This window comes from Cucumis melo, chromosome 9 (assembly GCF_025177605.1).
Source record: "Cucumis melo cultivar AY chromosome 9, USDA_Cmelo_AY_1.0, whole genome shotgun sequence".
In the NCBI taxonomy this organism is placed as follows: domain Eukaryota; kingdom Viridiplantae; phylum Streptophyta; class Magnoliopsida; order Cucurbitales; family Cucurbitaceae; genus Cucumis; species Cucumis melo.
Window position 1 is genome coordinate 16,953,517 of NC_066865.1, and position 144,179 is coordinate 17,097,695.

General features: G+C 32.6%; 11 protein-coding genes and 1 pseudogene across 22 annotated transcripts; 6 read left to right on the forward strand and 6 right to left on the reverse strand.

Moving 5' to 3' along the window:
- Positions 1-5,158: 5,158 nt before the first annotated feature.
- LOC103503201 (high mobility group B protein 7) lies at positions 5,159-7,150 on the forward strand. The gene is made up of 8 exons (XM_051090294.1): positions 5,159-5,425; positions 5,830-5,912; positions 5,994-6,042; positions 6,133-6,249; positions 6,343-6,400; positions 6,505-6,549; positions 6,794-6,880; positions 6,959-7,150. Exons 1-8 carry the CDS (start codon positions 5,310-5,312, stop codon positions 7,019-7,021), a joined length of 618 nt encoding a protein of 205 aa, XP_050946251.1. The 5' UTR covers positions 5,159-5,309; the 3' UTR covers positions 7,022-7,150.
- A 3,841-nt stretch (positions 7,151-10,991) lies between these two features.
- Positions 10,992-11,921, forward strand: LOC103503195 (uncharacterized). The gene is made up of 3 exons (XM_008467342.1): positions 10,992-11,187; positions 11,460-11,682; positions 11,729-11,921. The coding sequence occupies exons 1-3, from the start codon at positions 10,992-10,994 to the stop codon at positions 11,919-11,921; spliced, it is 612 nt and encodes a 203-aa protein (XP_008465564.1).
- A 3,898-nt stretch (positions 11,922-15,819) lies between these two features.
- Positions 15,820-21,606, forward strand: LOC103502952 (acetyl-coenzyme A synthetase, chloroplastic/glyoxysomal-like). The gene is made up of 20 exons (XM_008467079.3): positions 15,820-15,982; positions 16,074-16,175; positions 16,263-16,349; positions 16,445-16,594; positions 16,702-16,857; positions 16,961-17,083; positions 17,339-17,507; positions 17,626-17,708; positions 17,867-17,971; positions 18,120-18,208; positions 18,674-18,764; positions 18,956-19,069; positions 19,198-19,274; positions 19,411-19,489; positions 19,593-19,661; positions 19,978-20,153; positions 20,260-20,316; positions 20,727-20,817; positions 20,974-21,072; positions 21,160-21,606. The coding sequence occupies exons 1-20, from the start codon at positions 15,848-15,850 to the stop codon at positions 21,343-21,345; spliced, it is 2,238 nt and encodes a 745-aa protein (XP_008465301.2). The 5' UTR covers positions 15,820-15,847; the 3' UTR covers positions 21,346-21,606.
- Positions 20,781-26,297, reverse strand: LOC103502941 (mitochondrial intermembrane space import and assembly protein 40 homolog). Of its 3 annotated transcripts, XR_540690.3 has the most exons (6): positions 26,052-26,297; positions 23,311-23,342; positions 23,109-23,234; positions 22,212-22,439; positions 21,410-21,537; positions 20,781-21,048 (listed from the first exon to the last, which is right to left on the reverse strand). XR_540690.3 is itself a non-coding variant. In XM_008467070.3 (5 exons), exons 1-4 carry the CDS (start codon positions 26,176-26,178, stop codon positions 22,245-22,247), a joined length of 480 nt encoding a protein of 159 aa, XP_008465292.1. In that variant the 5' UTR covers positions 26,179-26,297; the 3' UTR covers positions 20,781-21,048; positions 22,212-22,244. The 3 variants fall into 3 exon arrangements, 2 of the variants coding, with proteins under 2 accessions (XP_008465292.1, XP_050946252.1); XM_008467070.3 differs by lacking the exon at positions 21,410-21,537; XM_051090295.1 differs by lacking the exon at positions 20,781-21,048 and having other exon boundaries at positions 21,117-21,537.
- A 12,580-nt stretch (positions 26,298-38,877) lies between these two features.
- On the forward strand, positions 38,878-39,675 carry LOC127150865 (uncharacterized; annotated as a pseudogene).
- Positions 39,676-45,657: 5,982 nt separating this feature from the next.
- On the forward strand, positions 45,658-54,590 carry LOC103502962 (uncharacterized). 3 transcript variants are annotated; one of them, XM_051090297.1, is made up of 11 exons: positions 45,662-45,792; positions 45,855-46,087; positions 46,650-46,884; positions 47,376-47,462; positions 47,630-47,799; positions 48,808-48,947; positions 50,300-50,477; positions 50,631-51,219; positions 51,574-51,686; positions 52,759-53,002; positions 54,232-54,590. In XM_051090297.1, the coding sequence occupies exons 2-11, from the start codon at positions 45,885-45,887 to the stop codon at positions 54,457-54,459; spliced, it is 2,187 nt and encodes a 728-aa protein (XP_050946254.1). In that variant the 5' UTR covers positions 45,662-45,792; positions 45,855-45,884; the 3' UTR covers positions 54,460-54,590. The 3 variants fall into 3 exon arrangements, with proteins under 3 accessions (XP_008465319.1, XP_050946254.1, XP_008465310.1); XM_008467088.3 differs by having other exon boundaries at positions 45,675-46,087; XM_008467097.3 differs by lacking the exon at positions 47,376-47,462 and having other exon boundaries at positions 45,658-46,087.
- A 13,000-nt stretch (positions 54,591-67,590) lies between these two features.
- On the forward strand, positions 67,591-69,262 carry LOC103502980 (uncharacterized). The gene has a single exon (XM_008467117.3). It carries the CDS (start codon positions 67,745-67,747, stop codon positions 69,014-69,016), a length of 1,272 nt encoding a protein of 423 aa, XP_008465339.1. The 5' UTR covers positions 67,591-67,744; the 3' UTR covers positions 69,017-69,262.
- Positions 69,263-72,902: 3,640 nt separating this feature from the next.
- Positions 72,903-74,310, reverse strand: LOC127150867 (uncharacterized). Its single transcript, XM_051089560.1, has 3 exons — positions 74,184-74,310; positions 73,847-73,987; positions 72,903-73,441 (listed from the first exon to the last, which is right to left on the reverse strand). The coding sequence occupies exons 1-3, from the start codon at positions 74,308-74,310 to the stop codon at positions 72,903-72,905; spliced, it is 807 nt and encodes a 268-aa protein (XP_050945517.1).
- A 14,022-nt stretch (positions 74,311-88,332) lies between these two features.
- Positions 88,333-94,341, reverse strand: LOC103502987 (uncharacterized). 7 transcript variants are annotated; one of them, XM_051090299.1, is made up of 5 exons: positions 92,305-93,428; positions 91,680-91,826; positions 91,327-91,517; positions 90,164-90,295; positions 88,333-90,060 (listed from the first exon to the last, which is right to left on the reverse strand). In XM_051090299.1, exons 1-4 carry the CDS (start codon positions 92,846-92,848, stop codon positions 90,173-90,175), a joined length of 1,005 nt encoding a protein of 334 aa, XP_050946256.1. In that variant the 5' UTR covers positions 92,849-93,428; the 3' UTR covers positions 88,333-90,060; positions 90,164-90,172. The 7 variants fall into 7 exon arrangements, 6 of the variants coding, with proteins under 6 accessions (XP_050946256.1, XP_008465350.1, XP_050946258.1 ...); XM_008467128.3 differs by having other exon boundaries at positions 88,333-90,295; positions 92,395-93,428; XM_051090301.1 differs by lacking the exon at positions 91,327-91,517.
- Positions 94,342-94,679: 338 nt separating this feature from the next.
- LOC103503000 (ATP-dependent DNA helicase At3g02060, chloroplastic) lies at positions 94,680-105,488 on the reverse strand. Of its 2 annotated transcripts, XR_540695.3 has the most exons (14): positions 104,715-105,480; positions 103,544-103,769; positions 102,100-102,345; positions 101,715-101,849; positions 101,500-101,624; positions 100,917-101,056; positions 99,237-99,307; positions 98,219-98,380; positions 97,657-97,743; positions 97,326-97,499; positions 96,868-96,912; positions 95,864-96,220; positions 95,149-95,418; positions 94,680-95,040 (listed from the first exon to the last, which is right to left on the reverse strand). XR_540695.3 is itself a non-coding variant. In XM_008467145.3 (13 exons), exons 1-13 carry the CDS (start codon positions 105,326-105,328, stop codon positions 95,317-95,319), a joined length of 2,484 nt encoding a protein of 827 aa, XP_008465367.1. In that variant the 5' UTR covers positions 105,329-105,488; the 3' UTR covers positions 94,680-95,316. The 2 variants fall into 2 exon arrangements, 1 of the variants encoding a protein (XP_008465367.1); XM_008467145.3 differs by having other exon boundaries at positions 94,680-95,418; positions 104,715-105,488.
- Positions 105,489-117,629: 12,141 nt separating this feature from the next.
- LOC103483013 (ethylene-responsive transcription factor LEP) lies at positions 117,630-120,116 on the reverse strand. Its single transcript, XM_008439450.3, has 2 exons — positions 120,113-120,116; positions 117,630-118,421 (listed from the first exon to the last, which is right to left on the reverse strand). The coding sequence occupies exons 1-2, from the start codon at positions 120,114-120,116 to the stop codon at positions 117,739-117,741; spliced, it is 687 nt and encodes a 228-aa protein (XP_008437672.2). The 3' UTR covers positions 117,630-117,738.
- An 8,058-nt stretch (positions 120,117-128,174) lies between these two features.
- On the reverse strand, positions 128,175-130,122 carry LOC103503011 (40S ribosomal protein S27-2-like). The gene is made up of 4 exons (XM_008467155.3): positions 129,917-130,122; positions 128,845-128,946; positions 128,627-128,655; positions 128,175-128,521 (listed from the first exon to the last, which is right to left on the reverse strand). Exons 1-4 carry the CDS (start codon positions 129,917-129,919, stop codon positions 128,395-128,397), a joined length of 261 nt encoding a protein of 86 aa, XP_008465377.1. The 5' UTR covers positions 129,920-130,122; the 3' UTR covers positions 128,175-128,394.
- Positions 130,123-144,179: the final 14,057 nt, after the last annotated feature.

The window sequence follows — 144,179 nt, forward strand, 5'->3', positions numbered from 1 at the left end:
CTCCTTCCCTTTCTTTTCCTTATGTTTTGGTTTGTCCAACGATTCCACTTATATTCTCTTACCCTTCTCTTCAATCCCCTCTAACACTATTGGCCTTGAACAACTCCCGTGTGCAGACAATGGTGTAGATAAGTTTGAGCGAATTTGTGCCTCTAATTCACTAACTCGCCTACGGAGTTCTTCATTCTCAACTAGAATGTTCGCCTCATCTTTTGATGTTTTCTTAACTGAATGAAAGTACGTTGTTGGAGTAACGTATCCACCAACCCCACGCACACGACCATTGTGCTCTTTCGTACCCAATGCTTGGGTTAATACATCATTCGAACAGTGTCTATTCACAGACGATGAATCTGTATTCATTGATATCTCATCCTAAAAAGATAGCAAAATTAATGTAAGTTATAGAAATGATTGCTTATGTAATGGATAATTGAAATGTGTGATTTACATGTAATGACTTACTATTTTATGGACGACTTGCTGAATGTCGTCGTTGTCGTACTATCCTTGTTTGTTAACTCGAGCTTTCTTCCATAGTTTAGCTCGATCAACATAAACTTCATTTGAACCCTCCTTCTTCATTCGAGAACATGGAGTTCAAGTGGTAAACATATTAGCTTGTATGCCATTTTTGGTATAAAGCAAATTTACAAGAAACAAACAACAAACTTACAACTTTTTATGCAATCCTTTACAAGAAACAAACAACCCCCCCCCCCCTAATGACAAATTCGTACAAGAATCCTAGTTACAACTTTTTATGCAACCATTTACAAGAAACAAACAACAAACTTACAACTTTTTATGCAACCATTTACAAGAAACAAAGTCTGGCCATTTAAAGTCTACTAACTTCCATGCTGGAGAGTCCGCGGGATGTCGTACCTTACCATCCTCAATTCTTTCACTAGCATGCTAAGTCAGGTTTTCAGCACATTCAATACTTCTAAATAGCCTTTTGAATCGTCGAATGGGTGAGAAGTACCATATCACTTTTGAGGGAATTTGCTTTCTCTCTTCATTTCTATCCTTAACGTTTTTTCACCTCGATTGACCACATTCAGGACATTCTGTTGCATTAGCAAATTCTTTCCTATAGAGACAACAATTATTAGGACATGCATGAATCTTTTCATATTCCATTCCTAATGCACCTAATGTTTTCTTTGCTTCGTACAATGAATTTGGGAGTTCATTGGTAGTTGACAGAATTTCCTTCAAAGTTTTAAGTAATTCTGAAAACCTAATATCACTCCATCCATATCTAACTTTTAAATTATACAATTTAACTAGAGTAGACAACTTGGTGTACTTTTTACATCCTTCATACAATAGTTTTTCAGCATCAATAAGCAACTTCTCAAATCCATTTGGGTCTTTTGAATACTCCTCGTGAGCAACTTCAATCATTTCTTTTACACTTCCAACATCATTCTCTTCACATGTATGTGTGTCAAACTTTGAACATTCTCCATAGAAAGATGAGTTAGGAAGTGCTTCACCATGCCAAAACCAAATTTTATAACTTTCATCAATACCATTATATGATCTCTAACATCCTTTCTACTATGCTTTTCACAATTCCCACATTTCAAACAAGGACAACGAATGTAAGAGGTACTTGTATTCGAAAATCCAAATTTGATGAAATTTTCCACGCCCAACCCATATTCTTTGGATAATCTACTTTTATGCATTCATGATTTATCCATAATTGTAAATCTATTGACAAATAAAGTAAATTAAATTAGTTCAAATAGTCTTGTTGAGATATATGAAAGAATACAAGAAATTCATAATATGAAAGAAATTCATATGAAAGAATACAAGAAATACAAGATTTTAGCAACTTCTACTAACAAAAAGAATACAAGTTACTATAGGCCATAACCAAATCTATAACATTAAAATCCAACAATCAAAATACAAAGGAATAAGAAACAAACATCAAGAAACTTCATATCCCCTCAATCTCCTTGCCCAAGTCTATGGATGGTCGAATCAACTTAGAAAATTTGATGACAACACAAAAAGGGAAAAAAAAGTGACAAAGAAAGTTTGGGATACTATAAGGTTTAAGTTACTTTCAACCTTCTAATTTTTGCTAATATCAACTTGTAACATTGTCATTGGTCCTCATTACCAACTATTTTATCCCTTTAAATGAAGGGCCTTTTCTACAATTAAACATAGAGAGAGGGACCTTAATGAAATAAAAAGGTATACAAAGTTTTCTTTAGCAAAAGTATTATAAATTTTCCCTAAAATATAGACAACTTTAGAGCACATGTCAATGGTGGGCTTATTGGAAATGGATAAAAGTCACCTAAAAATGCATATAAAACTGCCACATGAATTCATTAGAGTGGTATGTTTTTCTATCTAATAATTGCAAGGTGGAGATATTAAATAAATGTATTATAGTAGATTTATAGATATCATTTAATGAATGTAGTGTAAAACATATATGCACAAAAATATAACGAAAGGTAAAGTTTTGGGTGATAGTTTTCAAAACAATGATAAGAAATTAACCCATCAAGAAAAATCATTGGTCATGAACCCAATCAACCCAACAATTTATTCCAACAATAATATTGAAATCGCTAAGGAAACAACTACAAGGTTCAAATTTTCTCTCTTACCAAGCACTGGCAGTAGCTGCAAGGAAGGGTGGCTCGTGAGCGGCTTGGCTTGGGAGGTTTGGCTCGGGTTGGACAACAGAGATTTCAGCTCGGGTTGGCTGAGGTTGAAGACTGCAGTGGCAGCGGCTGGGTGGTCGTCGATGAATGACGCGACGCGGTGGTTGTCGTCAGACGAGAAACAGTGGATGGTCGCAACCCGATTGACGCGAGGCGGTGGTTGTCGTCGAAGCTGCGGTCGTCGAAGCCTGCGACCGTCGAAGCTACGGTCGTCTAAGCGTGCAGCCGTTGAAGCTTCTTCTCGTGGGAGCGTGCGGCCGTCGAAGAAGTTAGATGAGGAAGAAGAAAAAGACCGTCGAAGAAGTTAGATGAATGTATAGGGTTTTTTTAAAAAAAAGAAATTTAATAATAATAATAAAATAAAAAATAATATAAAATAATAATAAAATAATAATATATTTTTTAAAAAATAGGTTTTTTTTAAACATTCTTGACGTTTTTAAAATGTCAAGAAACATCAATAAATTTGAAAATGAAATTTTTTGACGTTTTAAAACGTCAAGAATTTATCGACATTTCTTGACAGTTTTAAAACGTCAAGGATAAATATATACATTTGACGTTTTAAAAAACGTCAAGAATATCGAACTCATGATAATTCTTGATGTTTTAAAAATGTCAAGAATGTAAAATAAACAACTTGACGGTTCCAAAACGTCAAGGAAAAATTGCATATTACTTGACGTTTCAAAACCGTCAAGAATTCTGTAAATTGCCTCCCCTCCGCCTTTTAATCAAAATTCTTGACGGTTTTTTCATTAAACCGCCCCTTTCTTGACGGTTTTTCAAGAAATCGTAAAGAAAAGAAAAAATCAACCGTCAATAAAGGGTCTTTTTCTAGTAGTGATACTAACTTAGAAACAAAACAATATATATATAATGGAATACCTTCTTTTTTTTTTTTTTTTATCTTCTTTTTGCATGATGAAACTTCATGTGTTGAGACTCTTTTTGCACATTTTTCATTTGGTTCGCTTTCCATAATATCTTTTTTCTTATCCATCTATTAAAATTACAACAAACACATCAACCCAATGAACTAAATATCCCCCAAATCTATTAGTGATACAAACATATCAGTGATACAAACATATAATAACAATCTAACACAAACAAAGTAAAACATATCCTTCAAGCTGATAGAAACATATCACTGATATAACATAAACAACATCACATAAAAATATACATTAAACTAGACCCCAACTCTATACACTAACACACAAACCTAAAACAGATCAGCATGTTATACATTCCAACATAAACCAGTTAAACATCCTCCAAATTCGTTAATCTGTGATAGAAACATATCACTGACAGACCATAAGCAACATAACACACAAAATCTAAATTAGACTAGAGCTTTTACTAATTTTCCAAGTCAAACAGGCTAAGCATCTTCTAAGACTATCAGGGATTGAAACATATCAACGATAGACCCTAGGCAACAACATATAAGAAGTGCACATTAAACTAAAATATCTAATAACAATCCAACATAAACAAGTAAAACATCTTTTAAGTTGATAGAAACAGATCACTGATAGAACATAAATAACATCACATAAAAATATACATTAAACTAAATTATCTACTAACATCCCAATGCAAACAAACTAAATATCCCTCAAGACTATCAGTGATACAAATATATCACCGATAGACCCTAACCCTATACACTAACACACAAACCTAAAACAGATCTGCATGTTAAACATTTCAACATAAACAAGTTAAACCCTAAATCAGTGATAGAAACACATCATTGATAGACAAAAACTGAAAAACATAGCGTAGAACGTAGCGCGGCGGAAGGAATGAAGGAATCGATTTCAAACAAATAGAAAAATAAGAAAATCTTCTTCAACAATATAGAACGTAGCGCGGCGGAATGAAAACAAAATAGAAGAAAGTAGTACCGGCAGCGTCGCAGAAGGAAAACAAAATAGAAGAAAGTAGTATGGCAGCGCGGTACCGGCACCGGAAAACCAAATGGGAGTAGGAAGAAAGTGGAAGAAAATAGAAAGAGGAGGAAACCCGAAGAATCTGCTTGAAATCGTCTGGACTTCCAGAGGCTTAGTGTATATGTAGGGGTAATTTCGCCTTTTTTTTTTGTTAAAATTGCCATTTTTGCAATTTTTTTAATTTTTGCTATATCCTTAATATATTTTGGGCCAAAATGCTATATACCCACTCAGCCCTTTTCTAAATGGTTCTATTTGCTCATTTGTCTCTACAGCAGAGTTATACAACCCAAAAGCCCAAACCCAAGTTTATCGAAGGCCCAATATGTCCAGTCGAGGCCCACTTGAATGAGCTCTCTTACATAGACAAAAACAGTATGAACTTGGGACGTCGATACAAAACGGTATTAAGTTAACTGCACTAGATGGAGCCAAGTCAGCGATCCTTGTGAAACCAAAACAAAAACGCGGGGATTAAGGGCGCCAAAATTTAGAAGAGAAAAACTTTCCCTCTTTCTTAGTTGGTTTGCTTTAATAACAATTTGCCGCTTCACTTTTCTCCAATCCAACAAAGAAATCCCCCTTCGCTTCAGTTCTTCTGCATTTTCAAATCCACCGCCTCACCCGCGGAGACGAACAAATGGCCGGCGGAGGATCCTCGAAGTCCAGGAAGAGAGTGGAGGCTACTCCCGCTGACGTCGCTGCTACTGGTCCTTCGCTTGTGAGGGCCAAAGACGGCAGTGCTTTTGCTAGATGGTGCGTTCTTCTTCTTCTTCTTCTTCTTCTTCTTCTTCTTCCGCTCTCCACATTCTTTATGCATGTTCTTGTTGATTTACATTGTCTGTCTTAGGGCTGAAGTCTAAGAGGATACAGTACTCTGTGTGTTTGAACCATTTTCTTTCCTATGAGATCTGTTCGTTTGTTGGTGTTGTGGTTTTCTAATATACAATTGCTTCAATCATTTTTTTAATAAGCTGCGGTTTCTAGAATTTATGTTGTCTATGGATTGATAGTGTCTGGTTATCAGTTTGCCTTTTGGTCGGAGTTAGTTTAGAGTTGAATGAAATGAACTAGAGAAGTTGTAGAAGCGCAATTTTGAGTTTTTTGACAACGGTAGAAACTGATTTCTCTCGTTTGAATGATCAATTTTTGGTTTGCAGTGATGAGTGCGGCAAAAGTGTTCCGGTGGCCCTAATCAGCATGCACAGTTGCAGCCTCGACGCCAAAATTAGAATGAATTTAGGTATGCTTTTCATGTAGGTTTTATAATACCTTTCTTCGTGTGCATTCTTTCCCGATCGTTAACCTTTCTGTTTTCCCGCAGAGGCTCAAACTGTTGAAAAGCAAACACAATCCAAAAAGCCAGCTGAAAAGTATCATACTCATACTTCCCTATTCTTATCTGGTTAAGGAGATGCTTTGCTTTGAGCTAATTAAATTAACTTGTTTGTTTCACCGAACAGGAAAAAATCAGCATCATCTGAACCTAAGGCTAAGAAATCCCGAACTGATAAGAAAGGGAAGAAAGACAAAGATCCAAATGCCCCCAAACGCCCTCCTACAGCTTTCTTTATCTTCATGTATGCAAATTCATCTCATATTTATCTAATTACTACATTGGCAGTATCTATTTACTTGAGTCTTTATTGAATTTGCTTATCGTGGTATTTCAGGGATGACTTCAGAAAGTCATTCAAGGAAGCCAATCCTGATTCCAAGGGCGTTAAGGAGGTTAGCACAAATCTAAATACGTTCCCAAGTGCTCAGTGAAAGTGTATTGATTTGTCAAATTATTATAATCCCTGTTCACGGACTGAGTATTTGATACATTTCAGGTTGCAAAGGAGGGTGGTGAGAAATGGAAGTCAATGACTGATGAAGTGAGTTAACGTTCGTTGCCACTTGAAAACATGTTTATATTTTGTGAATTATTCCATCTCACATGGATCTCAACGATTTCCTTTTAATAGACTGAAATATCTTTGAGTTTCAGTAGCTTATCTTATTAGATAACATGTTATTAATTGTCAATGAGATGAGATAGCAGTCCATCTTTCCATCTATTAATCTTTGTTAAACAAGTGTGTGACCTCCAGCATATCTAAATGTTAAAATGATGAACAGGAGAAGAAGCCGTACCAAGATAAAGCTGCTGAGCTAAAAGCAGAATATGAAAAGGCATTGGAAGGTCGAAATGCTGAGAATGAAGATGTAAGATTTAAGCTCTAAAATGTAAGATATTTTGGTTAGATTTTGGAAATGCTTATGTGGGATTATTTTTTTGTTCAGGATGAAAAAGAGACGGAAGAGATTGAAGAGAAGCAGGTTGAAGAAATAACAGAAGAAGAGTAAGACGAATCCGTTGTTAGGGGTTTTTTGTATTAGCAAATAGCTAGAAAACAGCTTCTTTCACGGCCTGTTTACTGTTGTAAATTCAGAATTTAATTTAGTGAAGAAAAAAAACTGCTTTTTGGATTCAAATTGGTTTCGTTTGAAGCAATATATAATAATACTAAATACTAAATGCTTGAAAAAGATTTTTCTGTTGGTTTTATTGATTCAAAATCTAAATTTGAAACCCATTTTAGTCTTAATGGTTACTAAGAATTATGAAACTGTCACGGCAATGCTAATGGTATAACATTCAATAACATTCAATATCTGTAATAGCCAGCATGGAATTGGATTGTTCATTTTTTATATGTTAGTATGAGAGAGTATGAAACAGAGGGTAATAGAATGGGACATTCAATTTATTATGTTTTGTGACACTTGTAAAAGTTGATTCTATATTAAAGTTTGTTTGGTTTCTTGTATGCAAGAAGTCTTCTTTATTAACCACTTTTTCAAATGTTGTTAGAATTGAGTGAATTTATATTTTCAACTTCGAAATTGGATCAATTTAATATTTAAAATAATAATGGTGTTTAAATTAATACTTTTGTATAAGTTTTAAGTTTAAATTGATAAGTACTAGTAAAATTTCAAATTTTATTTATTTTCACCAATTATTTGAAATTTTATGCCATTTTAATTTATTTTGTTTCATTTGATAATAATATTTACACATTTAACAGTTTTGTGGGTTAGTAAACAAAGTCGATGCCAAGAAATAACAATGAAGTAAAAGAGAAAAGTAGTGAAGAGAAAGTAAAGAATAATCAATTGAAATTAATTTTGATGTATTTTATCATGGAACTACACATCTCTATTTATAGAGTATGTCTTGGTCTCAGTTACAATGAAGAACGTTATAATATGAGAGGTACATGAAAATTAGTAATTTATATATACGTATAAACTATAATATTTTTATAATATATAATTATATCTACAATGCTTTTCCTTAGATACATGTTATATAAAATAAATGCTTTATTAAAATTTCACTAGGAAGAAACCTAATGAAAAAAAAATCATAGTGCCAAAAAAGTACATTATTCAATATATTTTAATAATTGTCTCACTAAAAACCTTACAAGAAGAACCATGGTTAAGGAAAAAAGAGTACAATATTTTTACCTTCTTTGTTATTACGTCACTTGAGTTATCTAAGTCGTCACATTCTAATGTTATCAATTTTTCAAATGTTGGTGTAGTTAATGTTTGAGTAAATAAGTCTATCAAGTTGTTTTTTTGAAGAAATTTGTTGAATATCGATGCTGCCATTTGATTCTTATTTATTGCCTTCATATTATCGGCTATTCTTATACATTATCAAGATATTAGCATGATTTAATGTGGTTATAATTTGTTTCATCAATAGTCATAATATAAAAATTATTCTCTATGTACAAAGAAACATGTTTAAGATTTAGCTCACATGGATTAGACAACAAATAAATTGAATCTTCACAATTAACCAGATCACCAATTCACTCTATTAGAATAAAATAAATCTATATGAGCTAATTCGTAGATAAAATAATTTAACATACATAACTTTCTATTCTATTCTCTTATTTATAAGGAAATTATTTTTATGCACGAAAGTTACCAAAAATACAATAACAAATGTATAAACTAGTAAAGATGTAAGTGTACTTGTGTTTTATAATCATTGTTCTTCAAGACCCAAAGTTATTCGGTATGTGATATCATATGATATAATTTTTTATACTAATTGAATGAACCACCCTAGAAATCTTCAATGATGGAAGTAGTTCATATAAGATCTTTTATGCATAAATTGATGTAATAATTTTTCGTATGTTTTTATGGTTTATTTGCAACCTAAGCTAAAATTTATCATCTCAATTTCTTTCCTTAAAAACTTTATTTATCTTTAAAAACTCCTTAGGGTTTCCGCTCAAATCATCAACATATATACAAATCTCAGGTTCTCTAGGATATATATATATATATATATTTAGCTCATATTTTTAAATATTTCTCGATAGAGGTTAAGTTCCATATGTCCATTGAGCACATCGCTACTTGTTTAAACATCCTAGCATCGTATGTATATACTTTATGAATGCATTGTGAAGATAGTTTAGATGTGGTGATAGTTATGTTAAGAGAAGGTACTTTTGAGAAAATTGTTGTCTGGTGTATTCTCTTATAACTATTGTTTAGATTGTATTTAAATTTTGATTGGGACTCTGGATTATTTTGATGAGTGTGTGGTGAAACACACTCGGTTCTTGAATTTGAATAGTATAAAAGTGCGATTTTCTCCTATTTTTAGGTGTAGGTAACCCATTTTTAGGGAATACTCTACTGAAATTTTGCAGAATTTTATAAAAACAAGTTTACTGGTCGTTTCCAAAGAGTAACCTCACACCTCGAACTAGGTTAGAAAGGTAATTTGGAGGGAGGTGTGACGTTAATCATGAATAATCAGCCATGTTATCCTTCTTTCTCGCATCCAACTTTATTCTTAAAGCCTATCCCCTTCGACCTTCTTGCTTGTTCAACCCATGAAGCTGTCTCTACCCTACTCATAAAAATACAGATTCCACTTTTCAGATTAATAACCAGAATTCTATACATCCAAAATTGAAAAACTTTCTTGTTTAAAATCTTTACCTCAAAATTTTCAGATGCAAATCTTCTGTAGTTCTGAAGATATTCATTAGTATTAATGTATATTTTGTAATTAAGAAGATATTATCTTGAAGATATTATCTTATTTTATCTTGTATTATTTATTGCCTTTTTCATTCCATAGAACCTTGTATTTATACCATCTTTTTCCTTGATGTAAATACACAAGACAATATTCATCAAAATAAAGTCACATGGTATCATAGCCACTAATTTAATCCACTGTTCAGCCGCCGTCGCCGCCACAAAAAATCTCTGTCGTCCGCGACTTTGTCTCTCCGCAGCACTCCGATCTCTTCACGTTCCGACTTGTCGACGCTCAGAAGCCCCGACCTCTTCACGTTCTAACTTGACGACCGCTTAGAAGCCCCGATCTCTTCACGTTCCGACTTGCTGCCGCTCAGCAAGTCGTTCGATCCTTTAGCACTACAGTCATCCCATCTCCGTGAACCGCATTTCCACGTTACCATCGAACCGTCTCTCTTCGTTACCGTCTCTCAGAGTTACCATCAGATCCGAGCATTACCGTCTCTTCGCGATCCAAAACCCGCGCGTTTTCCCATCAGACCCGAAGCCGACCTGAAGCCATCTTTTCACGTTGCCATCGGATTCGAAAACTCGCGCTTTTCCATCAGACCCAAAGCCGACCCAAAACCATATCGTCGACTCGAAACCATATCGCCGACCCGAAACTTGAAAAATCCGCTCCATCTCCGTGAAACCCGACCCGAAATTTCCCTGTTTTTATTTATTTATTTATTTTCGACTGCTGACTTGGTTTCTTCTTGTGAGTAGATGGAGAAAAGTGAAATTGTTCGTCCAATTAGCACAATTCTCGATGACTCTAATTATATTACATGGACAAATCAAATGAAAAGCTTCTTAATTGGACGAAAATTGTGGCACATTGTCACGGGAGATATTACCAAACCGACCAAACAAGACAAGGAAGATGATAGCAAATTTATAGATCCTTGAAGAATGGGACAACAAAAATCATCAGATTATTACCTGACTTAGTAACACGTTAATTCTTGCTATCCACACACAATTTGACGCTTTTGAAAATGCTAAGGAGTTATGGAATTTTTTGTCCACACGATTCAAGTCCGTCGAATTAGCGCATTACTATCAGTTGCACAATAGCCTTGTTAATCTTAATCAATAAGCTGGTCAATCAGTTAATGAGTATCTAGCCGTGCTTCAACCTATCTGGACTCAACTTGATCAAGCTACAATCAGTAAAGATCATATTCGTCTTATTAAAGTCCTTATGGGACTACGTCCAGAATATGAATCTGTTAGGGCTGCCTTATTACACCGCAGCCCCCTGCCCTCATTGGATGCTGCTATCCAAGAAATATTATTTGAAGAAAAACGTCTTGGCATCAATCTCTCCAAACATTCTGAGGCTGTTCTTGCCAACACTTATTCACCACCTGGAGCATCAAACACATTTTGTAAGAATTGTAAGCTCACTGGTCATAAATTTATTAATTGTCCTAAAATAGAATGTAGGTACTGCCATAAGCCAGGTCACATCCTGGATAATTATCCCATAAAACCACCTCGACCTCAAAGCTATTCTATAAGAGCAAAGAACTTTACTAAACCCAGTAACTCCTCTGTTGCTGCTGCTGCTCTGGATAATTCCACCACCCCCTGTTTCAGATAAATGATCTTCAAAGTTTACTAAATCAGTTGATTTCATCATCTTCCTCTGCACTTGCCATTTCACCAGGTAATCGATGGCTTCTTGACTCTGGCTGTTGCAATCATATGACATCTAATTACTCTCTTATGAACATTCCTAGTCCTACTAAATCTTTACCTCCCATTTATGCTGCTGACGGCAATTGTATGAATATCACTCACATGGGCACCATCAATACCCCTAGTTTGAATCTTCCTCATACTTACTGTATCCCAAACTTAACCTTTAATCTAGTATCTGTTGATCAATTGTGCGACCTTGGCTTAACTGTCTCTTTTTCTTCCAATGGTTGTCAGGTTCAGGATCCACAGACGGGACAGACGATTGGGACGGGACAAAGTGGGAAGATTGTTTGAGCTCCTATCACTTCAGGTTCCTCCTCCATCCATCTCTGCCCTTGTCACTGACTCTGATACATATCAGTGGCATCTTCGTCTTGGTCATGCTTCTTCAGAAAAATTGCGTCATTTAATCTCCATTAACAATTGAAATAGTATTACCAAATTTGTCCCTTTTAATTGTTTAAATTGCAAACTTGCTAAGCAACCTGCTTTGTCATTTTCTAAATCCACTTCTATTTGTGATAAACCTTTTGATTTAATCCATTATGACATTTGGGGGCCTGCCCCTACCTCCACTGTCCATGGTTATCGCTATTATGTGTTTTTCATTAGGGGTGTTAAAAAAACCGGTAACCCGACCAACCCGAATTACTCAACCCAAACCGTAAGGGTTGGGTTGGGTTAAATTTTATGTTGAGTTGAGTTGGGTTAGAAAATTGGAGAAAAAAAGGTTGAGCCGGGTTGTTGGGGTTGTGCAAGTTAGGGGTAGGGTTGACCCGGCCCAACCCGATTATATATACATATATAGATACATATATATATACACCTAAAACCTAAAAGTAAACCTTATTTTGAATTAACATTTTATACTTGAAATTTGAATGTATAACACACATATATATTTGTCACCTTGTACCTTGAATAATAATTTTTTCACCTTGCATATCGAAAAATAATATGAAAATTTGTCTAAATAAATTATGGAGATATGAAAAAAAAAAAAACAACCCGCTAACCCAACCCGGCCCAACCCGAATTTTTTGGGTTGGGTTAACCCTTACGAATTGAATCGATAGGGTTCATTTTTTGCTAACCCGGATACTTTGGATTGGTCCATAAATTTTCTCCAACTCGGCTTAACCTAGCTTATGTACACCCCTATTATTCATTGATGATTTCTCTCGATTTACATGGATTTATTTTCTCAAACACCGCTCTGAATTATCTCGTACTTATATTAAGTTTGCTAATATGATTCGTACCCAATTCTCTTGTCCCATCAAAACCCTTCGCACTGACAATGCCTTGGAGTATAAAGACTCCACTCTTCTATCTTTTCTCTCCCAACAGGGCACTCTTGTTCAGCGCTCCTGCCCTCACACTTCTCAACAAAATGGACGTGCTGAGCGCAAACATCGCCACATTCTTGACTTAGTTCGTGCCCTTCTTCTTTCTGCCTCATGTCCTGTGAAATTTTGGGGTGAAGCAGCTCTTACATCCGTCTATACTATCAATCGTTCTTCCTTCCTCCGTCCTTCAAAACATCTCTCCATTCGAAAGACTATATGATATTCCTCCTAACTATTCCAACCTTAAAGTCTTTGGTTGTGCTTGTTTTGTTCTTCTGCATCCTCATGAACACACTAAACTTGAACCCCGTGCCCGTCTCTACTGTTTTCTTGGCTATGGCACAGAACATAAAGGTTTTCGTTGTTGGGATCCCCTTTCCAATAGACTTCGTATATCTCGCCATGTCACATTTTGGGAGCACACTATGTTCTCTCGTTTATCCTCTTTCCACGCCTCCTTCTCTAGTCCTCAATCTTTCTTCACTGACATATCTATTGACTTTTTTCCTCTCTCTGAGTCCACTCTTGATAATGACCCATTGGCTGCAAGTGGATCTATAAAATCAAGACTCACTCTGATGGTACTATTGAGCGTTATAAGGCTTATCTTGTAGCAAAAGGGTATTCCAAAGAATATGGTATTGACTATGAAGAAACATTTGCTCCTGTGGCTCGGATGACGTCTGTGCGCAGTTTATTAGCTGTTGCTGCTGCCAAGCAGTGGCCTCTTCTTCAGATGGATGTCAAAAATGCTTTCCTTAATGGGACTCTTTTTGAAGAAGTCTATATGAAGCCACCTCCTGGTACTTCTTCTCATCCTCACAAGGTGTGCCTCTTGCGTCGCGCACTATATGGTCTCAAACAGGCTCCACGAGCTTGGTTTGCCACGTTTAGCTCTACCATCACTCAACTTGGCTTTACTTCCAGTCTTCATGATACTGCACTCTTTACTCGTCACACACCCCAGGGTATTGTTCTTCTTCTTCTCTATGTTGATGACATGATTATCACTGGTAATGATCCACAGGCCATATCTGATCTCCAACACTACCTTCGTCAACATTTTGAAATGAAAGACCTTGGGTCTCTCAACTACTTTCTTGGTCTTGAAGTCTCTAGGTGCTCGGACGGGTATCTATTGTCGCAAGCTAAATATGCCTCTAATCTTTTAGCTCGCTCAGGAATTACTAACTTTAACACAGCTTCAACGCCGTTAGATCCCAATGTTCATTTGACCCCTTATGATGGTGTTCCTCTTGAAGATGTCAGTCTGTATCGATAACTCGTTGGCAGTCTCATCTATCTAACAGTGACTCGCCCAGACATTGCATATGCTGTTCACATTGTTAGCCAATTTATGGCTGCTCCTCGACCATCCACTTTACTGCTGTACTACATATCCTTCGCTATGTCAAGGAAACTTTGGGACATGGACTTCAGTTTTCTTCTCAATCCTCTCTTGTATTATCTGGCTATTCCGATGCAGATTGGGCTGGGGATTCTACAACCGGTTACTGCTTCTACTTAGGCGATTCTTTCATTTCTTGGCGTAGTAAGAAACAAAGTGTTGTCTGACAATCGTAGTGCCATCCAAATTGCCCACAATGATGTTTTCGATGAGCGTACAAAGCACATCGAAAATGATTGTCACTTCATACGTCATCATCTCTTGAGCCACACACTTCTTTTGCAACCTGTCTCCACCACTGAGCAACCGACCGATATATTCACCAAAGCCTTACCATCTACTTGCTTCAATCAGATATGTACCAAACTCAAGCTGACAGCTACTCTACCACCTTGAGTTTGAGGGAGGGTATTAATGTATATTTTGTAATTAAAAAGATATTATCTTATTTTATCTTGTATTATTTGTTGCCTTTTTCATTCCATAGAACCTTGTTCTTATACCCTCTTTTTCCTTGATGTAAATACACAAGACAATATTCATCAAAATAAAGTCACAATTAGTATTCAACACTCATATTATCATTATGTCTCCCCATGGGTATTCAGGTTTTCACCGACTTCCTTCTCAACTTTGCTGAGGACAGCCCTAGGTCTGAAAAATTGTTTTAAAGTGATCTCTCATCTACTTTGACACACATATTACTGTTTTATATTATCATTTTTTAATGAGATGGAACTTCCCTTTTTCCTTTTTCTTTCTCTTTATTTCTTCCTCTTTCCTTCACTCCTTCTGATCCTCTTTCGCAGTTTTGATCGATCGCTGCAGTATCAACAATTAGTAAAAAAAAAAAAAAAAAAAAAAAAAACTCTAACAATATTCCTCATGAACAATAATGTGCACCTACATCCTCATTCAAAGAAACCACCAGACAAAAAGGACAAAATTCCGTTGACATTGATTTTCCAATTACCGATCGAAGAGGAGGAAGGGTGAAAGTTACATTTTTGGGTTATTTTTATGGAAATTTCTTTTAATATACACAAGAAAAGCTCCATTTGAAACATTTACTAAGTATATATATTTCTTTTTTTTATTTATTATATAAGAAAATTATAAAAATAGAATATTTTACAAAATATTAATTATGTCAGATTTTTTCTATTTTTTAAAGATATATTTTCTATTTGTAAATACTAATTAATTAACTTAATAGAAATCCTTGTGTAATTAAATGAAATTAAAGTTTTGAGAAAAACATAGAGTAGAGTAGATGACAGTTTTTTTCCAACTGATTAATAATTAATTATTAATATAGGGTCGAAATTGAAATTTACGATTTTCAAGTTTAAAGCTTAATTAAGACTTTAATGTGCATATTTAATTCTCTTAAAGGAAAAACAAAAAACTTAAATCTCTTAAATGAAACAAAATGAAACTAGAAAGTTTGGGTATAACCTCCCATTCCCTTAATAAAGTTTTATTTATATTAATTAGCAAAGAGTTCATTTAATTTTGGATATATAAATTAAAGAATCAACCTCTCTTCTCTTTGATCCCACACACCAAAAAGAGAAAAGAAAAGAAAAATTCAAAATGATCTCGAATGACGTGGTTTGTAGATCTCAAACGTTGTCGTTGTGCAAAACCCTTCCTCTTATCAACAACATCAACTCCTCTTTTTCTTTTAGACGAAGTAGTCTTCCTATCAAGCCTTTTAAAACTCGTGTGGTAATTATATAATATTATGAAATTTTTTTTCATTTATTTATTTTTGGCTCTACGGATTGAACTAATTTTTTTTTTTTAAAATAATATTTAGCAATTGAAAATTACATCATCTGAATTAAAATGGGAAAAAGAGAGGAATGAGACTGAAGAGAAAGTTGATATAAACAAAGACAACATCAACCATAACGTAGAGGTAACCTCTTGGAATATTATTTAAATTAATTTTTAGTCTTAATTTCAATTTAATTCTTAAATATCGTAAACGCTGTGGTTTGTGCAGGAGTTTCTTCTTGGCTCTGAAGAAGATGAAGCCATGGTTCCATCTCAACAGTTTTGTCTCAAAGCCCATATTCCCAACACTCAAAAGGTTCCTCCTGATCATTAATTACAACTCACCAATTTTCACTTCAAAAACCTGTTTAATAATGTTTTTCTTTTTTGTTTTTTTTGGGGATTATTAAGTACATGGATATGTATAAAAGATCCATAGAAGAACCTTCAGAATTTTGGTCTGAAATTGCATCATCTGAGTTCTATTGGAAAAAGGAGTGGGATCACAATCAAGCCTTCAATGAGAATCTTGATATTACCAAAGGCAATATTAATATTGAGGTAACATATATTTCTATATTATATACAATCCTTTTTATATTCTCTTTTATATTTTGAAAACACATATAGTTTTTTTTTTTTTTTTTTTAATTTTTTTATATGGACAGTGGTTCAAGGGTGGGATAACAAATATTTGCTACAATTGCATAGATAGAAACATTGAAGCAGGATTGGGAGATAAAATTGCAATGTATTGGGAAGGAAATGAACCTGGTGTTCAAGCTTCTTTAACCTATACCAATCTCCTTCACCAAGTTTCCCAAGTATTATTTTTATTTATTTATTTTTATTTTATTTTTCATATCTCTAATGAAAATTATATTTATTTTTAAAAAATATATATTTTTGTTAATTAATGTTGATTAGGTTGGTAATTATTTGAGAGACATTGGAGTTAAAAAAGGAGATACTATTGTCATTTACTTGCCTATGATTATGGAACTTCCCATAGCAATGTTGGCTTGTGCTCGCATTGGTGCCATCCACTCTGTATGTATAATATTTGCTATATGTTACGCTGATCAATAATTTGCTCATTTTATTGTCTTTTTGTTCGTATTAGTTCAAAAATATAACAAAAAGAAAATTGCATGACATTTTGGTCTCCTAATCAATTTATCACATATATATTTTAAGAATATTATATTCATCGAATTATCTTGAAAATATTATTTTAAGATAGGAGATTAAAATTGATACAAACTTTTGTGTATGTAATATATTTTGGTGTATAATATTATAAAGGTTGTATTTGCTGGATTTTCTTCTGAATCACTTGCACAAAGAATAATTGATTGCAAACCAAAAGTGTTGATGACTTGCAACGCTGCAAAAAGAGGTTCTAAAACCATATTTCTTAAACACATTGTTGATGCTGCCCTCATTCAATCAGCCAATCATGCCCATTCTATTGGTATGTTTTTTTTTTTTTATTATAAATTTTTTGGAATGAAGTTTTAATTTGAAAATAGACCAAAAATGACACAATATATATAGGTTAATAATAAAAAAGAAAAACATTTGCTGGGCAGATTCATGTTTGGTTTATGAAAATAAATCAACCTTGAAGAGAGAAAACACTCCATGGAAAGAAGGAAGAGATGTATGGTGGCAGGTTTGTGTGTACAATAACATTTTTCTTTTTCTTTAAATTGAAATGTATTTTTATTTAAATTTATTTTTTTTTTAAAAAAAAGAAAACATGGTTTTTTTTTGTTTGTTTAAATTCACTAATTTTGTTTTGAATTATTATTATTGTTGTTGTTGTTTTAGGATGTTATTCCTAAATATTCAAAGAGTACTTGTAATGTGGAATGGGTTGATGCTGAAGATCCTCTTTTTTTGCTTTACACAAGTGGTAGTGCTGGAAAACCTAAGGTATTATTCATTTTTATTTACTATAACCCCTTTTTCTCACTAATTTTATTACTTTAATAATTTAATTTAAAGTAACTTTCAAATAAATAAATTAGTTGCCTTTCTATTTTTATAAAGGGTTGATTATTCAATTTTATACGTGGAATAGGGTGTACTTCATACAACAGGTGGATATATGGTGTACGTTGGAACCACTTTCAAATATGTCTTTGATTTTAAACCGTCTGATATTTATTGGTGAGTGCGATTATTATTTTAATTTACATTTAAACTTTATTTTGTTCCTTTTAATTTTTTTTTTAAGGATATTATATACTATTAGTTTAGACATGTAAAGTGTTGTTATAATAGGGCTATATTCTCATTATATATACTACTACTACTAAATGTATCAATATAATTTTTTAATTAAAATTAACAACAATAACATCCATCTAAATAAGATAAAATAAGCAGCTTAATCAACAACATTTTAATCATTGGTAGTTCAAGTTTTTTTTTTTTTTTTTGTTTTTTCTTATTTTTGACCTTAAAATTTGGGTTATTCCTTTTTTTAAAAAAATGAAAATGGAGTCGATCGTCTCTTAGATTTTAAAATATTTATTTTAAATAACATCATATCTGCAACTTTAGAGTTTATAGACTAAATTAAATATTTTATAAGTTTAATAAATATGAAAAACTTAAATATTTCTTTCTAAGGTCTACGGCTGATTGTGGTTGGGGTGCGGGACATGGCTACGTAACATATGGACCACTGCTTAATGCAGCCACAATTGTTATTCATGAAGGGGTAACTTTTTTACTTTCAGTTTTAGTATAACATGCAGTAAAACCAAAATGACCATTACATAACCAACAGCATAATATATTAAAAAGAAAAGAAAAGAAAAGAAAAGAAAGAAAATGAAGATAGTATGGATATAGAATTAAATAAAATGTTTGTGTAATAATGAATATTGAATTGGCCAATTGGGGGTGTAGGTTGCAAATTATCCAAATTCAGGGAGGTGTTGGGAAATAGTGGATAAATACAAAGTCTCCGTTTTCTTCACTGCTCCCACTTTGATCCGCTCTCTTATGCGTGATGGCGATCAGGTCATTTATAATTTTACATACACACACACGCACACACACACACACACATATATATATATATATAGAAGTGTTATTTTCAAGTAGTAAGTAATCCGAATGGAATAATTGAAAATTATGGATGGCGGCAGCATGTTAGGCGTTACTCACGAACATCTCTACGGGTACTTGGAAGTGCAGGCGAACCCATCAATCCCACAGCATGGAGGTTATAAACAAATCTTTTACTTTCTTTCTTCAAAATTTCACTTCCATTTTACCTATATTATAATATAATTGATATCAGATACCTGCTCCAATTCATCCACTCCCAATTAGTACTAAAATGTGATCATGCACAACAGATGGTTCTACAAGGTGGTTGGTGACTCTCGATGTCCTATTTCAGACACGTGGTGGCAAACGGAGACCGGCGCCGCCATGGTAACTCATTATGTTGTTGTTCTTGTTATTGGATTCATATTTTAGTATTAGAAAAAAGATATTTGATTAATTAATGGGGGTATTATTTGGATTCTGAATGTAGATTACTCCAATTCCGGGGGCATGGCCACTGAAGCCTGGTTCTGCTACTTTCCCATTTTTTGGAGTCAAGGTTCTTTCTCCTTAATTAAACTACACCCTTTTATCATTTCTAAATGTTATTATTTTATAACATTTTTGTGTAATAGGCTGAATCAACTGTAATAATTTGAAACTTCAATTAAACTCAAGATTCATTGGTTGAATTTCATAATACCTTGTTTTTGTTGACTGTAATCCTAAAGAACTAAACCCATAATTCACAAAACAGTATATTGATCATATACCTAGTTTGAAACTACAACAATATGGTAGCACTATATATTTTTCACACATTTACATCAAAGTTAAACATGGAACCAAACCAACCTACTTACATGTGGATGCAGGCAGTAATAGTGGATGAAGAGGGAAAGGAAATAGAAGGAGAAGGCAATGGGTATTTATGTATAAAAGGGTCATGGCCAGGAGCATTGAGGACACTTTATGGAGATCATGAAAGATATGAAACCACATATTTCAAGCAATTTCCAGGATATTATTTCACTGGTGATGGTTGTATCAGGTGACTTTTAATTCATGTTTCTTAGGTCAATGTTTTTCTTTTTCCATTTGATTTCACCTAGATAGTAATTATGTATGTTAATCTTGGTGTTATGCTTGATATTTAGGGATAAAGATGGATACTTCTGGATTACTGGACGAGTTGACGATGTTCTCAATGTTAGGTATATTATATGTATATGATACTTTACATTCTTCAAATAATTAATTCCCTAGTGTTCTTTAATGAAAAAGAATATTTTTAAACACTTAAAATGTTATTTCAAACACACACATTTTAAGGTATTTAATTTTATGATGTCGAAGTATATGATACTTTGAATTCACAAGTTTTGTCTGATTGTGCATTTTTTACCTCAACCAACATGCTAAGATTTATTCTAGAATCAAATAATGAAAATGAAACTTTCAAACACTTTGTTGCTTAGTACTGAATTTATGTTCGATATATATTCATATTTATATATGGTAGAGTAGATTTAAGTGTTACATTTTGAAATTAATTCAAGCTTTTGTCAAAATATTTAGAAGTTTTAAGACATAAAATATGGTCTAAAAACTTAATATTATGCAGTGGACATCGAATTGGGACAGCAGAAGTGGAATCTGCATTAGTTTCACACTCTCATTGTGCAGAAGCTGCAGTAATTGGCATTGATCATGAGGTCACACAACCATTTCTATATTTGTTTCAAATGTTTGTCGTAACAAATCAACCAATGTTGGTTCAATAGACACACTCTTAAAAACAGGAACCATGTAGAATTGTAAATCAAAGTTTAGGAACTCGATTTGTAATTTAACCTTTCTCTTGTCTTCAGGTTAAAGGGCAGAGTATTCATGCATTTGTTACGTTAGTCGAGGGAGTTCCTCAAAGTGAAGAGCTCCGAGAAAGCCTAAAACAAACAATTCGAACACAGGTTAGTGATCATTTTCTGGAATATGAACTTCAAGAGGATTGGAAGAAAGTAATTTAAGAGTGAAATATTTTGTTATTGCATTTCCAGATTGGAGCATTTGCAGCACCTGATAAAATACATTGGGCAAATGAGTTGCCAAAAACAAGAAGTGGAAAGATATTGAGAAGAGTTTTGAGAAAAATTGCATCCAAACAGTTGGATGAGATTGGAGATACCTCAACACTTGCAGATCCTACTGTCTTAGATCAACTTATTGCACAAATTGATTCTTGAAACCTCAAAGAACTAGAAAAACTAACAAAAAACCAAAAACAAAAAGAATGAAGAAGTGACCTACAAATAAAAAGCCTTCAATGCAGTGGCCAACTTAGTTTACGAATCAATTTTGTTCTTTTGAAAATTAGTTTGATCTTGTACTTGGTCCAGGGCTTGTTTGGGAGGGAGAAAGATATATCCAATTGTCACCTACATGTAAAAGAAAATTTGGCAGAGTATTTTATTGGAATGGAATAGATGCTTCTACAGTAGAGATCATTTATCACATTTTTCCTCAACCAAACACCCACTTGAAGTTTTGGCCCTCAAAAAAAGTTGTAGAATCACAAAAACAAAGATTAAGATGGGCAATAATATCCAATGCAGTCAAAATATTTTTGAGATTCAAGAAAGAAATTTCTCGCTAAGATTAACTTAGGACAAACGACATCCCTATACCTTAGAGAAGTTGAGACATGTCTCATAATCCAAAAAAAAAAAAAAATTATGTGCCTTCAATTATTTTTAACTATGAGTGTCTTTGTAATCCAATCATCATACTTGTGGTTAAAACCTTATCCTGGACACCATCAAAATACTACCTTATCCCTGGACACCATCAAAATACTCTCTCTCTCTCTCTATATATATATATATTATATTGTTCTCCAGTTACTTTTCCACACCAGAGCATCTCATAAAAGCATGTATTATAAATTCATATTTAATTAATAGTTTAAACAAGACTTGGTTTAGAAATGTTCTACTAAGTGAAGAAATTGAACAATCAGGATTTGCTACGATGTAAATAGATTCTCAAACCTATTCATTATAAGAATGTAAATAAAGATACATCCCTAATAAAATAATCATAATAATCATACCAGGATAGACAAAATGGAAGCTGATGGTTTGAGCTAAAGCTTGGACTTGGGAATTTGAGGTTCTCTAGACCATGAAGGAGGGATGACTCTGTAATCTTGAGTTGGCTCTTCAGTCTTTACTTTTTCCTTTTCTTCTTCATCGTCATCCAAGATATCTTTCGAGAATGCATTTGGGTTTGCTTTTATGCAGCTCTGCAAAGCCACAAAAGGATGCACACAATCCGATCCCTTTGGAAAACATCATAATTCAGTTGTTAGTATGTACCACAGGTTTTGCAAAGATTATTTTCTCAAAAAAAAAAAAAAAATACGACCACCTCATAAGTCATAAATTAACGGTTGTTTCAAATTTACAAATTTTGGTTATTTTTTAACTTTTGAGTTCAACACAACATGTGGAGCTGTGAGGATTCAAACATTGTCGAGGATCTATGCTTCATTCTTCTGGTAAAAAGCCAAAAAAATCAGATGCTATAAATGTTTGTAATTGAATTTTTCAGAAAAATATGTAATAGAAATCTAACGAGCATAATTAGTTGCAGTGTCAAACAATATTAGTTATAGCCCTTAATTCTACTTTTCAACCAAAAAAGCCTAAATATGTTGCACTGTTTCATGTTTTCAACCGATGTGATCTATTAATTTCTATATTACAGAGCTTAATGCCATGGCACTCAAAAATAATTAGCTACGTTGAGTTCCTTTACTCTCATAATGTCAAAGACATTTGGTAAGTTCTAACAAATCATAATGAAATTTATAACTATACAGAGACCAATTGACTACAATTACAGGGTAAGGATTGAAAAATATAATTCAACCAAAAAGCTTTGCCATAACTTCTTACTTTTCCTTTAAAAGCTACATAAAATGTGGTGGTTCCTTCTTTTTCCTTACCTTTTCCTCTGCAGTACTCTTGAAGAAGCAAAGAAAAGCATCAGAAAACTGGACCCCACACGGACCTTTACGCAAGTCAGCTATGCAGGGGCACTCCAACGCTCTATTAGCTTTGGCATCAAGAGACTGAAAGAAGCATGGGTCAACTTCTTCGTTTCTATCCAATTTCAAAAGGAAGCTTATATCTTTAAAGTGGACAAACCTCATTTGTTTCATTACCATAAGCTTCAGCTTCTGCAAGAAAGAAAATGCTGGTTATATTTACGTCCTCAAGTCTAACACTAAAGAGAACTAGTACAACAACAAGTGCAAATAATATTTCAATTTATGTGTGCAAAGAATTGTTAAAGCACACTAGAAAAATAATACCATTCTGTTCTCTGATTAAATAGTTGCATTACTCAGTGTTCTCTATTATCTTTTGTGTTCCAGCTTAGTATTTCATACGTGTGGTAGCTCGTTGCTTTTCTTTTCAGAGGTATTTACAGTTTCACATATGTAATCTGTGATATACCCCTTTAACTGAAGAAGATCTCAAGACTTCAATGGTTAGTCGGTAGAAAACCTCAGCTTAATGCTGGTATGCAGCCAACAACGGCTAGTGTTCCAAATAAATTCCCTGTCCATGAAGAACTATAGAATAACTACAATCAGAAGCATGGTGCAGTTAAGGTTAAGTCTTTCACTGGAAAAATTTCAATTGGATGCCCTCCTATAAGCAGTCTGGTGGTCTTCATAATAAAGTAACCTCTCACAAATTAGATCAATACATCCTGTAATGGCAAAAGTTGCCTCCAATTCTAAGACACTACAGACCTGAAGCCTGAAGGACACCTCTGAGTAGCAAGAAAATGACAGACGATCATTGTGTTTATCCCCCTCACACACACTAATGCCAACAGACAGACCCACAAAATTTACTAATTCAAAATATACAATAGTACTCCTAAAAAGCAAAGCATCCAATTAACTTCTTCAGGGGATGATTTTATAATTAAGTGACAGCTGAAATTGTTTCACTAGCCATAGGTTACGGAACATAAGGCGCCAGATGCATTGAGTCCTCTTGGCATCCAATTAATAACAGCTGATATTGTTTTTCAAGTCATAGGATACTAAACATAAGGCAACAGATGCATCAAGTGCTTGCTTGGCATACTATCTCAAGTGCCGAAGAAGACAAATGCTTCAATAAAGAACATGGAGTTTTACAAGTCAAGGCGACTACAATGATGGTTGATTATCCTTACTCAGGTAAGACTAAACTAATGGAAGCTGTCCGTGGCTAAAAATCTAGTTCCAACGAGGATTTTCTTTTGCCAAATCTGTGTTGGTCAGATGACAAATACACACTTGTTGTAGCCATTCAGAATAAGCTTGCAAAAACAGGCTAAAATTTCTCTTCTTGTACTAGCAAGCTTTTGGTAGCTTTATGTTTTGTATCATCTTTTGTAATTCGGACATTAGTCTCATTTCATTATTTCAATGAAAAAATATGTTTTTGTTTCCAAATAACGCAAAGATCAACCAGCTGCACTTGTTGGAGGTAGCACGATCATTGGTCATATTCATAACAATATTGCTGAAGGAGGATCACAAAATCAAACCTTCAAACCAAATACTCTTTTCTTTCTCATCTGGTCAGGATAGACATAAAAAGCAAGGTTAACTTAGAGGAAACAAAAGCAACAGGTATGGATGAGAGGGAGGAAATCAAGATCAAGAAACCATGTGCATACACTGCATGAGGCACACATCTGCTCGACGATAACAGCTCCTTTGCTCCAATTGCCCCCATCTTACAGTGAAAGATCCAATATTGCATCCTTTTGTAAAGCTTGCCAATTTGATATTTTCCAATTTCTCTTCCCCAATCCAATTTCTAACCAGATAAACCATTTGGCCTTTTGTATTGAGATCTATTCAAGCTTTCACTTGTTCATTGTAACTGTAGCTCATTTTGTTTTCTATTTTCATTTGTCCTTCAAAGAGAACTAAGAGGCTATCCTTCCCTTCAAACAATTCAAACTTCTTACTGAAACCAAACTTGAAACAAGAATCCTAGTCCTTCAACTTGATGGTGGACAAGAGTTGCCACCACTTTAATTTGCTGAACAGTGGAAGAATAAGAAATCCAGAAAGTTTATCTCATCTCTTCTATCCCCCTTTTAAAAAGAGAACTGGGATAAAGCATCGCTATCTTGTTGAAACTGGATCGATTCTCTTAGCTCAAGCCCATGTGCCACATTAATTGGCAGAGCATTTCACAGTTTATTTGATAAATAGGCTCATCACACCAGTTATTAAGGCCAAACTCCTTTTTAACTTTTCCACAACTCTCTTCCCAATTGTTATTTTCTGGAAACCTTTGCTAAAGTAATCTTTACCTCAAACACAAATCAATCAACCATGTTCCAATATCGAACTTTTGGGTATGTCTTTGAAGAAACTTACCAATAAGCGTTCTTCTAATTCTATCCTTTCTCTGCTCCCCTTTACAATTCGAATGACAACTCCTAGTCCCATAACTAACCCACTTCCAAGAATCCTTCTTCTTCAGCAACCATCCTTTCTCCACAGTCAACCATACAGTCAATTGCTTATAACCTTGCAAAGTATCATAGGTCCTATAACCATGAATAAACCAGGCCGTAAATGATGAATATAATCCCTTCACGAAGCAGGCCATACTGCAGACTAATGAATTTCTATTGTTGCCTAAGCATGTAATGAAGAATAAAAACAGATACTAAAACAGATACTACAAACAGAAATTAAATTTAACAGAATTCACAATAGTCCTTAACTCTTTTAGCACCCGAACTTTCAATTTCTTGAACATGAATCATTCTTATATGAAAAGGACCGCTTCATTCACTATCAGAAACATTTTTACAGACACGTAGAAAAAGACACGAAGAGATAAAACAGAATGCGACAAACCTGCAATTAGAGATTCCATGGATGGAGGACCGGAAGAGGAACCGGAGACAGGACTTGCAGATGGATTCGGGCTTGGTGGTAGATCATTGGGAGGCGAAACGGCGGCGACGCTTTCAGCTTGACCCATCCTTCAAACAACTCAAATTGGAATCGGTAGAAAAGTCGGCGATTGTTGTGATTGAAGCTCTGAACTTTGCAGAGTGGACTCGAGAATAGGGATTTTTTTTTTTTCTCTCTTTTATTTTCTCTTGTGTTCAATGAGTAGAAATTTAATAATTAATAATAGGATATTTGCAAAAATAGAAAAAAAAATAATAATAATGATTATGATAATATAGATCATATTATTACATTTTGTAAATTTTAAAAGTAGCAAATTTAAAAATAGATAATACTCTCTTATTTGTCATATTTGCAATATGTAAAAAATATGTTCTATGAACTGTTTTTTTTTCTAAATTTTTAGTTATCTGATACAATTTTCTATTAATAAATTGTTTTTCTAGTACTAGAAAATAAATGTATCATTTGATTTAATTTGATTTATAATGTAAATGAAATGTCATGGGTGTATCGTTGGGGGAAGGGTTGGGTTATGATAAAGATTAAAATACATAACTTTATTAGTATAACAATTGTCAGGGTTCAATATCGAACCTCTTAATTTATGAATCTTTAAGAGTCGTTGGGGGAAGGGTTGGGTTATGATAAAGATTTGTTTGGGGAAGGGTTATGGAGGAAGTATTACAATAAAATGTGTTTGAGAAAGGAATATAGAGGAAGTGTTATGATAAAATGTGTTTGGGGGAAGCGTTATAAAATTTATTTATATATATATATATATATATATATATATATTATAAATCCAATACACAAATTTCGAATTTAATTTACCAAATCATCATAGTTTTTGTAAAACAATTTGCCTTGATTTCTTTATATACGACGTTTATTTTCAACCTTTTTTTAAGTAATCGTTATATGCAAATAATTTTTAAAAAAATTCATATTCTAAATTAAATACACGAATTTCGTATATTTCATTTACCATATTCGTTTTAGTTTTCGTTAAACAATTTGCCTTAATTTATTTAACTATAACATTCATTTTCAACATTTTTTAAGTATATGTTACATTTCAATAAATTAATTTTTTTAAATGTGACACACAACCCATACACATATAAATAAGTGTAAATAACAATTGGAAATACGAAATTCCGGAAACAAAAAATAACAATCAAGACTTTTACCAACTCTAGTTTTGTTTTCTAATAGAAAATTACAATGAATCTAGTTTTAGGTTTTCCTTCGGTTTATTTTAGTATACTTTTAAAATATTAACTTTAATTTTAATTTTTTTAATAGTGATTATACTTTCAAAATATTTATTTTAGTCATTTTGCAACAATTATTGGGTAAAAAATTCATGAACCCACCATTTCTATAACAAAAAATTTGTTATGTTAATTTAACCAAGCTTAATTTAATAACCAAAATAACATTATGAAAGTGGAAAAATATAGACAAACCAAGTTTGTTGAAATTATAGCCTCAATAATTTTTAATTTAACCATACAATCCTAATAGTTTACTAATTGTTGTAATCAATTTACGGTAGTTTGTTAAAATTTTATCATTTTTTTATTGAATTGACATTCCTTAGATATTTAAGCTAATTAACAAAATACAATGAGTTGATATTGATATCAAAATTTTAATTTCACAAATATATTGATATAAATTCAAACATAAAGTTGATTGAAGGTAAGTAAATTAAAAATTTAATTGTGTAATCATAAGAAATTACCTAATTCAAGAGAAAGGGAAGAAACTAAAATTTTATAATGCAATTGTACCAAATTCATAATTTTAAAACAAAGTTGTGTTTTTAAAATAAAAGGATTAAAATTAACAAAACTCATAAATATAAAAATTATAAATGAAAAAAAAAAAGTGGATTAAAGAAGAGTTGAGGAAGGGTTAAGGGGAGGTTAGGGGATAAAACTAGAATTATGATAATCCTTCCCCCAAACGAGGGTTGGGCCTTCCCCTTTATAACTTCTCCCCCAAACATGTCATAAAGCTCTATTTTAACATGATTGAATGTTTCATTTACAAATGACGAGGTCTATTTTTCTTAAAAGAAAAACTTTAATCACTAGTGAGAAGTAACCTCCTTACCATTTCAAAAATGAAATTTGGGCCAAAGAAAAAATGATAGGTATCATTTCTATAAATCTAAGCATGAGTTCAAATTTTGAAATTACAAATTTTTAGGATCCTCATTTATTAGATACAAACTCTAAAATTACAGTCGATTTCATCATGGCTTTCCACTATAAAGGTACTTAAAAAAGTCTGGTCCAAAACTTTTCTCAATTCTCTGTCTTTTACTTCTTCTATGTTCTAATTCACATATTACATTAGATGTATTAACAATTTCAAATTTATGTGTTTTATTAACAGCTGAGGGGTTTTCAAGATCATGCATACCGCTAGACAAGCAAGGAACAGACAAAGATTTCTTTAAAGAAAAAACATGCTCAAAGAACTCTGCATCTCTATATTCATTGATGTTTTTATCATTTAAACAAGTAAACCTAATATGTAGCACTATTTGAGCATAACCGATAAATATACAGTTAAAGGTTCTAACCCTACCATAGATTTCTTCAATGTAGGAAATGGTATACCTTAGGCCAAGCATACCCAGACCCTCAAGTAAAAAAGATTAGGTGCATATCTTTTCCACAAGTCGTAAGGAGTTTTATCCAATTTTCTATGAGGGACCCTATTAAGAACAAAACATGTAAACAACACTGCTTCCCCCCACATGTTATCAGATAGTCAATAACTTAATAACATGAAATTCATCATTTCCTTAAGGGTTATATTTTTTTCGTTCTACTATACCATTTTGTTGTGGTGAGTAAGGAGTAGTAAGTTCATGAATGATACCATTTGATTTACAAAATTCTTTAAGAGATTTATCACTGTATTCACCACAATCTTAACTTTTTATCCTTTTACCTAACTGATTTTCAGCTTTAAATTTTAAAAATATGCTAGTAGCTTTATATTTTGTTTTTATAAGATAAATCTTAGTAAATCTAGAAAAGTCATCAACAAAAGATACATAATAATTTTTTCCACCTCTACTTGTAGTGTTTTTGAAATCAGCTAGATCAGAGTGAATTAATTCTAACAATTCACTACTTTTAGTCACAACTGGTTTGAAAGGTTTCTTAAAATATTTACTCTATACACAAATATGGCATTTATCAGTTTCATGTGATTTAGATGCATTAATTAGTCTTAAATCTTTAAGCTTCCTAATTGATGCAAAATTTACATGACCTAGTCTACCATGTCACATATCAACATATTCAACTATTTAAGTGGAACTAGAAGCATTTGCATTCATCGAAACGGTATTGAGTACAAACAGACCACTAGACAGATACCCCTTATTGACAAATTCTCCATTTTTGGTGAGGACAACCTTGCCAAGTTCCAGTACAATCTTAAGACCCGACCGATTCAACAGACTCCCAAACACCAGGTTCCTACGTAGGGAATGGACATACAAAACATTACTTAAGGATTACGTTCTTACAAAAAAGTCAATTTCAAAATAACCTTCCCCTTTCCCGAGTACTCTTACAGTAGCAGAGTTTTCCATGAATATGCGTTCTTCATCTGTAGTGTCCTTGTAGTCATGGAGAAGTTCTCGATTGGTGCAGAAGTGCCTTAAAGCTTAATATCCAGAATCCAGTTAGTATTATTTTCAATTAGGTTGACCTCCACAACAGCTGCTATGATATCGTTATCTTGTTCAGCAAGATTTGATTGTGGTATGGGTTATAAAATTATAAAATTTGGTTTTGGCATGGTGAAGAACTTCCTAACTCATCTTTCTATGGAGAATCTTCAAAGTTTGACACACATACATGTGAAGAAAATGATGTTGGAAGTGTAAAAGAAATGATTAAAGTTGCTCACGAGGAGTATTCAAAAGACCCAAATAGATTTGAGAAGTTGCTTATTCATCTGTTCTTGGTTCGAAAGAAATGTGCAGTATGTCTTCGTAGATCCGTCCCTAATCTTTTCTGGAAACACACAAGAATCTCGAATTCGAAACTTGTCTAGTAGATTAATGGTGTTAAAAGCAAACCAAGTAGTTCTTGCTCCTTTTAATCCCGGGTAAGTTCAGTTAGGGTATCGGTTGCATTGACAATAAAATAGTATTTACATTTTTGTATAATTAGGGGTCATTGGGCACTGCTTGCATAAATGCGTATGAGGATACAATGTTTTACCTTGACTCGCTAAGGACGACATTAAAAGCAACTATAAGATATGTAACCGACACGTAAGTTTAATCTTCTATATCATGTAGTGCCGTTAATTTTAATGCATGTACAATATTCTAAGATATGTGCAATCTTATCTTGGCAAAACAGAGCAATAGCGATATTTCACTCGCAAAAGAACATTAATAAAAGCAGGAAACAAACTTTATGGCAAACAGTAAAGGCAAGTATAAATATTTAAATTCATTGTATTTTGTAATTTACTAGCAATTAAGATTAGTCAGTTATTCTAATTTGTTATTTTTATAGTGTCCACTACAAGTCGGGAGCACTGTGTGTGGATACTATGTCATGAAGTATATGAGAGAAATTATAAATAGGGGGAAGCATTGTCATCTCAGATTCGATATGTTATATATCAAACTATTTCTTTTGTGGGTATAATAATTTTCATAAATACTAATTCATTTATTTTGCATGTCTACAGATTGATGTTTAGTTCAATTCTTGGAAATCTGCTGAAATTGTTTATATATATATTGGTTTTGTAAATGATATATGAATATGATGCAAATTTTTGGAAATGATATGAATGGATGATGTTTAGTTGCCATTTGATGTATATTTGTCGTTTATATGTAGTTGAATTCTTGGACCAATGGGAGCATAATAGAAGAACATAATATAAATAAATTACAACTAAAAATATGAAAAATTGCTTGACGGTTCTGAAATGTCATGAACAATAAATTTCTTGACGGTTCGCAAATGTCATAAACAAAGAAATTCTTGACAGTTCCAAAATGTCATTAAAAAGCACTCTTGATGGTTCCAAAATGTCATAAACAATCACTTTCTTGACGGTTATTAAATGTCATGAAAAATGCACTATTGACGGTTTTAAAATGTCATGAATATTTGTATTGTTGACGGTTTTTGTCATTCATACTCACATTCTTGATGTTTCTAAACTGTCTTTAAAACTTATACTCTCGACAGTTCTAAACTGTCATGAAAAATTGAATACTTGACGGTTATAAACTGTCGATGTTAACAATTTTTGACGTTTTTTACAACTGTCAAGAAAATTTCATTTCTTGATACTAGATTCAACGACGATTTTAAAACCGTCAAGAATAATCATTCTTGACAGTTTAAAATCGTCAAGAGAGTCAGTTTCTGTAGTAGTGCAAGTTAAAAGAGTAGAAAATTAGTATGTTTGTTTACAGTTATGAATTATTTAAAATAGATGCTAGATTTTATCTTTTATATGTTTACAAGATTTACAAATATTGTGAAGGGATTAGGAAAACATACTCTACCTCAGAAAATGTAAGCAAGATCCTTTAGGTTTATCTAATTCATTGCGTAGGACATTTAATTCACTAAAATATATATCCCGCAACATACCTTGTTTTACTTTGCTCACAACGATTAATTTCTTCCATTAGTTGGTGAGTACGAAGACCATTAACAATCGAAAATTGTTCATGCAAGTCATTCTATGAACGTTTGGCATTATCATAATTTGATAAAATAGAGCATACCTCAAGATATATTGTATCTCTAAGCCAAGGGACAAACATATATCGAATTGTGACCCAATCATCTTTCGTCCAGGGTGGAACAACATCTTCAACAATTCCATTAAGAAAACCAAGCTTTTGACAAGAAGAGAGAGCAACTCGAATAGCATGTGCTTCATCATCAAAGTTATCAAGCTTTAAATGAACAAATCAGCAAGTCGATTTTGCAGCCTCAAATAAAATGACGAGTTTGTATCAATTTTTGCCATTGAAATAGGGTCATTTTGTACTATTAGTACTATAGGCCATATATTAGTTTTGCTCTGATACCATATTGTACACGAAAGAATAAAAGAATGGTAGAGTTCCATTCTTTTTGTTTTTTTTTTCTTATTTCATTTTGATAAGATATATATAACAAAGTTAAATCTCATAACTAAAAGGAAATTATAAAAGTGTTGAATAATGCTATAATTTGAAGAAATATTTTTTATCACAAATTCAAATTTAGCTAAAGTGCTTCAAAGTTGAAAAGAGAATTGTGTTTGTGTTAGTTGTAATGACATCCATGATTATAGACTTCCATATTGATCCAATAAATTAAATTTTGTAATTTATAAGAATATCAACGTAGCCCAAAAGTGATCCAAAGAAATTAATCGATGTAATTAACATAAAAATTACTAATAAATCCACTCGATGGACTAAACAAACCTATCTTTCTTAAATTATTCAAATACTTCTGTTCTACTTAATCTTCAATAATATATGTTTAGCTTTATTAAAATTATTCAACTTTGATGGTGTGCATTATTTTTAACTATAAAACATAACCAGTATTCAACTAATTTTATTTGTATAAACTTAATAGAATGAATGATTTTATTTATCTTAGAAAATATTATACTAAAGTTACGATCACTTAATTAGTATAATAAAACAAATAGTAGCAAAATATAAACATAAACCAAAATAAATATTAAATTATTATAAATATTAATATAATATACAAAAGCCCCTTAGGCCATAACCACATGTCAATTCATTAGTCATTCAACATTCATGTCATGTGTTTATCAAATACTCAGTATGTGTTTATCAAATACGCCAAAAAATAAGTATATAGACACCTGAGTATTAAGGAGAAAGAGAGGGAGGGAGGGAGGGAGGGAGGGAGGGATAGCCTCATCGCAAAGTGCTCAAGTGAAGAACTTAACCTGTCGAAAGAAGATCAATGCTGTAGAAAGAAGATCTTGTTCCTAACCGCGTAGTGGGCTGCCTCTTTCTTTTAAGCCCACGAAGCGGTATCGCTTCATTCCTTTCCGGACTCCAACCCTGCTGCCTCATAAGGGTCTCGCTTGGTGAACTTAGATATTTTGAACAAGACATATGTTGGACATGACATTTCAGTGAAAAAGTTCAGTGGAATTATTGGAAACATTACATCTTCAAATTCCATAGTCTTCACCAATGATGGAATTCCTCCTGAAGGTTTAGGCCATACAAAAGCATTGTATATTCAAGTGAAGTGCAAAGACTACGTCATAGCAAGAGTCTTAGTGGATAATGGATCATCTTTTAATATAATGTCTAAAACTACACTATTAAAGCTTCTAGTGGACATGTCACACATAAAATCAAGTACTATGTTTGTGAGAGCTTTTGATGGGTCATGTAGAGAAATAATAGGTGAGATTGAATTACCAATCAAAATTGGCTCATGTACTTTCAGTATAGTCTTTCAAGTCATGGATAACACCCATATACAATTTTTTATTAGAACGTACTTGTATTCACTCTGTAGGAGTGGTGTCATCCATGTTACATCAAAAATTGAAATTTATTGTTGGGAGTAAGATGATTTATTTGATAGGAAAGGAAGATTTCTTATTAACAAAATTGGTCTCAATCCCATATGTTGAAGCGACAGAGGAAGCATTAGAGTGTTCTTTTCGCGCTTTTGAAATTGCTCATGCAACTATGATGGAAGCAACTATAGATGAAGTGATAAAGCCACATAGGTCTAAAGTTGAAGTTATGACCATTAGGATAATTCGAGGTGGATGATATTCTTTGTATCAAAACTTAGAGACATTTTTAAAAACACCGAGCAATGATGGAATGTTTGGTTTGGGTTATAATCCATCCATAAGGAAAATGGACTCATAATTATGGAGGCTTGTTTGTAGTGAAAAAAGTTTTTTCAAAAGGAGTTTTGCTTTTAACCAATATGGATGGCGTTGAGTTAAAAAATCCTATGAATTCAGATTATTTCCAAGATATTATGCATGAGACATTTTCTTAGAAAGATTTCGTAGTGTTGAAAGAAGTTAGGGGTATTTTTAGGAAACTTACATTTAGTTCTTAGAATGTTATTTCCATATGTGTAAACTTTCTCTCACCTCCTCTCTTTGTACTCCTATTCCAAGCATTGTTGTCATCTCTTTTTTTTTTTTTTTTGTCGTTTCTTATTATATTTATCAAACTTATGTTTATTTGTCAATCATTTCTTTTATCCTTTCTAAAATGATATCAAATTATAGTAAACATCCATGATCCACTAATCTATTATTCTATATGTTGTTAATTAACAAATATCAAGTACAACTTATTGTATTTGCAAACCAAGTAAAAACTATGAGTTTCTTTTGATAAGACTTAAGGAAATAGGTGTCTACAAGTCTAGACAAATTTTGCTATGATTGTGAGTTGTCGTAATTGGAAGCCTACGTCCTAAAGGGATTCACATTCTGTGAAGTCCAAGACTAAAACAACATTGAATCTTTACAACATCGTGCAGTCTTTCGCAGTTTTGATCCACTTGTTTAATACGAAGAGTGGTGAATCTGGCAACTTAAAAAGCTTTCATGATACATGTGTTTTATTCTATCCTGTGACCATGCTGATCATTTGTTAATAGGATTGGTAAAATATAGAGTAGTGAGCTATTTATTTCTTTGAAAATCATAATATTTTATTTTCAAATTAAACTTTTACCCAGTCCAAAAGTAGGACCCGTCCTACTTTTTATCAAACCTAGCCTTGGAGCTAAGGTTGATGTCTTTTCGAATTTGGTTAAATTGAGCCCAAATCTGAAGCTGAGGTCAAAGCCTGTCTATCAGGTCCATTATTTATCAAACCTAGCCTTGGAGCTAAGGTTGATATCTTTTCGAATTTGGTTAAATTGAGCCCAAATCTGAAGCTGAGGCCGAAGCCTGTCTATCAAACCTAGCCCTGGAGCTAAGGTTGTTGTCTTTTCAAATTTGGTTAAATCGATCCCATATTTGAAGCTGAGGTCGGAGCCTCCCTATCAAGTCCTTTATTTATCAAATCTAGCCCTAGAACTAAGGTTAATGTCTTTTTGAATTTGGTTAAATCGAGCTCAGATCTAAAGTTGAGTTTAAAACTTGTTTATCAGGTCCTTTGTTTATCAAACCTAGCCCTGGAGCAAATTTTGATGTCATTTCAAATTTGGTTAAATCGAGCCCAGATCCGAAGCTGAAGCAAAAGCCTGTCTATCAGTTTCTTTATTTATCAAACCTAGCCTTAGAGCTAATGTTGATAGTTTTTTTTCTTTCTCTCTCTAAAAAATAAAAATTCGACCCAAATACTTATCTATTTCCTTTGTCCACCTTTAAATATTTTCAAGATGGACAAAGGGAGGCAAGTTGTAGATACCGTATTTTGTCCTTTATTTTTTTATTTTATTTTATTTTATTTATTTATTTACTTTATTCTATTTTATTTTTATTAAAGAAAGTTGGATTTGAATTTGAATTTAACTTTAAAAAAAACAAAAAACTAGAAAAAAAAAACAAAAAAATGAATCTCACGTTTCTCCTTATTTTCCTCGACCACTCCCTCCACAACTACCACGATTTGTTTCCCTCTCCCTCCACCGCTCTCTCCACCTTCTCCACTCTTAGGACACGATAGTCTGCCTTCTCAGCACTCTAAAAAAACTACCAACTCAGTGTCGTCCTATAAAAACATTGGGAAGGTTGAAAAAGCTAATGAAACTTTTATGCTAAATTGGTCTTCAAAGGTATTATTTTTATGAATTTTCTTTCTTTCTTTTCCCATTTGAATGTTGATTGTGGTCAATTCCAATGAATTTGGTGATAACTGTGTATTTTTCAAAAAAAATTTTGTTGGAATTTCGTTGAATTGATTATACAGTGGCTTTAAATTGATTTTACAGTGGCTTTAAATTGTTTGATTGAGGCCAATTAAGTTTACTGTTGCTTCAAATTTAGCAGATTTAAGCCAATTGATTTCACTGTGCTTCATATTTAGTAGATTTAGCCCATTTGAGTTTATTCTGACTCTGCTTTAGTGTGCTTCAAATTTAGATTTAGGGTAACGTGGTTCTAAATTTGTTAGATTTAGGATTTAATTTGGTTATTGTTAAATTTTTGTTTAATTGCCTATTTGGTATAATTGATTAGACTTGTGAATGACAAAGTCGTTTATTAAATCAAATCTGCTGGCTGTTTAATATAATTGATTATATTTGTGAATGGCAAAGTAGTTTTGTTAGATTTGATATTTATTTCACAATCTGCTCATTACACTATATTCATTTCACCACTTGTATACATTATTTCTCAACCTCTATTTCTCATATTTCACATTGTTTTGCTATTATTATTATTATTATTATTATTTATTTTTTAATTTATATAATTGCAAAATGTATGAAAAAATCTTTTTTTTTTTTGTCATATTAATATAAAAATTTGAGACGGAAAAGAAGTAATGTTTATTTATGGATTTTATGATTTAAATTCCATAAATAGATGAAATTTATCCTTTTGAAAAATTAATTAATAAATTATTTTCAAACAAAATAAATCAATAATTTTTTATTTAAAAATAGGACTTAGTATTGTTTCTTTGGAATTTATTAATTTTTTAGATACATGAAATTTTCCATTAAACACCTATGATGGAGATCAAACTATGAAAGTTTGATATTTTAATATTCTTCAGGTGAATAAAAAAAATCTCTTTTGAAACGAAAAAATAAATTTCATTTTTCTAATGACTCTCATGCCACCTATAATTATCAACTCATGCTTAGCTTTTTTTTCTTAGACATGAATTGAGAACCATGAGACATTTAAAAAAGCCAAATAAAAACTTTGTTTTGTGAACCTTTTTTAATTTAGTTTAAAAGATAAATTTTGGTAATCATTTTTATGGGTATTGTAGGGTACTAACACATTCTCTACACACAACTAACTCCCGAATCTAAATCTGAATTTATGTAGACCAATGTTTTTATTATGACCAATCACACCTTAATATGGTTGGTGGCGACTCCGAACCCAGGGGTGGATTTATTAAGGGGCCAGCGGGGGCACGTGCACCCACTCACATTATCGATTTTTATATTTTAATATTAATTTTGAAGTGTCAGACTATAATATATATTAAACAATGCTTTATTTATTCAAATTTTTTGTTTTGGTGTAGTGTCTATGTCTCTATTTTGTATTTAAGTTAAAGGTTCGAATCCTACGAATCCCTGTTATTCTTTCTCTTTCTTCCTCAAAAGGTGTGATATCATTTATAATAATTATTATTATTTTAAATTAAAAAATATATTATTATTATTTTAAATTAAAAAAATTATTATTATTATTATTATTATTATTGTTATTATTAATATTTTTATTATTTTAATACTATATTTCAAAATAGAGTTGTATGATGTAATTGATGTTCGTCTTTTAACTGCATTCGAAAAGAAAAACATTTGTTTCCTATATTTCATTTTGTTTCAATGCTATTACGTTGGTCGTCGTTTTTTAAAATCGATTGTTAACAATACGTAATTTTTCTGATATTGTACTTACAACATCAATTTAAAGAAAATACATATAACTTTTTTCACAAATAACACACCAATTAATTTTTTGGTATGGAAAACTTGCGTACAAAACGTTCAAAATTAACATCGTATTTACAAAGGCTAATGAAATATGTTTTCAAAAAAAAATTCTAAATTTTGGTAAATAAAATATGAATACTTATATACTGGATTTACAATACGAATTTTAAAAAATACATTTTAATGAATTAAAAAATAATAATTAAATTTTTTAAATTGATTGTTAACCGTACACAATTTTTCGACATTCCACTTACAACATCAATTTAAAGAAAATACATGTAATTTCTTTCATATGTAATACATCAATTAATTTTTGGCACAAAAAACTTGTGTACAAAATGTTCAAAATTGATATCGTATTTACGAAAGCTAATGGAACATGTTTTTCGATAAAAAAAATTCAAATTTTGGTAAATAAAATACAAATATTTGTATATTGGATTTACAATATGAATTTTTTAAAAAATACATTTGCACTAATTTTAAAAAAAGAAAATAAAAAAATTGTCATATTCCTTTTCACTTATTCCTTCTCCCAAACAAGGATTATAAATAATCTCTCCTTCTCCTTATTCCTTTCCTTCCCCCAAACACCCTCTAAATATCAAATATATTTCCAATTCTCAAGAATCAAATTAACTTTCTTGAACTATTGCGATGGTTGTGCAACCATAACAAGGATATTGAAGTCGCGACTTAGAAAAATGCTCCAAATAATTTGAAATTGATTGCACCTGATATTCAAAAAGATATAGGAAACTACATTGCAACAGAAATTGTTAATATAGTTGTAAGACATGTGAATGACAAACAATTTTCTATCTTGATAGACGAATCAAAAGATATATCTTCAAAGGAGCATATGTTAGTTGTATTATGATATGTGGATGAAGGTCATGTGATTGAACGATTTATTGGAATCATCCATGTCAATAATACAAGTGCCCTATCACTTAAGGAAGCTATTGAGGGTTTTTTCTCTCAACATGGGTTAGGTATTGCTAATTTGCAAGGACAAGGATATAATGGAGCAAGTAATGTACAAGGTGAGTTCCATGGCTTGAAAGCACTTATTTTGAAAGAAAATGAATGTGCTTTTTACATTCATTGTTTTGCTCATCGACTTCAATTACTTGTCTCAAGTCTTACAAAGAAAAGATCAGGATATTGTGAATGCAATGAATTTAGTCAACATTTGTAAAGGTAGGCTGCAGCAATTAGAGAATCTGGTTGGGATTCATTATTGGAAAGAGTTTCTTATTTGTGCAATAGTCATGATATTGAAGTTCTTAAAATAGATGCTATGTTTTTAGTTTGAGGGTTAAAAAGTCGAAAATCTCAACCAATTACAAATTTGCATCATTACCGCGTTGAAGTCTTCTATACTGTTATTGATATGCAACTTCAAGAGTTGAATAATCTTTTTACTGAATCAAGTACTGAATTGCTTCTCTCTATGGCTTGTTTGAATCCGAGTAATTCATTTGCTACTTTTGATGGACAAAAACTTAGTCGACTTGCTCAGTTTTATCCAAGAGACTTTTCAGCTATTGAACTTTCTATGCTTAAGGATCAACTTCAAAATTACATTATTGATATGCATTCAGAGTTTGTTGAATTAAAAAGCATTGGTGATCTTGTAGTGAAAATGGTCGTTATGAAAAGAGATAAGATCTACACATTAGTCTATCGGTTGCTCACATTAGCGTTGATTTTACCAGTTGCAACAGCTATTGTAGAGAACATTTTCTGCTATGAATATTGTGAAGACTCGACTGCACAGTCGAATGGGAGATCAATGAATGAATGATTGTCTTATAGCTTATATTGAGAAAGATTTATTGGATAAGTTAGATAATAAACTTATCATGGATCGATTTTAAAACATGAAAACTTGTCGAGGACAATTGTAATACGTATTAAATTAATTAATCTTTAAAGTTATTGGTATTTTTTTTAACATTTTTAGTGTGTTTATTATATAGTGCTCCCTATACAAAATTTCTGGATACGCCACTGTCCGAACCTATTATTTATTAAGATTAAATAATCGAGGACGTCAGTCACTCCATGTCACGATACATGGAATGTACCATTATTGGCTCATTTAGATCCTCATACAGATCAATGTGAACTTGAAGTTCATAAAATAATTTATTTGAAAATATAGCAAATCAGTTACCAGATGCATTTGTAGATGCAAGGAAAGTAACTAAATCACATATAGTAGCTGTAAATGTCCAATCAAAGGTTGATATTCCTACACAACATGTTATCATTAATGAATTTGGAACATGCCATAAGCGTGGTACACCAATAGGTTCCGAAGAAAGAAATCCTAAAAAAAAAAATCGAGTCAATAACTCAATTAAGGATGTGAATATTCCAGAAGAAATCCAAAATTTGACTTCTAATAGAAATGTCGAAAAAGATAAAACAACCGAGAATAATAATGAGATCTCGATAAATTATGTCATGACAAGAAAAAGATGGAACTAAACTAATGTAGTTATTGACAACATTTTTGATATAGCTCTTAATATTATATCCAAAAGTAAGGATTCTGAACCAAAATCTATTAAAAAATGTCGACAAAGAAAAGATTGGATTTTGTGAAAAGAAGTAACTAAGGCAGAATTAAATTCACTTTCAAAACGTCAAATTTTTGGACCAGTAGTCCAAACACCAGAAGGTGTCAAACTTGTGAGATATAAATTGGTATTTGTTAAAAAAAAAAAGGAATAAAAATAATGAGATCACAAGATATAAAGCAAGATTAGTTGCACAAGATTTTTCACAAAGACCTGGTATTGATTATAAGGAGACATATTCTTTGGTGGTGGATGCAATCACATTAAGATTTTTAATTAGCCTGGATGTATATGAAAATCTGGACATACATCTTATGGATGTAGTCATAGCATGTTTATATAGATCTCTTGATATTGATATTTATATGAAAGTCCCATAAGGATTTAAGATACCTGAAACATATAAATCAAGTTCCCAGGAATTATGTTCAATAAAATTACAGAGATCATTATATGGATTGAAACAATCAGGATGAATGTGGTACAAACGCCTGAGTGAATATTTGTTGAATGAAAGATATCAAAATAATCCAATATGTCCATACATTTTTATAAAAAAAATCACAGTTAGGATTTGTTATTATAACTATATATGTTGATGACTTAAATATAATTGGAACTCCTAAATAGCTTTTAAAGGCAATAGAGTATCTTAAGAAAGAATTTGAGATGAAAGATCTGGGAAAACAAAATTTTGCGTTGGTTTACAAATTGAGCATATAGCAGATGGGATATTTGTTCATTAATCAACTTATATAGAAAAAGTTTTGAAAAGATTTTATATGGATAAAACACATCTATTGAACATTCTAATGCAAGTTCGTTCATTAGATGTGTCGAAAAGTATATTTCGACCTCAAGATGATAATAAATAACTCCTTAGTCCAGAAGTACCATATCTCAGTGCAATTGGTGCACTTATTGTATCTTGCTAATAATACACGATCAGATATTGCATTTTCAGTAAATTTATTAGCTAGATACATTTCCTCTCCAACAAAAAGGCATTAGAATGGAATTAAACATATACTTCATTATCTCTGAAGAACAATTGATACAAAATTATTTTATTTAAATAAATAAAAAATTAACCTAATTGGTTTTGCAGATTCTGGATATTTATCTGATCCACATAAAACTAGATCTCAAACAGGTTATCTATTCACATATGGAAGAACTGTTATATTCTGGCGATCAGTGAAACAAACCATAATAGCCACCTCCTCAAATCATGTCGAAATTCTTACTATTTATGAGGCTAGTCGAGAATGTATATGTTTAAGAATGATGACTCAACACATTCGTGAATGATGTGGTTTGTCTTCTAGTAAACTTCTTCCAACAACGCTATACGAAGACAACACGACATGTATAGCTCAAATAAAATGAGGTTATATTAAAGGTGATAAAACAAAGCATATCTCATTGAAGCTTTTCTATACTCATAATCTCAAAGAAAATGGCGACAACACAGTCAACAAATTTGCTCAAAAGATAATCTGGTAAACTTATTTACAGAATCACTACCTACTGCAACTTTTGTAAAATTGGTGCGCAACATTAGAATGCGATGACTTGGAGATCTCAAGTGATGTTACCATAAGAGGGAGTAAATTTTATTTTTATAAGTATATAAGATATATGTAGTCTTTTTCCTTCACTAGGATTTTTTTCCCATTGGATTTTTTTCTAGTAAGATTTTCATGTAATACACATCTAAAAGGGAGTATTATAAATATTAATATAATATATAGATGCTCGTTATCTATTAGTGTGCTTAGTGGCCATAGCCACATGTCAACTCATTAGTCATCCAACATTAGTGCCATGTGTCTATCAAATACTTGTAACCCACCTCATGCTTGTCAAATTGTTTATAAACCGTGGATTTTTGGTGGAGTTGTAAGACATACCAACATTTGAGAGACTTCCAAATAATTTGGAGAAAGTGGAAAAATTTGAGAATTTTAATCTTTTAATTACTTTATTAATTTTTCTAATTTTATTATTTATTTATTTATTATTTTAATATTACAATTTCTCGGTTTCCGTATTCCGATTATGCCTCATTTTCACAACATAAATCTATTATAACACAAATTGCATTTTAAATATAAACTAATATATATAATATAAACCAAAATTAGACAAGTTTAAAGTATAAAAATAAAATCTATTGAAATCGAAAGTAAATACACATAGTGATATTTTGACCCTAAATTTCTATTAATGAATTGTAGGATTATTTAAAAGTGCATTTATCTTATACATGTTTTACCATTGTTTAACGGGTCTTCTGGAAAAAAGAGGTGAATTTAAAATTAAATTTGAAAAAATGGGTGAATTTAAAACAAATTAGGTAAAAGGGGTTGTTTTTTTGGCATTTAGTGCAATCTTTTTTTTTTTTTTTTTTTATTTTGCAAAATAAAATTTTCTCTCTCCATGTTACATTTATTATTATTTTTTTATTTCAATGATTTCTTAATCATTATATATTTAATGATTTTTTTTAATTTTTCACAAATTCATATTTACTTGTATGAGAGTAAAAGTCGCAACACTTGTTCCAAACTTGCAATATAAAAAGTTTAAAGTAATTCATAATTTTTTTTTTCATAATTAATTGATTAATTAAAGAAAAGTTGGGTTAAATATATTATTTCTCTATTCCTTCCGGTTAGGGTCTTTTTTTTCTCTATGCGTAGTCAATAGACAAAATCATTTTCTATTCTTTTTTTTTATTATTATTGTTGCAACTTCTTCAAATTTATCATATAGTTAAACAAAATGCGAAGGAAATTCAAATATATGTTTATTGAATTACAAAAAAATAAATAAATAATAAAAATAATAGAATGATGATAATAATAATAATAATGACGACGACGACGACAACAACAATAATACTAAGAACAACAACAACAATAATAATAACTTTTCATACCTGAAGTTTGTTAATTGTTAATGAACGTATCAAAATGTAAAATTATATCTTCGATATTATAATTGTACATAGATAGTAAACTAGTGTTATTTTGTAATATAATAAAATTAAAAATTATAAAACTATAAATTATTATAAAAATCATTAATTAAAAAATAATTAAACATATAATCATTAATATAAAATTAAGTAAATATGAATTTGTAAAAAATAAAAAAGAATCTTAGGGGGCGTTTGGGGGAAGGGTTGGGTTATGGGGGTTAGGGTTATGTAATCCAACCCTCGTTTGGGGGAAGGGTTATGTAACACTAGTTTTAGCCCATTAACCCTTCCTCAAACCCTTCTTCAACACTTCTTAACCCTTCTTCAACTTTTCCTCAATCATTTTTCAACACTTCTTTAACTTTTCCTTAACTCTTCTTCAACTCTTCCTTAATCTATCGTAACCCTACCCACATAACCCAAACACATTTTATCAAAACATTATCATAACACTTCCTTCATAACCCTTCCCCCAAACATATTTTATCATAACACTTCCTCCATAACTCTTCCCTCAAACACATCTTATCATAATCCTAGGTTTATCATAACACTAGGTTTATCATAACCCTAACCCTACATAACCCAACCGTTCCCCCAAACGGTCCCTTAATGATTAAGAAATGATAATAATAAATACATGAGAGAGAGAGAGAAAATTTCATTTAGTAAAATAAAAAAAATAAAAAATAAATCGATTTCACTAAATGTCATAAAAAAATAATCCCTTGTACTTAATTTGTTTTAAACCAATATTTGTTTTCAAATTAACTGCACACAAATAAAATTAAAGAGTTTTTTCCTATTAAATGGCATTTTAGTTGTAGTTCCAAGAAAAGTATATCCATTCCCAAGAACTAAGACGTGAAAAAGTCTGGGAAAAAGTGAAACAATTCAAACAAATCAATGGTCAAATATATATATTTTTCTTCGGACTAATCAAAAGTGTGAGACCCAATTTCATTTCTTGAGGCCTTAATTTTCTAGAATTTGAAACTATCCATGAAATGTTGATCAATTTATCTTTCAAATATTATAAATATAAAAGTAATAAATAATAATTTTGTATTAATAAATAAAACATTTTATGCTTTCTTACTGACATTTTTTAATGGATGAAAAATTCGAACTATGAACATTTTAATTTTTAAAATATACACTTATATCAATCAAGTTAAACTCTTAACGAAACATTTATTTTTATTTTGATATTTTTGGATCACTTCTTAATCAATATCCCTTTGATATATTACTTTAGCAAGGAACTAGATTGCATATTAAATTAAACCATGAAACTGATTGACAAGTCTTCTTGTTTGTTTTTTCTTTTTTTTTTTTTTAGATTTTGGTTTCCTTTTCTTTTGTAATTTAGTCCAAATTTTATTTTAGTTACTCTATTTTTAACTTTTGTCCATTTTGGTCACTTAAATACTTATTTTAATTTATGTATTTTTAAAAACAACTATTTTCAAATAAAATGCAAATGAAAATCAAAATATCAAAATACTCTTGTTTTTCTAAATTATACTAGAAAAAGGTTTAAAATTTATGACTAAAATGACGTTCTATAGTTATATAGTAAAAATGAATAGAAAAAAAAGTAAAGGAGTCTTTACCACATTTTCAAATAGATAAAACTCTCTTAAGCATGTCCAGTATTACGCTAAAAATTAAAACTTTCAAATGAACAACAAACAACTTGAAACAAAGCACAACATATCCTATGATTATTTCATATTCAAACTTTTGATAAAATAACAAGCAAGATGAAACAAAAGTGTCTCAAACTTGTCTATAACTACACCACATTCAAACTTTGATTGAAACAAAATGTCTCAAACAAAATATGTATACCAAATTAAAAATTTTGATAGAAACAAACTATGAAAAACACAAAACACACCTAATTTTTTAATGGTAAAAAATGTACAATAATCCATTAACACAAATTTGTAATGGTGAGATACATTTTTTGTCTTACCTATTGTAAGAAGCAATAAGAACACTAATAATAAAATATAAAAGATAATATTAGAAAAAAAAAAAAAGTGTAACGATGTGTTTGTTAACGATAATTTAATTTAACTGACATTCAAATGAATTACTTGCCACCAAGTTTGTGGGTGGAATCCTCCAATCTTTGGTTATAGCACTGCACACAGAGGTATTATTGTTAGAGATAAATTGTTTTTTTAATCCTACCTGTGTTTTACTTAAAACAAACAATAATAATAATAAAACAAAACACCCAAACAAAATTAAAATAAAAAATGATTTCAAAATTTAAAAATGAAAAAAAAAAAAAAAAAAAAGAATTCTATTCTATTCTTTGATTGTACTCCGAGAAATGGAGCAGAGGATTCGAGGAGGAGGAAGAAGAAGAATGTGAGGCTCAACTGCGGAGAAATATTGACTACGAACAGGTTATGAATCATCTCTCAACCCAATCCATTTCTTCAGTTTGTGATTCCTCATTCAAATACAGTTGTTTCGAATTACACAAATTGGACAAATAATGTCTGGAATACAAGAGATCGTGGCCAAGAAAGTGAAGGTCACCATGATTGAGAGCTTGATAAAGAACCAACCCAACACATTCAGATCCATTTTTCAGCGCAAGAAATCCAAGAATGAAGAAGATTCATCCCCTTCCGATTCTCCTAAATTCATCCCTCAACTCTCTCCCTTCGCTAATTCTGTTGTCGCTCGCTGTTCCAAGTATTTCTCCTCTTCTTTTCCCACAATCTTCATTTTTTGTTTTCCTCGAATGCTTTCTTCTTCTTCTTCTTCTATCATGTATGTTTTTGGTTGCATGTGAATTGTTATTTTTTTTTATGCGTATTTGTGATTTAAAGTGTGATGATTAGCTGTTGATTCTGTGTAATCACCGAGTCTCTAGTACTGTGGAAGAACTTATGTATCTACAATCAATCACTTCAGTCATGCTCCTTCTTCTTTCAGTTACTTTGCCTTCTGAAATTTATATTGCAGTCGGTTATATGCTTTGTTTTGTTTTTTTTTTTTTTTTTTTTTGACTAATGATAATTAGGTTAATCTGCTTTGTTTTAGAGCAACAAAAAAGAGTTTATCTTTCCTTCATAAATAGAGGATTTCACAAATTTAAGTGCCTGTAACGATATGTTGCATATGTCATATTGAAGACGTAACTTTGGTTTGGCATTTGTAATGCAATCCTTAGAACTGAACATTTGCTTCAGCTTTTATGTTATTGTTATTTCATGCATCTTAAGGTTAAGGCAGACACATTTTTATTATGCAGGATTCTTCAAATGCCCACTGAAGAAATGCAACAACTTTTTGATTCAGAGTTACCTGGAATTAACAAGGAACCTGAAACTTATTCTAGAAGTTTGTTGGAATTTGTCTCATACCAAACACTCTATTCTATGAGTAGACGTCCAGATTATTTAAGTGACAAGGATTTTCGACGCTTGGCTTATGACATGATGCTTGCTTGGGAGTGCCCTGGTAGTGAAAGCGAACCACTACCGCAAGTGAGACAGTCTACCATTATACTCCATTGATATTTAGTAAGATAGAGTGATATTATAACTTAAATGCATCTTTCTTTTTTATCATGAGGATGGGGTGGGGTTGGGTTGTGGAGGAGTGGAATTCTGATATTTTAGGCCTCATTTGATAACCATTTTGTTCATAGTTCTCACAATTTTTGGTAAGCATTTTATCTTCCTTTAGCACTTTTATATTCTAAGCCAAAATTTAAAAACAACATCAAAATTTAAAACATTACATGTTTTATTTTTTAAAATTTGGCATGGTTTTTTAAAAGGTAGGTAGTAGAGCAAGAAAACTATAGGTAGAAGTAGTTCTTACAAGCTTAAATTTTGAAATCAGAAAATTAATAACAAGATGGTTATGAATTAGGGGCTTAGCTTTTAGGTTTTTACTGTTCATTTACAAAGATAGTGGGAAAAGAGGGCGAGAAGGAATTGATTGTGTTTCTACATCCTCTTTCCAACTGTAGGAAACTGCTTCTTGCAGTAATGAGGAAGTAGAGGATAAGGAAGAGTGGTCACTGTTTTATTCAAATTCTACAAACATGGCTGTTCAGGTTAATAATTTTCTGGTTTTCTTATCTGCAACTTGATAGGCACATTATATTATCATTTATGTCTAGGATCGGTACTTCTAAAGCCTTTTTATTCTTTTATCTTTTTACCAGCATTGACTGATCTTTTGAAGTACTAGTTTTTAAAACTTTTATATTATGGTGATCAGTTTGATGACAAGAAAACTGTTGGACCAGAAGCTTTTGCACGGATAGCTCCTGCTTGCATTGCTCTCGCAGATATCATAACTGTTCACAATCTTTTTGATTCACTGACAAGTTCTTCAGGTCATCGACTCCATTTTCTTGTCTTCGACAAATATATAAGAAGTCTTGATAAGTAAGAACTTGCTTCATTAGTATTGACAATTGCGTGATATTTATTAATGTGACTGAAATTGTTCCTCCAACTTTTATATGTTTAATATGGGAACGGAAGCTGTTACATGTGTGCTTTACAGTTTTTGTTCTACTCAAAACAGAAAATGAAATGGTTATCAAAATGACACCTTAACTTTTAGGATCATGTATTTTTCAAGTTTGTTCTTCCAAGATTGGTCTTTTAATTTTTAATGAATGTGGATTTTGATTTAGTTTTGGATTCATGTTTTTTTTTAATAAAGTATAATTTGTTTTGCTTTTGTTCCTAAAGTTTATGCTTCTCCAGTGTTGTTAGAATGATTGTTTCTTAATGTATGGGCTGTTACATTCAAGCTTGTGTGAAGTGTATGATAATTGAACCTTGTAACAGAAAACATGTTGCAATGCAACTATTGTAATATGTTTATGTTAGGAACTAAGGTAGTATGGGATGTCTTTGTCCCACATTGGTTAGAATGACATGACCAATGTGGTACTTAAGTGGTTTGGCTCTCCCATTCCCACCCAAATAGCTGGGCTTTGGGGTTCGGTTCTCCAAGATGGCTAAGTACCTAACAATGGTATCAGAGTTGGTTGTCGACGTTCCGGAGTGGAACTATTGGAGGGTTCTGACCGGGTGTGGCCGAGTGAAGTGCCGCTGGACATTGGCTTTCCACCGATGGGTATTGTTAGGAACCAAGGTAGTACGGGATGCCTTTGTCCAACATTGGTTAGAACGGGACACCAATATGGTACTTAGTGGCTTGGCTCTCCCACCCCAATAGTTGGGTTTTGAGGTGTAGTTCTCCAAGGTGTCTAAGTATCTAACAACTTATTTTTAAAATCAGTGGATATCAAATGGTTAATGAAGAAGTCTAAGTATGGGATCCATCTGTTTTTGGATCATGGACTTTTCTATTCCAGAGTTGATTCGTTTATGGACTAACATCGCTACAGGAGAAAACTTATTATGATGTCTGTTTTGCAGGGTTATTAAGGCAACTAAAAATGCATTGCACCCATCAACTGGAAATCTTCATCTTTCTGAAGGAGAATTTGTCCTTGAAGTTGATGGTACAGTACCCACTCAACCAGTTCTTCAGCATATTGGCATTTCTGCATGGCCTGGTGAGTCTTGTTCCTACAAATGTAATCCAAAATTGAGTGATTACCTCAGTTTAGATCTTGAAGATTGAAATTTAAGACTCAAGTCTCCTTCTCTAGATTGTAGTTTTTCAACCATTAAAATTTAAGCTTCCTTCCTTTTCTGGTCAAATATAGATGAGTAAAACTCTGAGTTATAAATGTTTTATTGATTAAGAATGGGGATATTTTTCTCTCTTTGGAGATTTTCAAATAGGTTGCAGATTATGAGCTTCTTTTATGGATTATGGATTTTGAAGTTGTGAAAGAGATGTGTTCTTTCTTACTTGATTAGTAACAGATAAAGTTTGGTGTTTTCATTGGAGGAAAAAAGTGAGAAGTCGTTGTTTTACTTCCATCTTTTATTCATAACATTGCAGTGAAAATCATGCAATCAAGTGCAGTGGTTAGAACAATCATTGTTTGATATTCTCTATTCTCCATTAAACATTAGTTGCAGAAAAAAGTGAATGAGTTTGTTTTAAAAGCTGAAATTGTCATTTTGTCTACTGAATCTTTCATTTCTAAGATGAAAGTTCGGTTTGAATTAAAATAATCAGGAATAATAACAACAAAGAGAGTACTTTCTCTAAAAGGAATGAGAAGGTGCATTCTGATTCTGTTGGAGTAAAGAAGAGAGGTTGATTTGGCTCTTAAGATGGTTAGAGAGTTCCAATAGAATCTTGAAGGTGAATCGATCAAATAGTAGTGGAAGGCAAGGTTTCATAAGTTACATAAGATGTATGACAACCTAGGAATCGCAGTAAAGTGAAAGGTATCAATCTTTATTGAAGAAGAAAAGGGATCAACAAGTACAAATCCTAGAGTACAATCATAGACGATTGTTTTTACCCTCCTATCTCTCACTCTTGAGAAGATATCAAAGACTAACTCCCCCTTAACAATCATTCAGAGTATATATACCACTCTCCACCATGGTCCCCACTCTTTACCATTCTCTTTCCAAAATTACCCTTACGTCTTACCCCTCCTCCTATATTGATGAACTATTGGTGGCCTAGCATAAAGCTCTTCAATTGGGTCAAAAACTTTGGTTGGCCCATAACTCACACTAAAATTGCTCCTAAAACTACTCGAAGTTAGGCTGAAAACATCAGAAAACCATCAATGAGAGCCATTGCGTAGTTGTAACTCCACTGACATAACAAAATCCCCCCAGGGAAAAATCTGACCTTTTGCCTGAAAAAGATGCTTTTGGACATCTGTCTCTACAGTAGGAATCTGAAAGGATAAACTTAGAAGGGTTGTGTGATGTAGTATTCACTTAATTGTTCTGAGGTGAAATATTGCTAACGTTTGATTGATCTGGTATGCAGGGAGGTTGACACTGACCAGTCATGCCTTGTACTTTGAATCATTGGGCGTTGGTTTGTATGACAAGGCTGTTAGATATGATCTGGCAGCCGATACAAAGCAGAGAATAAAACCTGAACTTACAGGACCATTGGGTGCTCGTCTCTTTGATAAAGCTGTTATGTACAAGTCAACGTCTGTGTATGTTATCTCTTGAATGATAATAAGTGTATGTGTGTGTGTGTGTATATATAAATCTTCGTAACTGGATTTTATTATTTGTTTTGCCTTCCTTTGAGGGTATTTTTTTTTATTAATTTACTTTGTTGTTAAACTCTTTATGACCCTTTACAGGATAGATCCTGTTTTTTTAGAGTTTCCTGAATTCAAAGGCAGTTCTCGGCGGGATTATTGGCTGGATATCTGTCTTGAGGTCCTGCGAGCGCACAAGTTTATCAGGAAGCATAATCTTAGTGAAATTCAGAAATCAGAAGTACTTGCAAGGGCGGTTTTTGGCATTTTCAGAATTCGTGCAATTAGAGAAGCTTTTCATGTTTTCTCATCGCACTACAGAACATTACTCAGTTTTAATCTGGCAGAAAGTCTTCCTGGGGGAGATTCAATTTTGGAAACTCTCTTGGGTCGACTGCTGTTGATAAATGGTATGCAACGTGATGCTTCTGGGAGCCCACCTGCAAAGCAACAACGACAATCGTCTCCAAATTTTCTTCTAGCACTAAGTCAACTTGGATTCACCTTACATAAAGAGATAGATTATGAAGGTGATGCAGTTTTAATTGGAGATGTTTGGGTGGGTGAGAGAAATCCCTTGGAAATTGTGGTGAGACAATCCATATCAGATTCAGGCAGGGCTGAAGCTGCACAAGCTACTGTTGACCAAGTGAAAGTGGAGGGTATTGATACAAATCTTGCAGTAATGAAGGTAAAAAATCGAGTTTTTTGAGAAAGTAGACTTCCTTTTATGAGATACTTGGAAGATATACAAGCAACCTAGTTAAAACTTAGTACTAACTAACGCACAGATCTGTATATCTTCTTGATCAATAACTGTTATCATGAATGGATGCTTCAGTGTCTTTTCTTCTATCTTTCTACAACTAGAGGAAATATGAAGAATTTAATTCCCATTTCTCTCTTATCCAAAAAATCCCACTTCTCGGTGAGTGAACCAAATTGATAAGTCTATTACCGGATAGATGGTAAGTTTTTGCTTGCTTGTATTGGATTTTTTGAGAGAGGAAGTCTTTTGGAGCTGAGCTTTTCTCTCTCTGTCCAGGAACTGTTGTTTCCGTTTCTGGAATTGGCTAGACGTATTCAGATTCTGGCCTCATGGGAAGACAGTTTCAAATCTACAGTTTTTCTACTGCTGTTCTGCTTTGCTATTATAAGGTAAGTAGCTTATCTGAAGCTTGCATGTCTGGATCAAAATTGAGCATTTATCCTGGTCGTTATTAACTCACAAAAACTATGTTCCAAAACAAAGTTTTTAAGTCATATAAATGGTATATTATGCTGATCTTACAGTTTTTACTTTTACCTATTATTTTAAGACTATCTGTACTGAGTTCAGATTCTGTCAAGAAACTTTTACGTCGATATAATTTCAGCACTTTTGAACAGCACTTATGAGCACGAGTGATAATGGAAGTATGAATTAGTACGATAATAATTTGTTGGGCACATAATCATAAATCTTCATCAATGCCGGTCTCTTATCCACACAAAAGAGTAATTGAAAATTTGAAATAACTTGGATCTAAAACACCAAGAAGCAGCAGCAAGCAAAACAAAATCCCAAAGGTCGGAAGAAGATCCTTGTTCGGAGTTCAAGATTCTGCCGTTGTGGTATTGATTCTGGACCCCCTTTTCATGTCAGCTATGAAAAGTTATGTTTCCAATCCAGTCCTGAAACCGCCTTTTTTTTTCTAACATGTGATCTCCACTGAATTTATGTGGGGAGAGGATATGCAATTGAAAAATGTCCTGGAGCTTGTACCAACGGCTGTCCACAAAATGACAATAAAAAAAGAGATAGTTTGCCATTTTCGAACATTTTTAGATTTTGCATAGAATGCACCAACTGGGGTTTAGTACATCGTTGGGATTCCTCTTCTGAATATTATCGTTGGTGTTCAGGGCCCCCAAATTCTTTTAATAAGCAAAGCAATGAAAATTGCATTGTATGTGAAGTTAACTTGTACATGTATTTAATGGAAATATGACTTTTCTGAGAGTAGATAAGATGTTTAAAATGGTTCAGCAACGTTACTTGTTTTAGTATTGGCTAAATGATAAGCTTCGATTGTCTGGCTAATTAATGTTTATAGAATTTATTTCTTTGTTTTGCTATGGCTGCATTCTAGTTTAACTTACGATTAACTCTAAACTACATTCCATACGTCAACATTTTATTGCCAAGTGATATTGGCTAGAGATGACATGATTTTGTATGGAAATGCAGGAATTGGATAAGGTTTATTTTGCCTTGCATTCTAGTATTCCTTTCGGTTGTTATGCTCTGCCGCAGGAAGTTTGGCAAAAGCAAGCCATTAGAACCTTTCAGGATCACATCACCCCCTAATCGAAATGCTGTGGAACAGCTGCTGACCTTGCAAGAAGTCATCACTCAAGTTGAAGCATTGATTCAAGATGGGAATATTTTTCTCCTAAAAATAAGAGCTCTCTTATTTGCAGTACTTCCACAGGTATGTATATTATACATATTTCCTTGGGCATTCGTTATCTGATTATGTTTGTTTCCTTCATCTTCTTCTCCAGAAAGTACTTGAGAGGAGATTGGAATCTTCTACTTTTTAACCCCTTTCTTTGGCTGTGCTAATTTGTTTGTTTATTTGTTCGTCTCTTTCTCTATTTGTTATTTTTTTTCTGGCAATGACGGGACTCGGGAGTCCTTTCTTGCACTTATCTTTTGTTGGCTTCTGTATGTGGCGCCGACTTGTCCTTATATGTCAACTCCAGCGTAGTGCATTATTTTTTTTTTTAAATTATAAACGGACACTTCGTTACAGAATTGGCTTATAAAAAACACAACTCAAAGAGGAACTAGAAAAATTATCTGGGCAGCTTCTTTTGGAAAGCTGGTGTATGACATGATGTGGGGTTTACAAGGATAGAGAAATAATAGAATTTTTAGAGGGACTGAGAGAGATTCTTTGGATGTTTGGTCCCTTATATGTTTAAATGGCCATCTTTGAGGGTTAGCGACGAGTACCTTTTGTAAGTATTCTTTTGGTCATATTCTACTCGATTGGAGACCCTTCCTTTATGGTTATCTCTTTAGTTCAATTTATTTATTGATATTATTATTATTATTATTATTATTATTATGTTTTTAGATGTCCCTTCGGTCTTTTACTTTTTCTCCGAGAAAGTTGGTATTTTTTTTAAAGAAGAAAAAAAGATAATAAACAACAAAGGATAATTACAAAGAGAGATTAAACTTGGTCAGCGATCGTGCCTTTTCCCAATGTCTCTCCAACCCTCAGAATCCTCTCATATTCCTCTCGAGCCTTTACTCCAAGTTAATATAGGAAGGAAAAAAAAACAAAGCATGCGAGGAACACAAATTTTATCATAAAAGGTTGGATGGTCAATGAGATTTTGGGTTTGGAAAAAACGAAAAAGAAAAACTCTCCCTCGCAGGTCAAAGCATCTACTCCTTCCTTTGAGCCCAAAGATTCACATTCCAACCCCACATTCGTTGTGCTTAGAAAGAAAATTTCCATCATAAGACAACAATCGCTATTTCTGTAGTGTTTTACTGTTTCTCTCCTGTAAGCTTAAGGAATCTTATGGCCTTCAGCATTTTTGTATCGTAATGTACTCCGTTCCTTATTAGTCCATGACCAATGTGCAGAAACTACAATTATATTCTCATGTTAGTATCCCTCAAATCTTCATCTTCTCATTGCAGGCGACAGACATGGTTGCACTACTGCTCGTTTTTGCAGCATTAGTATTTGCATTTCTGCCATTTAAGTACATAATCATGCTAGTATTAGTCGAGGCATATACAAGGGAAATGCCGTACAGGAAGGAAACGAGCAACAAATGGATTAGACGGGCAAGAGAATGGTGGATTAGAATACCTGCTGCTCCTGTTCAGCTTGTCAAACCTGATGATAAGAAAAAGAAATCATAGATTCGAGTCAATTCTTGTCCTCCAGCTTTTGCATATCTGGCCCCTCACCTTAAGGTACTCTTCTGTGTATGTATATATGATATATATATTATATAATATGCTCTAATGCGAGAAATATACATTTCCTTAAAGGTTACTGTTGCAGTTTCTATAATATTTTTGGTAGCACACCTGCACATGCACACATTAATGTACTATTTACCGAGTTCAACCAGGGACAAGATTTGCAATCTCTGATGTTTTTGTTGAGGGATATGGCCAACTAGTTAAGCTCGTATTATAATTGAAAGACTCCCTTAACCACACAAAAATGAAATTTAATTTTTGTTGTGTGGTGAAGAGATGGGAGCATATGAGATGGATGCACTTAATCGAACATTGTTTTGGATGATTATATAATATTTAGAAGTTAGAAATCAGTTGGTTGTTTCATATTTTAGCGGATTCAATTGGTCCAAATTTGAAGAATTTGAAAAGAAATGGATTGTTCTATTCACTAGAGTAGTTAGGTTATAGATGTTTTATTTGAGACGTCTTGTAAGATTTTTTTCTTCTTATTATTGTAAATCCTTTGTTTTACCTGTTTGTTTGTTTAATTAGTTGGAGTGGTTGAAATTACTCCGGAAAGCAACACATAATTTTAATTAATTTATTTATAAAAAAAAACTATTTTATACCCAAAAATGTTTTTTAGGAAATGTTTTTAAATATACCAAAATGAACTAGAGTAATGGTTAGAAATAGCGCATTTGGGGTGATGAGTGACTTATAATTGTTTGGGTATTACAATTGTCTAGAGATTATAATAGTCTGCACGTGCAGACTATTATAATCTATGTTATTATAGTTTGTGTTTGAGATATAGATTATTATAATCTGTGTTATTATAAGCTGTGTTTGGAGCGAAGATTATTATAATTTGAGTTTTTCACTATTCTTTTTTTTAAATATACATTTTTCTTCAATTGATTTTATTAAATCTTGTTAATTATAATGTATATTTGATAAATTTAGTTTCAAACTTGGTTTTTCACTACTATTTTTTTGCCATGCATATATATGGTACATGAAATACACATTTTTCTTCAATTGGTTTTATTAAATCTTGTTATTTATGATGTTGATTTCTTCTATTACAATTTTTGTAAGCCACTAATTATATGCCATAAAAATAATTTTAGGAGAAAGTTAATTACTAATTCTTCATTTTCATTATTTAGTTATTAGTATTTTTCATTAATTTGTGTTTTTTTTTTCAAAAATGATTTTTAAAGAAAGTTATAAAAAAATAAAAAATTTATATAAGTTTTTGCACGATTTTAACTACTATATACTGTCATTTGTTTCTAAATGCATTTGACATGCTATCATTGATTTTTTATTTTTTCCAAGTATGATACAAATTTATTCTTTTTATGATAGAAATTTATTATTTTTTTCTCTTTTATCATGCTATTATTCTTTTGATAACACAGATTATCTTCTTAAAAAAATGCATTGTGATGCATATCTTTTCTTCTTTAGATTTATGATACAAATTTGATTATTCAAATTTTGTTTTATGCTAAATCTTTTCATAAAATAGATTTTTAATGCAAAAAGTAGAATAGTATTTTTTTCTAAAAATTATTCCTTTAATTTATTTAGAAATAAAAACTCAAAAAAAAAAAAAAATACAAATTTTGATTAAATGGAAACACAAGTATAGTTTCATTTTATTCCACCTAATTACCAATATTTATTTTTATTATCTTTATTTATTTCTATATCAAACATTGTCAAAAGTTGTTGATTGTCAGGTTTTTTTTTTTTGAAAACTTGAAATAAATTGATAAAACTGTGAATTGCTATTTTTCCTACGTTTAACACAATTGATTTTTCGTATTATGTTTAGGCATTAACTGTTTAACACAAATTTTCTAAATTTTTGCAAAGAAAAATTTTCCAAGATATTTTTCTAAATTAATTTTTTTCCAAGTAATTTTACTACGTTATTTTTGTAAATATATTTTTCGTAATTTATTTTTTCTAACAAGCCATATTTTTAAGTTATTTTTGCAAAGTAGATTTTTTCTAATTTATTTTTCCTAACAAAATAAATTAGATGAATTTTTTTGTGGCATAATTAAAATTTGTGAAATATATAATAACCTTTGAGGAGTGAAGAATAGTGATAAAAGGAGAAATGGGAGAGCGAGAAATAGTGTCAGAGAAGAAAATGGAGGAGTGAGGAATAGTAACAAAAGAAAAATAGGAAAATGAGAATAATAGTTCTAATCCTAATTCTCGATTATAATAATTCTCGAGCCAAACATGGAATGAGCTAAAATAGCCCATTCTATCCTTTCATAACCTGAGGGCCAAATAACCCCTTAGGGTGTGTTTGGGGGAGGGAAAGAGTTATGGGAGAAAAGGATTATGATAATCCTAGGATTATGATAATATGTGTTTGGGGGAAGAGTTATTATTGGTAGTGTTATTATAATATGTGTTTGGGGGAAGAAATATGAAATGTAGTGTTATAATAGTATGTGTTTAGGAAAGGGATTATTATAGTAGTGTTATAATAATATGTGTTTGGGGAAAGGGATTATTATAGTAGTGTTATAATAATATGTGTTTGGGGAAAGAATTATTATAGTAGTATTATTATAATATGTGTTTGGGGAAAGAATTATTATAGTAGTATTATTATAATATGTGTTTGGGGGAAAGATTATTATTATAGTATTGTTATAAAATGTGTTTGGAGTAAGAGTTATGATTGTAGTATTATTATAAAACTTGTTTGGGATAAAGATTACGTTAATTAGATTTATGTTATTTTTTTTAAATAAGGAATGTTAATATAAGAATAAAAAATATATAATTTTTTTTTCATGATCAATATTCAATTATGTAATTAGAATAACCTAAACATAATTCTGTAAATAGTTTTTGAAAATATAATTCTCTTACGTTATGTCGTCCAAAATTAATTCGTAAATCCGTAAATTCATTAGCGTATTTAAACCAAATTATTTCCACGTATACGCAACTTATAAATATTGTAAAAAAAAACTTCAACGAAAACACTACATTAATAGGATAATACAACAATTCATACCATTACATTTGAAAGCGAAACGAAAATACAAACTAATTAACTTCAACAGAATTTGAAGTTCGTTATATAATAAGACATAACAAGTTAGAAGAAGAACATATAGTCCAAGTAAGAAAAGTTTAATTAATACAAATACAACAAACAAACTAGTCATCGGTTTTCTTGAAGAATGATGCTGCAGTACGGGTACTTCATATTGTCGGAAACTTCAAGGAAAGTTTTCATGTCATCGACGTTACGCATAATTATACGCATTAAGCGATACCTATCCATCAGTGTGAGCTCAGGGATGGCCTCCAACTGTCGAACAATCTCTTGACGTGTTTGGGTAGCATCTTGACGTTGTAGGATAGGCCATTCAACAATGCGATGAAGTTGTTCATTTTCGTACTCAATGGCAGTACGAACTATGTCCCCACTATCTGTGGCATGTCCTGGACGTTTCCGCTTAGACCCGCTTGAAACATTCCTACGTTCACTGACCCTAGCGGTTCTTGTTTCCATCAAATCATCAGGCGACATGTTCAATCCCGGACTGTACATTAGCGGAAAGTCCGTATCTGGCACAGCATCAGCAGCAAATGCGTCATACCCAGCAGGATCGTTTGACCCAATGTCCGCAAAACTCTCAGCCCGGCCTCCTGTTGCACGATCTTTGCCAAACACGTACAACAGTTCGTCATAGTGGACAAACGACTTATTAAGGAGGCCTTTCGCCGCCGGATGACTCTGTATAAGTGCAATAATAAATTATTAGTCCATGTATTGAAATAATCAAACAAGTGTTCAAATATCTAGTAACGCACCTTTACCCAATCGTCAAAGACTTCTTTCTCAGCGATGATGCATTTTTTTCATCATTCCACCCAAAACCACTACAGTTTGGGCCACGCATCTCCGCAAGTGCATGAAACATTCTCTTCATCAATTTGATTCGGCTATCGATGGTTGAAGCATGGATATTACAACCTGGGATCTTGAAGGCCATCATTCTCGCCAGCTGATTTAAGTACCCGGGACGAAAGGTCCCATTGTCGGACCTCCACCCACCAGCATTGACCAACTCCACGAGGCACTCCACGAGGCCTGCCTCTTCCTCTTTAGTCCAAGTATGTTTAGGTAGTCTCGATGAACTTGTCATGGTAGACGTAAAACGCAAACATATTAGTTTCATTAAGTTTCGTATGATTAGATAACATACATATGATTAGTTTCATAGTACAATGAACTCCTACTGAAAAACAGTTTGACAGTAAGTTACTTGCGTAACCAATACATTCATAATAATCATGTTACAAAAACTATGACAAAATAAGACTTATTGCAATCACTACTTAAGTATGAAAATGAACGGGGAACATTAATTTTTCTATTGGTTACGCAACTCCCATTCAGTAAACATTTCTTCTGCAAGGTCGTCCCTCCATTGACTCCACTCATTCGACGTCTCTATGTAATGTATGTCATCGGCGGCAGTAGTCGCGTGGGTGGAATCAACCTCATCTATGTTGTCTTCTATATCAAAGTTTGTCATCTCCCTATTGATAAGGTTGTGGAGGAGACAACATGCGAGTATTGTGCGACATTGAACTTCTACAGGATAGTATGACTTTCCCCGCAGTATCGCCCATCGACCCTTCAAGACACCGAATGCTCTTTCGATTACATTACGAGCAGAAGAATGTTTCATATTGAAGAACTCTTTCGACGTTGAAGGTGCATTTTCAGGGCCATGCCATTCTTGTAAGTGATAGCGTTAGCCTCTGTATGGTGCTAGGAAACCCTCCGCATTTGGGTACCCAGCATCAACCAAGTAGTAATAGCCTGTGATCACAATGCACGATTAAAATGTCGCAGCTGTTACTTGCAAAATTGCATTCATAGGTACAATGCCGTTGTTACTTACCCTTGGGCACCTTAAGCCCATTAGGTCTTGAAAGGGCATCACGGAGGATGCGTGAGTCCGCAGCTGATCCTTCCCAACCGGCAAGTACGTAAACGAAATCTCCTTTCCTGTCACACACGCCAAGTACATTTGTGGCCACCTCCCCCTTGCGTGTTCTATACCTAGCGCGGTCACTTGCTAAAACGTTGACTTTTATATACATTCCATCTAATGCACCTAGGCAATTCTGCAACGCATAACTACGAATTATTGAGAAGAACTAACGTCGTTGTGTTGGAAGTACGTAGTTCGAGATAAATGTGTACCTCAAACCACCTCCATCTTTGATCTGTGCATTCATTAGGCACTGGTTGTGGTTTTTTCAAAAGCTCCTCATGAAGTCGAATGACGGCCAACAAGACCATGTTGAAATGGCGGGAAATTGTCTCACCCGACCGCATGAACTCTCGTTGAATGACACGATTTTTCACATCTTGCGCAAGAATGTGGAGGAACATTGCTACCATCTCCTCAACATCGACGACTTCCGTCGACGTTAGTCCAGCAATGGTCCTCAGTAGGTGACAGAGAATGGCGAAACATCTTCGGTCCATTCTCGTACTTTGGCGACAGACTAGGTCTGAGCCATGAATCATGCGAAAGTAAGCTAACTGTCTAATCCTATGCCTAGTTTCATACGGGATGTGCGTTATCCTTTTTGTATCGTTCTTCAAGAGCTCCAACATTAGTAACAACTGTCGTTGGGATGCTATGAACGCATTTACAATAGACGCCAACTCGTGTTCGTCCATTATAAATTATAGATTGACACCCTGTTGGAAAATAATCCTAACAACGCGTTAATTTCGAATGTTGTTAACCTAATCACATAATACCAATGTTGGTTTTGAAATGTTGGAAATATCTTCAAAGGTAAACTAAGTTAATATGTTTACAAATTAAGTAATTGACTTCTACTACTTTTTTGAAAATACGTTTTTGTGCAAACTTGATTTATGTTTATGTTTTGATTTATGTATATATGGAAGTATACGTATTTAAATTTGCGAAATAAAACATATTGCTAATTATCAATTGAAATCTATCGTGATAATTAGTTTGCGAAATAAAACATATTGCTAAATAGTATCATCCATATAATTTTTCTAACATGACATTTATATAAAAAAAATTCAAAGTAATATAAATTATATTGCTTGTAGGAAACAGGCTTCTAAAATTAATATAAATAGTAGGATTCATGAAATCAATTCTTTTTTCTTTTTGTACTTTCCCTTATTATCGTTATTATGCATCATCCACTCATATGTCTCCAATTTGACCACTCAATTTGTATTTTATAGCGTCTCATTGTTGGAACTTTTCTATATTCTTTAATGTACTCTAAATAATTCAAAATTACAAAAGTAATTAAATAACATTTTTTTTATAAAAATTCACAAAATTGAAAACTAGTCAAATTAGGCAAATTTTAATCTACCTCAAAATTAGATGTGACTACAACTAGTACAAATAATAGTTTTTTTCTTTCCAAAAGTAAACTAATATTTTATTTCGAAAATAATAAAATTTCAAGTTTAGGTTGAAAAAAAACAAACAGATTACAAAGAAATGGAAAATACTTATGTGGTTGGTTTCTTATTTTTTTTAGAAGAATTGTTATTGGTCGAAACATACCCTAAATAAAATGAAATTATTACTTGTTGCTTCATCCTTTATGAAGAAGGGGCACGTTGATTGTGATTTTAAAAATTTTAACACTCTTGTGGATTTTTAAAAACACTCGAGCAATGCTTTTTAATTAGTTAAAAACAATTTTATTTATAGTATTTAAAATGTATTTTATTTGTAGTACAAATTTAAAAAGTACTGATTTTGAAGACATGAGAAATGATTTTAAACTTCCAAACATGCAGTGGTTGGAAGACATGATCACTCACCAACACAAGAAAAAAGAAAAGAGAGGACTATTTGAAAATCTAGAAATGACACATTCCGTATGATGGTTTATTGGATATATATATATATATATAGACAGAGAGAGAGATAGAGAGAGAGTTAAACAAATGTAAACGTCTGAGGATTTATAACTCAAACAAAAATGTAATAAAACAACTAAGTACACGAATATATAGATCGACTTCGTCAAAGAAGGAGTTTTATAACCGTAGTTCCTCGTTTACGAATGCTTCAACCTTTACAACCTGAAGATATAGACAAAAAATGAGTTTGTTATTACATATGCGTGCCGGTAAGGATAACGTATTGTAAAAAAATGAATGACAAAACGAAAATGAAACATACCTTAACCGAAACGAAACTTCACAAATCCATGGAACGGGTCAAAAAATCAAACAAAGTGTGAGTACATAATGTATATAAAAGAAGGTAGCCTCAGAGTTAATTTGATTACCGCAAAGACGTTCAAGAAAAACGCATTTACGGTACCATTTTTTGCGGTGAAGTTCATAACATCATATGTAAAACAGAAGCAACCAAATACAGACATAAAATACAGATCCTTCTAATATGTTTCATGGAGACATATTCAGAAAACAATCATCAGTGTCACAACATAGTACGGGAACAAAATGGAGCATTGAAAACAGCAAGCATTACTTGTGACAGTGCAGAAGGAAACAAAGCATTACTTGTGACAGTGCAGAAGGAAACAAATTTACAAAAGCAGTCTTTTGTAAAATACAGACAAAGGCAAAGAAGGCGAAACATAGGGGCTGAATTGAAAATAAAAATTAGCATAGTTGAAAAAATATCAATTGTCGTTGGAAACATGATAAACATACCATAGAACAAAGAATGGAATGCAAGTATAGCAATGGAATTTGAATAACATACCAAAGACAAATGCAAGTATACCAAAAAGGAAAGTTAGTTGAATATGGAATGGAAGGAGGAAGGCTCCATTATATAGTAAAGGGAGTATGAACCAGCAGTAAAGAAACCCAACAAGAATCCCATAAAAAAGGGGATTTCACAAATTCAGTCAAACTTCAAGGAAGCAGGTAATTTTTTTCAACAGAAGTACACAGTAGCCATGACATTTTTTTGAACAGTAGGCATGACATTTTATTACATAGCCTAGAAGAATAGATATAATTGAGGATGTGAGAGCAATTAAATACAACAATTGAAATGGAAGATGTTGTAAAACAAATAAAAACATGTTCAACATATGGAATTACAACAAAAGTTAGCACATTAGGAGGCAGAAGAAGTTATGATCACATATGGACAAAAAAAAAAGGAATACATGTGAAAAACAGAGAGTCGGGATGAGTAAACAAATGCAGAATACATGTGAATAACAGAGAGTGCAGATGATAGAAGAAATTCGGAATACATGTGAAAAACAGAGAGCGCGGATGATTAATGAACTTCACAGACGAGGCATTAAACAAAATTTCAACATAAGGCCTAAATTAAACTCATCACTGTGAACAAGAATGAATATTGGACCGATAATAAGAACAAAAATTGCACAAAACAATCAGATTGACCACCACAATGCTCATCATAGGCTGACCATACCTTTGGTGCACACCGAGGACCCCTGCCGTGCTCCGCCATGCCCGTACTCGAATTCCTTTCACCGATTTAGTGTAGCATCTACCATAAATGGCTGTTCGGTATAAAAAAAAGTGTAGTAAACTCGTTCTAGGACTAGCAAGAGTGGGGAGCGGCAAGGGTTTGTTCGGCATACGAAGGGTATGAAAATATGGAGAGAGGATGAGAAACGTTTCGGAGGTCACGCACGTTGGTGGCAACCGATCAACGAAACAGAGAGATTAAGAAGGGTTTCGGGAAGAGTAGGGCAAAAAATGGAGGACGAAGAACACAGACATCTCCTTCGAATTCAACGAAGGAGATGTAAATTAATTTCAAGAGGGAAAGAGAAGAGATCGGTAAAAGGGAAGTAATCAGGAAAGGGAAGATAATGAGGGGAAAACGTCACGAAAATCGCGAGAAGAACGACGACATCAGATCGGAAAATGGTAGGGTTAGGAGAGGCGTACGACGGGTAAGGAAGTAGAGAAGATAGGTTAAAAGGGGGATTAGGATAACCCTAATCCCCTTTCAACTTGTTTGGCCCAAATTCTTTTTCCTTTTCCCTCTAAACCCGAGGCCCAAACACACCCTTAGAGTTTCACCCAAAAACTAGCTAACTTTTTGAAAGTTCGGTCGAATAATTATTTATATCCATGTTGAGGGAGATCTATATTGAGATTTAATCTAAAATTTTATTTTTTCTTGACTTGTCAATTGTTTTGAGTCTTTTAGGTACATCTCTGTCATCATGATATTTGTTAACTTTTATTTTATGTAATCTTTTTGAATCTTATGTTTAATCTTATCTCTCCAAACTTTCTTTCAGATTATGTTATCATCATTAAATATTATGAATATAATTTTTCAAATCTCTAGCAAGTTTCTACTTTCACAAAATTACAAGAATTTTCAAAATTTCAATTTGGATAACATTTTCAAATTTTGGGATTGATCAAATTTTGCAAAATATTAGATAAGATTTGAACTATATATATAGAATCTCATATCAAATTTCAATGTTACATATGTTATTTGAGAAGATTAAAAAATTAGTAAGTTCAATTTTCTAATGAACTAGGATATTTACGAATATAGTAAGTTATTCTATTAAGGGTAGATATTAGCGACTCACTATCTACCACTTATGACAAACATATTTTGTTACATTTGTGAATATTTTTGGTAGTTCTACCATTTTAAATGATTATCTTATTTCAATTAGTATTTTGAAAGGACTTGTATTTGAAATGTTTTATAAAATTACAATTTAAAACATGACCCCTAATTTAAATTACCAATTTACTACAGTGTAATTAGTAATCATCTAGTTTTTGAAATTCAGTATTTTTTAATTTCTTATAATAGTTTTCGTATTTTACAAGAGGTTAGATTCATGATAAAATTTAAAAAACAGCAACAATTTCTGTAAAATACTTCTTTAGAACTATATTTTTAAAAATATTGGTAGAAAGTAGATAACAAAAGGGAAAATTTAGGAGTAAAAATTAGGTGGTGTTTGTAAGTATAATAATTTGGAGAAACAAAATGAGTCTTCCTTATGTTTGGCCACCTATTGAATAAATATAAAATATTTCAATATATAAGAAGTCAATATGATTAAGTAGTAATTGATACACCATTTTCTCCTTAAATTAGAGGTTTGAATTATCACATCTTAATAGTTATATTTGTGTTTTTACAATTTTTTTTTATATAAAAAAATAGAGACAATTTCAGTTAATCTTTATAGAATTGTCAATCTTAAATAAAAAATAATTGACTTGAATTTTTAGCCAAAATTTGCTAGAAAGATATTTAGAAACAAATATAACATATTTTTTTCAAAACTTGGAGGGATAAAAAACAAGAGTATGTACAAACATGAAATCAATATATAAAACTAGGTTTGGTTTTTTCCCCTTCAAAACCTGAAAATGAAAATAATAATAATAATAATAATAATAAAAAAATAACAATGTTATTGTATAAAAGTTAATTTAAATTGATGCAAAAAAAACTCTAAATATTTACAATTTTTATAACAAAATAAAAAAAAATCCATGACGCCCGATTATCTCTTCATAAATTTCATATACGCTCTTGTTGAATTTGAATATTGCGGGAAAAGTTGTGTACTTCTTCACTTCTTCTTTCCAATTTATTCTTCATGTTTGTGATTTATTCATCTCTTCTTTCAGATTTTCTTTCTTAAGCCTTTAGAGTATAAGATCCGATCGTTTAAATCTCCTATTTTGTCATCATCATCTTCGGCTATGTACCTTTGCATTTCTAAATGATTGTGTACCAAAATTTAAACGATGTTAGATTTGAAGTTTTTCATGATCATTTAAATTGGATTACACCATCGCTTACCATAACCAACACGATCGTTTATCACGACCAACACGATCATTTACCATGGTCAACACAATCATTTAAAGTATATTATTTCACTACACGATTGTTTATTCTAATCTAAACGATTGTGTATGCAAATTTGGAAATCATTTAGATTATATGATACAATCGTTTATGTCTAAAGCTTTCTTGCCATCGTTTAGAGTTTATTATCCAATCGTTTAAATTTGAAGCCTTTTTTCTCATCGTTTAAAATGAACTACACGATCGTGTATCACGATTTAAACCATCGTTTAGACTGTAGTACACAATCCTTTAGAAGAAAATTACTCATGTGCATGTAGCCAATTAATTGTGTGTTGATTGAGACATTTTATATTTATTTTGGTCGTTGGATTTTGACTCTGTTCTATTTTGGTTTTAAACTTTAAATAGTTTTTAGTATTTAACTTAAAAAAAGTATCTAATTTGGTCCCTCTGTTAGATTAAAATAACTTTTACAAAGAAGGGGGAGCAAGATTTTATTTTTTAGAGAAGTAGGCTACCAAATAAAAATAAATTTGATATAGGATAACACAAAAGTCACTCTTTTTTCTCCAAAAATTTGGTCATTTACTATTTTGACTTTGAATGTTTTGGTTCCATCAAGTTTTGGATTTTTTTTTTTCTTTTCCCTTTCTTTTTAGCTAACCAATTTCTTAATTGATTGAGGCCATGTTTTATTTACTTTATTAAAAAACCAACTTTTGAACTTTTCATTTATTTGATTCTACTCGATTTTCATTTATTTACCAGAAGATTCCAATTATTTTTGTTAGGGCATAATCATATGAAAATACAATAATAAATATTAATTCAAAGTTTAGAAACTAAAATAGAATTAGATATAAATTAGACGACGAAATTATGGTCTAAGCTGGATAATTTATATAAATGTATCAAAACCAAAAAATATTTATAGTCTGTGTAACAAAAATAAAAATCTATGAAGCTAGACGATTATTTCTTTTTCTTCTTATTTGCGATTTATTTATCTTCTTTATGATTTCTTCATCTCCTCTTCTAGAGTTTCTTTCTTTTATTTTTAAACAATTTAATCTTCTGTTTAAATCTCCTATTTTAACCTAATCATTTTCGAAAGATTCTTTGAAGCTATTTCAATATTCCTCTTCATCTTTCTCATATTCATGAATATCAAGATCTTTTAATTATCGTTTTAAATGATCAACACAATCATTTATCGTGGTCCACACGATCATTTAAAAAAAACTATACGATCATAGATCATTTGTTTAGATTGTAGTACACGATTGTTTATAAGAGATTACTCGTGCACGTGTGTGACTAATTAATCATGTGTTAGTTGGGGCAATTTTGGTATTTTACCTTGTGGGTTTGTGAATTTTTTCCATTTTCAAAATTGTTTTATCGATTTGTTATATTTTTTAAAAAATCTTCATTTAAATTTAGGATGATTTATATAAACCTAACAAAACCCAAAAATATTTACGGACCAAAGTAACAAAAAAACAAAAGGCCATGAAGCCGATAAAATATTTTTATAATTTTCAAATTTACCTTTGAATATTGCACACGATTGTCACTTCTTTCTCTTATTTATTCATCTTCTTTTCCAGATTTTTTCATCTCATTTCCATATTTTCTTTCTTATATTTTAAAATGATTTACTATTCTATTTAAATCTTATATTTCATTTCCACCATTTTCGTTAATATTCTTTAAAGCCACTTTATCTTTATCATATTTAAGAATATCGTTTAAATATCATTTTAAAATGATTTAAACGATCGTTTACCGTGGTCAACACTTAAACTTGAAGCCTTTTTCTCATCATTTAAAAAGAACTACACGATCATATTGACATGATTTAAATGATTACTTACCATAGTTAACATGATCGTTTAGAGTCAACACGATCGTTAGATTTTAAGTTTTTAATGATCATTTACATTGAAGTATACAATCACCTACCATAATCAACACAATCGTTTTCCATGATCAACACGATCAATTAGCATGGTCAACATGTTTGAAGCATTTTTTTTCATGTTCTTGGGTAATTTATATATATATATATATATATATATATATATATATATTTAAAAAAAAGTCATTAAATTTAAATAATAAATTAATAATTGATTTATAAGGTGGGAATGAAATGAAAGGAGGTGTACCTTACTAGATTTTTTGTCCTCTAAACAATTATCAAAACGACGTCTAAGGATAAATCCAAAATCATTACGTTTCTTTCTACTTCTTCTTCTTCCTGCGCCCGTCTCCGATTCATTTCCGGTGGGAATTTCTCTTTCACTCTCCAGGCCACCATGCCCTCGTCTTCCTCCCATGCATCCTCGCCGGAGACTCACCGCCTTGAACCTCTCTTAGGCTCTATTCGTCCTTTCCTCCGTGGAGAGCTTGAAAAGGTAAACCCCGATCTTCCATCTCTTATCTCCGTCCTCCGCTCTGTCGGCGCCGGCGAGTGCTGGCACAAGCACGGCACCTTCCTCGATCACCTCGTTGATATCTACCGTATTCTCAAAATCTGGAAAGCGCAAGAACCGGTTTGTTTGTGCGGTCTATTCCACTCTGCTTATTCCAATTCCTATGTCAATCTCGCCATTTTTAATCCTTCCACCGGTCGTGATGTTGTCCGTGGTCATGTCGGGGAGGCAGCGGAGAGATTGATTCATTTGTTCTGTATCGTCCCTCGGCAATCACTGATTCATGACGATCTTCTTTTCCATTACTCCGATTCAGAACTCGTAGATCACCTCAAATTCTCCAACACATCGCTCAAGAACGCCCTAGAAAACGGACATTTAAACGAGGATGAAACCTGGAGGAAGAAGCTACAGTCGATTCTTCCTGCCAATGGCGTAACTGTAAAACACATCAAAACCGGAGAAGACGTGACGGTGTCAAGGCGAGTAGTTGCGATTTTCCTCATGATGACAATAGCCGATTTCAGTGATCAACTCTTCGGATTTCAAGATTCATTGTTTGAAAACACCAACGGCCGTCTCGAATTCCCAGGTAACAATTACAAATCTCTTTGGCCTGGAAACGGAAAGCCTGGACTATGGATGAACTCCGCATCAAGAATGGGAGCAATATACACCCTAATCGCAAGAGAGGAATCCATTTTAATCGCACAAAGAAAGAGAAACAACGAACTGGGTCTAAAAACAGAGAGAGACGAGGAGTTAGAGCTGATAATTCCTCCAATTTTCGAGAATTGTACAAGAATTCTTGATGCAGATGATCAAATTACAGCAAGAGATTTGTACTGGGAAGGTGTTTGTGAAAAGTCGGATAGAAGTGAGGAGTTGTTATTGAAATGTGTGATGAAGAATCCGTTTATCGGGGAGCCGCATGTCGCATTGGGGCAGTTATATCTGGGTGAAGGGCGGTTTGAGGAGGCTGAAAAGGAGGCTGAGGAAGGGCTGAGGTTGATGCTGACATGGGGAAGTGCTTGGGACAAGAGGATGCCATGGGAGGGATGGATTGCTTGGGGGAGAGTTCTGTTGATGAAGGCTAAAGAGAAGACATGGCCCAACACATCATGGGGAATCCTCAACTTGGGGCTAGTAAAGTAAGTGAAAAATTCTTCTCTCTGTATTTGTCTATTTGAATTTGAGTTGTGTTCATAAATGGGGTTTTTGTGTTAGTGTCAAATAAAACTTAGTTGTGTCAATCAATCCTAAGCTTAGTTTCAACCGATTAAATCATATGGGATTGATTAGAAAGTGTTAGAGAATTTTGCTACTACGAATGTACTTATAAATAAAAACTTCAATGTTGATTCAACTAAGTGAAGTTCATTGGCTATGTTTTTGTTTTCATATGATTCTTTACTATGATTAGCAATAGCATGTTTAATGTTTATGGCCTTGTTTTGAAGGATTACAGATGAATAATCAAGGGAATGTGTGGTGCAGAATTTATTTATGTTTTCGTATGTCTTCGGTGGTAGATTCTAATTTAAAAACTCATCCACTAATTAAGATGCACTTTACAACAAACTATTAATGAATATCATTTATATTTAATAATTCATATGGTTGGAAAAAAAAAAATACAATTTTGTCTCTGTAGTTTAATAAAATCTGTCTTTACGTTTTGAAAAACCTTTAGACTATATTCACGTAAGACTAAATTCTAATTTTCATAACCATAGTGACTAAATTTATAATTTAACGTAAAATATTTATATAATTATTATTTTACAATGTTATTTAATTTATATTAATTACATAATACATATTATATTAAAAAATAAATTAAATTTAGAGATTTTTTTTCAAAAATAAAAAATTGACAAATTATCTATAACCTATGAAACAAAATTTGTTACATTTGATTTTTCGATGAAGTGTAAATATTTTTGTCAAATGTCCTACTTTAGATAATTTTTCCTTGAAAATTTTATAACTAATATAATTTTATATTTTAAAATGAAAACTTCAAATTTTGAATACAAAGAAAATGAGGGGACATGAATGAACTAACTAAAATGAGAAGGATCTTAAGGACATGAAAGTCAATTCAAATATTGAAATTTGCAAAAGCAAGACTCAAAGCCACAACTAAGTTGTAAGAATAGAGGCACAACTTCTGCACTGCAACCATATTTTGTTTAAAATTAAGCATTATTTCATATATATATTGTAATTTGACACTTTAAAATTAATATTAAAATACAAAAATCCGATAATGTAAGAGAGATACGTGCTCTCACTAGCCTTTACATTACACATAATAAAATAAAATATGAATTCTCTAACAAAGATGTCCTATAATTTTTTTAGTTATGGCTATGGGAGTCTTGTACTTGCAGAATAACTTCAGCTTTTATACCTAATTGATGTATTCATTGGAGTTTTTGTCAACGGTCTGAACTTATTTAAAGTAGGTTGTTTTGCTTTTGTCCTACGAAAAGCAAATTAGAAATGATATCAAAGTTTTTTGTACAAGAAATTATGTAAAATCCTTGAATAAAAAAGAAAATATGTTATTAAATATCCTATTGTTTAATTCATAGTAGAGACACGAGATGTTTAGTTGTAGTCGTAATTGTAGTGCCCAAGTGAAATTGGAAAGTTAATGTGCTTACGTATGAATATTTGAGGCTTTCGTACCGTCTATAATATTTGTATCTTCTATCTCATTTTCTTGCTAAGTGTTGAGAAAGATTAAGAGTTTGCCCAAAGAGTCGCGGTCATATCAAGCATCTCAGGACAACGTTCTGAAGTTTAGAAGAGCCAAGTGAGAGTCTTGGGTTGTTCATCTTAGGACAGAGGTTCAAAACTCAGTCTTGTTCGGGGGAGGGAAAAGACAAATAGGTTTGGTTAAAGCAATCTCGGGCGGTATAAGGAGATCTCAAATGAAATTTAAGACATAAGGTAAATCCCAGAGCTAAGGCACTAGCATCTTGGTGCTTGTTAGCTAAGATGGAAGCAGAAAGGTTTGGAGATGGATTCTTGGGCCATCTCGAAGCCATTTTTAGCTGAGACTTGAAGAAGAGAAGGCAATTGAAGGGTTCTCGGGTAGAATTCGTGCATGTTCAATCAAGAAGTGTGCAAATCCGGAGGACCTTGGGCTAAAGAGGCGTGACGGACGACGTGTTTTCATAAATTTGCCATCCGAAGATTTTATCGTCGGGTTGACTCGAAGTATTGTTATAAGTTTATTTAGGGCTCATTTCTCTCATTTTGCATCATTTTACCTCAAGAGAAAATAAGAGAGAAGAGTTTGAGAGAAGTTGAGATTTCTTGAGAGGTTTGGAGAAAAAGCAAGAAAATGTTTCCAATCAAGCTTCAATTTGGGGTTTTCTGCAATAAGCATTGAAAGAGTAGGGGTTTGGGCATGTCGAGTTGAAGAAGAAGAGTTAAAACTTGAGGTTTGAGATCCAAGTAACTGCATGCTTTCCTTTCCTTGTTTAAGAAGATTTAGAAAAAGTTGCTAGACGTGGTTGTTGATTTAGATTCTAAATCTGCACATGAGCTTGTTCATGCTAGGGCATGCTATGTAGAAGTGGTCTTATGCAAGGTATGACTACCAAGACTTCAAAGAGAACAAGGTTAGCAAGAAAAAGGGTTTCCCTTGAGTAAAAAGAGGGAAAGAAATAATCGAGGAAGTTTGTTTAATTTCAAACCCAAAGTATTTACTTGAGTTTCTTGTTATTTTCAGATAAAAAAGAAATAAGGAAAATCTATAGATCAAGGAACTAGCGAAAGTTGTGAGTGACAAAAATGAGTTTCAAAAGAATTTCTAAACTTATTTTATTAAGTTATATATAGCATGCTTTGAGTTAAAATATTTGAATTATGATTGAGTTATAAATGAATGTCAAAGCATGAGTTTCAAGTATAGAGAGGGTTTGATGGGATTTACAAAATAAGTATGCATGATCTAAGTTTTAAAGCATTCAAGTTGAACATGTTCCTTTGAACACGAGACTTTTGAGCAAAATATTTGAATGTTGAGTTTATGAAAATATTTGAGTTTAAAATGTATTTTAGCAAGCATGATGCAAGAGTGACATTGAGTTAAAGAGCCCTATTAGCTAAGTACAAGTTAAGCTAAGTTGATATTTAAGCAAGTATACTTAAAAGCAAAGTATGGTATTTCTAAAGATTGATACTAGATGCATGACTGAGACTATGATGATATCATATGCATAGAGAAGATTACTTCGTTGTCAATGTTGAGTGTACTCCATGACAATGATGCTATCATGAGTTTCGGGTGTGCCCCACTACGAGAAGGACGATCAGAGTACTAGCCGTATCCTACTACATAGTTACGAGGCTTTATAGCTCATTCTTCAATGTTTTATTTCCCTTTCGTAGTTTCGACGATTGACAGAAGTTTGCCTACTTTGCTAGAAGTTGGAATTAAGATTTTGAGTACGACTTGATTCATTTTGTGCATGATGGTCTGTAATTAAAAGTAGTTTTGAGCTAATTGTGATGTTTGTAATCGAATAGTAAGGACTACTTGAGCTGATTAATAAAGCTATAGTTTTGTCTTATTGCAACTCTAATTTCATTTCTATCTATATAAGACTTTAAACCAGTTATCCATTGGCTGGATGTCCTGAATCTGTTATGAAATCTTAGATTTTAGATTTTAGATGTTTTTCCGTGGCGTGTATGTTTAAAATGAGATAATTTAAGTTCAGGCTATGCAATGTCAACAAGTATCGTTAGAAGGAGAATGATGTTAATTGGCTTCACGCTACCATCTCGGGCCTAGTAAGGAGGGGCTCTGGGATAGGGTGTGACACAACTACCAAGAACTTATAAGAATACTATGGAACTATGAAATAAAATAATGTATAGTGTAGTTGAATTGTGAATGAAATGATCGACATCAGTGGCATATCCAGAAATTTTGTATAGGGGGGCATTATATAATAAACACACTAAAAAATGTAAAAAATATATTAATAGCTTCAAAGATTAATTAATTTAATACGTATTACAATTGTCCTTTACGAGTTTTCATTCTTTGAAATCGATCCATGATAAGTTTATTATCTAACTTATCCAATAAATCTTTCTCAATATAAGCTATAAGACAATCATTCATCCATTGATCTTCCATTCGATTGCGCAGTCGAGTCTTCACAACATTCATAGCAGAAAATGTTCTCTCTATAGTCACTGTTGCAACTGGTAAAATCAACGCCAATGTGAGCAACTGATAAACTAATAGGTAGACCTTATCTCTTTTTGTAACGACCATTTTCACTGCAAGATCACCAATGCTTTTTAGTTCAACAAACTCTGAACGCATATCAATAATGTAATTTTGAAGTTGATCCTCAAGCATAGAGAGTTCAATAGCTGAAAAGTCTCTTGGATAAAACCGAGCAAGTCGACTAAGTTTTTGTCTATCAAAAGCAGCAAATGAATTACTCGGATTCAGACAAGCCATACAGAGAAGCAATTCAGTACTTGATTTAGTAAAACGATTATTCAACTCTTGAAGTTGCATATCAATGATAGTATAGCAGACTTCAACACGATAATGATGCAAATTTGTAATTGGTTGAGATTTTCGACTTTTTCATCCTCGAACTAAAAACATAGCATCCATTTTAAGAACTTCAATATCATGACTATTGCAGAAATAAGAAACTCTTTCCAATAATGAATCCCAACTAGATTCTCTCATTGCTTGCAGTCTACCTTTACAAATGTTGACTAAATTCATTGCATTCACAATATCTTGATCTTTTCTTTGTAAGACTTTAGACAAGTAATTGAAGTTGATGAGGAAAACAATGAATGTAAAAAGCACATTCATTTTCTTTCAAAATAAATACTTTCAAGCCATGGAATTCACCTTGCATATTACTTGCTCCATCATATCATTGTCCTCGCAAATTAGCAATACTTAACCTATGTTGAGAGAAAAACCATCAATAGCTTCCTTAAGTGATAGGGCACTTGTATTATTGACATAGATGATTCCAATAAATTGTTCAATCACATAACCTTCATCCACATATCGTAATACAACTGACATTTGCTCCTTTGAAGATATATCTTTTGATTCATCTATCAAGATAGAAAATTGTTTGTCACTCACATCTCTTATAACTATATTAACAATTTATGTTGCAATGCAGTTTACTATATATTTTTTTAATATCAGGTGCAATCAATTTCAAATTATTTGGAGCATTTTTCAAAGTCGCGACTTCAATATCCTTGTTATGGTTGCACAACCATCGCAATAGTTCAAGAAAGTTACCTTGATTCTTTGAATCATTAGTCTCATCATGTCCACGAAATGTAAGACCTTCCCGTAATAAAAATTGAGTACAATCAATTGATGCGCCTAATCGAGTTCGATACTCAGCTTGTACTTGGTCAGACATCCTATTTAAAAAAAAATCTCAATATGTTGCTTTTGTTTTAAAAGAGCCTCACATTTTTCCCAAGCTTGATTGTGTAAACTATTATGACCACCAACATGAGTTTCCATTCTCTCTTTTTTCTTCCAATTGGAAAATTCTTCACTAACAAAACATTCTCCTCCTGATTCTTCACTTACTTCTGGTTTGAACAAGTAGCAACATAAACAAAACGCAACATCCTTAGAAATACTATATTCTAACCAATTGGGATATTCTTTAAACCAAGCTAGATTAAATCGTCTTGACTTTGCCCCAAACTTCTTGATGAAAAAGTTTGATTTCGAGGTTGACAAGGACCTTTTTGTAGATATGCTCTACGAACTTGATCTTGAATATTATAATTATATTCAGAAATTCTAGTTCTTAGACCAGGATCTGCAGGTAGTTCTCCTAAGTTGATTTCTTTATAAGATTTATCAGAATCAGGAATATTTATCTTTTCTTAGGATGATGACTCTATAGTTTCTACAGTTGTTTTTCTTTTAAAATATATCTCCATGTTGATATGTTAACTCTACAAAATTAGTATTAAACACTATAAGTACTATGATTTATCACATAGATTGAAAAAGTATTAAAACTAAAAATAATAAGAAGAATTTGAACTTACTGGCGAATTGATATGGTATGTATATTCTAACGATGAACGAAAAAAATTATCTTCTAGTCTTTAATTCTGAAATTAAAGAAAATAAATATATACATAAGTAATGTAAATGTGAATTTTAAAATTATATCAAAAAAAGAAAAGAAAAAAGAAAGAATTATACCTTTTTCATGGAATATTGTTGAGAGAGAAAAATTATATCACCGACTTTATTGTATTGTTTTCTAAATATTTGTTAGATAACAAATGACGACGGCTAGAAAATAAGCTATGATTTTATCTTAGTTAGGTTTTTTTCTTCTTATTAATATTGACATTTGGAGAAATTAAATTATTGAGAATTGGAAAGATATTTGGTATTTAGGGAAAGAAAATTAATGATGTTTGGAATAAAATATATTTTGTGATAATTTAGGAAAAATTTTGATATTTGGGAAATAAAATTATTGAACTTTGGAAAGATATTTGATATTTGGGAAAAGAAAATTAATGATGTTTGGAATAAAATATATTTGTGCAATTTAGAAACAAATTTAATATTTTGGAAACAAAAATATTGATATTTGGAATAAAGATTAATTAATAAAAATGATTAAAATTCATAGGATTCGAACCTCTAACTTAAAGGTTAGAAAATAAAGCCACAGCCACTACACCAAAATCAAAATTTCACCTATTTTTGCAATTTAACGAGGTGCCATTATGACATAATTTTACTCTTTATATGTGTGTTTTGGTTTTTTTTTTCTTTCAATTTTTATCGTACAGTTCTATTTATTTCCAACTATTCTAAATCTTGTCCAACTCTAGCCATCTTTATGGCTTTAGTTTTGCTCTCTTAAGATCGTTTTTTTCTACAACGCTCCTCTTATCTTCATGGCCTCCGACTAAGGGTGAAGTAGAGAGAAGACTGATAACTAAGGGACCATGGAATAAAAAGATGACTGTAACTTTGATAATCTAGGTCGATGAATATCACCTACTTCTAGAGATCTTTTAAGGCTAGATTTTATTAAAATTCAAATGAGCACAATATCACTATATTAATCTAGATGGTACTCCCCTAGATTGGTACTTTTTGAGTAACTGTTATTTACCAAACAATTAGGCTTCCTTGATTTTGATATTTGAACGAAATGAAGATTATCAGGTTCTCCTTGATTTTTGTAATTGAACACCATTAATTATTAAGGTGTTCTTTTAATCTCTTATCTTCATATGTCTTGAATCAGTCTCGAAGAAATTATATGATCATTAAAATATTTGTTTATGAAGGTGTTCACACGAAATTTTTGGAGAAATTTGATTAGTAGAGTTGAACTTGTGTTGATGTTGTATTTATGTTGATTTGACGTGATGTGGTTCGATCTTTAGAATTTGATCCTCTGTTTCTCTCTTGACTGGATGCTTATGATTGATTTGAGGAAGTGAAGCACGTTATGTTGGAAGAAAGCTTGTATCTTTAAAGGAGCTTCTTCAAGGACGATCGACTTCAAGAGTTAAGGAGTCTTCTAGCTCTAGAGAGTTCTCTGGTGGGCCTTTATAGACTTGGGCTTAGTCGGTCCATGGACCAGACCTATGGACTCAACCACATGGGTTTGGGTCATATTTAACCATTGACCTAAATTAAACTTATTTTTTGGCTCAATTGAATTTTAGCATAGTTAAATAATATTTAATTTGACCAAAATAATTAGTTTGATCGAACGGTCATACTAAAGGTGGCATCATTAGAATTGGCCAATGTATGTCCTTAATTTTAATTTAGGACACATAATTCCAAATCCAATTATTTTAGTGATTGACGTGGAAATTTGTGATTGGTTCGAAAATTTCTTATTCAACAAAAGTAAAAACTTATTTTCGATAAAGATCCTTCTACAGCTCTTACTTGTATTCGTCTGATTTGATGCTTCGAAGGAGAATGAAAGTTCCTTTTTATAGATAGAGTTTGATGAACTTGGAATCAGAATTGGAATGTTATTCTTCAAAGATTTTTTTTTTGTTACAATCAATTTTTGAAGATTCTGTTAAAGATCTTGAAGAATCTTGTTGATGAAGTAAAAAAAAATATCTTCTTGAAAAAAAATTTCATGTAAAAGAAAAGGCCACCAAGAGAACAACAATAATCCCTCGTAACTTGAAAAGATATTTCTAAAATAATTCCTAAAAGAAAAGTTATTAATAATTTTTTTTGTAAAAAACATAACATAAATTTTCAAATCTCTAGCAAATTTTCACAAATTACAAGAATTTTCAAATTTTTAAATTGATTTTCCAAATTGATTCAACATTTTCATATTTTGGGAAACATCAAATTTTGGAAAAAAATTAGATAAGATTTGAAATATATATAAGATTTGAAAAACTACAAAATATCAAATTTTAATATTAAATAGGGGTCTTTCTACAAATAGAACAAAGCGATAAAATATTTATACTTTATAAAACAATTCCGAAAACGGAAAAAACCCACAGACCCACTGTGTAAAATACCAAAAATGCCTTGTCAACAACGCGCTCATAATATATTTGGTACCCAATCGTTTAGATTTGACTATTGTTTGGTACACGATCGTTTATATTTGGTCGTTTAATTTGGCAATTATTTTTTTAATTCTTTCGTTTAATTTGGTTACGTTTAAAATTGGTTACACGATCGTTTAGATTTGGGTAGGCAAATCGTTTTTCTTTTGGTACACGATTGTTTAGATTTGGCTAAACGATTTTTTAAAATTTTCTTATACACGATCGTTTACTTTCTTTTTACATGATTGTTTAGATTTGTCTACACGATCATTTATTTTTTCAAGATCTTTTAGTACACGTTCGTTTAGATTTGGATAAAAGATTTTTTAATTATTTTGGTACGCGATCGTTTAGATTTATCTACAAGATGATTTGTTTTTCACACGATCGTTTACTTTTTTTACGCGATCGTTTACATTTGGCTACTTCAATCTAAATAATTTTTTCCAAGCTTTATATACGATCTTTTAGATTCTGCTATTTTGGTACACGATAGTTTAGATTTGGTTACCCAAATTTAAACGATGTAAAAAAGAAGAAGAAGAAAAGAAGAAGAAAGACGATGGAAAGAAATCATAGAGGAAAGAAAAAAGACGATGGAAAGAAATCATAGAAGAAAAGAAGAAAGAAGATGGAAAGATTAAACAACGTATTGAAAGATGAGGAAAAGAAGAAAGATGATGGAAAGATTAAACAACGTATAGAAAGATGAGGAAAATAAGAAAGACGATGGAAATAAATCGCAACGAAAAAAAAGAAAAGGAAAAGAAGATGGAAAGATTAAACAACGTATTGAAAGATGAGGAAAAGAAGAAAGATGATGGAAAGATTAAACAACGTATAGAAAGATGAGGAAAATAAGAAAGACGATGGAAAGAAATCGCAACGAAAAAAAGAAAAGGAAAAGAAGAAAGACGATGAGAAAAATCGCAGCAAGGAGGAAGACGATGAAAGAAATCGCAGCGAGAAAGAGAAGAAAGACGGAAGGTCAAGCTTGGAATATTTAAAAAATAGCTAATTTTATAGGTTTTGTTATATGGACCATGTTCACACGAGATTTCCAAAGAAATTTGATTCGTGAAGTTGAACTTGTGTTGATGTTGTATTTATGTTGATTTAATGCGATGTGGTTCGATCTCTAGAATTTGATCCTCTGATTCTCTCTCGTCTGGATGCTTACGCATGATTTGAGGAAGCGAAGCATGTGATGTTCTTGAAGTTGGAGTCTTGGAAGAAAGCTTGTATCTTCGAAGAAGCTTCAATCTTCGAGGGTGTTCTTGAAGTTGAAGACTTGGAAGAAAGCTTGGATCTTCAAAGGAGCTTCAATCTTCGAAGGTGTTCTTGAAGTTGGAGACTTGGAAGAAAGCTTGGATGTTCAAAGGAGCTTCAATCTTTGAAGGTGTTCTTGAAGTTGAAGACTTGGAAGAAAGCTTGTATCTTCAAAGGAGCTTTAATCTGTGAGGGTGTTCTTGAAGTTGGAGTCTTGGAAGAAAGCTTGTATCTTCAAGAGCTTCAATCTTCGAGGGTGGTCGACTTCAGGAGTTGAGGAGACTTCTATCTCTTGGGAGAATTCTCTCTAGACCTTATGGAGTCAAAAATTTCCAACCCCTACAAATGAAGAGAACTCCTCTATTTATAGAGTTCCCTGGTGGGCTTTTATGGACTTGAGCCTGTTCTGGTCCATGGACCATACCCATGGGCTCAATCACATGGATTTGGGTCATATTTTATTTTAGGCTAAATTAAGCTTATTTTTTGGCTCAATTGAATTTTAGCCTAACTAAATAATATTTAATTGAACCAAAATAATTAATTTGACCCAATTGTCATAATAAAGACACGTAAAATCATTAGAATTGTCCAATTTGTCTTTAAATTTAATTTGGGACACATGCCAATTTTTTAGTTGATCCCAAATATAATTATTTTAGTAAATGATGTGGCAATTTGTGATTGGTTCCAAAATTTCTTATTCAACAAATGCCCCCTTTCGAGATTTATGCACGTGTATGAGTGGGTCAATCTCGAAAGATAAATATAAAGTCCAAATATGAGCTTTTTTTTTTTTGCTCAATTTGACATATCCAATTAATCAAACTATGAATTTAGTATATGAGTTTGCTTTGAGATAATAGTTGGGATATGGTCAATTCTCAATTTAGAAAAATTTAAGGTTTTATCTAGGAATTACTTTAATTTGAGGATAAAATTTAAGTTTGATGATGGTTTGATTTGATTTTAATAGATTGGAATGATCAATTTTAACATGAGATAATTGTATTTTAATTTCATTTTAAAAATTAAAATATTAAAATATGTTTGAATATTTTAAAAGTGAAATCCGAGATTTTATTCCAAAATAAAATATCATAAGATAATTGGATTTTAATTTTATTTATTATTAAAAAGAAAATTAAAACTTTTCCAAATCCTATTAGGAATTGGATTTTAATTTTATTTCTTATTAAAAAGAAAATTAAAATCTTTCCAAATCCTATTAGGAATTGGATTTTAATTTTATTTATTATTAAAAAGAAAATTAAAACCTTTCCAAATCCTATTAGGAATTGGATTTTAATTTTATCTATTATTAAAAAGGAAATAAAAACCTTTCTAAATCCTATTAGGAATTGGACTTGTTAGCCTTATAAATATACTTATGCCATGATCATTCCTTTCTCATCAAGGAGAACAAAGGTATGAAAGAAAAAAAAAATTTCTCTTCTCCCTTTTTTTTTAATAATAATAATTTTTTTTAACTCTCCATCTTTTTTTTTAGGAACTAGAGTTATTGTCAAAAGGTAAGGATTTATTTATATCTTTTTATTGTTGTTTTTTTTTTGTTTTTTTAAATCATTTGTAGAAATAACTCCGCCGTCAGCGATCCAACTTCTACTGGGGGACGATCGGACTTTTGCCGTCAGATCCACCCCCTGATCGGAGCGATCGGGCACCTTCGTCCTTTGGACGGGTGATATTGCCGTCAGCGATCCAACTTCTATCGGGGGACGATCGGGCTTTTGCCGTCATATCCACCCCCTGGTAGGAGCGATCAGGCACCTTCGTCCTTTGAAAGGGTGATATTGCCGTCAGCGATCCAACTTTTATCGGGGGACGATCGAGCTTTTGCCGTCAGATCCACCCCCTGGTAGGAGCGATCGGGCACCATCGTCATTTGGAGAGGTGATACTGCCGTCAGCGATCCAACTTCTATCGGGGGACGATCGGACTTTTGCCGTCAGATCCACCCCCTGGTAGGAGCGATCGGGCACCATCGTCATTTGGAGAGGTGATGCTGCCGTCAGAGATCCAACTTCTATCGGGGTATGATCGAGCTTTTACCGTCAGATCCACCCCTGGTAGGAGCGATCGGGTACCTTCGTCCTTTAGAGGGGTGATATTGCCGTCAGCGATCCAACTTCTATCGGGGGACGATCGAGCTTTTGCCGTCAGATCCACCCCCTAGTAGGAGCGATCGGGTACCATCGTCATTTGGAGAGGTGATATTGCCGTGAGAGATCCAACTTCTATCGGGAGACGATCAGGCTTTTGTCGTCAAATCCACCTCTTGGTAGAAGCGATCGGACACCATCGTCATTTGGAGAGGTGATACTGCCGTCAGCGATCCAACTTCTATCGGAGGACGATCGCGTCAGATCCACCCTCTGGTAGAAGCGATCAGGCACCATCGTCCTTTGGAGAGGTGATACTGTCGTCAGCGATCCAACTTCTATCGGGGGACGATCGGGCTTTTGCCGTCAGATCCACCCCCTGGTAGGAGCGATCAGGCACCTTCGTCCTTTGGAGGGGTGATATTTCCGTCAGCGATCCAACTTCTATCGGGGGATGATCGGGCTTTTGCCGTCAGATCCACCCTCTAGTAGGAGCGATCGGGCACCATCGTCATTTGGAGAGGTGATACTGCCGTCAGAGATCCAACTTCTATCGCGGTACGATCGGGCTTTTGCCTTCAGATCCACCCCCTGGTAGGAACGATCGGGCACCATCGTCATTTGGAGAGGTGATACTACCGTCGACGATCAAACTTCTATTGGGGGACAATCGGGCTTTTGCCGTCAGATCCACCCCCTGGTAGGAGCGATCGGGTACCATCGTCCTTTGGAGAGGTGGTACTTCTGTCAGCGATCCAACTTCTATCGGGGGACGATCGGGCTTTTGCCGTCGGATCCACCCCCTGGTAGGAGCGATCGGGCACCTTTGTCCTTTGGAGGGGTGGAGGCAAAATTGTACCATCGACGTCTTCTTGGAGAAGCAATGGTAGAGCTGCACCGTTATCGTCCTCTCAAGGCTACAACATATTAGAAATGAGGTAGAGTTTTTTTTTTTTATTTTATTTATTATTTTTTTTTTGTGTTGTCATTTTTTTTAGAGGAGGAAAAGCCACCTCTACACCAATGAAGCCTAAGGTCTTCAAACTTGCTTGAAAAGGCAATGAAGAAGTCTTTTTTTTTTTTAATTATTATTATTTTTTCTTGAAGAAGACAATACTTTTAAATTTAAATTGAAGAAGAATCCTTTGAGCTTGAATATGAGAATACATCGATGAAACCTTCGATCTTGTACATGGAAAAAAAGAAATAACAGTGCAATCCTTAAAGTCGGTGGAGCACTGGTGAAGTCTTCGGTCTTGCATTTGAATGATTCTTTATGTAATTTTTTGAACTTGAATTTGAAGAAACATCAACAAAGCCTCAAAATTTGATTTTGAGGAACTTCTAATCTTCTGTGAACTTAAATTTTAAGAAACATTAACAAATCCCTCGAATTTGATTTTGAAGAACTTCTAAACTTGGCGATGGAGTGCTGAACTTCAAAAGAATGATGCCACCTTATAAGTATCAACATCTTGCTCTTATTGCCACACTTTTTTTTTTAATTTTGTTATATTGCCCCCAGTAAGGCATCTTCAACTTTAAGTTGATATTCTTTGATGAGAACGAAAACTATCAATTGCTAATGCCATGCTTTATATGATCATGAAACTACTCTTGCTTTCCATTCTTCTCAACTAAGTTCTTTTTTTTACTAGACTGAACTTAAAGTTTCCCTTAAGCTGCCTACGTACCCTTTATAATACAGGGATCAAGTCATAACGTAGTTCAATTTTTTTTTTTACTGGACTGAACTTAAGGTTTCCCTTAAGTTGCCTACGTACCCTTGATAATATAGGGATCAAGTCATAACGTAGTTCAATTGTTTTTTTTTTCTACCATTCACCTTTTAAGCTTTTGTGGGCTAGGAGCACCATGCAGTTTAGGATCTTGCGATAAGGAGATTTGCATATTTAGCAACTTTTATTTTCATCAAGAATTTTCTCATCTCCTTCGTTTATGGGATTGGTGAAGATAATGAATCTTGGTTTCACGGTCAAGGAACCTTCTGTATTTATGTCAACAGAAATTTCATCTTCATGCGTGATGGGACACGACTGTGAATCTTATCGTCATCATTTTCTTCATGAAATGGTTTTGCCTTCAAAGTTTTCATCTCTCTTTGTTGTTGATTGTTTGTCATCTTTAGACGATCAAAAGCAGATGTTAAAGGTCGATGTTTCTTCGATGTGGAGATGCTTAGCCTTTTGAAAGCTAAAGTTCGAGTGTAAGTAGACGTTGGACATTGGTTTTTTTCTTTCTTCGTGGCCATACTCAATCTTTGAAAGACTGAAGATCAAGTAGTTAAAGGCTTGATACGATCAAAGACAGAAGTCCTTTGCTTAATTTCATTTGAATTGTCTACTTCTTCATAAGAATCATAATTGTTGTCGACTTCTACTATGTTGGTAGTATGACATGCAGTGACTTCTAGTATTTCTTCTGGATGATCCTCAAGGAAACTTCTTGGGAGGAATTCTGCCAAAGTTATCGACCGTCTAGGTTGGAGGAAGTCTTCGTCTTTTCCTTTGATGGGCTTAGACTTCCACATCTTCTTGTTCCTTCTTCCCTTCTTTTTATGGGAAATGATTCATTTTGAATGCTTTTGATGGAAGTGCGAATTCGTTTGAACGGAACTTGTTTGTCTCTATTTTTTATGAGCCACGCCTATCCATTCTTCGCCCTCATCCTCAATAGGCTCTTCTTTGTTTTGAGAGTTCGACGTCATGATTTTTTGTTGGAATCGAACAAGTATAGGTTCCAAAGTCCCAAATTGAATCAAACTTTCCCTTTGATCATAAAGCAGTATTGATGGCAGAACGCTTGAAGTCATATTAACTGCAACATGATTTGTTTGAGCTACTTCATCAATATCCAGCTCAATCTTATTTTCACGAGCTAACTTTAGAATTAGCTCCTTCAACACGAAGCACTTTTCAACAGGGTGACTAATGACCCGATGATACTTGCAGTAGTTAGGATCATCTACTTTTCCTACTTGCTCCGGTCGTTTACATTCTGGCAACTGAATAAGTTGTTTCTCTATTAATTGCTCCAACATGTCTGCAACATCAGAGTCAGGAAAGGGATAAACTTTTTTCTGTCTTTCTCTAAGAGTTGGGTGTCGCTTTTCATTGCCATCATGATTTCTTTCATGTTTTGTTTCTTTTCTTTTAGAGAAAGATTTCAATAGAGTCTCTTGGACAACCATAGACTCGTTTAGGACACTATTTGCAATCTTTTTGTTCCTCTGTTGGCTATACTCAACTCCATATCATGGGCGCGAGTTGCCAATTCTTCAAACGTGCGAGGTTTCATTCCCTGTAAAATATAGAGAAGTTCTTAGTGCATACCTTGGGTGCACATTTCTACTGCAGACAATTCTGTGAGCTTGTCTTTGCAATCCAGGCTTAGAGCTCTCCATCGGTTTATGTAGTCGATGACTGACTCTCCCTTCCGCTGTTTGGTGTTTGTAAGCTCCATCATGCTTACGGTACGTTTGGTGCTATAGAAACGGTTGAGGAACTCCTTTTCTAATTGTTCCCAGCTGTCAATGACTTCTGGCTCCAGATCGGTGTACCACTCGAAGGCATTTCCTTTCAAGCTTCTAACGAATTGCCTGACAAGTTGGTCTCCACTTGATCTTGCATTCTCATATGTTTTGACGAAGTGGGCGATATGTTGTTTTGGGTTGCCTTTTCCATCGAATTGCTAGAATTTTAGAGGTTGGTACCCAAGTGGCATTATCAAGTTGTCGATTCTCTTGGTGTATGTCTTAGAATACATGAAAGAAGTTTGCGGCGGTCCTCCATACTGAGCCTAATGGAATTCGCGATCATATCCTGTAGCTGCTGAGCTGAGAGAGAAGCAACAGAGGCTGATTGTTGTTGTTGTTGGTTTTCCTGCACCACATTCTTCCCTTTATCAGTAGCTTTGACAACAAGAGTTTGACTTGACTCAACAGTTTTACAAGCCTTCATTTGATCTTTCAAGGCAGCGATTTCATGATCTCGCTCCTCAACAACTTTCATTAGGAAATTTATTTTTCTCTCCATCTCTGCCATGGTTGCCTCAGCTATTACATCTACCATCATGACAGACACTAGTTCAATGTGTGATTCTTTGTCTGATTGATTAGAAGCAGGCGTAGAGTTGATGAACAAAGGATTATCTCTGATGATGATCCCGCTTTTAGGACAAAACCTTGTTCTTGTTCTTGCATGCTTCTCTTTAAGTGACTTTGGGTGACAAGTCCAATGTAAGAGTCACTTGCAGTAGAAGATTTGAATGCAGCCTTATTTGTTGCCATTGATTTTCTTGTAGTTGGATGACGAGAGAGATGAGAGGTAGAGATGTCCCACCGGGCGTGCCAATTTGTTCACACGAGATTTTCGAAGAAATTTGATTCGTGGAGTTGAACTTGTGTTGATGTTGTATTTATGTTGATTTGATGCAATGTGGTTCGATCTCTAGAATTTGATCCTCTGATTCTCTCTCGTCTGGATGCTTACGCTTGATTTGAGGAAGCGAAGCACGTGATGTTCTTGAAGTTGGAGTTTTGGAAGAAAGCTTGTATCTTCGAAGAAGCTTCAATCTTCGAGGGTGTTCTTGAAGTTGAAGACTTGGAAGAAAGCTTAGATCTTCAAAGGAGCTTCAATCTTCGAAGGTGTTCTTGAAGTTGGAGACTTGGAAGAAAGCTTGGATGTTCAAAGGAGCTTCAATCTTCGAAAGTGTTCTTGAAGTTGAAGACTTGGAAGAAAGCTTGTATCTTCAAAGGAGCTTCAATCTTTGAGGGTGTTCTTGAAGTTGGAGTCTTGGAAGAAAGCTTGTATCTTCAAGAGCTTCAATCTTCGAGGGTGGTCGACTTTAGGAGTTGAGGAGGCTTCTATCTCTTGGGAGAATTCTCTCTAGACCTTATGGAGTCAAAAATTTCCAACCCCTACAAATGAAGAGAACTCCTCTATTTATAAAGTTCCCTGGTGGGCTTTTATGGACTTGAGCCTGTTCTGGTCCATAGACCATACCCATGGGCTCAATCACATGGATTTGGGTCATATTTTATTTTAGGCTAAATTAAGCTTATTTTTTGGCTCAATTAAATTTTAGTCTAACTAAATAATATTTAATTGAACCAAAAATAATTTATTTGACCCAATTGTCATAATAAAGACACGTGACATCATTAGAATTGTCCAATTTGTCTTTAATTTAATTTGGGACACATGCCAATTTTTTAGTTAATCTCAAATATAATTATTTTAGTAAATGATGTGGCAATTTGTGATTGGTTCCAAAATTTCTTATTCAACAGACCATAAATAGTTTGGTGTTTTGTTACCTTCATGAAAATTTTCCTATTAAATAAGTCAGAGATTTCACACCAAGAAGGCCCAAATATACAAATTAAATATGTTATTTTGTTGAATTCACACAATTTTTTTAAAGCAAGGAGATTGTGGTGACCTGGATGCTTTTGCACCAGTAGTTTGATCGAATTTGGATTTGTGAAAGTTTGCAATTTGGAATTTGAAATTTAAAGAACTAACAAATTAGGATAAAGTTTTTAAAAAATTATAAAAAATTGATATAAGATTTGATGGGGATAGTAAAAATTTGAGAAGAAGTGAAAATTAGTTATATTACATGATTTGAAAAAATTATATAAAATTTTTGAAAAATTATAGAATTATGGGGTTTGATCGATATTTCAATGAGAAAGCCAAATCAATCAATCATCTCGAAAAAGTGAAATTTCCATAAATCTCGATGGTCAATCTTGGGCGAGATGTACCAAGAACAACTATTATGTCGATTGATAAATAAAAATTCCATCGACTAAATGCTCGATTTGCAAGCCAAGGCAAAACTTTATTTTGCTAAGATGTTTCATCTCAATTTTTTTTAGATATTCCATTACTTTTAAAATCTCTTTAGAAGTTCAAATTATATTTAAATCATCAACCTGTACAACTATAATAACAAATCCTGACTGTGATTTCTTAATAAAAACACATAAACAAATTGGATTATTGTGATAACCTTCTTTCAATAAATATTCACTTAGGTGATTGTAGGACATTCGTTCTTATGTGTATAAGTGACACAGCATGCAGAATAGCATGACCCTATCCAAATAATTAAAGAAAGTTTTGCTCTCATAAGTAATGGTCTAGAAATCAATTGTAAACGCTTGATAAATGATTTTGTCAAACCATTTTGTGTATGGACATGAGCTACAGGATGGTCAATATTTGTCCCAATTGACATGCAATGATTATTAAATGCTTGAGATTTAAACTCATCAACATTATCAAGTCGAATGTTTTTTATTGTATAATCAGGAAACTGTGCTCACTACAAAAAATAATGACTCTCTGTGCGTCGGCATATATATTGAAATGTGTTCAGAAAGGATCTCCTGACACATACAGGACTGTCAGGAGAAAATGTTTCGAGAGACGATTTCCTGACACGTATACGAACACCGGCATGGGGAGTTCCTTACTCCATGCGTAGGAATAAAGCGCGTCGATAGTTCCCTTTGCCTACATGCTTCATTCTGGCATTGAGAGTAAGGAACGCCGGACACTGGTTCATATACTGTTAGGAAATTCTCTCCTGACACACTTCATTAAACGTCCGGACGTGTGAGTAACTATGTGTCGGGAGATTATGTTTTTTTTTTAATTATTATGTCCAATTTTTAAACATATGGTACTTTTTTGAGTTTCAAATTGATTTAAATTTAATAAAAATTTTAAATAAAACGTACAAAATTAATAATACATTGAAATACAAAATTGTCATTTAAAAATTAAAACATATTTCATACAAAATCTGAATCTATTTTAAACCTTTATCTTTATGTTCCCTAGAAACCAACTTTTGCTCTGATACCATGCTATCACACCCCCTCCCAAACCACCTACTCTTGACCCGAGAGTCAATTGCAAGGCAAAAAGTTTGGAATGGATTGAAGATCCCAATTATTTGAAATATATTTGATAATTGTATTGGTGTCGAGAATTTCCTTTTTCAGTCCTCTAACAAATTAGAAATGTTTAAGAGTGTGAAGATGTAGTTCAACAAGGTGTAGGACGTTCTTCTCCATTACTTTCCCTCTTCTCTTATTTCTCGATTGTAAGATTCATTTTCTCTGTCTACTTCTCTCTCATTTTTTTTCACTCTTATCTTCAATAAACTTACTGGTAAGGTAATCATGAATAGAGTTTGCACTTCTTTTTATAGCAGCTTTGATTCTAAAATCAAAACAAGAAAGTTAGCTTGCAATCTCAATAAAATTTAATTTGTCAAGAAAATAAATTTTAAACATTTTTTAATACATTTGTGGTTGCTTTGCACGATCAACACGCATTAAGGAACTTTTATTGATTAAATCATTTTAAAGTTAGTGTCCATACTCAAGAATGAAAAAGCATTGTAGAAGAGAAAGAATTAGCTATAGAAAACCCTAGCTTTTTATATATATGATTCCATGATTTTTGGAGTACATGATTGTAAGTATATATAGAAAGCTTGGGTGGAAAAACTCTTACCCTACACTCACCCACGACAAATTATAACTAAAAAATATCAGAAAATAACCCTCATCATTTGGGCTTTATACATAAAAGGAATAAAGAATAAGAGAGCAAAATTTGGCTTGTTAATGGGCTGCCTTAACACCCCCTGTAAACCAAGGGCAGCAGCATCAACCATAGTGAGTTTTCGTTTGAATTTTTAAAAATTTACGACTGACAATGGTTTGGTGAGAACATCCGCTATTTGTTCAATGGCTAGAAGATGGCAAACTTCTATTTTTCTTTGAAACACCAAGTCACAAACATAGTAAATATCGATCTCAACATGTTTTGTTTTGGAGTGGAGTACAAAATTAACACTTAGATGACCTGCACTTAAGTTGTCACACCACAAAACAGGGGGATGATGTAAGATAATATTAAGATCAGTTAAAAGAGAACGAATCCATACCATTTTCGTAGCCACAAGAGCAAGACAAAGACACTCCACTTCTATGCTTGAACGAGAGATTATAGATTGATTCTTGGAGCCCCATGAAATTAAGTTACCACCAAGATAGACACAAAAGCCAAAAGTGAATTTTCTGTCGTCGGGGTCTGAAGCCTAGTCAGCATCTACAAAGCCATATAGATTGAGATGACTCGACTTTTGGAGCCATAAGCCATGAGATAAGACTCCCTTTAGGTAACAGAGAATACGTTTCACCATTTGCCAACGTAAAATAGTTGGAAAGTGCATAAACTGACAAGCTTTGTTAACACTAAAAGAGATTTCAGGATGAGTAAGCGTGGCAATTGTAAGGCACCCATAATGCTTCTATACAAGTAAGGATCATAAAAAAAAGTCTTCTTGATGAGCAGATAGAATTGGGCCACTAATCACAGGAGTAGAAATAGGCTTGGCTTCAACCATCTTGGTTCGATGTAGCAAATCTAAAATGTATTTAGATTGAGAAAGAAACATTCCCTCCTTTTTCTGGATAAGAGACTTTGATACCTAGAAAGTAGTTGAGCTTGCCAAGATCTTTTAAAGCAAAGGTAGAGTTCAAAGATTTAATTAACTCATCCAAAACAATAGATGAACTACCCAAAACAATGATGTCATCAACATATATCAAGATATGACAATAGGTAGTAGAAATAGTTTTCACGAGTAAAGATGTGTCAGCTTAAGACGTTCGAAAATCAAGAGAATGCAAATAAGAACTTAACCTTTCATACCATGCATGAGGAGCCTGTTTGAGGCCATATGAGGCTTTCATGAGGTGACATACCATTGGTGGAGCAGCAGAGACATGAAATACAAACAGTTGTTCCATAAAAACAGATTCATGTAGGTAACCATGAATAAAAGCATTGTTTACATCAAGCTGACGAATGGACCAACCTTTCATGAGAGCAAGAGTCAAGAGAACCCGAGTAGTAACAGATTTGACAACCAAACTGAAGGTCTCTGTGTAGTCAATATTAGGTGTTTGATGGAAACCTTTGGCAACTAAGCGAGCCTTGTAACGAGCAATCAAACCATCAGAGTTTCTTTTGATTTTGAAAACTCATTTGCACCCAATGATTTCTTTGTCAATCGGCTTAGGGACTAAGGTCCAAGTGTTGTTCATCGAGGCGGTATATTCAACTTCCATGGCTTTCTTCCAACAAGGGTGTTTAAGAACCTCTTTAACACATCACATGGTTCGTGTTGTGTGTAATCAACTAAATATGCTTAGGTTTAAAAATGTCACACTTACCTCGAGTCATCATAGGATGAGAATTGATAACGTGAGGAACATCAATAGGGAAAGGAGCCATAGAGGATGAAGTTCCGTAATTCCCCATATTGGAAGGAGGATCAGCAAGGTGCCGCAAAACTGCATTAGAACCTGTAAGATGATACATATTAGTAGAATTTGGATTCTCGGAATTATTAGGAATTGGAACAGAGTGGTGCAAAACTTCATTATGGTACTTAGAAGTGGGTGCAATGATAGATAGATAGGTAGAAGGGAGATAGTAGTTGGAGTGAGGGAGGATGAGGGTGTGTTCATAGCGGCATAAGGAAAATATGATTCATCAAATAGAACATGACAAGAAATGTAGAGACGACCATTAAGCGATAATCATTTGTAACCCTTATGGGAGTTACTATAGCCAATGAAGGTGCATGGGCTTGATCTAAAAGACAGCTTGTGAGAATTAAAAGGACGTAAACTAGGAAAACACTTGTAGCCAAAATCACGTAATGAAGAATAGTTGGGTTTTAGGCCAAACAACTTTTCCAAAGGGCTGACATGAGCAAGAACTGGAGTAGGAAGTCTGTTTATCAGGTAGATAGCGGTGGAAAAAGCTTCATCCTAAAAAGTAAGAGATAAAAAAGCTTGAGACAGTAGAGAAGGCTCATGTCAACTATGTGCCTATGCTTTCTTTCAATTAAGCCATTTTGTTGGGAAGTATGGGGACAAGTTAAACGATGTTCAATGTCATGTTGTGATAAGAAAGGTATAAGAGGTTAAACTCACCACCACCATCAATTTGTAGATGTAAAATACGAGTTCCCAACAAATTTTCAACTAAATTTTTAAATTTAAAAAAAGGTTGAAGAGGCCTCAGATTTAGATTAGAGAAAGTAAATTCATATATAACGACTACTAACATCCATAAAACTAATGTAGTATTGAAAACCATTTTGAGACAAATTATAAGCAGGACCCCACAAATCACAAACAATTAATTGAAGGGGTTGAGTATATTGAGAATGTAGAGGAGAGAAAGGAAAAGCATGGGTTTTACCCAAAGCGCAAGTATCAAAAAATTTTAATTTATTTATATTCAAAACGAGATATTTGGACTGTTGAAGAACAGTTTTAACAACAGAAATATTAGTATGGCCTAGACGCATATGCTAAATATCAACCTGATGACTATGAGAAAAGGGATAAATTGATGGTGAGACAACGCTCAACACTTTAGGAGAACTAGATGGTGACATATTCTTCGTGGGATAGTAATGAGAAGGGTGATGTTGAATCAATAAAGACTTCCATGGAGCAGTCCTTGGAGAAGTGTTTGGCCAGTGTGATAATCCTTCACATAGCAAACAGATGGCTGAAATTAAAAAAAATATATCATTATCTTTGGCAAACTGAGAGACATTAATTAAGTTTTTGGTGATAGTTGGAACATGGAGTAAATTATTTAAAACCAAGGATCGATTGGAGTCTATGAAAGATGGAAAAGAAGAAGAACCATAGTGAAGAATTTGCAAACCTGAACCATTTGCATCATAAACCTGTCTTTCACCTCTATACTTAAATCCAATAAATTGGTTGTTGAAATTATTTGTGAGGTGATTTGTGACGTCAGAGTCAGGATACCAATTGCTGTCCATATTCAAATCATGAGATGCAACCATAGCTGTCATAGGAGAAAAACCAGAATGATTAGTAGGTATTGGAGAAAAACTAGGGGAACAACCCGACTAAGCGGATGCTGTTCAAGGAGGTAGGTAACGACTAAATCAACGATCAACAGTATGTCCAAATTTGGTGCAAATTTGGCATTGAGGTTTATTTCTATTGAATCGGCCATCACGATTAGATTGACCTCCACCATGCCCTCACTGGTTTGTATGTATTCGACCGATAAGTGTTATGTTATTTAATCGATTGATCACTGTCTTTTTCCAACCCTTGAGCAGCCAAGTTAGCCGATGACAGAGAGCTTTCTGCTTTGATGGTACACTTAATACAGGATTCCTTAGTAAGTAATAGTGAAGTAATGTCTTGTATAGAGGGAGAACAGTACAGGCAGAAATCAGATATCATAGATTCATATTCTGGTCCTAATCCAGCAAGAATATATAAAATATGATCATCAGAGGGTGTAGGTTTACCGACTGAAGCCAGAGCATCAACACATTGTTGGATTTTCATGAAATATTCTTTCAAAGGCACAACTCTTTTCTTTATGTTTTGAAGCTTACTCTTTAATTGCATTGCTTGAGCAAGACATCGTGCAAAATAAATTCCATGAAGATTGGCCCATATATCCTTTGTGGAGTTGCAGTTGAGCATTTGGTTGAGAATATCCTCATTCATCAAACCGAGCAACCATGAAGAAATTAATTGATCTTGGGTTTTCACTTCTTGAATTCTGGGTTTGGAGTTTGGATAGTTTGTGAGAAGACACGCCAAGGGTGGCTGGGGTGTTTCGACTTTGACATTGAAAAACTGAGATGGGGGTTCTAAGGAAGAATCAAGGTATTTTTCTAAATCATAACCTTCCAATGCTGTAACAACTTGAAATCTCCACAGAAGAAAGTTGTCATCGTTTAGTTCAACGATGGAGATCTTGTTCCGAGAGCTAAACATTTCGAAGATAGGGGAGGAAGCATCTTGGTGTTCCTCGATATTGCAAGTCCATGATTGAATTCTCATTTGAAAGAAAAAAAAAAGAAGAGAAAAAGATGGGAAAGACAAACGTGGAGAGGAAAAAAAAGAAGGAAAAGTGGTGGAGAGAAAATAAAGGGCCCTTGTCGTTTGATAAGTCAATTATACCAACTTAAGAATAGAAAAGAATGGTAGAAGGGAAGGAATTGACAAGAGAAAACCTAGCTTTTTATATATATGATACTATGATTTTTGGAGTACATGATTGTAAGTATATATAGAAATAAAGAATAAGAGAGTAAAATTGGACTTGTTAATGGGCTGCTTTGACATACATTTATAAAATGATTGATAAAATTTCCTTATTAATGGATCGCTTAAGGATGATACCATACTCCATGTTTGATGCATATGTTTGTGCAGTAATTAGTGATGCATGTGGATTGAAATTGATAAACCGGGAAGACTTTTGACTAGACACATTTGATTGTTTTAATACCTTCATTGATGCAAGTATGTTCATGAGTTCATATTTATAAATGTGTGTATACAATATATTTATAAATTAAATGAAATGTCTATATACAAAATATTTATAAATTCAATGCTTGAAACAAAAAAAAAACAAAAAAAAATTGACCTTGGAGGCATCTAAGCTAGAGTCTTGATAACTCTGTTAGAAATTACAACATTGCTTCTGTATCATCCTATATATATTGAAATAGTCACCTAAATAAAAATAATAGAACTTCATACGACCAACATATAGACCCTATTAGTGGATACATCTCATTGGTCGATGATCTTTCTTTTTAAGATGGATTAACCATTTGGTGGAAAGTTAGGCAGAAAAATGCTATGGTCAAGTTTTTAAGGACCATCAAAATCTAAGTAAGAATAATTATCTTGAGCGTAGTTTTATCGTATATGATTCTTGCTTAAGCTCATCATTTCCATACTTGAAATTAAAGAATTCTCATAAGAACCAAAATATTGCATATAATTATTAGTGAAATGATTTACCAACAATAGCAGTTCCTTCGCTATCCACTTGAGATCCATTGTAAAAATTGAACAGAAAAATATTTTAATGAAGTTAATAATATATATGTGATTTTTCTCAATTTTGATTTTTGTGGAAATGAAAGCTTTGGATAGTAAAAAAATAAAATCCACGTGAATTCAATTTTGAGATAAAATTATAATTTTTTCTATGTGAAATTATATGATTGGTATAGTCTTGACGTTAAAAAATATCAATAGAGCTGGCCTAATTATAAAGAAAGAAGGGGAGAAGAAGGGAGAGAAAAAACTTCGAAATTTTGACCGAAATTTTCCACTATGATAAGAACATTATAATTACCTCGCTAGCTTTGAAAGGCTTGAACAGAATTTCTAACAGCAAAGAACCGGTTGATGTTTTTGACAAGTGTAAAACTCCTCCATCTGAAATTATAAATCAAGTTGTTTGAAACCATTTTGTTTTTCCATTCAAAATCTTTTTCTCCTTTTGTTGATTTTATAGGTAACAGCAACCCTGTATCAAGTACAGTATTTTTATATAAAAATAAAAAAAGTAAGAACTCTTAAATATTCTTAAAACTTTTCACTAATTGATACCATACAGTGACTGCACCACCATTACAAACGGTTGACATGTCTTTCACGGTCACCAATGAAAAACTATTAAGTTATTCTACATTAGTCAACTAATGGTAGATCAAAGACCATTTATAACTATTTTTCAAACTTTAGAGACCGAAAATAAACATTAAAATTGAGAAACCAATTAGCACACTAAAGGGAACACAAATGAACCTTACCCAAAAATTGAGCCTCAATTAAAAAGAAAGCAGCAGTGTCTAGAAATAAATGGAAATGGATAAAAATAGTATATAACCCTTTTCACTATTTTCTTGCAAAATGTTCGAATGATAACTGTATGTCTGATGGTTCCTACTTCAACCCTTCCCTAAACTTTTTAGAGTTACAAACTTATGATTTCTTTACAACATACCCTCATCTCATATATAGAAAATTTGCAATAAATTAGAGGTAAAAGTTATGATGAGAATAAAACTTTGCTTCTAATCCAACTACTTGATACCAAGATTTAATGAATATTATATATAGACAGACACAAGGGAAGGGACAGAACAAATTGTGACCTGAGTGAAGTCTTAGCCATTGTCGAAGTCTCGATGTCGTCATAACTCATATACACGATCAGATCCTGCACACTGGTATACATTTTGGCGAGTTTTCAGTTTTCACATGGCTTACCTTGAAACTATTCTCTTTAGTGGCTTCCATCAGCTCGTTCCAACTTACTAACAAAATGTATATACCTTTTCTTGGTATTGCATATCATGATTTGAGATCTTCCATGTCAAACGCTTCTTGATCAGAGACCGTTATTCGAGGCTTTTAAAATAACAAGCCTGATGAGTGGATGTTATATGCACGTAGCAGCCATGTGATTAAGAAAATCATTGTAAAATCTGCTGTAATAAGAGCTAGTATTTGATTAGGGCTGGGAGGGAAGCATGAAGTTCCACCAAACACTCAAAGACCCAATTTAGCAGTTGTTCTCTAGGTAGCTCTAAGAGAAGACCAGCCTGCCAAAGATGAAAGGGAAGTGGGACAGAAACCACATAGAAAAGGAAAAACAGTAAGATACTCATTTGAAATGTATGGGTTGGAAACAGAACTGATAAAATGTTTCAGTTTTGGGAGCATTGATAAGTTAGTGGCTCCTGATACAATGTATCACAAGAAAATAAGGTATGCCTGAAACAAAGATGCTTACAAATTTACATCACGAAATTTATGCATAAGAAATTTAAATGTATACATGTGAGTTAACTCAGTCTGTTGTCGCATTTTTTTTCCCCTCTTTTTCATTGATATTTCATAACAAAAACGGTTCATGAACTAAAAAAAATTCATTTGCTTTTTCCATTTCACATCTCCTGGCAAGCATTTCCCAGCTGGGGGAGTAAAGCCAAAGATGCAAGATTAACTTCAATAAGATAGAAATAGGTAGACATTTAATAAGCTCACCTTGATCTGATGTTCCTCAAAAGACAAACAATTCCGATGCACCTCTGATGTCATCGAATCTGATATCAACTGGAAAACTTTCTTATTCATGTTAGTTTCCATGCAAACAACCTTTCCAGAAGCATATATCCGAGAAATTCCTAGATCCGCTGCCATTCTTCTCACATAAAGCTTCTTCAGGAGAATCTCCATGGAATACGGCTCTTTTCCATGATGACGGCGTAAATTCTCAGTAAATTGCATTAAAGTCCAAATGTCTGTCTCAGCTGCTCTCTCAGCTCCATTAAGTATTTTCATGGGATTCTCCAAATAATTAATGTACTCAGAAGGCAAATGAGGATTAATATCGATATCAATCTGTAAGAAAGTGATAAAAGATCAGACAATTTAAAATACAGAACCAGAAAATTATATGAATAGTGAATAAAAAATATGGAAAGAAACCCCAAGTATTTAGAAGAATAAGATACCCAAGTAGTTAGAGGAACTTGAACCTTCCTATCAAGTAAAGGCTTGTGTTCATATCTCTCTCTATTTATAGAACTCCTAATAGAAACCTTGTTTGCTCGACTATCATACCTTTAGTATCCTAATCTCCAACTGGTGGTATTCCTGACACTATTTTTTCTCAAGTGGTATTCCTAACACAATACTTTTTCTTTCTTTCATATAATAAGCAAACAAAATCTACTCTATAAGCTTCAACTTCAAATTTTATCTTCAATCTTTAGAAGACAAGTTGTATTTCACAAAGTAATCAATGCTGAACTGAATCAGTAGAAACAAAGTAGCAAGTTTGTATTTTGCATGTTACATACTCATTTCTTTCCATCAACAAAAGATAGGTGATTTATAACCAGGAAGTAATCAAATTTAGAAGCTTAAACTCACTAATCAACTTCATTTTCTTTTCCTTCTTTTTTCTTATTTCTTTTCCTTTTTACCCCTTTCACAACAAGAGAATTTAAGATCACTGAACATCAGCAAACATATCAAGAAAGTACCTTCACTGACTGGTACGGGACAGAGACTACCCTATGTTCGTCAACCTGCAAATCATCGGAAACAATCCATCCAGAATTAGAGAAATAAGCAATCAACCCCATGCTTCAAAAGTTATATAATTAATCAAACAGTAGTTTGCATGCGTGCACACATCATGATGTGCTGAAGATAAAGGAAACAGGAAGTTGGAACAATGACAACAAGAAGGATGCACAGAAAAACCAACACTTTGTTTTGGAAATGGGGATGGAATCTCGGCAAATTAACAATTTAAGTATTATTTGTAGTTTTCATTATTTATTTTCTATGCCGGAATCAAGAAATCAAGAAATAAATAAAAACTTCTAATAGGATGACTGCAGAGTCGAAGCCAATGTGATAACTGATTCATATAGACTTATGAGCACAACGCTGTCCTCCCAAAATATAAATTAGTAGACGGCGAATCATTACAAACCTTGGACAAGCTGTCGAAAAGCATTTCAAAGAAGAGATCAATGCCCACATTTCCAACGTCACCAGTTTGTTGCTCGCCAAAGATGGTACCAAATCCTCGTATGCCCATGTCTCTCTCAGCAAGTTGAAAACCTTGCCCAAGTTCACGGCAATCTTCAAGAGCAGCAAGCCTTTCCTAAATTATGGCAAAGAAGAACAATAAACATAAGAAGCATCAGAAAATTCCACGATGGTAAAATCCCCAAGTAATTGCCCAAAATATATTTTATTAACGACCAGAGCTTTCACATCGTTTCCAATAGCAAAGACCAGATGGCAATGAAACTACAAACCAGTGCTTCGTCAGATAGCAGAGACTTGTCTGGGTAAAATAAGTATGCATATGCTTCCTTGTCAGCCCGGCCCACTCGTCCACGCAGCTATCAGAAAGAAACATAAGGAAAAGAGTCAAAAATAGTAAAGTAATAAGATGTTGAAGAAAAGGGCAAAGTTCATAAAGATAAAAAGCAATAAACATAGGACATGTTTGGAATGACCTTCTAAATTCTAAGAGCTTTAAAACACATAATTTGTACTTAAAAGTACTTTTTTAAGCACCAAGTCATTCCGAACAAGCCCATGTTACATGACCATTTCAATTTTTTGTTCCATCCCTGAAAGGTAACATGTCCAAGGAGAATATAAAAGGATGCACACAAGACAAAGACATGATTGCCATTACAAAAAGAAAGTATTTCCCTCTTTACAACACTCAATAGTATCATCTCTTAACCTCCATTGACAAATAACACATTCCAAATGCACATTTCTAAAAAAGATTCTCACTGGTATTCTTTGAACCACGTTGTTCTTAAAAATTTGGACAAAACTGAAATGAAAAAGAGAAGGCAAGACCTGATATAATTGGGCTAACCCAAATTGTTGAACATCCTGAACAATGATGGTGTTTGCATTTTGAATATCCAGACCACTTTCAACAATATTTGTGCAAATAAGAATCTTAATATCACCAAGTGCAAAATTTTCCATGGTTTCTTCAAGTTGCTTTGAGTATTGCTGCAAACAATAGCTATATAAGTGAAATGAAATAACAATAAATGTACATTATGCAGCTAGGACTTATTTACGACTGAATGATGAAGGTATTCCAGAGGGGAACTAGGTTTCCTTGATGATACTTCTAATACAAATAGATTTAGACTTCAAACTTGGTTTTTGATGCTGGTTGTCCTCCAAAAAGGAAATTCTCCATAACCAGTAATGGGAGACCGAGAGTTAAGATGAAACTCCACAAAACAATGTGGAGTGATCTTGTTGAATCTCTTAACAAACATGGAGTCATTCCCATGAAAAAGTAATATCCAATAATAAAGCAGAGTATCCCAAAAAATAATTTATTCAACAAACCCTTTATTTCCTTAAAGGGTGTTTCGGGCATTAAATTGGTTATTAGAGTCAGTAATATAGTTTGTGGGTTATAATAAAATTATGTTGCAAACACACTATTTTTAGTCTAGTTAAAATAGTTTGTGCTTGGAAAATAGACTATTTTAGTTTAGATAAAAAATAGTAAACATTACGACAAAGAAGAAAAGAGAGGAAGAGTAAGTAATAGTAAACACTCTAACAAAAAGGGATTTGATCTAGTAATAGTTAATTATAGATTATAATAGTTGAAAATTAATTGGAGCCCCAATCCCAAACATGGAGTGTAGCCCACACCACCCTCTTGAAGTTGGGATCTCAAACACCCCCTAAATTTCAATAAACTAAAGCACAGCAAGTTTTCATTGTTGTTCCATATTCTAGCTTACCAGACAATGTAGATTATTCTCGAAAGAATTGCTAAAGCTTAAGTTTTATGAGACAGCAACTGATTCAAGGGCCTCATAATTGACAAAGGGGCAAATACCTTGCCATGAGCAAGTGCTATTTCAATGTCTGGAAAGCTCGCCTCAAGAAATTCCTTCACTTCTTCAAGTCCTGTGATTCAAGTATGACAGAAAATCACCTGAAATTCTTATTAATGGATGTAACGAGAAGAAGTATACCTAATGCTATCTCAACTATAAGGTATACCATAGCAAAGTAAATCAAACTTAAGGAATTACATGTTGGTCATTATACTCAGAAAAAATAAACCCAAAATATTTGGATAGTAATATTTCCCTGCTTTTTCCTCTAGGCTTATATGAGTAGTCAAAAGAAGGGCATGTGATGACCGGTGAGAGAATGTATTTGGGAATTGGGAGAGTAGACCCCAAAGAATATTGTTAGTCAGGGGGCTTGGTTTTGCTGAGTATATATTACTGTTTTGGCTGGAGGGTGGGTATCTTTTGGCTGTAATTTGTAGATGGGACTCTTGTGAGTTATGGGAGAGGAAGTGAAGGTCTTGGATTCTTCCCACTGCTATAAAAAAAATTGAGGGCAAGGCCTATCACTCTCTTAGCCTCCTTTATACCTTGTTTCCAATTAAAATTTTCTTGTTTCCCATCAGAGACCATATATATACACACTAAAGTAAATTATCCTAGGAAGGGTGCGCTGGGAACTGCATTTCTGCATATTCATCCAAAAAGGGAAATTTAATGAATCACTTCACTCTTGTGTACATTCAATGTGGTTCACTAATATAATAGCTGTATTTATCCTCCTTTCTTACACTTCCTTCCTAATTAATGGGTCAGATTAAATATTAGTTAGATAGTTAATTTTAAAGGGTGCACCTCCTGATCCTTTGTTCTTTACTTCTTTATTTGGGTTGGTGCTCTTTGTATAACCCTCTTGTATTTTGAGCATTAGTCTTGTTTCATTATAATTAATAATATTTTGAATGTCTCCTTTTCAAAGAAAAAAGAAAAAAGAAAAAAGAAAAGCTTTCAACCACACCCGACAAAAATTAACTTTGTTCCATATGTACTGATGCATGGGGCATTTAATTAGGAGCCCAACAGCTCAAACACATTGAGAGATTCCTCTAGTACCCTTCCTATCAGATTGTTGACAGAATTAAGATCCCAGATGTTACCTTATAAGCCGGGCACCATGTGCGAACCAAAAGTCTCACCAGCTATCCTTTCAAAGGAAATGGCAGGAATATTTGGTCCAATATTATTATGATCACTTTTTTGGTGGTATGATTAACAGAGAAATTCTAAATAAGCTGAATAGAGAGCTTTCTTACTATTGAAGCATTCTTTTCTATGTTACCATCCTCTTGGAAGACCTTACCAGAAATTTTGTGATTATTCTCAATCCATGGCCAATGCCAGTTTAAAATTGTATCTACAATCTCCTTCAGGTTAAAGTAAGTAAAAGAAAAGAGAAAGATGTAATAATAAAATAGAAGAATTGCAAGAAGGTGAAATAGACAAGAGGGCAGCCAAAGGAGCAAAAAGGTTCTCTAATGGTTCATCTGCATCTTATTTTCCAATTCCCTCTCTCTTCGGTATTAATAAAGGTGTTTGTTACCAAAATGCATGCATATGTACACGTATGATGAAAAATAGAGCCACGAAGGAATGGAGAAAGTAAACCAATTCTTGAGAGTACAGAACAATGAAAACCTTAAAGAAAAAGCTACAATGATTACCTTTAATTCGAGGTAAAACATAAAAAATTTGGCCTCCACGTTCCAGCTCATATTTTATAGCTGATTTCACTTTTTCTTTACTGAATGATGAGAGATGGGTTTTTATTGGGACTCTTTCCGGAGGTGGAGTTGTAATCAAGCTAAAGCATGGAAAGAAAGCAAAGGTTCAGTCTTGATAACTCATATTAGAGGACCATGGAGATAAGTCTACTGAAAGGGATAGTCGAAACAGACAAGTTCAGCAGGAACAAAAGTTAATGATAAGGAATGAGATAATATCAGAAGTAAATTAAAAAATGGAATAATTTGTTACTTCCACTATCTAGTATATCTATGACCAAAATTAATGATCAACAGTCGCAAAAGATGATTAATATTGCTTAATCTATCATTGGCTTTAATTTCTAAGAATGTCAAATAGTGCTCAATCTATCATTGAGTCAAATGTAACAACAATATGGTTGAGCTTCCCTAACTTATATAACAAACAAAGTAGGAAGGGTTAACAGAATTATTAGAAAATCCAGTCAATGCTTGAATATCTTCTTCTTCACCCATGAATTAAGTGTGTTGAGTTAATTACCTAGCATCACGAAATCCAGTCAATGCTAAATATAGGGTCCGAGGTATTGGTGTTGCGGAGAGAGTGAGAACATCAACTGAAGTTTTAAAAGATGCAATTTTCTCCTTCTGTTTGACACCAAACCTCTGTGAAGGCAGAAGGAATAGAAAGTTACTCTCAACTGAAATCAGGATGGTTAATACCAAATTAAGATGGGATGCCAAAAAAAATAGAACCTGTTCCTCATCAACAACTAGAAGCCCTAAATTACTATATACAACACGATCTCCAAGGAGTGAATGAGTCCCAACAATAATATTCAATTGACCTTCTTTGATCATTTCAAGATGTTTCTCTTTCTCTGCTTTTGTCTGCATGATGTAATATCTAGTTAGCTTAGACATTCAACTCTCATACTCTTTCAGAGTGAGTTCAAATTAACCAAAAAAAGTTGCAATAAGTGGCTACATTGATGTTGAGTCTACTGACTCTAATGGTTGAAGAAATTCAAATTACTTCTTTATAGTTGTTTGAGACCATGTGACTAACAACTTATGCCTTGTCGTCTTACTAGACGTATATGCGTGTTTCTTCCCATAACAAATATTTATCTAACAATACCTGGAACCTGCTCAACAATCCAATCTGGACATCAGGAAATGAAGAAAACCTTTGTGTGATAACTTCAAAATGTTGTTTGGCAAGGACTATAGTTGGTGCTAGAACCATAGCTTGCTTTCCTGCTGAGACCACACAGAAGATTGCACGCAATGCAACTTCAGTTTTACCAAAGCCAACATCTCCACAAATCAATCTGTCCATCGGAGTTTCCCTCTCAGTCAAATCTCTCTCCACATCTCTGAAAGCCTGCATGAACGAGAAAAAACATCACAAGACGAAGATACAAGAATATTGTAACTCTTCAAAGCAATATTGTAATAATCTTTTCACCTTGGAGAACCACACCCCAAAAACCTATTGGGGTGGGAGAACCAAGCCACCTAAGTACCATATTGGTCATCCCATTTTAACCAATGTGGGAAAAAAGTATCTCATACTACCTAAGTTCCTAACAATACCCCATCCTTGGAGAGTCGACGTCCCATAAGCTACTCAAATGGTACTTCACTCGATGACAATCAGCTAGAACCCTCCATCGGTTCTACTCCGGAACGTCGACAACCAGCTCGGACACCATTGTTCGATACTTAAGCACATTGAAGAACAACACCCAAAAGCCAGCCGTTGGGTGGGAGAGCCAAGTCACTTAAGTACCACATTGGTCATCCCATTTCAACTAACGTGGGATAAAGGCATCACATACTACCTTGTGGTTCCTAAGGTAATCTTGAAGTATCTAAGGGCCAATTTAAGGATGGATAGGTAGATATGTAAATATATAAAAGCATGCTCAACAAAATCTATTATGCTTGTCATTATACACATAAATATAACAGAGAAGCAAACCTATTATGCTTGTCGCTATGCACTGGTACAGACAGCAAAATAAAAGCAACTGATTCAGACCCATATTAAAGCGTGCACAGTCATTACTCCAAAAATAAATGATAAGATGTTTGATTGTCATGTATAAAGAAAGGATAATCATGACATTGTGATACTGGATTTTGGCCATTTACATTGTCTGATGAAATTTCTAAAATTTCCTACACTTTCTACACATTATAATGTGAAAATCATTTTGTGAAAAGTATAGATGTCCTTGTTTATATGTAAACCAAACATAATGAGCAATGTCATATGACCAATCATTTGTCAAAACAACTCTAAGATTAAGATTATGTTCAATGCCATGGGCAATGTTGCGAAATTATTGAAACTAATAGTTTTGAATTCAACTAAATTTAAGATTACAATTTAACGACAAAAGATTAGGCTGATGAGAACGTAAATGAATATAGTAACATCTCAATTCAAAACCATACATGAAACTTTGGTTCATTCAGCTCCCTTACGGAAGATGGATAAATTCCTAGAAAGTTCTGCCCTCCCTCACCATCTATCCAAGGAATGGAAGGGCAGAAGCCTTTTTGAGTGAAAGTACCTCCTTTTGGTCCACTGTAGGCTCGTAAGGAAACTGAGCAGAAAATTCTTCCATAGCCGAACATTTCGGATAGGGAGACCTTCTCTGTTTCAACCTATGTAGATACAGTTCCATCAAGTCAACAACCATTTTCTGAATCGCAACTTTTCCCTTAGTCTTTCTTTTTTCCCATGTGGTAGTATCATTTAATTTGCTCAATGTGCGAGGTTTTCTGTTTTCATTTGGCCTGAAAAGGTGATAACGTGTTAAATAAATGGAACATGGATGCATAAACAGAAATAGAACAAAGTACATAAGAATTTGGACGTATAATCCCCAACCCTAAGTAGAGCATTGGCCATAGTTGTAGACAACTGCTGAGAATAATTTTCTTACCCTTTTCATCTATATTCTATGTTCTGTAGGTTTCTAGCATGTCATTATGTAAAAGATAAAGCACCACCAGTCGACCAATAATTCATCTGAAGTAATAGTAATACCTTCAAAATCTTGGCAAATTTAGATTCATTCATTCCTGATCTATAATGGAGTACCAGAAAAATGTTAAAGAGAACAACTGCTTCCAAATATATCTGACTAACACTGCTGAAGGATGGATCTAGATTTCTTAGAAGTCATTGAAATATCGAACATCCTACATGCATGAAAGAGTCAGCTTCTTCGCTAAAAAAACTGCATATCCGCAAATGTTCATGTCGAACTTAGGTACAGACCCTATGATATATTGTTGTCAAGAAACTCAATTTTGATATCCTATATAAGTGATCAAATCGAGTTTGAACACATTCTTCAACACATTTTCCCAAAAGACTACTGTTTTTCACATATCCCAAGGATGGGTTGGTTTAATTACAATAATTGTCTAGTCTAAAACAGCAATAACGAGCTAGATTTTTAATAATAGATTTAGAATAATATAATGCAATTCTAAAAACTGCAGTAAGCAAAAGCTAAAGCATTGAGAAACTAGAAAAATCCGATATCCCAGATATTACATTAGAAAAAGAAAAGTCCCAATCAAAAGATACATTAGTAAAAGAAAAACACAACTACGATTTACTATTATAGTGCCAACATATCAATGAATGTGTCGATTAGTTAAACAGCAGCAATTTACGAAAGACCGCCATGAACAGAATGCATAAGTGAGTAAATAAACAAACAAACGTACAGATTATAGCGATACAGCATTCGAGACGCCTGCTTAACAGGAAGCTTCGCCATCCCATCAGCATACTCAATGAACACATACTCAGTAGGCTCCGTAGAACCTTTCTGAACATCAAACTTAATCCTAACAAATCGGCCAATACCAACCTTCTTATGCACAACATAATCCCCAGAACGAAGCGTGTAAGGATCAACCTTATAATTAAACCCATCGCTCTCTTTCCTTTGTTTATCCCCTTTCAACTTCTGCAAACCCCTTTGCTGCTGCTCCTTCACCATCTGAATGTACCGGTCCGCCTCCTCGGAGTCCATAGTCGTTCTCGAGGAATCCCTCTTCCCATGAAATCGGAGAATTCTCTCATTGAGAACCGAGATAGAGTCTCGTTCAAGCTCAATTTGGTCTCTCCTCCTCGCGGATTTGGCGGTACCAGGAACTATAACATCTTCGGCATAGGCAACATTAGTAACCGAAACACATCGGTTAGGGAAATGGCGGAAGGTACAGTTGCGGTTGAAGAGTCCCCATCCCCATAGGGTGGGAAATGAGCGGAGTTTGAAGGCTAGTAGAGGTCGGGAAGAGGAAACATCTGGGGCAGGTGAAAAAAGAAAAGACATTGAAGAATAAGGTAAGAGAGTAGAAGAAGAGGAGTGAGTAGTAAGGAGGTTAAGGAAGTGAAAATGAAGATGGAGATGGAAATTCCTCCATTGAAGAGGTGGAAGAGAGGTTTGAGGATAATAATGTGGAGGTTTTGGAGGGGTTTTTGGATTTGTACGTGGAAGCAAGCCAGCCAAATTTTGCTTTTTAGATATTTATAAGTCGGGTCGGGTCGGGTGAGTGTAGGAATATTTTTAATATTTGAGTGAGAATTTTTACTCAGGGTGGGAAAAAAAATCATGATAATTCGAGTGTTATGATAATATGTGTTTTGGAAAAGGTTATTATTAGTAGTGTTATGGTAATATGTGTTTAGAAAAGGAATACGAATGGTAGTGTTATCATTGTATGTGTTTGGGAGAAAGATTATTACGATAGTATTGTTATGATAATATGCGTTTGAAGAAGAATTACTATTGTAGTATTATTATAATATGTGATTAGGGAAAGGTTATGATTGTAATGTTATTATGAGTGTAGTAATATAATAATATGGATTTGAGGGTAGGATTACTTGTGATAACTTTTTTTATATAAAATAAAGAATATTAATATATATATTAATAATAAATCATATACTTTTTTTTTTAAAATAAACAATATTAATATATGTAATTATAATAAACCATATTATTTTTTACAATAAGTTTTGCAATATTTTTCTTTCGTACTCCTGGATTAGCAAAATATTTGTTTTATAAATCGTTAAGTTGAGGCTCGTTTCTTCTTTTTTTATTGTTCTGTCGTGCACAAGTAACGCGTAAATCCATTAGAGCATTGAAATAAATTTTTTGAGGTGAATGAAACTCGAAAAAATCGGTTCACTACAAATTTTCGTTAACATAATAGTGGAATAACAGTACATACGATAAAAATAAGAAAACAGTAAAGTATGCAAATAATTAAGCAGATAGAAAGGACGATGAAAGATATCAAAAACAAGTCAAGGGTTTTCTTGGAGAATGACACTATAAAATGGAAACTTCATGTCATTAGGTACATCAAGGAATGTTTTCATGTCATCAACGTTGTGCATCAGTATACACATTAAGTAACACTTGTTGATTGTAGTCAGTTTGAGGATGATCTGTAACTGTCAAACGACCTCTTGCCGTGTTGTGCTTGCGTCTTGCCATTGTAGGATGGGCAAGTCAGCAATACGGTTAAGTTGTTTATGACATACTCAATGGCAATGCAAATTATGTCTCCATTTTCTAGGGACTGTCCTCCCCGTTTCCTTTTAGACTCGCTAGAAACATTCCTACCGTCACTTGTGCGAGCGGTTTGTGTGCCCATTACTTCGTCAGGTGACATGTCTAATCCCTAACTATACATTGTATGGAATTCCATACATTGCCATCGTCAGCGACAAATTCCTCGTACTCATCTGCACATTGGACCCAACATCGGTAAATATCTCTGCTTGACCTCTAGTCACATGATCTCTGCTAAAGACGTAGGAAAGATCGTCATAGTGGGAAAATGATCTATTAAGGAGGACCTTCGCGGCCAAATGACTTTGTTCAAGTACAATAAAAATTGTTATTACTATTTTCACTTATACTACAATAACAATTCACATAAGTAATAGCGTACCTTCACCTAATCATCGAACACATTCTTCTCTGCAATGCACTTCATTTCATCGTTCCACTCAAACCACTATAAGATGGGTCACACATCTCCGCTAGATCATGGAACGTTCTCTTCAACAATTTTATCCTGCTATTGATAGTTGTAGCCTGGATGCTACGTCCTGGGATCTTATAGGCTATCATTCTTGCGAGCTAGCTAAGGTACTCGGGTTTAAAGGTTCCGATGTCGAACCTCAAGCCACTGGCATTGACTAATCGACGAGGCACTCGACGACGGTTGCCTCCTCGTTGACTAATCGACAAGGCACTCGACGACAGTTGCCTCCTCTTCTTTCGTCCAATTGTGCTTAAGCAGTCTTAATGAAGTTGACATGCTATAAAATGAATGCAAACATATTAGTGTCATTAATTTCACTACGATTACCACATAAAGACATAATACATTCTGCTTCTAAAGAATTGTCATATTGTTATTCATTTCCTCGCTAAACTAATACATTTGATAAAAAGAAATTTGAAAAGTATGACAAAAGAAGAATTAGGGAAACATTAACAATCAAACTAAATGTAGAACATTCAATAGTGCTGCACTAGTCGTGTCACTGATTATGCAACTCCTAGTCACTAAACATTTCATCTGCAAGCTCGTCCCTCCACTGACTCCACTCGTTTGAGGTCTCTATGTAGTGTATATTGTCCCCAACGGTAATCGTGTGCATTGAATCACCCTCATCTATATTGTCCGGTATATCAAAGTTTCTCATCTCTCTATTGATGAGGTTGTGCAATAGACAACATGCGAGTATCGTGCGACATTGGACTTATACAGGGTAGTATGACTTTTCTCGTAGTATTACCCACCGACTCTTCAAGACACCGAATGCTCTTTCAATTACATTTCGTGCAGAAGAATGCTTCATATTAAAAAATTCTTTTGATGTTGAAGGTGCATTCTCAGCACCAATGTCAGTCTTACAGGTGGTAGTGTTGCCCTCTGTATGGTGCCAAAAAACCCTCAACATTTGGATACCCGACATCAACTAGGTAGTAATAGCCTGTTAGGGGTGTAAGAATAACCCGATAACCCAGACTACCTAACCCATATTATATGGGTTAGGATGGGTTGAAAATTTTGATTTTTTTTAGTTGGGTTGGGTCTCAAGTTGGGGGTTGAAAAATTCAGGTCAACCCAATACAATCCGAATTAATTATATTTATATTATATTATAGATATTTTATTAGTTATTTAATATTTATGGATAATGTTTGGAATGTTGAACTTTTTATGGAGGTTTGAAACTTTGAATTTATAAATGTTTGAATTTTTTTATGTAAGTATTTATTAACATACAACAATTTGTACCGTATAAACATTATGAATGAAAAAAAAAGAGTAAATAGTACAACCTGACAACCTAACCCAACCCAACCCAACCCAGCCCATATTTTATGAGTTGGGTTGGGTTGGAAGTATAATTTGGGTTATTCAAGTTATCAACCCAACCAACCCGTAAATATGGGTTGGGTTAGAAATGTCCCTCAACCCATCCCAACCCAACCCAACCCATTTACACCCCTATAGTCTGTGATTACATTGCACGATTAAAATGTCGTAACTGATAATGGAAACATTGTACTTCTATGTACAATTTCGTAAGTAGTTACCCTTGGACACCTTCAAGCCGTTCGATATTAAAATGACATCTTAAAGGATGCATGAGTCCGCAACTGATCCTTCCCAACCGGCTAGTAGGAACACAAAATCTTCTTACGTATCACATACTCCAAGGACATTTGTGGCCACTTCGACCTTTCGTGTTCTATATATACACCACTCCCTTGCTGGAATGTTGATCTTGATATACGTGCCATCTAATGCATCAAGACAATTCTGTGATGCATAACTAATGATTAATGACCAGATCTTACATTGGATGGGTTGAAGTACGTAGTTAGAGAAAACAGACAACCTCAAACCACCCCCATCTTTGATTTGTTCAATAGTTTGTCACTAGTTGTGGTTTTTTCAACAGCTCGCCATGCAAGCGAATGACTGCCAGCAACACCATGTTAAAATGATGTGAAATTGTCTCACCCGACCATATGAATTCCCTTTGAATGACATGGTTTTTCACGTCATGCGCAAGTATGTGGAGGAACACTGCCACCATCTCCTCAACATTGATGACTTCCATCTACATTAGTCCAGTGATGGTCTTAAGCAGGTGGCACAAAATGGCAAAACATCTTCGGTCCATTCTCGTACTTTGGCGATACACTAGGTTTGATGCATGAATCATGTGAAAATACGCTAACTGTCTAATCCTATGCCTAGTGTCGTGCGGTACATAGTGTATCCTCTTTGTGTCGTTACGTAACAACTCCAGCATTAGTAGTAACTGACGTTGGGATGTTATGAACGCATTGAGTAGAGACGCAAATTCATGTTCGTCCATTAGAAATTCTAGATCGACACACTGTAGGAAAAGAACCTTTCAAACGCATTAAAAACGATTGTGGTTAACCTAATCACATACTATGAATTTGGGTTTAAGGATCTTGAAAATTTGTTCAAACCATAATTTTCCTATGTAAAATGTTCAAAACCTCATTGCAAAAAATATTGTAATAAAGATACAATGAATACAATTTTTTAATGTCCACATAATTTCCAAAATTGTTAGAAGTCTTTTTTTTCTATAAAAAGTGTAATATATGTATAGATTGGCAATGTTGTTGGGTGGGTCATTTTGTGGTTTCCTTTAATACATTATGTAAAATAAGTTTGTAAAACCGATTATGATATGTGAGAACTTGTGAATGTATTTTCCTATACATTATACTAAGGAACAAGTTACACATTTCTATAATGTATATCACGGTAATGTGTGTCTAATAGAATGTTTATGTTATAAAGGTGTTTTTTTTATTACACCAACCTAATGTGCGTCTTAGACCTATTTTGACGTTTTACAGTTTTATTGATTAAAAAAATCTTACTTTTTTTTTTAATTTATGATTCTACATGAATTTCGTGACAAAATCAAAAAAGTGTACGAATTTTCCAAACATCATGTTTCCAATAATTTGAATTATTGGGTTTAAAGAAATTATTTGCTATGAAAACACATTGATTTTCTCACGTTTAAGGCCTTTTTTTTTTTAACTACTCCAACTTAGTATGAACCCTAAAAAATGTTTTATGTATATATTTTTTAAAATCTCTACATAACTACTTGTAAAAATGATTTTTTTTATTACAACCAAAACTAATGAATTAAGAAAGTGGTGCAATAGTTGCAACATGTTTATGGCAAAATGCAAATGAATGAATAAAGGAAACTATGCTTCAAGGTAGTATTACGAAATGAAAGAAGTAAGCAATTGACGGTTTACAATAAAATACCAATCGTTTAACAAACACTGATAGATATAAAGGAAATGAAGGAAGTTATTACAACATTCAATTAACTAAACCATAAATAAAAAGAATTTAAAATGTACATGGTTATAATCGTAGTACCTTGTTTATGAATTGTTTAAATGCTATAACCTGAAAATGCAAAACCAAATATTAGAAAACACATGTACGCTAGTCGTTAGATTACGTAATGGTAAAAGAAAGAAAAACTCGTACTAATACCTTAACCGAAAGAGAACCTTACAAATCCATAGAATCGTAAAATAAAATACACAAGCGTCAGTACATAATGTAAGGGAATGAAAGTACCCTTAGAGTAAGATATTCCTGCAAAGGCATTCAAGAAGAATGATTTTGCGATAAAATTTCATGTAGTGGACATAATGACATTAGAACTAAATGCAAAGCAAGTAAACATAGTGAGAAGATCGAGAACATTCAAAACAGAGAGGGAAACATGGTAAACATACACAATAATTTTAACAGCGGCATAAAGAATGACAAGTAAACATAGTGAGAAAACCAAGAGGGAGTAAACAAACAAGTGAGTGTGTTGTAACGAATGAAAGCATGAAGTACATAAACTGCCCAATGAGGAAAAGACTTAACATGATAATTAAGCATGGTACATATACACAATAATGGTGAAATAGGCATAAAAAAGGCAAGTAAACATAGTGAGAAAACCCAAAACATTCAAAACATAGAAGTCATGCGTGCTAAAGAATGAAAGCTACAGTAGATAAACATACCAAAGAGGAAGCAATCAGTGAGAAAACTGAGAGGGAGAAAACAGACAAGTGAGTGTGTTGTAAAGAATGAAAGCATACAGTGGATAAACTGGCTAAATGAGAGAGAAATTAACATGATAATCAAGCATGGTACACATACATAATAATGGTGAAATAACCATAAAAAAAATGGCAAGTAAACACTGTGAGCAAACTGAGAAGGAGAAAACAGAGAAGTCAGTTGTGCTAAAGAATGAAAGCATACAGTATCCTTTTGTAAAAAAAAGAAAGAAAGAAAAGAAAACATACCGCGGATATACATACCAAAGAGGAAGAAATTAGTGCAAAAGGCCTAACATGGGGATGCAATGGAAAAAAGAGCAAGGGTCATATATATAGTAAAGTGAAGATGATAATAAATAAGGAAGGAAGCAATAAAACCCAAAAGAGTCCCAAAAAAATAGAGGATATGACAATTAAAGGTGACAATGCAAAATGAAAGTCAAACTTGAAGACCTAAATAAAAAATTAGGCAATTAGGTATGCACAACTACAGCAACATAAGTACAGAATAGGCTTCACAATATTGACATAAACACAGATGGCTAGTGGAAAAGACATTGTTATGAAGAACCAACAGGCAGTAACCAAAATGGAATGGAATAATAGCAAAAAAAAAAAAAAAGCAGTGAAACAAATTTATTTCCATCCAAACCAGCCATTACATTACAAAATACACATAAGTTGAACAAAAAATGATGCAAACGTTTATTTAACAATAATCAGGCAATAAAAAAATCGAAGGAAGCACAAAAACAATTGGGCAATAAAGGAATGAATGTAATGCGGTTGAAGACAAATTGAATCACAAAGTAAGGATCCAAACACCGAAGGCAAACATGTGCAAAGAAATTCACACAGAAGGCAAACATCATCGTCACCTCCTGCTTCTTATCCACCTCTTACTTGGCCGCAAAAATGCATGTGAATAGCTTAAGACACTTGGATTAACTTTTAACCGATTTCCATAAGTTTGCCACGTAGCTTGACCAAAATGCCTAGCCTTGTCAAAATGTCCAAATAACCTCTATGGTTCTTCTCGCATAACTTTTCTTGCAGAATAACCAACCTCTTCTCGTGTAACCTTTCTCGCGTACTAACCAACCTTTCCTTCACGTAACCTTTCTTGTGGACTAACCAACCTCTCCTCGTATAACCTTTCTCATGGACTAACCAACCTCTTCTTGCGTAACCTTTCTCGCAGAGTAACCAACCTCTTCTCGCGTATCCTTTCTCCCGGACTAACCAACCTCTTCTCGCATAACCACCCAAAAAGTCTATTTTAGGACACTTAGTCAAAAAGATTTAATTCTTCTCTTCTATAGGTCTTAACCTACTTGTCTTAACTACGAGTCTTATCTATGGATCTTAACTACTTTCTTAACTACAAACCTTACATGGGAGGTTGAAAAATGAGTCATTAAAGCCATTTTACCTGTTTTTTGCAAGAAAAAATAGAGTTTTCGAATTTTGACAGTTTTTTTGTGTCACAAATTCATGACTGTAAATAATAGTCATTAAATGTAGTAAAATAAAGAATGCACGATTTTGGCTGAAAAAGACAGAGTATTTCGGATTTTTCGACTATGATGACATTATTTTATGTCACAAGTTTATGACTATAGTTAATAGTCATTAAAAACAAAAAATCTTAAGTAAATATAATTTTATATTTGAAATATTGAAAATATTATATATTTTCTTTTATTTTTTGTTTGACCTTTCTTTTAAAAAAAAACAAGTAAATGAAATTAAGAGATTGAAAATCCTTGCCTCCACTCTTCTTCTTTTTCTCTCCATCTCCTTTGCCATGAAATAATACTAGCCACAATAACATTTTCCTTGTTTGTTCTTCTCCTTCATGATTCTGTCAACGAGCTTCAAACCTCGAGTAGTTCAATGACTTCACTTGCATGAGGGTGGAAGATCCAAATCGATGTGATTTTGGCTTAAACGGCCAACAACGATTTCGATCAATTCTTTTTAAACACAAGAAATTAGAGATGATCAAGAGACCTTGACAGTTCTATTGGATGGTGACTTCTGATTAAAGAGTGTCTCTCTCATTGTTATGACGTCAATTATGAGTAGCCTTTATTCTGATTTTTACGTCAGTATATGTAGAGCATGTTGAATATATGTGATGATGTATGTACTTTGAGTCATAACTTTGTGATCATGAGTTGTACCATAAAGCAATATATAATCTCTCATTATGGGTCAAAAACCTCCCTAGATGTAGATGTTATGTCATCGAACTGGGTTATCAATGTCTGGTGTATTCCATCTGGTATTATCGCTATTTGTCTCTTGAGCTGTTCCTTTAGTCAAATACCTAAAGGGATATGGAATCGTCCTGCAATACACTATGCCAGGAAAACTCAGCATGAACGGTATAGCGAAAAGGTGAAATAAAACACTTAATGATATGGTAAGAAGTATCATTAGTCATTCTTCGTTACCAGAATCCCTCTGGGGTGAGGCATTGAAAACTACTAGAGCATATATCCTCAATAGGGTACTGAGTAAAGCAATAGTTAAAACCCCTTCTGAGTTATGGACAGGAAAGAAGCCTAGTATTAGGCATCTTCACGTTTGGGGTTAGGCTAAGGTTAGGTAAAGAACTATTAGCTGCTATTTTGTTGGATATTTTGAGTATTCTCGGGATTTCAAGTTTTATGATCCCACTTCAAAATCGTTTTTTTAGACTGGAAATGCCAAATTTCTTGAGGATGTTGAGTTTGAAGGGAAGATAACATAAAGAAAGTTGTCTTTGAAGAGAAATTATTTTCTCTTCCTAATGTGGGCATAGATGATGTTTATATAGTCTTAAACAAGCCTCTCGTCAATGGTATCACAAATTCCATGAAGTAATTACCTCTTTTGGTTTTAAGGTGAATATAGTAGAAGATTGTGTATATCACAAGTTCAGTGGGTGTAAATCTATTTTTCTGGTGTTATATGTTAATGACATACTCGTAGCAAGTAATGATGTAGGTTTATTGAATGACACTAAAAGGTTTCTCAAAAGGAATTTTGAGATGAAGGATCTTGGTGATGCTTCTTTTGTATTAAGAATAGAAATATTGCGAGATTGCTCTGGTATTTTGAGATTATCACAAAAGAACTACATAAAAAAAAATTGAGTAGATTTGACATGAAAGATTGTGCACCAAGAGATACCTCGTTGCTAAAGATGATACATTTCATTTAGGTCAATGCCCTAAGGCCACACTTGAGATTAAGGAGATGCATAAGGTTTCCTATGCATCAGCTGTTGAAAGCCTAATATGCTGAAGTTGGAGTGTTAAAAAGATATTTGAGCAACTCGAGGATGGATCATTAGAGAGAAGTCAATCGGGTTATAAGGTATTTACAAAGAACAAAATGTTATATGCTTACTTATCGGAGATCAAAAATCTTAGAGATCATTTGGTATTTTGATTCTAATTATGTTGGATGCCAATACAATTTGTGATCCACTTTAGGCTATAACTTCATGTTGGTTGAAGGAGTTATATTTTGGAAAAGTGTTAAAAAAACACTTATGGTTTCTTTTACTATAGATGTGAAGTTTATAGCATGTTATGAGGCATCTAGTCATGAAATATGGTTATGAAATTTTATCATTAGGCTGCAAATAGTAGTTGACGACTAAGACCAACAAAATTATTTTGTGACAATAACTCAACAGTAATGTATTCCAATAACAACAGAAGAAAGACAAAGTCAAAGCATGTAGACGTAAAGCTTCTAGTTGTGAAAGAAAAGTTTAGAATGGTTAAATTTTTGATATAACACATAAAGAACAAACTCGATGATGACAAATCCATTGATTAAAAGTACACCACTAAAGTTTTCCTTGAGTATATTACTCATATTGGTGTTAGTCAATTTTTTGATTCCATGGTTTAGTGGGAGTTTGTTATTAAGGATTTTCTTTGACCTTAATTTGTTTGTTTTTCATATAGAATAAAGTTGATGGTTTATGTTTTATTATCTAAACTTGTTTATCATCCATGCAGTTTTGCAAATGCGATTTAGCATAAAGTTTTTTTGGATGATCTCACTAAAGAATTTGGATCAATCAGAAACAGGCATGATCTATATCATTTTGCACGTAGTTTCCATGCTATCCATCCATACTTGATTTATGCCATTGAATGTATTGGGATTGGTGATCAAGGAAAGTTTAGTTACAAGGATAGTGACAAAAGTTGTCTTGGTTCCATGCTAATATAGAAGATGGACCATATTGAACTAAATATGAATTCTATTATTTTATACACGCTTAAGGTTTATATTCTTTAATTATATTAGGGATACAAACATAGCCCAAGTGAGAGATTGTTAGACGTATTTAAATAATATGTATAATTAAAGTGTGGACTATGTATGTAAATTAATAATTTATCACATTGAGTTATTTTATTTAATTAAGTCTATTATGTGATCTATTTAATTAAGGCTCAAGATTCCTAATTATATTGAGTATGAATTAAATGGATAGAAGCCTATTCCTAGATTGATTAGGATTTAATAGGGATCCTAATTGAATTAGTATAAAAAACCTTAGGGTTATGGTCCCCAATATACAAAAACAATAAGCACTCAGTCTTTCTTCTATCCCATCAAGAGAAAGATCCCACTAAGGACATTCATGGTTTGGTTGAGGAATACAATTGTCATCTTATAGCCATCATTAATTACTCGGAGATGGAATCCGGTATGCAACTTATTCTTGACAATAGAATCTGGTATGTAACTTATTCTTGACAATTTGACATGAATGATCTTGGGTTAATCTATTATATATAGATTTAAAGTATTTATTCCAACAGTTATATCATTGAACTGAGTTATCAATACATGGTGTACTCCATCTGTTATTATCGCTATTTGTCTCTTGAATTGTTCCTTCAGTTATTAACTCACACGTTAACTTAAGATATCAAGTTAATAGATTCTTTATTTTCTCAATATAGTATTTAGTCTATTTAGATACCAACATGCAAGGTTTTGAGTTGTATTTGCCTTGTAGTAAGTTGTTTAACACCCACAATTCACTTTTGGAACTAATTTAAGGTTAACTAGATTAGTATCTAATGATTGAAAGCCCTCATTTGGAGGTTTGAAGAAGTTATGAACTATTTGTGTACTTTTTAGCAAGGACCCAAGTTTTGAATGTTAGAAATCCTTTTAGACTCTTTTGAATTAAATATATGTTCGACGCTAGCCACTGGTGTTAATTTAATTAAAATTAGATTAAATTTTTGTCTATTAGATAATGGTCCATTTAAAATTAACTCTAGTAGCATAACACACTCCTAACGACTTCAATTAAGTAGACTTAAGCTTATTAAAACACTAGTCAATAGGGTTGTTGAGTTGTTTTGGGATATTCGGTAGGTAAAATTCTACCATGAACTCTCAGCAATTGTTGTATATTAGTTTAAGAGACTTGGAAACTTTCTACTTGTAGTTCTAGATTGATTCGAAGTATTCAAACAGAGATTTAAGTTTGTTTTGTGAACATATCTCTGAATACTCTTTTTTTTTTTTCTTAAATAAGAATTTGCTAAACTTGAATTTACATTAAACACAGTTCTAAACTTCAAATTAAAAGTTGTTTTTGTTATTTAATAACCATTTGGATTTTTAAATTAGAAGCACAATAGTTAAGTGATATCCATGTACACTTGATTATCTTGTCACGATTTTGTTAATAAATAGTGATTGATCGGTCCATTCTACATTTGATGGTTAAGTTATTTTTTGTTCTTTTTTTAGTATGGAACGACCTTGTATGTTTAGGAAAAAGTTACGAGTTTATTTTCTACTTAATTTATTAATTATGTTATCATGTATACAAGAAGGGTCTTACTTGGATAAAAAGTGATATCTTAGTGTTATCAAGGTTGTATATATTAGGCATTTTGGTTTTTCATGGTCAAAATTTTATTTACACACTTTTTAGATTGTCTTGACAGTTAAAGTATAACTTGAAGATTTTTACAAACTCTATATGTGTTTCGAGAATTAAAGTATAACTCGGAGACTTTTACAGACTCAAAATGACACTTGACCACTTTTTTATGAGTGCGGAAGATTTTGAAAGTTAAAGCAAAACCCATGCACCTTTTTAAGGAAGGTAATGTTAAAAATTCTTTGATACTATAACTTACTAAAACTTGTGTTCGCATCTTTAGTTTATCAGTTATTTGTTTTTTTTTTTTTTTTATTTAGGAAAACCTTTCTTATTTTTTTAGTTATATAATTTTTGAGATAAAAGAAGGAATCAAAATTAATCCTGATCCTTTGACTATGTTTTGATAGCTAAATCACAATGAGATAAACACATTATTATTATTTAACATACTTACCTTTTTCTCCTCAGAGGTGACTAAGTTCGACAGCTCATTCATTTGAAATAGAATACTAAAAGAAAGTGCCAATATTTTTGTAGTAATAAAAGAAAAATGCAACCTTAAAGTCAAACTCTCCTCATGCATTACATTACATTACATAATATGATATTAATCTCAACTCTTTAAATATATTAATCAATACTCTGAAGACTGAGGCAAATAGAAATTAGCCGCCGGGGACTGAAGATCACCGGTGCCGGCGTCGGAAACCGTCGCCATCGAACCCAACATCGGATTATACATATAATCACCACTCGAATCGAATCCCAAACACGACCCCATTCCAATCGACGATTGATCAAAGCATTCAAATCCAACGTTCTGTGATTCCATCGCACCGTAATTATTGTAATCACAATTCTCCGATTCGGACGAAATTGCCGGAGGAAATGGCGGAAGCTCAGCGCTGCTGCCGTCGTAATCGCCGTAGATTATTCCGGAAGGCGAGTCTCCGGCGGGGGGGAATTGGTGGAAAAGAGGCGGAGGAGGGGGTGGAAGCAGAGGAAGGAACAGAGGAGGCTGACTGGGGTGAATGGAGGCAGAGTAAGGTGGCGGAGGAGGCGGCGGAGAGTCGGAGTAGAGGAAGTTGGTGCGAGCGAGGGAGCCGCGGAGGGAGCGGGCAGCACGGTCGTAGGCAATGGCGGCCTCCTCGGCGGTGTCGAAGGTGCCGAGCCAATGACGCTCTTTGGTTGAAGGGTCTCTGATCTCGGCTGCATAACGACCCCAGGGTCGTCGACGGACTCCGAGGAAACGGTGGGGCGTTGGTTCTGCCGGGGGCGGGGGGGTGGTGCTTTCTTTTGGGTTTTGAGGGCGATGGACTCATCTTGTTAGAGAAGAAGAAGGTTTTAATGTGTTTGGTTTGTTGAGAGTTGAAGTTGCATGAATGATGAGAGGGTTTATATAGACAAAGATTGTTGTAGTTTATCACAATTTACACAATTCTTTTTCTCTCCCTTTTTTTTTTCATTTTAGAGTTAGAATTTCATTAACTTTATACTAATGATGTGTTTTCTGTATATTGATGATTAGATTCATTCCTAATATTAATTAAATCAATAAAATAAAATCTTATCAATTTATTCTATAAATGTTTTATGCCAAGACATAAATATAATCAACACAGTTAGAATCAAACAAATCCAAATTAAAACTAATTAAACCCAAAAAGAAGAAAGAGAAAAAAAAAAAAGCATATAATGAGTCACAAAATATCCCAAACTTAAGCCTCTAAAAATTTATAAACTAATGAAATTGCACCTAGTATATAAGTTGATAAAGGCAAAGTAGAATGACAATGTGTAAAAAAGGTGACGATCAAAATATTGAAAACAAAGCAACTTTTGAGTTCTTCGATAAAACATCAATTTGTGATATAGTCTTTAATTAAAAATTAAAACTTAGATTATTAAAAGAGATTATCTTACTTGGCACCCTAGTTATCCAAATGTAATAGTCACATCATCATTTTGTTAGAAAGTTAACAAAATTCTAAACAACAAAGACTAAAAGATGCTCTTGTTTTAATTCAAGACTAAACACAAACGTTTTTAAACGTTTTTCAAAAGTTTAAAAATCAAAACAGAACAGTTTTAACTTTCCTCGAAAAATAAAATACTTCAATCAAAATACCGTTGACATTTAATAGAAATTTCAAAACTACCTTTTAAAAATTTGACATAAAGTTGATGCAGCAACCACTTAACATATATTTAGTTTAACTTTTAATATTTAATTTTAAAACAAAGTGATTTTGAAAATATTTTTTTAGACAATTTCTCAAAACAACTTTTGAAAAACATTTTCAAAACTTATTTTAAGCTGTTTTTATTAGAAAAGAAAATTTAAAACATAATCATTGTAGACACTACATTTTTTGTTAGCTAGTGAATCCAAATAGACATACCAAATTTTCTCGCGTCAACTTTTTTCCATCCAATATTGTAATAATCTTTACTCGATGATAAATTTGAAATTTAAAAAAAATGTAGAGGTTAATAACATTATTGCAACTTTTTTAAGAATATTGGTAGTTTTAAAATAAATGTTAGTATTTTTATAATTTTGTTTTAGTACTTCTTAATTTGGAAAAAAAAGTCCCTAGAACTTAATAAGTAATTATTTGGAATATTTATAAAAAGTAATGAAATACTTAAATTATTTTACTGAATATAACAAAACCTATAACGGTTTGGTTTAGTCGAGTAAAGTCTTTTTTGTTATATTAGGTAAATAGTTTTCTTTATTATCTGTAACAACTTCGTTAATTATTTTTTACAAGAATTTAAATAAATCAAAATTTTATTCACCATTTTAAATAAAATAAAAAAAATGAATATATATATATATATAGGAAGGAACTTAATTACCTCCTTAGTAACTCTTTTCTTCGAAATATGGTTAAATGTTCAAATTTGTTCTGACACTATGTTGAAAAAAAGTGTTTAAGAAATTTAATAAGGAACATTCTATTAAACACTAGACATGACCCTTGATCCATTTAGTTACTTGCCCATGTTGTACACCTTTCATCAAGTTCACATTTACATATACAAGTGTCCAAACACTAATCATTATACTTCTTGTCTATATTATAGTTTATCGCATTAAGCATGGCGGTCATAACAATTATATCATTAAAATAAATTAAATCCTCAAAATTTCTAAAAATTTTAAAAATTTAAAACGGTTGTATAAGTTTGAACATTCAATGTTTATCGATTCGAAGACTCAAATTTAACACTTATTAGAAGTTTGAGGGTCATATTGTTACACTTGAAAGTTTGAAGATGTAATTGTTATTTCTACCATGTTTTAAGGATGATGTTTTTAATCTATAGCTTTAAAATCATTATTGATTTTAATATAAGAAAATAATTTTAAAAATAAAATTTAAGATTCTATCTATAATAAAATTTAAAAAATTGTTGTATTTTATAAATATGTTCGAAAACCATAATTTATTTTATTTAAAAATAGAAATTAAAAGGAAAGAAACTAAAATATTATTTTAACATATAAAAAATTAAAAGAACTGAATGTTTATTAATACAAGATAGATAAAGAAAGAGAGCACATTTTTCTTAGCCATACGTGTACTCATTATCCACAAAATCTCACAATTAAATTCTTCAGGGGAACCTACGGCATTGAGCTATGTATAAAAGTGAGACAATATATTTATCTATGTATTAAAATGTTGTATTTTTTTTTTTAAAAAAAATACACGTGTTAACTAAGTTTTAAGATATTAAAAAAATGTGTAATAGATATATATATATATATATATATATATATATATATATATATATATAACTTTATAAAGATAATTAAATTGAAAACTATAGGTTATAATAATATAATGAAAAGAAATGATATAGGGGGTGCTTGAGTTAGGTAAATAATGTTTTAAAAAATAAGAATAATATTATTATATATTATATAGTTTAGGTTTAGGCATGCATGCATGTGCTTCCATTTTGACTGATGAGACAAAAGTGCAAAATGAATTCAGCAATCATATGCTCCACGCACTCTTCTCTTACTTCCATGCTTTTCTTTTTCATTCTTTTTTCAATTATTAGTGTGTCTTTCTGTGTGTGTGTATATATATATTTTTAATAATTTCCATATTTTATCAATTCTCCATTTTTCCTAGATGATATTTACTTCATGGGTATTGTTTCTTAAAGAGGAATGGATGATTTTGTAACGTTGAAATGACTTGTGTATAGTATTTCAAGGCCATATACTAAATCAAATATTATATATCTTATTACAAAAAATTATCTAATTTTATAATTTGAAGGTAGTTTTGAGAGTGATTTTTATAAAATATCATCATAGAGATTTTAAATAATATCGACCTTTTTAAGTGTAATTGTGTGTATTATCAAACAAAACATAAACTTTAGTTTACTAAGTGTTATTTCATTTAAATATATGTCATTTGCATCGAGAATCTATAACCATTTTAAAAATTAAATACAAATAAAATCTTTTTTTTTTTTTGGTTAAAGTCAATTTGAAAAAAATAAAAATTTGTGTGTGTCTTCTATGTAGATGGGTTGCATGTGAATCAATCAAAAAGACATATATAGAGACAAAAGGGTTTCTTTTTAAGAAAACGATGAGTAGCTAAATTCATAGCCATATTATAATAATTCAACTTCAAATTTGCATTACTTTCACTTTGACTAAATGTCTTTTCTAAATACATTAAGCCTAACTACAATGTGTCTAATCTTATGTAGTTTATATTTTACAATTTAGTCCTTCATTTTAGTGGATATTAAAATTGAGTTATCATATATTTACGAACTATGCCCTAGATTCGAAATATATCGATAAGTGAATATATTAAGATCCTGGTTTTATGGAAATATAAATGAAAATGTTGATGTCAATGGAAATTTCAAAAAGACACTATAAAATTTTATATGGAAATTGTTGTGATTAGTTTGTGAAAATTTGACTTTAGCTTAAGCATGTTTGTGGAAATTGTCATAATTAGTTAAACTTAAATAGACTACTACGAATGGACTATTTTAATCATCATTTTTTTTTTAGGTCAAAGGAAGATGTATCCAACCTTCACATGATAACAATGGTAAATTTGTAATTTAAGGAATAGATGACTTGCAAACAAAAAAGAAATGTCTCTTGTGGGTAAGTTCAATTAGTTTAATAGAGAAAAAGCCAAAAATTCTTAGGTATTAAATATGTGCCATTATGGTGTATTTATAAGGGATTTGATTTAGTGTTTATCTTAGTCCAACTAGCTAGCTATGACTATGATATGAGTTTTATCTCGAAAGCTAAATGGGTTAGGGTATTTCCTCCGTTCGTCAAATTTTGAGGTTCCTTCTCAACTTCATTCTTTGTCGAGATTGAGAAAAGAATGAAGTTGAGAAGATTTGTTTGAGCTATTGACCCAAACCATCCTTTTCTCAAGGTCCAAATATGTTATGGTAAGTTCCATTCTCCAAACAAAAAGGTCGAGCTTGACCTTACCATTGAGGTCAAAGTTGATCGGGCTACTTTAGCTAAAAGCCCAACTAATCATATGTCTTTGAGGCCATTATGTTTGTTTCTCTCAACTCAGCTGCTCTATTTACTATTGTTTTCTTGGCTTGATAACTTCTTCTTCTTTGTTAAATCACTTCTATATCCTTTCCTCCAAAAAATTACTCGTAACAATTTCTATAAAGTAAACAAAAAATAAAAACATTTAGACATATATATTAACCTACATATCTAAGCGTCGATGTAAGATGAGCATAAATATAAAATTAATTTTAAAATTTCTTAAAATTTCTTATTATTTTTTAATAGTAAATGAAAGTCTTCAATCATGAAAGAAACAAAACTTACATTGATTCGATTTTGGGGTGAAATAATAAGAAATTTTAAAGAAAGTTTTTGAATGTGGTTAACATATAATTGTTTACGGTGTTTTTTCAAGTTCAATTTCATTGAAAATAAAAGTTTGTTTTTATTGAAAATAAAGCTGAAAATGAAAAAAAAAAAAAAAAATCTTTGATCTTTTTTTCAAAAATAACATTGGCCATTAGAAACTATACAAATTGTAATTTTTTTTTTTTGAATTATTCAATTACATGTATTTAGGATTATGAAATTGGGAAATTAGAATCCAACTAACATATCTAATTCCTAAAACTAAGATTCTCCAAATTTTGAGATTACTCAAAAAAAAAAATTGCCGAAATGGGAAAAAACGAAGGAATTTAAAAAGGATTGAATTTTTTTTAATTACATGAGAAATTTGATGGAGGAATCATAAATTTTATGTCTAAATTTTTAACAATTCTTCAACTATATTTGGTAACTTTTTTTTTTTTTAAATAAAGCTTCAATTTAATTTTTTTTGTTATCATATTTTATCAACGGTTTAACCCAAATTTTGAAAACTAAAAAGTAACTTTTAGAAACTTTTTTAAAGAAAAAATTGGTTAAGAATTCAACTTTTGTAATCAAGAAAGATGCAATTCATGGTATAAAACAAAAAAATAATACTTAATTTTCAATAACTTAAAACAAAATCAAAATGATTATCAAATGAAAACCACGTTTATATATATATACACTTGTTAATAGAAAGAAAATTACACATGCCTATAAATTATAGTCATTGTTGTTCAATTATTCCTTTTAGAACCTTAATCAGTAACAATTGTTGGATAAAACAATTTCTTAAATCTTTTTGCTTATAACTTTTTACCATCTTGACTATTGAGAGTTATATACTAATCTTTGATATTAAAACAGAAGTAAATAACGACTAGATCTTTTAAAACTGTGAGCGACTTTAACACAGTTTTGATTGTTTGTAGCAGAGAAACTTAAATCAATAAGTTTTTTCTTTCTAGTAGATAATTGCCCTGCTAACATATTTAATCTTTTGAGTTAGCTTAGCCTAAAAAGATGTGATTTCTGTATTAAATGTTAAGTGAATTTCTTCAACACAAAAATTATGTAGATAGGCTAAATGATTTAAATTTTCGACCTTAAAAAAAATTCTTAAGTATATGACATTATTGTTACTCACTTTAGACGTCAATGATTGTAATTTATATATAATACTTCCGAAAGACTTCATATTTGATAGCCTAATAACAATATGTTATTAAATAAATAAACGAGCGGTGAGAATTTGAACCTACCTTTAAATTGATCTGTTTAAGAAAAAATAGAAAAAGAAAAAGAAAATACTTTTGATCTATTTCATTCTCAAAGACAATTGTCTTTTAATGCATAAAAAATATATAGTGAGACAAAGGAATTGAGTTAAATGTTGATATTACATTTGTTGAAGGAGTTGATGAGTGAAAGTTGGTTGGGATTTAAAGTAATGTGCTTCACACTCACCATGTTACAATTTCCTTTTTCTTTTCTTTTCTTTTCTTTTTTTTTTAAAATGGTTTTTCAATACCTAATCATTAGCTATAGCTCAAGCATTTGTCTCAAGTGGGACTATATCTATATCTATATATATATATATATATAATATTAAAATAACTAAAATATAATATATAAGAAATTATAAAATTTTTGACAAAATCCTCCCTCTCATTTCTTTGGATATATTTCACCAACATGTATGTGACTTACAAAGTTCACCAAATGCTACTACTTATAGCCAATTTGACAAATATGGGATGAATTACATGACCACTAAAGGTTGATATATTCAAAACACATGCTAATGACATTAAGCATAATGGATAATGGACATCTATTTTATTAATCTTTATAATACTCTCCCTGAGATGCTGATTACATATATGAATTAAATATGTTTGTTAAAGTCTTACTAGGAAAAATCCCAATGAAAAAAATCCTAACGAAGAAAAAGGGAGTACATATTTTATATAATTTATATACTAACAAAAATACAATTTATTTTCCTTCATGGAAACATCATTTGAGATCTTTTAGTGGCCGCATTCAATGTTGTGCATCAATTTTTCAAAAGTTGCGGTAGATAACGATTTTGTAAATAAGTTTGTCAGGTTCTCCTTTGAACAAATTTGTTGTACTGTGATGTCGTCATTTTCTTTAAGGTCACGAGTATAGAAAAGTTTCGGTGGAATATGCTTTGTTCCATCACCTTTAACATAATTTCATTTTATTTGAGTTATACATGTCGTGTTGTCTTCGTATAATATTGTAGGAAGATTTTTATTAAAAGTCAAGCCAGATATTCCATGAATGTGTCGAATCATTTGATCTTAGCCATACACATGTAAATAGATAATCTGTTTGAGACCTAGCTTTGTGTAGATCAGATAAATTTTCAAAATTTGCAAAAGCAAACTAAGTCAAAATTTGATTTATTTGAATAAAACAAACTCATATTAATTGTTCTTCGAAGATAACGGAACGTTTGCTTAATTTCAATCCAATGTCTTTTTATTGTAGAAAAAATTGTATCTAGCTAATAGATTTACTAGAAATGCAATAACACGTCTTGTATTAGTACCAAAATACATAAATGCACAAATTGCACTAAGATATTATACTTCTAAACCAAGAAGTTCTTCATTATCATCTCGAGGTTGAAATATATCTTTTTTCACATCTAATGAACAATCTTACATTGGAAGGTTTAGTGGATGTGCTTTATCCATATAAAATCTTTTCAACCTTTTTTTTCTGTATAAGTTGACTGATGAATAAATATCTCATATGTTAAATACTGAATTTGCAAGTCAAAGCAAAATTTTGTTTTTTCGAGATCTTTTATCTCGAATTATTTCTTAAGATATTTTATTGACTTCAAAAGCTTTTCATAAGTTCCAATGATATTTAAATCATCAATATATACATTTATAATGACAAGTTTCGAGTGTGATTTCTTTATAAAATGCATGAACTTGATTTATATGTTTTAAATATCTTAAATTCTTTCGAGACTTTCCTATAAATATAATTATCAAGAGATCCACATAAATACGGTGTGACTACATTGTTAGATTTTTATACACAGTCAGATCAATTAAAAATCTTAATGCATCTATCACTAAAGAATGTCTCCTCATAATCAATATATGTTATATGAAATTTACACGACTAATCTTGTTCAATATCTTGTGTTCTCGTTATTTTCATTTCTTTTACTCACAAATACTCATTTATATCCTACAAGTTTGACACCTTCTGGTATTGAAGCATTGATACAAAAACTTGACATTTTGAAAATGAGTTCAACTCTGCCTCAATTACTTCTTTCCACAACAACCAATCTTTTTTCTTTCCACATTTTTCAACAGATTTTGGCTTAGAATCCTCATTTTTATACATAACATCAAAAGCAACATTATACGTAAAAATGTCGTTAATAACTATATTTGTTCGGTTTCATGTTTTTCCTGTCATAACATAGCAGTTGCAAATATTCCATCTTTTGATATACATGATTTATATTGATATCAATAACCCATCCACACTAAGGATGGATATATTCAAGATACGTGACAAAAACGTTAAATATAACTCACAGAAAAGAAAAAAAGGAATAAAACATACCTGCAATAACACTCAGCATAATAAATAATAGATTATTATTATTATAACAATAATAATAACAATAATAAGGTGCAATATACATACATTATTTGACCTGTTATAATAGTCCATAATACCACTTCTTTTTTTAATTCATTGTAGATAATCAAATTCAAAATTTAGTAGATAATACCTATCCATTGAATCATGCTCGATGAAAAATTGGGTGAACTCGGTGCATGATTTCAAGTACCATATGGATGAGTATGGTGATTTAAACAAGCATGGAGGACAAAACTTCAATCTTCTGTGGCGTGGAACATATATTTCTTTTCTCACTCTTTAAGTTCAACATCAAAGTTGAAGAGCCAAATAGAGCATATGTTACGCCAATTTAACTTATTAACTTGCAATAAGAGCAAGTTCATATCGTGGCAGTCACTATTGCACATCTTACTTTAGCTTCATAACTTATTCTACTCCAAGTAAACGTATTAGCTTAATGCAGATATTTTCTATCAAGCTTAATGCAGATATTTTCTATCAATCTAACTCAGGAATAGATCAAATGAATCCAGTAATTCTCATTTCTAACGTAGGGATACCCATCACGTAGGTATATCAAGTCATTATAGTCACTAGAATAATGAAAATGAAAGTGTGGGTTAGCCAAAAGAAACCCAATTAACCAGTGTGTGCCTATACATTATTTTAATTTAATAATACTTGTGATAATTTATTCATCAACACCCCCTAAAATGAAACAAAATTCAAAATTGAGACAAAATTCAAATTGAAACAAAATTCGAAATTGAGTCAAAATTAATATAATCCACACTGATAATTATGTTTCAAGTACCAATATCGTCAATTGTTAAATGAAAAGTAATAAGCTCCTACTTTTGATATAGAAAAAGTATGTGCCTGTAAACATCTTTCAACAACAATATTTGTACCCAAATTTTAACCAAAAAAAAAAAGAAAAAACTAAGATTAAGATAATCTGAAGTTCATAATACTACAAACTAATGGTAAATTTGACTTCCCCGAGAAAAAAAAAATTATTAGCAAAAAAAAAACATTTGAAAAAGAGATGAGGTAAAAATTTTCCTACAAAACAGAACAAAGAAATTACAAAATATTTCACAATCCAAGGTAAAAATAATGGATCTTGAATTTCGATATTACATCTCTATAATCACATTTATGTAGTAAAAACAATCAGCTACTCCAACAATTCAAAATACAATAAACAACAAGCTCCACAGGTTTGGACGACATTTACCCGTCAACCAAAGATCTCACTTTCTAGCTTTTGGAAAACTTATATTGTACAGAACCTCCTGTACCCTAAACAGTAATCTTGTAGTATCTGAATTAGAATGAGTTCATTCATAATCCAATGAGGCGGAGGATAACCTCTATAACTCTTGGTAAAGGTATACTTCTCAATAAGTATAAATGGTTGAGCCAGATCAAGTACTCCTAGTAAAACAGTTGACCATTGAAAGATTCTCATGCAAATTAAAATAGTGCACAATAAAGAGTGGATAAAAGAAAGTTAAGCTTTTACTAAATGCAGCTAAAAGTTCAGTACACGAAATTCATCTTTTAAACAAAACCAGATAACTCTAAAGCCAAATATAATCTATTTAGGAGAGACAGCATAATCAAGTCTGATACCGTACAAGAAAAATAAATATACCCATCGATCAAAACAGAGACTTGCAATTTCTTCCCAGCAAAATGAAACAAAGAACCGCATCATCAATCACCCTTTCTCCTGAAAGAACACCCCTCGGTGAGTCTAGCACGTCCTCCCGTTGGCTGGCATAGGACTGTCTGGCAGTTACCGCATACCACAACAGTTTGAGAGTGGCTGAAGACAGTGGTACTGCATTTTGTTGACAAAAACAATCATCAGAAATTTCAATAATCTTCTAGCAGAATCCAAAAAAGTTGCAAATATATCAAACTAGTGATGAGGGATGGAACTTACATGTTGAAGCATCCTTGGCACTTGACGTCCTTCAAATCGTCAACATATGACAATTAAAGCAGTATTGTAAGGGTCTCATAATATTATAGAATTCAAGTCAAGAGCAGAAATATAAACTACTGAACAAAGAAAACTTGGTGATAGGACACTAGATTGATGTGCAAAATTTGAACAGTCACAATAAATGGCATGGAAAGGAAATAGAAGCAAAAGAATACCATGAAGAAGGAGTTGGGTGATTGCACAAGACGCTTGAGCTTGTGCTTCCTCTTCTCTAACTCAGCAGGAGGATTCAGTAAATCAATATCGTTTTGAAGAACCTGTAGATACAAAAACAAAACATCCCATTTGAGCAACTCCAGAGTTAACAACCCGATACCCCTTTTCAAGGCCAGACATTGGAACAAAAACTAAGATTAAATTAATAAGAAAGGGAGTATAGCAAAACAACAAAATCAGCAAACAATATCTGCTACACTGGAAGCCTGAACACGATTAAGAACATTCCATTTGTTTGCAATTCTCAGAAATCAATAAGCGCCAGCATGTGTTTGAATGTGAATAACTTCAATGTTCGACTTTTTGTTTTTTCAAGAAAAATTCAAACATGTTAAGGAGATAAAGAAATACGTTCAAGTGGCAAGTCGTATGTACTCCACAAAAATATGGGAAAAAAAGGTTAAAATAAAGAGAATTATAGTATTATCATCAGAACAAAATAATTCTTCAATTTCAGGAATCCAACTATAACATAAAACAGCAGAAAATTGAAAAAAAAATGCAAAAGCAAAAATGAAGACGGTTAAATAGCTTCAGTGCACCGTGCAAAGTTTTGTGCATAATTCCATTCAAATTTCACTGCAGGGTTCCAGCTTTTTATTTAAAAATTGGAGAATGAAACAAGAATCAAGAATCCCTTTATTCTCAACCCACGTTATAAAACATGGTCCGCCACTAATTTCCTACAATACCCATCTCCGAAAATATCATTCACATGATTCTCAATCATCAAACAATCCTTCAAAGCAAAATTAAATCGAAAAACAAAAAACCCAAAAAGACAACCATAACTTTAAATGTAAACAAAGGATTCAAATGTATCAATTCTTCTACCAAAATAAAAATCCATCAATTAAGAGAGTATAAGAGTGAAGAACCCAGAGCTTAAAATACACCTAAATACATTAAACTGTTTATTCATACAATTCGGTAGAAAAAACATGGGAACGAACAGATCCAAAACGAAAAACAGAATAGAATAAATCGAGTAGAAGAGGAATGAGAACTCACCATCTTGAAAAAAACTGGAAAGTAGTCGGCGAAAGAAGGGAGGGAAATCCTGCAAAGCCAACGAAAAAAGCTCACGACCGCAGAAGAAGAGAGTAAGAACCCTAAAACCTCAACCTTTATATATAGGAGGATTTGAGTGAAGAGGTGAGGCGGTTTACGCAAATGGGCTTGTTAATTTTGATGCCAAATTTTGGGCCTAAGTTATGGACTTTCGAAAAGAAATTATGAAAATTGGCCTTCTTCAGAGGTGGGTTTATGGTTTTTCCCTTTTTTTTTTCCGTAGATATCTTTTTAACCTCAATTTTAACTCTCAAATCTCAACAAAATTTTAACATTTTTATTCCTTAATTAACGGAAATTATTGTAAATGTAACCAAACTATTTTTAGTCCGCGCAACAAAATTCATAAAAGTTAGTCATTTTTAGTCCACCTTTCTTCTTTCTCGCGATTCCTTTTCCTCCTCTATTTCCTCTTCTTCGTTCTTCCTTCGTTCTTCCTCTTTGTGTGATTTTTTTTCATCATCTTTCTTATTTTTCAATTTTTTATTTACGTCGTTTAATCTTTCCATCGTTTTCTTCTTTTCCTCTTCGCTTTGATTTCTTTCCATCATCTTTCTACTTTTCCTATTCTTTTTTTCGCTGTGATTTCTTTCCATCGTCTTTTTTTTTCTTAGGCGTTTGCATTTGGGTAACCAAATCTAAACGACTTTGTATAAGTTGTACAAAAAAAATAGAAAAATCTAATGTGTATAAGACCGTATACAAAAAATAACAAAATCTAAACGATCGTGTATCAAGAATCTTGAAAAAAAAAATCATTTAGATTGGAGTAGCCAAATGTAAAACGATCGTGTAAAAAAAAAAAGTAAACGATCATGTAAAAAAAATAAACGATCGTGCAAAGAAATCTAACACAATCTATAAAGAAATCTAAACGATCGTGTAGCAAAAGAATTAAAAAAAATAGTGTACCAATTTTTTTAAAAAAATCATTTAGATTTGTGTCCTCAAATCTAAACGATCGTATAACTAAATTAAATGATAGAATTGAAAAGATAAATTGTAGCCATATCTAAACGATCATGTATATATTAAACTATATCTAAACGATCGCCTCGTAGTCATATCTAAACGATCGCGCCATATCTAAACGATTGCGTATACATTGAACCATATCTAAACGATTACGTATAAATCGCAAATATATTACGCATGCGTTATTGACGACGTGATTGACGATGCATTTTTGGTATTTTACACAGTGGATCTCTGGTCTTTTTCCGTTTTTGGAATTGTTCTATAGAATGTAAATGTTTTGCCATTTTTTTATATTTTTTAAAAGACCCCATTAATTAATTTCAAAGTTAAAATTAAGAAACAGTTTTCTTTTTTTGTAGATTTAACTTCATATCGATAGGAAGAGTTAATGTTTTAGAAGAAAAATAACAATAGAGACCACCAAATCATCTTCTAGAGTAAGGAAGCATCTATAATATTAGTAGATTTTATATATAAATCAATTTAACCTCTTTCTTTGTATGTCATGATTTTAGACGATATTAAAGCATAACTAATTTGAAATCATACTTTATGTTTGGGTAGCTTAAAATAGTTACAGGGTGAAATTTGTTAAAATGAAAAACATGGGTCACGCCAAGTGAAACAGAAAATAATTTTTATTATGATAAATTATTTTTATAAAAATATTTTTATTTAGAAAATTATCATAAATATAATAAAATTGAAAAATATTTACGGTTTGTATAACAATTTAAGAAAAAGCCCATTAAGGGTAATTATTTTTTCAGAATTTCATATTTCGCCTTACTAGTTTATAACGATTTTTCAGTTCTTTCTCTTCTTCTTCTTTTCGATTTTTTCACTTTCTTTTCGAGTTATTCATGTTTTCTTTTAGATATTTTTCATCTTGAACATTCTTTCTCTTATTCCTCATCTTCGACTATATTCTTCCTCTTGACTATTCTTTCTCTTCTTCGTCATCTTCCATATCTTCGACAATCAATATCGTTTATATTCCTCTGTCAACATTGTTGCAGTGAGTTTGTTTTTTTGTAAGAACTCTAAATATCATTTTTGTCTGGATTGTTTAGACGATTATAAAATTTTGTTACGAATTCTGTATTTCCATATAAAGATCGTTTTTGGTTTTGTTTGTGGTAAGAATTGTAAATTTTGTTTTCGTTTCAAATGTTTAGAAGATTCAAGTATTACTGTACAAATTTTGCATTTCAAATCGTTAGTTTGAAGTTTTTCACGATCATTTATATCGAACTAAGAATTTTATATTTCATTATGAAGATCGTTTTTGTTTTTTGTTTGTGGTAAAATTCTAAAGTTTTTTTTTCTTTCAAATATTTAGAAGATTTAAGTATTATCGTAAGAATTATGTATTTCATTATGAAAATCGATAGTTTGAAGTTTTTCACTATCATTTACATTGAATTACACGATTGTTTACCCATATCAACATGGTCGTTTACAATATTCAATATGATGACCATGGTCAAACAATCGTGTATTAAGTCAACACGATCGTTTTCTTCACTCAATATGATCATTTAATTCTTTCAATACGATCGTTTACTATTGTTAAACGATTGTTTATCATGGTTAACATGATCATTTAATGTATATTATTTTACTGCTCGATCATCTATTTATTCTTGCATTGTGTTTATTATTATCGTTTTGTACATTTTATTCTTTTATTAAGTGATAAATGTATATCTATGTTTATTTCTTTCTTTCTATCACTATTAAATACTTAATTATATTTTTTATTTTACAGATTACAATGTCTATTCTTATCGTTGTTTTTTAGAAAGGTCAATGGAATGGATGCAATGTTTATGAGAATTACTAAGGGTTCTTTTGGTAACGTTCTCGTTCCCTGTTTCCTGTTTCTGTTTTCAATTTTTTAAGAAACTGAGGTATTTGGTAATGTTCTTTGTTTCTCGTTCTAACAAAAATAGAAACGTTTTTTTTTATAAGAAATTACTGGAAAAAAAAGTAGTTTCTTCCGTTCCGTTTCTCAATTATTTCTATTGGTTTCCTTTTCTTTTTTCTCAATTTATTTCTATTTGTTCACTTTCTTTTTTCTCAATTATTTTTATTGGGTTCCTTTTCATTTTTCTCAATTATTTTTATTTGTTTTCTTTTCATTTTTCTCAATTATTTTTATTGGTTTCCTTTTCCTCTTATTTCCATCGTCTTCCCCAAATAACTATCATTTTCCTTTTTCTCTCATCTTCTTCCTCTACATGTTGTCTTCCTCTTCACCTCTCATTGTCTTCCTCTTCACCTCTCATCGTCTTCCTCTACAATCCGGACCCTTTCTCTTCATCGAATCCATAGTTTTCGCCTGACTCTTCCTCTTCGTCGGATTCATAATTTTTGTCTTTCTCTTTGCGCGGATCTGGATTTTCGTTGTGGGTTTTTCTCTCAAGCATTATAGGTAGCAGAGTTAAAGGTTAAATTTTATTTTGTTTCTTTTAATTATGAATATTGAGGACATAATAACTTATTTTAAAATTAATATTACATTCTAGATGTCATAAAATATTGATGAGGTTGTTGAAATTGATGGATTAAGAAGTAAGTCGACATCATCTAAGTGAAATGACCCGAGTGAGTGATGATGTTGCCAATCAAATTTGGCAACATTTGAAGGATATATACAATTTTATGTTTATGTTATTATTATTATTATTATTTGTGCACCGATATTTTTGTATTAAATGAATAAACTTTTGATAATTTTATTTTTTACGTTTAATGGATGATATATATTTTTGTTTAATGTTTAATTAAATTAGATGTGAATAAAAAAAAAAAATCTCGAAGAAAATCAGAAAACAAGAAACCGTTATCAAGCACATTTTTGTTTCTATTTCTTTTTTCTTTTTCAAGAAACAGGAAATAGTTATCAAACACATTTCTATTTCTTGTTCTAAAAAAAGATGAAACAGGAAATCAGAAACAGGGAACAAAAAACAAGAAACAGGGAACGAGAATGTTACCAAACGGGTCCTAAGTTGCTGTAATTTTGGTAGATGTCCGAGTCAGGTTTAATTCTTTGATTGGTTTAATATATGAACAAATTCACTTGGATGGAGTGGTAGAATTATCTATTTTACTTGATTTTGGTAAAAGCAATGTTCAAACTATGGTGCCAATAAAGAAAGACAATGGTGTTGTCTGGTATTTAACTTTTACTAAAGATGCAACTAGTAGACATCTATTTCTTTCTATCACTATTAAATACTTAATTGTATTTTTTATTTTACAGATTACAATATCTATTCTTATCGTTATTTTTTATGAAGGTCAATGAAATGGATGCAATGTTTATGAGAATTAATAAGTTGTTGGAATTTTGGTAGATATCCGAGTGAGCTTTAATTCTTTGATTGATTTAATATAACAAATTCACTTGGATGGATCAGTAGAATTATCTATTTTACTTGATTTTGGTAAAAGCAACATTCAAACTATGATGTCAATAAAGAAAGACAATGATGTTGCTTGGTATTTAGCTTTTGCTAAAGATGCAAGTAGTAGACATCCATTAGTTGCTCATGTAAGTGTTAATTATTTGAGAAGGTCTTCTTCTTCTAGTAGTGTACAAGAGAATGTTGAGATGTCATTGAATATACGTTCTTCTTCTTCTGTTTCAAATGATGAAGTTATAAGAAAGATTTCTTATCATGGTGATTTAAAGGAAAAAAATTTATATGAAAGTAAAGAAGTGTTTTCAAAGTATTTTTACATAATAATAGTGAATAACAACTTTCAATTTAGAACTACAGTATTAAATTTGAGGTCTCTTGAACTTAGATGTCTGCAAGAAGGGTGCAAATGGTATGTTAGGGCATCTCGTTATAAGAAGAGCAAGTTGTGGTGTAACGCCCCACCCTAAATTTTTTAGGTAAATTTCTTGACACTTATACTAATTTTTTAGGATTTAAAAATTTTTTGGTGTTAAAATTTATTTGGTTTATAAGAGAAAAGAAAAAAGAAAATGAAGGGTGTAAATTTTAATAATATGATATAATATAAAATAATATAATATAAATTTTATTATTATATTATTATTAATATCATTATTATTATTATTATTATTTAATATATATATATATATATATTTAAAAAAAAACACCTAATTTTTCTCTTCTTCTCTCCCGCGCGCCGCCAATCCCGCATCGATTCTTCTTCTTCTTCTTCAGCCCGCCGCGCATCTCCCCCGTTCGCCTGCAGTCGACGCCTTCGACCAGAAGTTGCTATCAAGTCCTCACAAAACAAACCCAAACTCCTTTGCTGTTCCTTCACGCATGACGTCGGGTCTGAAGCCATGCACAGTGTTCGCCGTGCGTCTTCTCCTCCGCGCAAGCCGTCCGATCCCTTCTCTCCTTCTCATTGTTCTATCGACTGTCGTCTGTCTCTACCCTCAACTGAACGTTGTCAGCCATCCTCTGACCTCGTTTAGTTTGTGTTCGCCCACGCCCAGTCGCCGCCACCACACCAAATTTCCTTCTTCTCCTTCGTGCTGTCGTCCGCCGCGTGAAGCCGAAATCACCCAAGCCGACACTGGTTTCCTCTAAGTTGGCCTAACCAAGCCGAGCCACGAGTCGAGCCGAGCCAAATTGAGTGGAGCCACAAACCAAGCCGAATCGAGTCGACTCTAGCCGACTCGAGCCGAGTTGCCTCCCAAGCCAAGCCGATCTCCCTATTCACCGAGCCACTTAAGTTGTTTCCATCGGCGCTGAGTCTCGGTGAGTTTTGGTAAGGGTGATTTAATGAGTTCCTAACATTTTCTATAGCCGATTTGAGTATAAATGTTGGAATGAAACGTTGGACTTATTGGTTAGGTTAACTTTTGATCCTTGAAGGTGTTAAAGAGTTGACGCTCAAATTCTTAGGTTTTACGGAAAGTGTAGTTTGGAGTCAACTCTCCTCTACTTGGGTAAGTTTGTGGATGTTGCTTTGGAGCGTTTTAAATGTGGATAAAGCTCATACAAAATTTGGAGTTAATATAAAAAGTTCGAAGGGCAAAGAACACATAGTAAAGATATTAAAAGGTGGTGCAATTGAATTGTACACGTTGATTCCAAGCTTCTTTGATAAATTGATTGAATCTAACCCATGTATTATCAGTTTTTATATCAAATTTACATTCATTTGCAGATAGATTGGGATAGACAGATATCATAGTCTATCTAGATAGACAAATATTAGCATCTATCACAATCTATCTATTCTTTTTTATTGGTGCTGATAGAAATGTTTTGTAATTATTATAGGTACATGTATTGCTTTAGAGATTGATGATAGTGGTCATTTTAAGTTTTTCTTTATGGCTTTTGGTGCATCAATTGAGGGGTGAAAATATTGTAGACCAATCATTTCTGTTGATGGCACATTTTAGAAGTGTCAGTTTGGTGACATCCTATTAAGAACTTTATCACAAGATGGAACAATCAAATCTTCCCTCTTGCTTTTGCTATTGTAGATTCTGAAAATGATGCATCATGGACATGATTTATTGAGAAGATACGAGGTAGTTTTTCAAAGCAAGATAATTTAGTCATTATTTTTTATAGACATCTTAGTAGTGTTGGTTTTGAGAAGTGGTATCGGGCATATTCACGAAGACAAAGGTACAGATGATGATATCAAGTTGTGCAAAAAGTGCAAATTCAGTGTTTAAAGATCTCAGAGAACTACATGTGGCTACCATGCTTAGCTCTATTATAAATGTATTGCAAAAGTGGTTTTATGAACTAAGTAAAGCTGCTTTTGTAATGAAGAGTCGTTTGACTTCTTAGGTTGAGAAGGTGTTGAGTTTAGAACATGAAAAGTCAAGAAGTTTATTGATAAGAAATTTTTTCTTTTATGTTTGTATTTCAGACAAACACAAATAGACTACTATCTTTGTCTATATATACAAAGATTGAAATCTAGTTGTGCTTGTCTCAGATAGATATAGATAGATAGCTATCTTTGTCTATTTGTGCCTATTTGTGCATGTTTTCTCTCTCTCTGTTTTTTTTTTTAATTTTCCTTTATTTTTCTTATGTATTAGGTTGATCCAATTAGTATGATTGAATACAAAGTAATGGATGGAAATCAACAGTTTATTGTGAAGTTAAACTTGGGATGTTGTAGCTGTCAAGTATTTGATGTTTTGGAAATTCCATGTGCATATGCACTCGTTATATAAATGCTTAATTTAGATATCTATTCTTAAGTATTTGAGTTCTATTATAGAGAAATGCTATCAACAACATAAAATGATTGTATTTAACCTGTTGGAACTCATTTGGATTGAAGAGTTGAAGATGCTGTCATAAAAACGTTACCGCCAGTTTTTAAACGTCAAGCTGAAAGACCAAGAAAATAAAGAATTTATCTGTAGGCGAATTTAATAGTTCATCAAAGTGTTCCAATTGTAATAGTAAAAGGACACATTAGTAGGACTTAAAAGAAAAGTTTGAACAATTAATGAAAATATGTGTGATTTTTTTTCTTTCATTCGAATACATGTACGTATAAATGTATAACATTGGAGTTGATGAATTACTGCAAGATCATGTAGTTTCAATAACAAGTTCCTTTAGATTTAGTTAAGAGATCGTTTAGAGTTAACTACACGATCGTGTGAAGTGCAGCACACGATCATTTAGAATTGATGACTCTATCGTTTAAAATTAAGATGGTGGTTGTTTAGTTTTAGTTACAAGATCGTTTTGACTCAACTACTTGTAGTCTATGATGTATTACACGATTGTTTAACTTTGTTAACACAATCGAATACGTTTATTTACGCGATCGTTTAGATCGACTGTGTATCACGATCGTTATGATTTATTTTGCAGAATAAGCGATTGTTTAGATTTATATACATGATCGTTTATACTTATATACACGATCTTTTAAACTTATATACATGATCATTCTTATTATTTTTACGCGATTTTTTTTGAAAAATATTTAAACAAATACAAACACTCAGTCAAAAAGTAACTAAAATTAAAAAATAAAAATTGTACAAGCATATCATAAACGAAACAAACACTTTATTTACCAAAAGAATTTACCTGTCTAAAATTTTACTACATACTTTTGTCTAAATAGTTTCATGTTTTATACATTTAGACAATTATGATTTGCATTTGTTACAAGGCACTCAACAAACTTAGCACAAAAAAATCATGCAATCTAGTGACTTCCCGCGTTGCAATTACATAGTCGACACCTGCCCACCCTATTTTGTCTTCGATCAGACCAAGAGCGGAATTAAAATAGTAAATTAAATTTGATTCCCCTTATATACCATATGTGTGGAGTTTGGTTTGTCCATTCAACCTCCTCTTTCTCTTTTGTCAGCACACAATCATCGAAAAGCATTCTTTAAGTGCTGGTTGGTTGTTGATATCAGACTTAAAGAACAAATAATACAATTTAGCCGAAATATGATCATGCAATTAAATTTGTGTCAAAAAAGTTTAAAGAAGAATAACTAAACATAAATGACGAATCTATATTATTGTAAAATGAAACTTGCAAAGATGCTTTCTTGATAACATCTTCATTGGCAGGTGATACAATAACACATCCATGGTCTACACAAATAAAATAAAAACAAAATAAAAAATAAAATAAAATGATAGTACATGATCGTGTAAGATAAGGTAAGAGATCATTTAGCAAATACGAGTGATCGCTTAGCAAAATTCAAGCAATCGCTTAACAAGTATAAGTGATAATGTACAATATTCTTTTCGAAACTAAGCAATCATGTACTATATATACACGAGCATTTAGTTACATAAGGAATATTGTAAACGATCGTGTAGTTGTTGTACATATAAATTGAAATTTGGAAATAGTACTTACGTCTCCTATTAGCCACGTGTTTTGTTTAAGCATTTTGAACAAAAATCCTTCTTTATAAATGACAGATCTAAATGAGAAGACTACAGTCCTCTCTTCATCTCTCGTTTTTTTAGATTTTCTCAACGCTAAGTATTTTCTACGATGCATAATATTATATAAGAAACATGTTAGATTTATTCTTAAATATAATATTATCATTAATGTGGCTCAATTGCATTATATTAGGCCCATTAAGAAACTTGATCATGTACTATCATTGCAATATCATTAATGTGGCTTAAATAATAATTTATCTCTTTTGGACTTATTATTTTATTAGGTCCATTAAGTTAAAAGATAATGTCATAATTCAACACCATGATGAGTGGTGTCTATAAATAAAACCTTAGGAATTGATCCTACCTCATTAAGTAGCTTATTCTTCCCACCAAGAAACCTAAATTAAGTCTAAAGGAAGGCAAGTGAGAGAAATACAATTCCTCAATAAGATTATCATGGATCAAGGTAGGTTATTATTTAACCAAATTTAATTAGTAAAAATATCTAGTTCAAAGATATTGGCACTTCGTTATATACAATGTTAGGGTTTTATTGTATAATCATGAAACTAAAGTTTACATATTGTATCATAGCCTTAATTGAGAATACTTGTAATTTTACCTGAATGATTAATAATTTGTTTTAATGTTTCCATTGCATTTACTCTTTTAAATTCAAATCAAGATTCTTTAATTATCGATTATCATTTGAATTAAAGATTTTTTTATTAAAGATTATGAATTTTGATTTTGTTTTTATCGAAAGCCAAAAGAAAGAAACAAATTTTAGAAGTTTAAATACTTGCAAAACTCATCGCCGGCCATAGTCTTCTATTTTTTCAATATTAATTAGCAATTAAACTTTCCTTTCTAAGGAAGAATCAGTAATTAAAGTATTTTTAAAATCTAATGACGTACACTCCTAATTGAAGGAATTAGAAGGTCGTCAGTCAATTTTTCATATAAATTTCAAGCTTTTTTTTAGAAAGTTGTTAGTGAATTAAATCAATATTTTAATCCATATTTAAAAGAATTAAAATCTAATGAAGGTTCGGATATTGTTGAAAATCTAATTCATCCTAAATCTAATTAAATTTTTTTAGATTTTGATGATTTTCGAAAAATTGCTATAGTTTGTATCAATATATTGAGTTTATGTTAAAATTGATGATCATGTGTTAATTATATTTTATGTGTTATGTTTACCCACTTATCTTTAAAATTTAAATTAAAAAATTAAATTTCGGAGGATAATGTATGAATGTATGAAGTTTTGATGAAATTATTTTATGTAACAACCCAACTCCTTATGCTGAGCCGAAGTTATTACTAGAGGTAAAACACATGATTTAAACCATAAAGTTTAGGTAAAACGAATCAAGTTCAGAATTTTATTTACGAAAATCAAATCAGCATAATATGGAAAATGTAAAAATGTTAAAATCCTACTCGGGCCCTATCTACTTTTAAACAATGAAATAGTGAATAGGAAAGAAAATAAAACTCAAGTACAAAAGTTCTAAAACGGGGTAAGTGGAAGCAGAAATCCCTATGGCTCGCCACGGTCACTTCTGGTCGCTCGCCAGCTTGCCTTTACCCTTACCTCGGCCTTTACCTGAAAAACATGACATGAAGAGAATGAGTATAAAATACTCAGTAAGGGACCCACTACTAGTCCCACTAGGTGCCTGTTAGCTTCCTATTATAGTCCTATAAGTGGTACCCAATCTCTGGCACGTTCCCGAACACATGCAACATGCGCTCCCGTAGGAACGAAAATCTGGTCTTCGGTGTCCCGGGGAAACACCTAGGACATGCTGGTCTGTAGCGAACCCAGGGGTAACACTAAGACAATCGAGATGCGAGGACCCCGTCGAGTCACTCCAGTCATATCTATAACCATGCTAGACTGGCATCCCGTCGGACCACACAATCCTAAATAAGTGGTGATCCCGAAAGACACCCATGCAGGTACGACTCTAATAGGCTAAGCTAACAAGTACCCTAACCATAACATACATGCACATAGCATCATCATGTAATCATAACAAATCACGTCATCACAATATCATGCCATCATGTAACTACATCATCAATCGCATCATGCTCTCATGAATTACACGTCTCATACAGCCTAGTCCTTAACATGCACAACTGGAGGTGTATGTGGTCTCATGGTTCTAAACATAGAGCTAGTAGTAGAAATCTCTTACCTGGAGATTTACTTGACGAGTCCTAACCGCAAGACAAGTGTGCTTTCCAAGCAACGAGGTCCTAAATGTTTAACGCCAAAATTCATAATTAAGTCACGAACGACTAAAGGCTCAAAAACTCAGTTGAAATGACTTACCCTAGGTCGAGGTTGCAATGCTTGAGCCCCTAGTGAAGAAATCCAACGCTCCAAGTCAAATCGTCCAAGGTGGTCTTAAAAGAGTTAATTTAATTTAGTCCAAATTAAATTATTTAGTGTCCAAAAATTGAGTCTTGTTGGGTAAGCCAAAACACCTAATCAATTTACCAAAAATTGGGTTGAAAAGAGCCAACTAGGCCTGGCGGCTCGACTGGAAAAAGAACAGGGACCAGCTCGGCTTGGCGCAGGCGCGGCTCGACTCGGCTCGGTGCAGAAACTATGCGCGTGCGGCTCGGCTTGCGACAGAAGGGAGGCGCGACTCAGCTTGCGGTGCAGGCGGCGCGGCTTGCACGCAGAGAGAGCTGGGCGCGCGCAGGCTCGGTTTGCGACTCGAGGCGGCGCGCGGGCATGGAGCAGTATGCGGACGCGGGTTCGGTTTGCGACTCGGGGCGGCGCGTGGGCACGAAGCGGCTGACGAAGTTTCACGCGGCGGCTACGAACGGATCGGCTGCGGATCGCGAAGGGTAACGCGGGTGGTTCGACTTCGAGCGACAGCTGCGGGAGACGGGCTGTGCGACGGACTCTCGGCGTGCGCGGATCGACTTGGACGGATCTCCGACGCGGCTGGAAAAATTGGCTGTCGGCTCGGGCGGTCTGCGGAGGAGCAACGACTTCTTCTACTAGGGTTAGGGTTTGTTTGCCCCGTTTTTTCTTTTTTTCAAGAAGAAGATGATGGGTTTTAAGGTGCACGGGTCCCAAGGGTCTTATTTATAAAAGAAAATATCCCCTTTTTTCCTTTTCCTTTAATTAATTCGAAAACCAACCACCTTCTCTCTCTCCAAATCTCATGAAATTTTCCTTATTAACCCCAACTAGGTCCCCACATTTCTCCCTTAACCAACCAAACTTTAATTTAACAATAACTTCACCAATTATTTCCAAATAAAATACTTATTATCTAAACAAAATAAAGATTCCAAACCTTATTTAATCGCAAATTTCAAAATGATAAGGTTCTTCCAATAAATTTGAATTTTCCATAACCACACTTAAATATTAATAACAAATGAACAAAAAATCGAATTTGTTGGGGCGTTACATTTTATCTAACCGCAAATTATGAGGTAAATCACTTGGAATTATGTTATTTGATATCTTTATGTTATGAATAATTTATTAGTCACCAAAGTGACTAAATTAGTAAGTTTTATAGATATTCCATTGATAATGTTTTGCAAATTAAGGAAATAATTATTTTTGATTATTTTAATACGATATCTATATTATGAATAATTTGTTAGTCACCAAAGTGGCCAAAGTAGTAAGTTCAATAGCTATCAAATTAAGGTTAAACTCAATTACTCATATTTATGTGATGATGATGAATTATATTATATTATGAAACATAGAGATGTTATTATAAGTATATTGATTTTCATTATTATAAAACATTTAAATTGCCTAAAGGTAATTAGTAGTTTTATAATTTTGAAACTTATTGTGGTTAATTGGAATTGTTTTATCATGATGCCTATGTTATGAACAATTTGTTAGTCACCAAAGTGGCCAAATTGGTAGATCTTTAGACATCAAATTAAGGTTGATTCAATTACTCATGTCCATTTGATGCTAATGAATGAGATAATATTATGAAATATTAATGATTTGTCATGAGTATATTGATTTTCATTATTATAGAACATTTAATTTGCCCAAAGGTAATTAGCAGTTTTATAATTTTAAATCTTCTTGTGGTTAATTGAAGTGTTATGTTAGATATTATTAGTATATCTAAAGATAACTAATGTATCTAATTTGAGCATTTAAATTACCAAATTATATGAAACTAAATCTAGCATCGATTAAGTGTAAATGTTGTACATTGTTGTGCCTTCCAAAGAAGAACTTCAATGTATAAATTAATGATGATTTAATATTATCTGAACATATGTCAGTATCTTTGGGTGTGTTTGGGATGAGGTTTTAGGGAAAAAGAATTAGGAAATTGGGCTAAACCGTGTTTGGCCCAATGAATATGATAAATAATCCTAATCCCTAAATAACCCTATCTTATCCTATCTTTACTTTCTTACAACCCTACGTTACCCTACCCAAATAACCCAATCTAAATTCTATTATTATTTTTTAAATTACTACAATCATAATCCTTCCCCCAAACACATATTATTATAACACTACTATCATAATCCCTCCCCCAAACACATACTATTATAATACTACCTTTTATATTCTTTCCCCCAAACACATATTATCATAACACTAGGATTATGATAACACTAGGATTATTATAATCCTTTTCCCCCATAACTCTTTCTCTCCCCTAAACGCACCTTTTAAGTTTATTTCTCAAAGCAATCATGTATAAGCATATTTATTTTGTAATTGCAGCATTTGCTCCTGTTTTCCTTTATTCGCTTGCTACATATATAATAAAGTTTAATGAACTCAATTTCTCTGATTGGTGCGAACAAACTCGATTTCATCTTGGAGTTTTGGATCTTAATTTAGCACTTTTAAGTCAGAAACCTACTGCAATTACTTCTGAGCAATGATGAGGATAGACCTTTCTATAAAGCTTTGGAAAGATCAAATAGATTGAGCTTAATGTTTATACGAATGACTGTAGCAAACAATATTAAGTCCACAATTAAGATAACTGAAAATGCTAAGAAATTTATGAAATCTGTGGAAAAATGTTCTCAGTTAGAGTCGGCTGATAAGTCACTTGCGGGAACACTTACGATTACTTTAACCAACATTAAGTTTGATGGTTCTCGTACTATACATGAGCACATCCTTAAAATGACAAACTTGGCAGCAAGATTAAAGACCATGGGAATAGAAGTTAATGAGAATTTTTCGTAACGTTTATCCTTAATTCCTTACCTTTAGAGTATGGTCCATTTCAAATGAACTATAACACTCTGAAAGATAAATG

What these genes read in the sequence shown, in the direction of transcription:
- LOC103502980 (XM_008467117.3), top strand. Translation starts at nt 67,745, where the DNA reads ATGCCCTCGTCTTCCTCCCATGCATCCTCGCCGGAGACTCACCGCCTT.
- LOC103503195 (XM_008467342.1), top strand. Translation starts at nt 10,992, where the DNA reads ATGGGACTACGTCCAGAATATGAATCTGTTAGGGCTGCCTTATTACAC. An exon ending in AAACACATTTTGTAAGAATT is followed by an intron (nt 11,188 to 11,459) that starts GTAAGCTCACTG and finishes CCATTTCACCAG; the next exon opens with GTAATCGATGGCTTCTTGAC. An exon ending in CTAGTATCTGTTGATCAATT is followed by an intron (nt 11,683 to 11,728) that starts GTGCGACCTTGG and finishes AATGGTTGTCAG; the next exon opens with GTTCAGGATCCACAGACGGG.
- LOC103503011 (XM_008467155.3), bottom strand. An exon ending in CACCCAACTCCTTCTTCATG is followed by an intron (nt 128,656 to 128,844) that starts GTATTCTTTTGC and finishes GACGATTTGAAG; the next exon opens with GACGTCAAGTGCCAAGGATG. An exon ending in TGCCAAGGATGCTTCAACAT is followed by an intron (nt 128,522 to 128,626) that starts GTAAGTTCCATC and finishes AACAAAATGCAG; the next exon opens with TACCACTGTCTTCAGCCACT.
- LOC103502987 (XM_051090299.1), bottom strand. Translation starts at nt 92,848, where the DNA reads ATGAGAATTCAATCATGGACTTGCAATATCGAGGAACACCAAGATGCT. An exon ending in TGATGCTCTGGCTTCAGTCG is followed by an intron (nt 91,827 to 92,304) that starts GTAAACCTACAC and finishes CTCCTATGACAG; the next exon opens with CTATGGTTGCATCTCATGAT. An exon ending in CCTTTTCTCATAGTCATCAG is followed by an intron (nt 90,296 to 91,326) that starts GTTGATATTTAG and finishes ATCATCTTACAG; the next exon opens with GTTCTAATGCAGTTTTGCGG.
- LOC103503201 (XM_051090294.1), top strand. Translation starts at nt 5,310, where the DNA reads ATGGCCGGCGGAGGATCCTCGAAGTCCAGGAAGAGAGTGGAGGCTACT. An exon ending in TCCAAAAAGCCAGCTGAAAA is followed by an intron (nt 6,043 to 6,132) that starts GTATCATACTCA and finishes TTCACCGAACAG; the next exon opens with GAAAAAATCAGCATCATCTG. An exon ending in GGAAGTCAATGACTGATGAA is followed by an intron (nt 6,550 to 6,793) that starts GTGAGTTAACGT and finishes AATGATGAACAG; the next exon opens with GAGAAGAAGCCGTACCAAGA.
- LOC127150867 (XM_051089560.1), bottom strand. Translation starts at nt 74,310, where the DNA reads ATGTCTGACCAAGTACAAGCTGAGTATCGAACTCGATTAGGCGCATCA. An exon ending in TAATGATTCAAAGAATCAAG is followed by an intron (nt 73,988 to 74,183) that starts GTAACTTTCTTG and finishes CTATCTTGATAG; the next exon opens with ATGAATCAAAAGATATATCT. An exon ending in ACTTAAGGAAGCTATTGATG is followed by an intron (nt 73,442 to 73,846) that starts GTTTTTCTCTCA and finishes ATCGTGTTGAAG; the next exon opens with TCTGCTATACTATCATTGAT.
- LOC103502962 (XM_051090297.1), top strand. Translation starts at nt 45,885, where the DNA reads ATGTCTGGAATACAAGAGATCGTGGCCAAGAAAGTGAAGGTCACCATG. An exon ending in CTACAAACATGGCTGTTCAG is followed by an intron (nt 47,463 to 47,629) that starts GTTAATAATTTT and finishes TATGGTGATCAG; the next exon opens with TTTGATGACAAGAAAACTGT. An exon ending in TATTTGCAGTACTTCCACAG is followed by an intron (nt 53,003 to 54,231) that starts GTATGTATATTA and finishes TTCTCATTGCAG; the next exon opens with GCGACAGACATGGTTGCACT.
- LOC103503000 (XM_008467145.3), bottom strand. Translation starts at nt 105,328, where the DNA reads ATGTCTTTTCTTTTTTCACCTGCCCCAGATGTTTCCTCTTCCCGACCT. An exon ending in TAGTTGTTGATGAGGAACAG is followed by an intron (nt 101,625 to 101,714) that starts GTTCTATTTTTT and finishes CTGCCTTCACAG; the next exon opens with AGGTTTGGTGTCAAACAGAA. An exon ending in TAGCACTTGCTCATGGCAAG is followed by an intron (nt 98,381 to 99,236) that starts GTATTTGCCCCT and finishes TATTGTTTGCAG; the next exon opens with CAATACTCAAAGCAACTTGA.
- LOC103502941 (XM_008467070.3), bottom strand. Translation starts at nt 26,178, where the DNA reads ATGGGTCAAGCTGAAAGCGTCGCCGCCGTTTCGCCTCCCAATGATCTA. An exon ending in CATGGAATCTCTAATTGCAG is followed by an intron (nt 23,343 to 26,051) that starts GTTTGTCGCATT and finishes TCTTTCTTGCAG; the next exon opens with AAGCTGAAGCTTATGGTAAT. An exon ending in AGAGTACTGCAGAGGAAAAG is followed by an intron (nt 22,440 to 23,108) that starts GTAAGGAAAAAG and finishes TGTTTTCCAAAG; the next exon opens with GGATCGGATTGTGTGCATCC.
- LOC103502952 (XM_008467079.3), top strand. Translation starts at nt 15,848, where the DNA reads ATGATCTCGAATGACGTGGTTTGTAGATCTCAAACGTTGTCGTTGTGC. An exon ending in ATATTCCCAACACTCAAAAG is followed by an intron (nt 16,350 to 16,444) that starts GTTCCTCCTGAT and finishes GGGATTATTAAG; the next exon opens with TACATGGATATGTATAAAAG. An exon ending in GACGATGTTCTCAATGTTAG is followed by an intron (nt 20,317 to 20,726) that starts GTATATTATATG and finishes AATATTATGCAG; the next exon opens with TGGACATCGAATTGGGACAG.